This window comes from Lycorma delicatula, chromosome 7, assembly GCF_047948215.1.
Source record: "Lycorma delicatula isolate Av1 chromosome 7, ASM4794821v1, whole genome shotgun sequence".
NCBI classification, from domain to species: domain Eukaryota; kingdom Metazoa; phylum Arthropoda; class Insecta; order Hemiptera; family Fulgoridae; genus Lycorma; species Lycorma delicatula.
Window position 1 is genome coordinate 119,454,512 of NC_134461.1, and position 119,343 is coordinate 119,573,854.

General features: G+C 31.4%; 2 protein-coding genes across 2 annotated transcripts in view; one reads left to right on the plus strand and one right to left on the minus strand.

Annotated features, from left to right (window-relative positions):
• LOC142327884 (V-type proton ATPase subunit E-like) overlaps window positions 1-15,568 on the minus strand; it is an 18,692-nt gene extending 3,124 nt beyond the window's left edge. The window contains exons 1-3 of the mRNA XM_075371242.1: window positions 15,360-15,568; window positions 14,379-14,548; window positions 6,614-6,788 (exon numbers count right to left, since the gene is read on the minus strand). Of these exons, the coding sequence (XP_075227357.1) occupies window positions 6,614-6,788; window positions 14,379-14,548; window positions 15,360-15,416 (402 nt within the window). The 5' untranslated portion in view covers window positions 15,417-15,568. The remainder of the gene's footprint in view (window positions 1-6,613; window positions 6,789-14,378; window positions 14,549-15,359) is intronic.
• Window positions 15,569-50,612: 35,044 nt separating this feature from the next.
• On the plus strand, window positions 50,613-118,329 carry LOC142328037 (dual specificity mitogen-activated protein kinase kinase 7-like). The gene is made up of 13 exons (XM_075371485.1): window positions 50,613-50,839; window positions 51,438-51,589; window positions 56,826-56,939; window positions 59,081-59,308; window positions 67,197-67,376; window positions 68,692-68,915; window positions 73,494-73,661; window positions 86,633-86,857; window positions 97,915-98,196; window positions 106,978-107,271; window positions 113,846-114,061; window positions 114,638-114,680; window positions 118,095-118,329. The coding sequence occupies exons 1-11, from the start codon at window positions 50,689-50,691 to the stop codon at window positions 114,015-114,017; spliced, it is 2,190 nt and encodes a 729-aa protein (XP_075227600.1). The 5' UTR covers window positions 50,613-50,688; the 3' UTR covers window positions 114,018-114,061; window positions 114,638-114,680; window positions 118,095-118,329.
• The last annotated feature ends 1,014 nt before the right edge of the window (window positions 118,330-119,343 follow it).

The window sequence follows — 119,343 nt, forward strand, 5'->3', positions numbered from 1 at the left end:
TCCATTATCCAAATCAGCAGCAATATCATTTCTTAGCCAGAATCTCTTTCTGAGGTCCTCATATATGGTACACTCTTCTATTAGATGCTTAGTTGTAAGTGTTTTGTTACAAACACCGCACATTGGTCTCTCTTCGCCGGTTAACAAATATGAATTTGTTATTCGCTGTGACCGATTCTAAGTCTGGTCACAGCAACTTGTTCTCGGTGAGTCAACTTCACGTCTCTTTTCCGTTTATACGGAGAAGTTTTTAATGAGTTTAATTTTGTATTTAAACTCCTCCAATCAGTATTCCACTTGTGTTTTATTATGTTAGTTAGACAGTTTTTAACATCTGCCACCCCTACAGGAATTGAATCAAAAACTTCGCAGACTGTTGTCTTTCTGGCAGCTTCGTCTGCGCTTTCATTACCAGTAATACCAGCATGCCCTGGAGTCTATACAAGTACACATCGCTGTCCTCGTTGATTTAGAACGTACAAAATGGACAGTATGTTTGCAATTAGGACATCCTTAATGTTCTTGTTCCGAATTGCAACAAGTGCACTTAAAGAATCGGAACATATTAGCACTCTCTCTTTGTAATAATGTTCTGTGTACCGAAGAGCTTGCTGTATGGCAGTAAGTTCTGCCGTGTAGACACTGGCCATATCTGGCAGTTTCCAAAAGTGGGCTTCTCCATTTACATATAAGGAGCATCCAACACCATGTGGGGTTTTAGAACCGTCAGTATAAATTCTAATATGTTCTTCGTAGTTACCGGCGGTTGCTAAAAATTCCTGTTGGATGATCACTGCTGGCTTCTTTTTTATTTCTTCCTGAGAGAGATCCAACCTTGTATTTACCGCTGGCAATAGCCATGCGGTATTTCTCTCGTAGAAATTGCTAATGTGTCTGGAATAGCAATTTCGTGTTTTCTTCTTAATTCGTGGTACCTAATTCCGGCTGGTCTGGAATAGGTAGCACGATGTTCGTAAAATACAGCCAAAGGATGGTTGTTAAAAAGTTTGTTATTTATATGGGCAGAAAAAGCCCATATATTTGCTGTTATATAAGATTTCATCCGGACCAGCAGCTGTGTTGTCTGCTTTCTCCAATGCTTTCACGTATTCTTCTATTTTAAATGGTACATTGTATGAGTAATTATACTCAGTTCTGAAATTTGGTAGACCTTTAAGTTCTGCTTTTTGCGTCCGAAAATCTTCATCGTAGTTAGTCGTTTTGCTGGCCTTCTCGAAGTGATTGGTTAATAACTCTGCGATTTCGTTTGGAGTGTCCTTAATTTCATCTTTTCTGAATAATTTTGCGGTACATAAAATATGTTTAAAATAAAACAATATCATTTCTGTGTAAAAAAAAAAATCAAACCGTACAGCTTTTATTTCCTTTAAGTATGATCACTGTGATTAATATTTAATATTAAGGGTAGTTATGGGAGCAAAGTTTTTACCCCCACAAATCACCTTCACTTCCTCCAAACGTCTGATGCAGTAGTAGTTCTGTCAATGGATGACGCGTATTGCTGCCAGGATCGTTTCTTTGAATCTATCATGAGACGTTTTGCATACGCCCTGTATTTTTTAAAGGCAATAAGAATATCTGTCGTAGGACGTTTCTTAAGGGCGTTATATGCTCTTTCTTTCTTTTTATAGTTTCACTAATTTCATCGTTCCACCATGGAACGGGTTGCTTTGTAAGTTTCCCAGATGTTTTGGGAATATATCTCGATGCCGAGTCAAGTATAGCATTTGTTATAGCGTCGACATCGTCTCCGATAACTCCAGTTGTTTCGGGCAGTATCGTCCTAGCTGTGAAGCTCGTCCAATCTGCCTTATCAAAAAACCATCTTTTAGAGATGGGGTATATTTTCCTTGTAACATCAATTACAATTCTCACCGGGAAATGATCGCTTCTATGCAAATCGTCCAAAACATGGAAGGTGTACCTCGGTGCTACTGATCCGCTAATGAGTGCAAGATCTATACAGGACGTCGATCCATCTCTGTCATTGAAAAACATTCCTGACCCATTGTTTAAAAGAATAAGTTCAGAATTCATCAGGAACCTTTCCAATTTTCTTCCGCGGGGATCTACTCGATCCGATCCCCAAAGAGAATTAGGAGCATTAAAATCCACCAGTAAAACAGGTGGGGGAAGCTCAAAAATGATTCGTGCTATATCATCCTCATTGCAATCATAATTCGGCAAGTATATGCTGCAGACAGTGACCTGAAGCGGACGCTTCATTCTAATGGCAACCGTTTGTAGGTTTGTATTTAGACAACAGCTTCGGTGGGAGCCCTAGTCGATGTTAATATGGCTACTCCACCTCTAACTCTTACATTTGGCGGTTGATCTCGCCGAAATATATCATATCCTCTTAATTGAAAAAGTTTCATTTCGGCAAAAATGTGTTTCTTGCAGACATATACAAATCGGGTCTACATCATGTACCAAGCGTTGGAGCTAATGGATGTTTGAAAAACATCCATTAATGTTCCATTGTACAATCGACTCGCTAATTTTAAATTAAATTATGGCCTTGGTTTACCTTTCGGCCAGCATTTTTTTCTTTTTTCCTCCATACTGCGAACAGCTTCGTGTTCGCGGAGAACGTCGTCGCCCGTATAGCTTCCGGTCTCCGTCAATCCATTATCCAAATCTTTTTGACGGGAGTGTTTAGGCCTTGTGGTCCTTCCAGTACTTTTTCATAGATTCCGATCTTTGCACCCTTTCTAGTGTTGAAATTGTACATGTGAGTGTGAAGTGAGTGTTTTTGTTTTTGATTTTCTTGTTTAATTTTATTTTATCTGTGGTGTCTTCTTGTGTAAGGCCAATTTCTTTCAGATCCTCTCTTATTTCTCTGATCCATCTGCATGCATCCTGTCTTGGTGTTTTTGAAGTTGAGATTGCACTGTACTACCTGTTTCAGAAGTCTTGAATCTTGCATCCTCATGATATGTCCAAAGAATCCTAATCTCCTCTTACGTATGGTATCAGTCATGGATTCTAATTCTTTATACATGACTTTGATGGGCACAATCCACCACTGCCTATCTTTCTGGTACTTTTTATTGTTGTAGGTTCTTTCGATTTTCTGGAGTCTGTCTGTCTTTGATTGTTTGTTCAGGTGGAAGAGTGTTTTTGTTGCATTAGTGGTTTCTGGTTTTATGACTGCGTTGTAGTGTCTTATTTTTACATTTATTGATAGGCATTTTTTATTGTAAGTGTACCAGGTTAATTTTTGAACTTTAGCTAGTTTGTTTCTTCTTATTTGGATTGAGGTTTTTTCATTTAGGTTGTTTGTTATTACTTCCCTGAGGTATTTAAATTCAGTTACTATTTTGATTTTATTACTGTTTATGTTTACTTTTTTTAATCGTGTTGGTTTTTGGGGCATAATTTCTGTCTTTCTAAATGATATTTTGAGGCTAATTTTATTTGCAATGTTTTGAAGTTCTAATATCTGTGATTTAGCTTTGTTGATGTCATTTGCTAGTAGTGCCATGTCATTGGCAAAACCAAGACAGTTTGTTTTGATTTTTTGGCCTTCTGGCCTTCTTTTACTTTTGGGGTCATTTTTGAGCCTATCCCTTATAATCATTTCTAGAGCGCAGTTGAATAGTAGCAGTGATTCCATCACCTTGGTGCAGTCCTGTTTTGATCTCAAATAGTTCTGAGAGCTCACCTCTGAATTTTACCTTTGACTTACTGTTTGTGTGGATCAGTTTTATCATTTTTATTAATTTAGTATGTACTCCAAGGTATCTTAGAATTTTTAGTACGGATTCGCTGTGGATGCAGTCATAAGTTTTCTTGAAATCAGAAAAAATGTTATTACCATTTCTTTGTTTCTTTTTCTGTTGTAATCCATTATTAGCTTGGACTCATGATCTGGTGTGAACAGCTTCTCCAAGGTCTGATACCTCCCTGGTAGACTCCTAGTTCCTTCTTGAGTTGTGAACCGATCCTGTTGAGGATGATTCTTGAAAGAATGTTGTATGTTGTGTCTAGGAGTGAGATTCCCCTGTAATTTATTTGCAATTGTCTATTTTGTACCCCTTTTTGTGTAGTGGATGGATGAGGGCTGTCGTCCAGTGTTCTGGTAGTTCTTTGATCCAGATATTGACAAGTGTTTGATGAAGGGAAATTTTTGCTGATCTTCTGCATGTTTCCAGATCTCTACAAAAGTCTGATTAACTCCTGTTGCTTTGTAATTCTTCATCTCACCCAGTGCTTGGTAGATTTCTTTTATTGTAGGAAGGTTGATGTTTACTGGTGATGTTGTTTGAATTAGTTAATTTGTAAACAATGGGATGTTTCATTTCTGTTTATTCAATGCATGTGGCACCAAAAACTTAGTCTACATTAATAAATTAGAGAGTTATTTTGTAGATATAAATTGGTATATCGATGCTTAAATAATACAACTTTTAAATATTAAAATAAAAGAAAGTTAAAGAAGTTATACATTTAAAGAAAACAATTATTTTTGTAGCAAATAATCATACATATATTGTGCTATAGATCAAATTAAAGTTTTTAAGGGATAGATTTTCCAAAGATTTAATGTATTTTATCGTTAATTAATAACTTTTTTTATGTTTTAATTAATGCATTATTCTTCTTTGAATTAGTGCTGCTGTCTGTATCTTAATGGTGAAACTACTATTTGCAAATATGATAAAACTTGTACATTTTAATTAATATTTAGGAAACAGCTATTCTTGTTGTATGCAATGGATACATGTCATGAAAAAATAAATAATTTTCCTTTTGTATGAATAATTTCATGTACTATAAAAATCCTTTTCTCATCATGTATGAGAACATACATTTATGTAGATATACATGTGGATCATACATGTACAATGTATGTATGTTTGTATGTAGGTAACAAATATAATTAATTATCTGCAACTGTAAAATGTGAAAATCATTCATTGAATTTTGTTATAATTGATTGTTATAAAATTGTTATAAAAAAAATTTAAATGCAGAGGTCATTCAAAAATTAAAGAGACAAATGACAACAGCGGAAAAACCTTTTAATAGAATAAACAGAAACTGTCTTATATTCAAGGTGCACACCTGACATAGAAAATATCAGTTGTTTGAAAAGAATTTCCATTATTATGCATGTAGTCTCTTTTGTTTATTTCAAAATATTGGCTCTGCTTGAAACATATATGGTGGATAAACATAGAGCTGTTACAAGATTTTTATTTTCTGAATGTGTAAAGCCAACAATGTGAAATTCATTCACGTTTGAGCTGGAATCTAAACATCAGAGCATGGAATGGAAACATCTGAGTTTCCTCCATCAGGAAAAAATTCAAAATGTATATGTCGCCCAGTAAGTGGTGCTAAAAGTGTTCTGGGACAATAAAGGCCCAATTTATTGCGATTATTTGGAAGGCAATATGGAATTAACAGTGAATACGACTGTGACATACTAGAAATTAAAGTAAAATTTGTAATAATGAGGAAACATCCTGGTTCTCTCTCAAAAGGCATAATTCTTCTGCATGATAACACCTCCTGTACTGCTCATAATATACGGGAAGCAGTTGTAAGTTGGTTCGGAGGTGTTGCTAAGTCTTACAATCCTGATCTCATACTATCAAATTTTTGTTTGGTTCTTCCAAACCGTTTTTGAATAAAGAATGTGATATGTTTTAAAGAATGTGATACATGATTGGCTCAGACACCAAGATGAATAAAAAAGCCTTACTGCTGGAGTAAAAAGGCAAACAGAAAGATTGGACAAATGCTAAAATGTAGCCACGGATTATGTTGAAAAGTAGTGTTCGTTTCGTAATAATTGAATAATTAATAACTCTCCTACAGTTTCTTTAATTATTATTGAATGACCTCAGTGTTAGAACTATTAAAAAAAAAGTGCTGAATAGACATGGCAAAATGTACAACGCATATCAGTCATCCTATTCCCACGGTTCAAAATTTAATTATTAGGATTGCAGTAATTCAGAATTTTTTGGCGATTATTTTAACCTTTTGAATCTATGTTTTTCATTCTGTGAAATTCTTACAATAAGTTGACTTTATTTTGTTTATATAAGTAGTTACTGAATTTTCACATTTAATTGACTGTTGGGTTTTTCTCACAGGTAGAAGACATTATCAGCTCAATTTGACACTGAAAGAATGTTAAGAGATTTGCAATTACCTATCATTCAATTTATTAATTATTCCTGAAGCATTTTAAGAGATGTTTGTGGATTGAACTTTACATATAATTATTTCAATTGGTTCAAAATAAAAAAAAATATGAATTCACTCTGGTTTATGGGTTTAATTTTACTGTGATGACTTGCCTAATTTTTGTGGTTATGCTAACTGCATTCTGAATCATTTCATTTGCTAGGAGAAAAGGTGAACTATCCCAAATCTTTAGCATCCAAATAATCTGTTGATAAAAAAAAATTCAGCTTTTTAAGTTGGTTTATAATATAACATGTGATCCATTTAATATCTGAAATAATTCAAAAATAACATCCAAACTATTGATTTTAGTAACAAAAATAGTCATTATTAGGGTTAAACTTACTGCCATTTCTGATTCAGTTTAGTGTCATCTAAATTAACTAACCTTTAAAAATCCTTGCAAGAGAAGAGCAGATAAAATTTTTCTATATGCGTCTACATTTCCTTCACAGTCAATGTTCTTTAACCGATATCTAGCTTTTTTTCTAACATCTTCAATAACAGCATCTTCAGCTTTAAGGTAATTCATATGAAAGCTATGTAATAGTCGACAAATTTCTCTAAAAAAAATTAATTCAATAAGTATATTTTAATAATAAAATAATCTAATTACTAGTTGCAAGTTTTTATTTTGAAAATTACCACCAGTTCTTGCTTGTGTAAATAATGTTACTCAGGGCATTAGTATCTGATGGTTTAGGTTAGCAAGTAACTAGATTTCTGTTAAATTCATCTTAAAAATTAAATCTTGTAATTTGTATATGATGAAAAGAAGAAAAAATTGTGTTTCTCTAAACCTTTTTTGCTCTTTGAATCTAATATTTCTCACGATTTTTAAAGTCTCTAAATTGTGATAGCACATGCTAGTAAATTCCAAATTAATGTTAAGTCTTCTTGCCCACTTAGTTTTTTACTCTGATTCTTTATTATTTTATATATTCACCACAAATTACACAGCCTCATCACAGTGTAACTGACTTCCTTAGTAGACTGCTTCAATTCAGATGAAGTTTGAATTACCCAATACATTGAATATCATTTATTTTCAGACGTTTACAAGTATATCTATGTTTCATCATTAATTTTATCAGTTTCATAATCGCTATATGAGTGAGAAATTCATTACACATTAATCAACAAATTTCAGGCCTTTTATTAAGTCATATTTGTTTTTCTCGGCTTCTTCAGACAACAGTCAAGAAAATTAACTGGTAGAATTGTTTTTGTTGCGAAGATGTTTACCATAATACAAACCTCGAGATCTGAGATAAGCAAGTAATTAATCATTGGTGAATCATTCATCCTCACGAATTTCTTAGTTGTATTTCTCCTAACAATCTTGGTAGTGACTGTTTTATTATGCCTTCATTCAAAATGATAGTCGATTTCTATAAGGTGGTCATTTAAATTGCTATCAGGATTTTGGTAAAGATAAGAATTGTTTTTTTGTTAAATTACATGTTTTAACTCTTGCGTTGCCTAATTTCAATTGACGGAATAAAAGAAATGCGAGTGAAAGAAAATTTTTATTAAATATGCTAACAATCTTTTCTTTCTGTTACTTATTAGAAAAGAATATTTGCTTTATACTGCTCCTTAGCGAAACAACTATACTATACTATACTTCGGCTGTTCGATTTTGGCAACTCAATTTTAGACAGACAATCGTTTTCTTTTTCCTGTTTAGCCTCCGGGAATTACTGTTCAGGTATTACTTCAGAGGATGATAATGGATGCAAATGAAGTGTAGTCTTGTACAATCTCGTTCGACCATTCCTGAGATGTGTGGTTAATTGAAACCCAACCACCAAAGAATACCGGTATCCATGATCTAGTATTCAAATTCGTATAAAAGTAACTAACTGCCTTTACTAAGGTTTGAACACTGGAATTCTCGACTTACAAATAAGCTGATTTGGGAAGATACGTTCACCAGTAGACTGGTGCGTTTTTAGATAGACACCTGACTATGACCGAGGCTACGGGCAGTTTGCTTTTAGGTGTTCGTTAGAAGTTAGCAATAGTAGCGGGCATGCGCATTTCATTCCGTTTTGGGTTGGCGCTGTCAACATCAGTACTTGTAGTCGGCAAAAGTGAGACGCCAATTACCGTACATTGTGTTTATATTGGTTAATTTATATTTTGTATTTTATAACAAATGTATTATGTTTATATCAAATTGTAAATATATTCCCCAAAAAATCATGCAATTAGAGAAACTCTTTTCAATAATAATGACAGACTACCGTCTCTGCAGCCGAGTTTTTTCCTTGGTGAAACGCATGCATACTCCTCGTTTTGGTGAGGGTAATTCTACGGTTTACACAGCTATGTCCAGTCGCCAATAATAAACGGCCGAAGTATACCACTACCAGTCCAGCAGAATGACAGAATGACATCTTGTTAAGCACCCCAAGGCAACCAGCCTCCGCCTGTTAAGACATAGCATGGTCGCCTTGCAGTGCCGTGGCAGCAGTCTCTGCCCACCCTAATTGCCTCCTTACGGAGGATCTCCCGCCGGGGCCCCCAAAGCCTCTTCAGGGTGAGCCAACCACCTCATTCGGGCAGCTAACTCCTCCCTCTTCAATGTAGCCGGCACGCCTTCCGCGTACCGCTACCCCCACGCGTTCCTCTCATACCTGAGGGTCCTTGATGCCATCATCGGGGAGCCCCGACCCCACTATACTTGCCAGTGGAGCCAGAACACCCTAGGCAATAAGGCTACCTCCCTGGTCGAATGACAGGTACTTGACGCAGCCAATGTACACGCTTGTGACGTCACGAGCAGAATGCGTATTACTACTCGGCCTGAAAACATCAACTCCGCGTGTCAAATCGATATTGCTTATCATCATATTGTGCGCGGTAATAACTATCATATTTACATTTACTAATTATAAACAATCCGTAATTAATTGTTTTATTACCTTTATTTGTACCAAATTATTAATTTTTAATAATAAACTAAAGCTTACTTGAATTTTCTTCATGCATCTAATTCAAACTTTTAGCAAGTTCACCATTCTCGCTAAACGAATCACTATCACTGTCACTTTCACTATCAGAGTCTTCACGAATAATATAACGTTTTGTCATTTCATCTATTAGTGGTTCCAGTTTTTCATACTCTTTTTCAATATTTTTTACTTTTTCACAATAGGGTTTCCAGTCATCTTCATGCATGTAATTAATTTTCTCCGTAGTTAATTTTTCAACATTGTAAAAAGAAAATTTGTTATGACTCGCCACATATCTATTTACGGCTGACCATACCATCTCGATCGGATTCAAATCAGGATGGTACGGTGGGAGTATAAAAACACAATGCCCATGTTTTTCAAAAGTTCATCCAAGTGGTATTTTTGTACTTTAGTTTTATGTAACTTTATTAATTCATATAGCTATAGTTTCAGCATTTTTGAGTTATACGGAATGTGGGTTTTATCCAGCCAATCGGTCATATCTTTTCTTCTGCGGTTAGGATTTGGCGCTTTATCAGTACCTGTATTATAAGGGGCGTTATTTGCAACTACTACTGACATTGATGGAAGATTTGGAATCGATTTTTCATGCGTCCATTTCATGAAATTGCCTGTATTCATGTTGTTATGGTAGTCGCCACTTTTCGAACTGGCTTTCCAAGTTAGTATTGCGTTCAGAATAAAACCGATTTCTCCTCCAGCAAGAATTACTATTAAAAAGTCACCTTTATTAATGGGCATATTAAGCCGTAACAGTACCATCAGACCACGAATTTGCCGACAATGCAAACTTAAAAAACAAACATTTCATCCAAACGGATGAACGTTTCAACCAAATAAACAATTGTAGCATTTCTTTGTCTGTACTTAGGCATTGCCTACAAATATTCAATTCTATTTTACCTGATTTCGGATTTCCCAATTAAAAGTTTTTTGTTCCTTTCAGTTTTACGCTATTTGAAACCTAACTCTTTCAAAATAACAGCTAAAGTTGATTCACTGCCTTTAAAAAATCAATAAATCACCTTTAAAATCAATAGATGACTGAAATTCTTGCCTTATTTTTTTTTTTTAAAGTAGGTAATTTATTCTTCTTTGAATGAAATTCATTAACTATTCTTTTAACTACACCTAAATCAAAACTGTCTAGTCCACTGACAGGTTTCGAACGTCGTTTATACTTTTTCGGCGTGCTGAAAGTACACGATTGGGATGTTGATTGTCGAATCATATCTTTATTTTCTCTTCAGAGTTTTTTAACTTGTGTTCTTGATATCGCACAAGCAGCAGCAGTTCTTTTTTCGTAGTTTTGAATACCAATTATATGTTTGTCGTCAGTTAATTTATCTACTTTTAGAGCTCATTTTTTCATAAAATCATAAACATAATTGATAATTTCATGTGCTTGACTCCTAAGTTTTTTTTTTCTTAACTACGGATTTAAATTCTGCCATAACAAACCGTACTAATAACACACAAACAAAAATAAAATAAAAAAATAATATATTACAAAAAATTTTCAAAAAAAACAAGAATAATTATAAAATAATATGACCGCACAAAAACGCTATCCGAATACTTTCACTGAACACGATATAAACTGGACTAAAATTTATTTCTTTATACACACACTGTATACGAATGACGCATCTAAATTTTAATCGTGACCAAAGACATCATTTTTAACTGGATGTATAAATTTTTATAGGTCTGTACATAATACCAATCAGAGCATTAGTCATTGGTTAAGGAATTGTTATTGTTTACAAGATTGAGTAATTAAGCATTTTTATACATGTAATAAACTCAAGTGAAAAGAATTGAACACACAACAACATAAATGTATTGTTTGGGCAGCCGTATTGTTTGTAAGTAGAAAAATGAAATAAAAATAATAATTACGCGCAAAAATAATGTTTTGGAAAACAATAATACATTGAGATGTCAGCACGTGACGTCACAAGCTCGTAGATTAGCTGGGGCAACTATACCTTTACCCGTCCCACCATAAGTGGACAAGCAGTTACAGATAAAAGTCATCTGCCGTAAACAAAAATTATCACCAACAAAACCTTATTATTCATATGTGCTTGCGTACATAAGTACGTACTTTGTGTTCACAAATTATTCATAAAAAAGAAATGATTACGTGTGTTTAAAAATATTTATTAAAGTGTAAACATCTTAAATTAAATGACATGTAATTTAATTATTAATATAAAACTACTGATGTCATGTGAACACATTTCTTCAGGTCATGATTATTGTTCGCTACGTTCAAATAACAATATATTTTCGTGGATTGTGATTTTTTTAATAGTAAAGGATATAAAATATTTCTATTAACAATACGTAAATTACTTCTACGGGATAGTTGCAATGTTAGTTTTATTTATGTTAATCTAGTGTTAGTTTTAGTTTGTTAAATTATGTCTAAACTCGGGGAAAGAAAAATTGTATAGTCAATCTCGCGAAGTTGTGGCTAATCTGAAATTTATGACCAAAGAGGCAAAAAATGGGAGTATTTACGAAGGATATCTCTAAAGTAAAGACCGCTCTCCTTAAGGTTGGCGAACCTTAAGATTGCTGTTGTCTGTAAGTTGTAGCGTTGCAGTATCTTTGATTACGTGTGAATTATTGTGTTATAAAATGAATAGAAAAATCGATGTTGCCGCCGACTGTCAAATACGTGAGTCATACGTTTTTTAAACTATCAAAACGTTAAGCCGATTGAAATTCATAGGTAGTTAGTTGATAGATACGGTAATAATGCAATGAATAAAAGAAAAGTCCGAAAATAGTATGAAAGATTTAGAAATAACAAAATTAATGTGTATGATGAAGAACGTTCGGGGAGGCCCTGAACGTTCTCAAGGATTTCCGACCTGGCCCTTCTTTTTCTTGATGTTTCAAGAGCTGTTATCGATCGATTTTACATGACCATTTAGGCTTTAGAAAGATCTCTACAGGTTGGGGGCCGCACGTCTTAACGGAAAGTCGCAAAAAAATCCGAATGGGATCTGTTTGGAATTTTTGATACGCTGCACGCATCGAAAAAAGGTACTGAAAAAAGACACGCAAAAGGTAATGAGTTCCTTAATTCAACCGTTACTGGCGATGAAAAATGGATTTCGTATTACACGCCAGAGAGAAAAAGGCAGTCACGTGATTGGCGTCATCCTCAATCACCAACCAGACCAACAAAGGTCAAGCCACAGCCTTTTGGACGCAAACTTATAGCCACAGTCTTTTGGGATTGGTTTGGCATACTGCTGACTGATTTCATGGCACGTGGAACGACTATAAATGCAGAAGCCTACTGCGAAACTCTACGTAAGTTACGGCGCGCCATTCAAAATCGACGACGTGGGCGGCTGACCGACGGCGTCGTTCTGCTGCACGATAATGAACGACCACATGTTGCGGGTCCGACACGTGATTTACTGAGAACATTTGGATGGGAAATTTACGATCACCCACCATGTAGTCCAACCTTTGCATGGCCAACATTTATGGCTTAAAAATTTATTTCAGTTATGATTTTCATAATGGAAAATCTACAACAAAAATACTTTTCCAAATTATAACTACTATTTTGCTCATAATTACATAGTATTTCTAAAATTTACTTCATAAACTTAATTTGCTTAAAGTAATGCTGCATTATGTTTTAATGTTGAGGTACTATAAATTATAACTATGCTGGGATACTTTGAGTTATAATGAAAATGAATAAACAAGTATGGAGATTTTTTCAAAAAATTCTTACTTTAACTAGAAGTGATTTTATCAGAGAATATAACAAAAATAAATTTATGCTACAGATTTTTTCTGGTATATTTCAAATTACAGCAGAATTCTAAATTTCAGTCACTGAAAACATTCATTTTTCAATTAATCTTTTCTGTAATTGATTTTAACTTGATGTAAACATAACTGGATAAAAGGTAAAACAACACTAACATACATGTGTTACTAACATAGAGTTAGTAACATATTTTGTTTACTAACACAGAGTTGGCATGGGCAATTCAATTCATTGTGTGCCCAACACTGCTAAAATAATAACATGTGGAAAAAGATTGAATCTATCTAAAAATTATGTTAATATCTCTTTTGAATTTTAATCAACCTGCATTTTGTTTAAATATGTAGTTAATTATAAGATGCGAGTTTTTTTATTTTCTGAAATTAAATTTGTTGAAATTTTATTTTTGGAATGTTACATAAGATAAAATGAATACAGTAAAGCACTGGTCAATGAAATTATTGAAGACGGAATAGAAGAAGACAGCAAGCTCTTAAGAAGAGAAAAAAAGTTGAATAAAAGTTTTGCAGAAATATTAATATAAAATTAAGAGAATATGTGGAAATGTAAAGAAATTATGATGTCAGTAAAGCATGTGAATGAGGATAATACCTAACGTAATAAATTCCATTTCATCTTTTCTTGAACTAATATAAAAAATACTATTAACTAGTAATGACAGGCTGTCTTTCAATTCATTTAGAGCTTCACATTCCAACATTATTAAATTATACATATGTTGTTAACATTGTTTTGTAATGTTATTATGACTATAACTTTACCATTTATTTGTAACAATTATCGTTATTTTTCTTATAGGCTGATGCATAGTTGTATTAGGAGACAGACATTGTGTTCAGATGTCTGCTGGCCATGGTTTTTCCAATACTGCTGAGTAAATAAAACCACTATTGTTTTCAATAATTCAACCTTACATCAGAAATTTTGTAAACAAATAGCTGCTTGTTGCAATTATTTGTTTATAACAGTTCCAAACAAAAGTAAAATGGATTGTAGCATGTTCACTAATAACAAGAGGAGCTGCCACTGATTGTTTTTCAAATATATGTCATTCATAAATATACGGCTTCAATCAATACTATGTGCTTGCTTAATATTGTTTTTTCCTCAGATTGACATCCTAAAACATTTTAGAGGTAGTGGTATCACCAGGATAATATAGGACACAGAACCACCACGGTGTTCCACCTAATTTTTTTAGTGGAGTACAATTTTGTAACGCCATTTTTTTTTAATGATATTTATTAATCTTACATAATACATTTTGAATAAGTCTATTAAATATAAATAATCAAACAAATAAAGGATTTGTTTATTACAAATATTTGTTTAAAACTTACGCATCATATTCTCGAGCTAATCTTGTTTCTAAATTGTCATAATATGCTGCAATTTTTACTATTTCTTTATCTCTGCATTTATTTTTTTCTATTATAAATTCTTCTTCTGTTCTTATGTCAATTTCTTCCACTTTTTCTAAACTATCTTGTTCAATATATTCTACCATTCGCTGAAAATATACATTGTCATCTTAAATATTAAATATAAGTCTCCTTTAAGTAACATATAAGTAATATTTAAATTATAGATTCTGGCATATGAAAAAAAGCAAAAAAATAAAAAATAAATAAAACACATTAACATAGATAAACAAAGACTCAAGAGAAATTTGCTAATAAATTTACAAAATTTTGATGCCTTCAGAAAAATGAATAAAACAACAGACCATAACTCACAGAATATTACCACAATGCTCCTGAAATACATAATCTCAGTTGTTTTAACTGTGTTTTAAATGATAAGCAGTTTTTAGGCAAGATATAATGAACATACAAAAGTGTGAATAAAAATGGAGCAATGTATATATAAATATCTTTATAAAAGAGGAGAGGATAGGATTGTTGCAAAGTTTTACATACTCAGCAAGGGCAACTGGAGTGATATTAGTCTATTTTAAGACATCCAATGTTTTTAATGGATTCTTTTTTTTCAAATGAATGTTTTATTTGATCAGGGACATATCCCTAAAAACAGACATGCATATTCAAAAGCTATTCTTTTCTTAAGAAAATAATTCTTCTTGCTTAATACAATTAAAAAATGCTTGAATTTTTCTAAGTTAACCTATAAAATTAACAAAAAATTAGTTAAATAATGATTTCTAAAATAAAAAAAAATAACAAAGGATTTTAGAAAGGTAACATATTTTACAATGTAACATTCATGGAAGTGACAATAAATAAAAATGCTGATATAAGTCACTAAACTTAAGTAATAGTGTAAATAATAATGAGCATGGACCAAAAGAAATGCTGACCCACCTTGATCTCATTATCAATGTTAGTTGATTTACGTAAATTATGACTTCGATATGCCATAATAATGCTCTAGTTTATAGTAAATTTATAAAAACATAAAACACTAACTCCAAAATTAATTAACTTCAAAACTGTTACAACACAACTAAAACATAACCTATAATAATAAATATAAAAAGTATTTTCTATGTAAATCATTTCATTTGTTTACATTTACACTAAATAAAGCAGTGATATGCCTACTTGATTTTGAAAAAAGTATTGCCTAGAAGCTATCTATGTTCATTAATCTCATATGTTTAAATAACTCAATGTGATTATTAAACCTGGAATTAATGTTTTAATGTTAATTAACTGTTACTGAATAAACAGAAAAGGCTTTCCTTAAGGAAATAAATAAAATAGATTATTTTTTTTCTTGAGTTGTATAAGTGTACCATTTTGTATAGAAATTATATTAGTTGAGCTTGTGTTTTTTGTTTTTACACTTATGAGAGGGATTATTTTACTACAAGTATTTTAGTAGATGTCACATCATCAAATATTTTTATATCTTTCATAATTATTTATGATTCATTACAATAAAGGATTATTACTGCAGTGTTTGAAACTAAAAAGTAACGTTTCCTAAAAATAGGAAACAACCAATTTAAATCAAGCTTTATAATAAAAGAGATTGTTTTAAATTGCAAAGAACACAAGAAATAGTTGAAAACAAAGTGCTACTTACCAATAAAAGCAATAGTCCTAGAAGAATTGTTTTTGACATCTTAGGTTAATTTCTGTACATGTTAATTCTGAATTTATTTACAATAACAAAATTTATTAATTTAATTTTCAATATTTATAAACTGGATATTTTTCGTAATATTTTAAATATTCTAGAAGTAATTTGGGTCTTCTTTTATTCTTGTTAATAAACTATCAACTTTATGTAATGACACAATCAAAATTCCTTTAATTGCCAATACATATTTTACTGAACTGTGAAGGATGCATGTGAGAGGTTGGTTGCATACGGCTGCTATTGAAATGAAATAGTTAAGTGATTTAATAAAACTAAAGTTAAGATACACTTAACAACAGTAAATTATCAACAAACCAATTACAATGAGATATTTAACTGCATAATCAATAGTGATGGGTAGAACAGGTAATAAGAATTATTGATCAAAAATTGATTATTGACGATTTTCATATTGATTTAAGATTGTCATGCATAATTGAAAATGTATCTGCAACAATATAATTAAAACACTAGACAAGATTTATTATTAGAAGTTCAAAAGTGTTTACTGATATTTATTTATTTAGCTTTAACAACAAATACTGATTGTACAATTAGAGTTGTTTATATTATAGATGAGAAATAATTTTTTTGCAATGTGTGAAAAAATGCCAAGTCTACTAAATTACCCAAATCCCTCTAGATAAGAAGGTGAAGATGGTACTCTGCCATGGAGGTTGGCATTGAACCATAGAAGTTGAATGTTGAAGATGTTGAGAATTGAAGTTGTTGAATTAACAGGAGAAATACTCTTATCACTGAAAACATGTATTGAAAGATGGCAATTGGATTGTTTTTATTCTATTTAATAATCATATATTCGACCAAGAATACCACACTGCAAATATTTTTTTATTGAAATTTCATAAAATAATAAGAAATCTAGTAATCCTTCTCCTCTTCAAATTTCTATAGACTTGTAGACTATTTTTCACATTGTGTCTTTAAAAATTGGGTATGAATTATTACCACTAGTATTTATATTTTAATTACTTAAAAGACTAATTGAATCATAAATGTCCTGTTGTATGTATCCTTACATATTGATATACAGAAAAAGCCCACTCTTATTACAATCGACTGAGACAAATAGTGCTATTTTTTTCATTTTAGTAGGATTCTGCAACTAATTAATAAATTAGATTCAACAATTGATCCATCTTATATTAGTTGTGCCTAATAATTGCTATCAAATACTTATAATTATAAATATTTAAATAAGGGTATCAAAGAATTAGTCTTATTAAAATAAAATTTCAATTTTATTAAATATTAATTTAACTTATAAAAATTACTTTTCCTTTTTACACAACTATCCAAAAAGGAGTGTAATGTATTAATTAACATAAATACATATGTTAATTAATCCTTTCTGATGTATGACCCCGCATTGGAATCCTTACATTAGCAAGAGTGTCATAGGTTGTATAAATATATATACATAGTAATATTTAAGTATGGAAACAGCTTTATACTGGACATCTGATAGGTATTTGGAGGCAGAAAGAAATGGGATTCTACATAGTTAAAAAAAAATCTACACTCTGGTGGGTTTTTAATCTTTGTCTGCCATCTTGGATCCATCATACTGAATAAACTTCTTCTTTTTAAATAGGAAGGTGGACATATGACCCATGTTTTTGATTTAAAATTTTACAAGAAAAACAATCGTGAAACCCTTTTTTCTGTTAATACATTCGTTATTGTTATAAGTATTCAAATTTGCAGTGACAGAAAATTATGTTAACAATAAAACTAGGTAAAACGCGCTGAAGGAACAATTTTATTGCCTTTTACATTCATTATGCATACAATAATGAACTATAAACAGTGCTATAAGATTGATAATAACTAATAATTAGCACAAAAAATTAAATAATATCAGCTGATATTATTTTCTAAATAAAATTAACTTTCAGTGTTAATATCAGCTGATATCTGTTGTTAAATTAAACAAATTAGCTGGAAATGCTTACTTAAAAAATGTATTACAAATTTAGTTGAATAAATCAGCAGTTAATTTATAACAATGCAGCTGATTTACTTAACTAAATTTACATTACGTTGAAACAATGCAACTTATTAATAACTCATTTCACCTTTTTACTTCAGCATACTTGTAATGGTAAAATTTGATAATATTAGTAAAAATTAAGTTGTAGGCCTAGAGGTTCAAATTTGTTTTTTGGTGAAACTTTTATTATTTTTTCCTTATTCATTTATTAAATCTTCAAATAACAATGTCGTCTTTAAGTGGAATTGAAAGAATAACTCTGTTGATGATGTACGACTATGGTGACAGAGTTCGGCCTTTACAATATGTATGTGATTTATATAATGATCATTTCCAAACAGAGAACCAATAAGTAGATCAACTGTGATTAAGACAGTACAGCGATTTGAAGAAACCGGAGGTACTGTAAAGAATCACCCTCCACTAATAGACCAAGAACAGTTTCAAATTATGCAAAGTCATAAGATGTATTAGAGACCTTTGTTGAAGACCCTCATTCATCGATTCGAAAAGCTGTTTTAATCATGACATCAGTTATTTTTCAGTTCAAAAAATAAATAAAACAAAAAAAATTTCACCCTTATAAGCTAAACCTGGTGCAAGAACTTTTGGAAAATGATTTTGACCACCGACTTAAGTATTGTGATATTATAATACCAAAATTACACATAGATTACCAAAATAACCCTCAAATTTATAGATTAAAAAATCTATAAATTTTTCTAATTTAATAAAATTTATAGATGAAGTGATTTTTATGTTAAGTGACCATGTGAATAAGTAAAACTGTCTATATTGGAATGATAATAATCCCAGATGGATGTCGGAAGCTCAAACATAGCACCCTCAGAAAGTGAACATTTGGGCGGGAATCGCTGTTAATTTTAAATAAATAAATAAAACCCACAATTGGTCTTTAACAATTGTGGGTTTTATTTATTTATTTAAAATTTTAAAATAAATATTGTAATATTTAAAGTAAATAATATCAGCAGATATAGCTGTTTAATTTGTTGTGTTGTTAATTATTAGTTACTGTTTATTATTATCATTAATAATATAGCACTGTTTTAACTTTGTTATTGCATATATTATGAATGTAAAATGCAATAAAATTGTTTACACAGTGTGTTTTACCTCTTTTTATTGTTAACACGATTTTTCTATCATTGCAAATTTGAATGCTTATAATTCTATAAAGAAGTTATTAACAGAAAAAAGGGTTTCACCTTTGTTTTCTTGTATAATTTTATATCAAAATCATTTGTCATTTGTCCACCTTCCTATTTAAAAAAAATTGAGTTTGATTCAATATGACGGATCCAAGATAGTGGACAAAAATTAAAAACCCATCATAATGCAGATTTTTTTTTAAAACTATGTACAACCCATTTCTTTCTCCCTCCAAATACCTCTCAGATATGTAGGACAAAGCTTTTTCCATATATATATTTTTTACTAATTTATTACATTTTGTATTTGCCGGTTGAAGCATAAACTTTAATGAATTGAAGTAATGAACTATGAACTTTGAGCCTCAATGAACTTTGAGCTGGGTTTGAACTGAATGATTTGAATCAATCGAATGAATAATATTACAAAAATAATAGAATTAAATTTACATTAAATAAAATAATAATAATAATATTAAATAAATTAAAAAAAGTTGTATATATATATATATATATATATATATATATATATATATATTGCACAAGACTGGAAGTATGTTCAATCATGTAAGCATGTTCTTTCCTCTTGCTCTTATTTGTTGGTGTTGGTTCTACTTACTTACCAATTGCCTGTTTTTAGGCAGTTTTATATATATGTTATGCATATTGTAGAAGTAGCAGGCATTTAAGGTTGTCTAATGATTAATTTCTCACTTTGTCTTACATCAATAAGAAAATTTTAGCCTTATATGAAAATGTTTAAATGCAGTCTGGGAGCTCTGAATAGTAAATAATATATTAAAGGGCAATGGTTTTCTTTTTGGCATTTTATTTTTTAATTTTTAATATTTTTGTCTTATTTCTATTGTATTATGTAATGTTTTGTAAAACCTTTAATTTGTTGTGATGACAAATTTTGGTAAAGTGAATTCTGTAAACCTGAATAACAATTAATAAATAAAATTAGAACTGTAGATTCCTTGGATTTCTGTTAACTTAATTATTATTCTTACCATGATCTCAGTCTTTGAAAACAAGAATATTTTACTATAAAAAGTACTGAAAGACCACAAAGGTTTTTAATAGCTTCATTGCAGAATGTATCCAAAAAAAATTTATCCATTAGAATTTTATCAAAATTCTAATGTATAAATTTGGCAGAGGCATAAGTACTTTAGTAAACTGAATTTAGCAAAAGAATTAAATAAATTAAAATTTATCTTTATAATTGTAAATACTATTCTGTATTTATTACTAAAGAAATTTAATGGCATGCATTACTAAAGCAACAATACTATTCAACAATGGAGGAGACATTGGAATTATTCATTAAGATTATTGCATTTGTTTTCAAGCTACCAAATAAATTTTTGCTCTTATCTTGGGACCAGATGTTTTTATTTTTTTAGAACTATAAATTGCTAACTGCAGAATTAGGGGTTACTAATTCTACAGTTATTTCAACAGTTTTGTATTAAGAATATCTTGAGATATTTCTATTTATTTATTTTTCACTATTTCAGTCATCAGAGACTTGTATATCTCTGATGAACACTGTTTTACTTCATTTCTTTTTTACAATATAATCATCATTATTAGTTTCCTATTACAATTTTCTTTTGTTTTGTTAAAGTTTATGTTCATATCACCTTATCATCCTACCTTCTTACTTTAAATGTAATTGTTGTGTTTCTTTCATGTCATCTGCTGTTACTCTTGTATTTTAACAATCCTGAAATATTAATCTGTTGCTATCTAATGCTGTAACATGTTGACAGTATTCCAGCTTGTTTCTAAATCACAAACTTTTATAAAATTAAGCCAATCTGCATGTCCTTTACTTTCACAGTTGAACTTTTTATTTCAATTTTAACCCTTTTTGAAATTTATCTCTTTTTAATTTATACTTAGTAAAATTAACTTTTTGTTTAATTATTTTCTCCAGAACAAGCATTAATGATTATCCTGAAAGATTGTGGTTCTATACCATTTAAAGGTGTAAATTTTAATGTCTTATGATTGTTTATATTATCAATATACAGAGTGTCCCATATAAAACGCAACCCATCAATCACTCATCCATGAATTTTCAAAAGTCAAGCTTACTCGCTTACTCGTTACTGAAATGGACTCGTCTAACATCTGAACATCGCGGCGACGCAGTAGAACACTACCGATAGTAACAACAATGCAATAATAACGTTCAGTGTATTGCTAGAGACAAGATGGTGTTTTCGCTAGATGAACGTGTTTTCATTGTTGAGTCGTACTTCAGTACGAAATCAGTGGTTGCAGTGCAAGATTTGTTTCACCATAAGTACCCAGATAAACCAGCTCCTAACAAAACATCAGTATTAAGGTTAGTTGCAATATTTAGACAGACTGGTTCTGTTAATAACAAGGAACACAAAAGATCTGCGTCAGTGTTGAATACAGATACAGTGACTGAAATCAAAGACCGATTACTTGCCTCGCCAAACAAATCGATCAGACGTTTGTCTGCTAAATTAATTTGTCTAAATCAACTGTTCATCGGGTGACCAAACAATTACAATTACGACCTTATCGCATTCAAACGGTTCATCAGTTTCTTGAGCCCGACAAAGAAAAACGGCTACAATATTGTCAACGGTTCCGTCGATTTCTGCGTGAGGGAATTAATGTTATGGATTCGTTATTTTTCACAGATGAAGCACGGTTTCATTTGGATGACTACGTAAACAGCCAAAACAGTAGAATTTGGAGTGCTGAAAATCCCCACGTTTATCACGAAAAACAATTACACCCTCAGAAGTTGGGCGTGTGGTGCGCGATATCGCGGAAGAAAATAATCGATCCTATTTTTTTCGAGTACACCATTAATGCAGAACGATATTAGGATATTTTATTTCAGTTTATTGCACTCTTGGAAGAGGAAGACAGACACTGCTGGCTACAACATGACGGTGCGACATCGCACTACGCAGGTTCAACTTCTGATTTCGTTGAGGCATTCTTTGGTAATCGTGCTATCGGTCGAGGCTTGTGGCCAGCAAGATCTCCAGATTTGACTGCGGCGGATTTTTTTCTATGGGGTTACCTCAAATAAAAAGCCTACAGCAACAAACCACGAACACTTGAAAGTCAATATTGAACAAGCTGTATTAAATATCCAGCCACAAACTTTGAAAAAAGTTGCAAGAAACGCTGTAAAAAGAATTGAAGCTTGTATTCAAGAAGATGGCGGTCAGTTCCAACATTTACTCTAAATGTAAGGTAATGGATGGTAATTATAAAAATTACATTTACATTTACACATGCCTTTTTATTATTTCAATACCTACCAATATAAGATTGGGTTGCATTTTATATCGGACACCCTGTAGTTTATTATTTTTATTTCTATTTCTTTAAAAAATTTTTTACAACCTTTGATATGCTGTACTCTTTTCAAACAAAGATTTGTTATATTAGGTGAAACAATTCCAACTCTGTTATGAATGAACTCAAACCAGCTAAACTGGAAGCAAGCATGTTAACAACTATATTATCTGGGTGGACAAAACAATAATGAACCCCTTCAGAATTGGTCAGTTTATGGCTGGAAATAATAATTACTATAATATGCTTGGTTTTTATAAAACCTGTAATGACCTGTTTTGTTTATGCATTATAATCTTGAATAGAAAAAACATGTGTACAGTAAAACCTGTTTTAAGCACCCATTCACAGTTTTTCATTAAAAAAAAGCTGTTCAACAAGGTGGTCATTTCAAAAGAAGTGGAAAGAATAATGAATATTGTTTGCTCAGTATCATAAAATATTGAGACTTTTATAAAATAATAAATTTGACATATATGACTTGCTTTCAAGTTACTTGAAAGAAAATGATTCTAGGAGATCTTTTCAGCAAGTTATGCTGCAGTAGAGTTAGTTCTTCCTTAGTGGTATTGAAGCTGGAGTTGTTAATAGTGTTCACCTTAGAAAGTGCTTAGAGATTCCTAATCACTTATATAGTCAAATAGTATATCAAACTCTCAGTAATAAATTTGAAATAAAACTTCCATCAGATGAGTTATAAAAAGCTGCAGAATGTTCTAGAAATATACATAAGATTAATTTCATACAGTAGTACAATAGCAAATGTTATTTATACAGACTGAAAAGTAAGTTTTCCCTGCAAAGAAGGGAAGAATTTTCATAATTAGCTTGTTTAAGTTAAGTTTTTTTTATATACAGAGCGTTTCATAATGTTCTTTGGAGTTTCAAAAATTCATTAACAAAAAACTATTTCACTCATAAGAATAGAACAAGTACTGTACGAAAGAGTACTTCAAATAGTTTTATCCACATATACTAGGCAGTTAGTAAACCATTTCCTCGCTAGGCGTCGACAGTAGAGAAAATAGCTGCCACGGGAAGCGAGAAGTCGGTTTGTGTGTTAGAATTTCACTTGTTAAAGTCAGTAATTTCTGTGCAACGTGCGTTTCGGTTGAAATTTCATAAACAATTGAATTAAATAAACAATTCAGTGAAACCGGTTGCTTGTGCAAGCGAAAATTAACCGGTCGTCCATCAACCTCAGAAATCAATGTCGAACGTGTGCGTGCAAGTTTCACTCGCAGCCCGTCAAAATCGACTGCGGCTGCAGGCAGAGAATTAGAAATTCCGAAAATAACAGTGTGGAGAGTTCTCCTTTAACGTTTATTATGCAAACCGTACCATCTTTAATTAATCCAGCGTCTTTCTGATGGACATAAAACACGTAGGCTCGATTTTTGTTTACAGTTACTGGTTTAATCCCAGTGGACATAAAATAATGAGTTAGATCAGAACAATTATTCCCCTTCCTTTTTGATAAAGAATGAGTGAGCTCCTGAATTTAATCATGGTTGTACATTCATTCAAGATGATGAATGTTAAAAAAACCACTATGATCGACGAATTGTCACAAAAATTCACAACGAAATAATAAATGGTCTCCAACTGAATGTTCAAGAACTTTGCTGACTTACAAACATCTCGATTGACCGTGTCCACAACATTTTACACAATTTTTTGGATATCAAAAATCTTTGTGACGGGTGCCATGTTTGTTAAAAGTTGTCCAAAAACACATTTGACTGAATACTTCTCTAGGGGTTTAAGGCTCATTTATATGTGATTCCACTGAGTTTCTTTGACATTTAGTAATAGAAGACAAAAGATGGATTCACCATGACATGCCAGAGACCAAACAGCAGTCTTAAACAATAGGTGGGAGAAGAAAGTGTGCCAAAGAAGACAAAAACGGTTCCACCTGCAAGAAAAGTCATGGCTATGGGGTTTTTTTGGAATTCTCATGGTGTGGTGCTCATAGAATACATGGAAAAAGTGACCATTACTGGGGAGTATTATGCTTCATTACTGGACTGATTAAAGTGTGTAATGTTCAAGTTAAACATCCACATCTGTCCGAAAAGAAAGTTTCTTCTTACTATGACAATGCTCATGCACATAGTCTCTCATAGTTGCTGAAGAACTCCATGATCTACGCTTAAGTACTAGCAAATGCATCTTATTTGCTGAATTTGGCTCTTGATGATCACTCCTCTTCCTTGCTAGACAAAGAGTCTTTTTAAATGAAGAGATTAAAGTTGAGGCAACTGCTTATTTTGCAGAGTTGGGCAAACTGGATTATATCGAAGGTATTAAAATATCAGAAAATCAGAAATTTTGAAAAATGTTGTATTTTCATTGTCAAGGTGAAAACTTTCATTTAATTTAAGAAAGGCGTTTTAAAATTTTTTTTACATATTTTTTATTTTCTACTTTTTAGTCTTCATAAGTTTAAACTTTACATCTGCGCGCTAGCGCAGGTTTGAGCGTATTTAGCGAAAGATCGGATCGGTTTGTTTTACAGTGGGTGAATGCAATCAGAACATAGGGTTAAACGATTTAATTTCCGGATTACCAAGATCTGGTTGATCAAGAGTGTACGCGATGTGTTAAACAGTTGGCGCTTTATCTGCTGATACATATGCCGTTTGAATCGTAAAAATCGGACGAGCGGTTGCCGAGATATTACGGTGGGACCCCATCGCATCTCCTCCCCAATTTCCGAACGGCGCCCCGTGGGCCGTCCGGATTTGAAAATATTATTATCCGACGACGAATACCACCGGAAGCGGAGAAGATGTCATAAAGTCTGGAGGGGGGAGGGGTCGAAAAAATTTTTCAGAGCGCTTGGACCACCCGTTTTCGAGATATTTGCGATTTTCGTCCAAAAATTCGGATTCGGTGAAAATGTACTAAATTTTCCCAAAACTTCGATATTTACGATATATCTATATATAATATTATAACTACTATACGCCTGACCACCACAAGACATGTACTAACGAATCGGGATTTTCCGTTAGTGATCGGTACATTCCTGTGCTAAGCTAAGGGGGCTGCACACACAGACACACATACAAAAAGCGTTTAGTAGCACAGGGTAGATAATCAATTCTGCATATTTTTTTATTTAGTCATTCATATTTTAGAACAGTTACATTTTTATGAAAAATTATTATTTTGAAAGAAACGTAAATGTAATTGACGATATAATCTACATTCTGTTTTTAATTATAAAATTTATTTACATAATTTTTCATTTCTAAATGTAGCTGAATAATAATTGTAATCATTGAAGCAAGTGAACCTGTCAACTGAATAAAAACACTTATCAGTAACATATACAAATAATTGTTTATTAAATTATTTTAAGTAGTGTAATAATTGATTTACGTAAAACTCTAAAAGTCTGCAGACTTCTTTTACAGCTTTTTTAAAGTAGGGCTCATCTGCATCCCAGTAAATTTGACTATAGACTAAAAATCTAACTTTTTTTTGAACACTGAACTTCCATGGAGGAAGGTAACTAACTGCTAACACTGCCCTAAGCAAGGATTAGGTGTTTAATGTTTGTTTATAAAGTTCAAAACATACCTATGTATTATAAAAATTAATTACAAAACTGCTTAAAAAATGTTTGTTACTATATAACATTATTTACAAGAATAATGAAAGCCTTTTAAAGTCAATTTAATTTAGTGAAGATCATCATCTGATTGTGCATAACATTTTCAATCCAAAAATTATTCTGAACATTTATTCACAAAAAAGTTTTTTCAGGAATAAAAATTATATGCTGTAGGATTAATATAATAATTATTTATCTATTTTTAATGACATTAAATGCTATGATTAGTAGAATTATTAGTAAATTACAGCAGCATACAATGCAAATGCATCCAACACAGTGTAATTTTGGTGAGCTAAAGGAATTAGTTCATCAAAAGTACCTACTGTGTTGAAATTAATCTTTACTTCATATCTTATTCTTTAGGGATTTATTTAAATGTTTTATTAGTTAATTTCATACTTCTGCGTGCCACACATTTCTTTCAGCAAGGTTTCTCCTTGTTTACCCATTAGAAGCAAGGGAATTCAAAGAAGCTCGAATTTGTTCTGGGATGACTTTAATTTTTAGAGAAAGAACAATTTTGTTGAAGCACACATTTTAGCTGATCTTTGAAGAATTTTTTATAGATAGTGTATTTCCACTGTAACTTAAAACTCTGATCTCCTCACTTTTTTGTAGGCAGAAAAGATCCTTACATTCTGGAGAAGTCTTCAAGGTATTCTCAAGCATAAGCCATGGCTAGGTGATTAGTTAATATTCTTCCACTATATTCCTGAAGTCATTAGGTATTTTTTCAATGGCAGTGAAAGAAGCATAAGAAATACCATTTTTTTAGTAATGGTAATGAGATGTAATGATGAAAATTAAATAGATCTTTGCTTAAAATTAAATTTAGAACTAGCTAAATGAAAAATGAGTGTTGATCATTAGACTCATTGGTCTGTCAGTTATTAATGAATAAAACCTTTTTAATATTTATAAAAAATGTGAAACCTGGAATTTTTATTTTTTTTATTAAGAGCTCAAAATAATAAAATAAAGACAGAAATCTAAAACAACAGAACTAAAGTAAGAACAAAAAATAAATAAAATTTTTATAAATGATTGTTGAGAACTTACACTTGCTAATGTCTCATTAGTTATTTCAAAATAACCAGCTGCAGACATAATCACTGATCCTGCCATTGTTTGTTTCATTATTTCTTTAATCTAGAAATTATAAAGAAAATCTAAGAATTTTTCTATTCATATGATTTGTTTATGAAGCAATTTTAAAAAGTAAACTAAATACTAATACTAAACTAAATAAGAGCTGTATGGATTCACATTATCAGATAAGTAAATAGATATCAGCCTGAAGTCCAGACTTATAGCTTGAAACACCACTGAAGACAAGTACTAAGCTTTACCAGTTAGAATAATATATTTTGCGGTATTTTAAACATTAAAAAATCGTTCAGTGATTTCACAGCACTGGAAATGTGGCCACAAGCATAGGAACAGCATTCGACTTTAATGTAGTTTTGAGGTAATTTTTTACTTTGAGGTATACAGTGATTATTACTTGAAAAAGTAATATCTTGATATGTTATTGCTTGTCTTAATTTTTTTAACAAGCCAGATTCCTTTCATTTTACATTTCCACCTTTTTATATTATCATCATACAAATTAAAAATTTATTTTCCATAAATAACTTTTTTAAATTGTTTAGTCTCTTCTTAAATATTATACACATTTCCAATAAAGCTATTAAAGATATCTCTGAAAAAAGAAGAAGAAGAAGAAAACTTAAAAAATGAAGGAATTGAAAGACATGAATATAAAAAGCTAGCTGTATAAAAAGATTTTTCTGTAAAAGTACTGTAAAAAGTACAAAACACTCAGAAAAAAGGCAAAGATAAGCAATAAGTGTATCAGCTGACAAACAGAAACAACATTTTGAAGATAAAACTCACTCTTATTCAGGTTTTCCTCTTCCTCACCAATCCAGTTGAATCTAACCTGACTGACATGCAGTTATCTATGATCAGGAACCTATATACACCTTCTCTGAACAGAAATGTAATGATTATAATCCAGGACTCCGTAAAGCATTATCCTGCTAGGCCAGCATCAGTTCTAGCATCAAGAATTTAAGGTGTAAAGAATGTATTGAAAGAGAAATGCGGTAAAAGAATGAAGCAAACATACACTGATGTATATGAACCACCTCTCTGATATGAATTTCACAAAGCTCAATGATCAGAATGCAATCCTTTCCTGAATCCAATCAGTAATTATGAATACTCTCCAGTTTTAAATCTATGTACCTATCATCAGATAAGATAAGATCTAACAGCAAGAGGATGTAGTACGAACTCAGTGGTGTATTGCCAGCACGTTTGCATTCCATTCATTTCAATAAAGCAATGAAATACTCTAAAAACATGATTAGGTAATAACTCAGTTGGTATAAGTTTGATAATTCCATTTTTCTGTGTAACATTTATTAATTCCGAAATATTTCTTTTGTCATTCTTATTCTAATGTTTCCTTTTTTACCTTCCCAGTCTGTCATCACTGTGTTTTAAATCATATATTCAGAAATGAGTTAATACTCCTGAAAAATTTTAACTCGTATTTTTTTCTTAAAGCAAGGTAATAATACTCTTCCTGTAATTACTTGGTGTGACAAGAAAATAAGGTAGAAAGAAAGTTTTATTTTCTGATGGTTTTTTAGTCCATTACATAAAAGAATGTAATTTTGTAATATCAATAAAAATTATTATTAAATAAAATATTAATTACAGTAAATTTAGGTACCTGTAGGAGATGTTGCATAGGCATTTCCTTCAGTGATACATCCCTCAAGTATATTAAAATTGTATGATTCTGTAACATAAATTTTTTTTTCATTTGGAGATGTGTAAGAATTAATACACATTATATACTTCACAGAACATGACAATAAGAATTTTCATAGGACACAGATACTGACAAATTGACCACCAATAATGTAGTACTGTGTTATGTTTTCATTAAAACAAATGTTGAACTATTAATTCATCAGTATGTAGTATTTTATAACTATTTTAATTAGGAAGAGAAGGTGAGTGAAATGAGTGAAAAATACCAGCTCTTGAATTTTACTCAAAACTTTCCATTGTAGAAAGTTTTGTGGTAGCAAACCACAGTCAATGTTGTATGCTATCACATTGACTGACCAACTATATTGAAAATGTGAACATTTAAAAAACATATTATTAAAATAAATCTTAATTTTAATATAATATAACTAGGGGCGCAGCCCCTGGCTACTTTGCAGCCAGTCCTAGTAGATCAGATGTAAATAGATTAGGTCTAGCTTGAGTTATTGCAATTTTCATGTTTTCAGCATTTTTCTTACCATTTTAAAACATTGGAAGGACAAAATAAATAAATTCATTTAATGTGGTACAAAGATTTATTTATTCTCCAGAAAAATAGGCTGATACCCAATTATAATTTATAAATGATAAATAAGTTTTGTAAGAAAAATGTCAAGCCTGAAGAAAACCAATTGAATAAATTTGTTAATAATATTTTTCAAAATTAAAGTCTTGTACAAAAAATTATTATTATTTTTCAGTTAAGACTAATGACTTTGTTATTAAAGCAATAAAAGCTACCGGATTATATCTGAAATTTATTGTTTTGGCATGAACATGTAAAATTTAATCAAAATTTTTTCATGGGATCAGTTAGAAATCCTGTCCTTTCTCTCTATGTTGGAGGCAGAGTTGCCAAGTTCAAACTTTTGTAGGCCTTACACTTTGAGTACTATTCTTTAGAATTGCTATCAAAAGTCTGATCAAAATTTTGTAAAAAAAATTGATAATAAAAAGTAGTGTAATAAATGGATTTTTCATCTGTAATATAAATATGGTTTATTAATTTATGTAGTTCTGATTTAGTTTCCTTAGAATAAAATACCCTTCTGACATCTTTCTTTGTTTCAATTAATAAATAGCTTTTTAAATTTGACTCTTAATATTGGAGCCCTCATTCATCTTTATTTACTCAATACTCAGTTCAATTTGTTTATTTTTCAATTATCTCCATCTAATGTTTATTCTTCCACAAAGAACTATTTTATTTTCCTCAATTATATTTCATTCATAATTGTACACTATTCAAGGCATTCTAGCGTTTTTTAAACTACTTGGAAAAATATAATCACGCTTTTTCTCTGTTCTATTCATGGTTTCTTCTATTTTTTTTTACACTTAATTTTAATTTATCCCTGTCATCTCGTCTTTTATGTCTTAATCTATCACTATATTTAAATTTCTCATGTTCTCTTGATTTTTATTCCTTCTATAGTTCATGGTGTTTATTCAGTGAATACAAAAAATCACTTGAATGATCCAAGTGCTTTCTTCTCCTTTCCAAGAGGTTATTTTCCAGCTTTTAATTTCTTATTTCTTGTACTTTATTCTAATAATTATTTTAGGTTGATTTTATCATCAGCTTTATTCTTAACCTTTTAAATTGTTCTAATTGTTTTTTTATAGTAGCATTGATTCATGAGAGGAGAATTACATACTGTTGTTGCTTTACACTATCTGTTTCAGTCTTTTTATGATTATGATGCATGCAAAACATCTGTGATACAAGAAATACAAATCATTAACTTCCTTTGCTTTCTTTCGGGAGAATAATGGTGTTCATTATTCAGCCGGTAGCTATGGTGAACAGAGTAATTGTTTCACTTGAAGCCTACATTTAAGTGGTCTCTTTTCACTCTCATTTCTACTCTTTTTTTAATTTGCTTATCATCAACACAAGGTTGAAGTTCATTGTGGTAGTTCTTAGTTCTACCACAGTGAATGCTACCCGTAGTGGGATAGCAACCTTACGTGTCATGGAACTGTCACGGAACTTTTTCCTATTCAGTAGGTTATACAAAAAGACAAACTAGAGCCCATGATGCCTCTTGGGTAGTCAAACCCCTTATTCCCATTCCCAGTCAATAATTAATTAAAAAGGCAGTTCTTTCTTTATTTTACTTCATGGTTTTGGAATGTTCTTTAATGATAATAATAAAATTCGTTTGTTATGTTTTTATTCATGGTGGTTGGTGATGAGATTAATTTAAAATTATATCCTTCTTGAATGTCAAAGAGGCCAAATTTTACAATAAAATATTTTTAAAAAACGTTCCTGAAAAAATTTTCCTACAACCATCTCAGCAACTGAAGCTGAAATTCTTAACTGACAATAGGTAATGTTATTGCTGGCATTCTTTTCTTTATAATTAGGTAGTCTTTAGTTCAGCATTTCTGAACCTGGAGATCGTGACCCCCACAGGTTTGTGATGATATGAAAGGGTTGTTGCAAAATTAGCCTACAACTTTACAAGTAAACAATAATGAAATCATTTTATAAGAAAAAAATCATTTATTATAAACATTTTACTTACATCTATGAGTACACACACAAAGAAAATAAATTAATGAGATTGTTATGTTTGTTTTTCATTTAAAAAGTTCTCCAAGTGTGAATTTATGTTAGAAATATACAAAAGCAAATTGTTTTAAAGTAATAAAAGACGATTGTTATATTTACTTCTTAGCACAACCACAGATAAAAAACCCCTTTTCACAGAGGTAAGATGTGGCAAAAGGGATTAATATTTTCAATCCTAAATTTCCATATTCACTTTGACGAGCAAGCAAAACATATTTAAATTTTCAAATGTAAATTGTAGTTGTAATATTTTATCAGCAGACATTTCAATAAGCTGATCATGAATCTAAACTGGTAACTTAGCAGCTGTAACAAAGTTTTCATTAAATGGATTCAGTACCCAACTCTTTGGGAAATAATTTTTATCTTTTGGGAAATACTCTGCAAACTGAATTTTTAGCTCATGCAAATGCATCTTCATGCTATCCAAACTTTGGTGAATAATAGTGTCTTCGTCATCCAAATTTTTCTCAGTGTAATTGGAAGTGAGTGGAAACATATCAAAATTTTTGCTTTGAAGGCAAATAATGCAGATATCAAGCTTCTTAATGAAAGCATGACATGGTGTCATTAATAAAATGTTTTTATCAGTCCTTGTAAATTCACATTCAAGTTGTTTAAATACAAAAACACATCAGCTAAGTAAGCCAACAGCAACATACATTCATTATTCTACAAAACCATTGAGAATAGTGGTTGTTTATCCTGGAAAAATAATATTAATTCATCTTGCAATTCTAATAATGAGGTTAACATTTTCCACCTCAATAACTATCTGACTTCTGTATGAAAAAGATTTTTTTCTTTTCACCCATTTAGCAAACAGCCTTTTCTATAATGGTCAACTTTTAATAAAATTAACCATTTTTACAGTTTTACAAAGAATTTGTGCAACTATTTCATTCCATTTTTAGATGATCTTATGTTTTTTTTAGAAATCCACTGTTCTTTCTTGTGGCCGCTTTTGCACCACTGCATACTGCAATACACTTTGTCCAATCTATGTTATAGTTTTTGCTAATTTCATAAAACATCAAAAAGACATTATCCTGTTACATGACCAAGTATTGATTTGCACAACAATACATTTTCTTTGATTAATCTGTCCCTGTCGCATTCATATCCCACAAACAACTGAGAAGTGTTTGCCAAATTTGCTGATTCACCAAATCGAATACTAAAAAATTCATTTGAACTCACATACTGAATTATTTGATCACAAACATCAGCAGTCATGTCATCGATTTGCCTTGATTCTATGTCATAGAAAGCGGAATTTTTTTCAGTTTTTTTGCTTCTTCCACGCCTACTACGGGGTTTTGATATCTCAACTATTCTTAATGCTACGAGATAAGATGCTTCAAGTGTATTTTTTATCAGTAAGGCTTGATTTACAAATAGAAGCTTGTTGATTTCTCCAAGTATGTAATTTTCTTTAAAAAAATTTCAAGGGTTTACTTTTGTGATCCAAGTGTTTAGTTTCCAAGAGTCGAATTAATTTTGATGGCTTCATGCTTTCATTGGAGAGGACTTGAAAGCAAACAATGCACTCTGGCTTTCCATATAATTAGGTAAAACCAAAATTTAAATAACTGTCATTGTTCAATCTTGTTTTCTTACTAGTCAATTCACTGGGTCATTGTCACTAGCTCACTTTATTTTTTCACAAATTTTACATAAAAACACTAAAAGACTGAAACCTCAATTATTATTATTTTCAATGAAACTACACTTTTAAAAACTTAAATAAAGACACTAGATTCACACTTCACATTCAAAACTAAGCTGATGTTCTGCAGTCCCTTACACCTCTTTTATACTACTGAGAGCATGACGTGTTCAAATTGATGTTCAAATATGATGCTCTCACAGTGAATATTATGCAAGCAGACCAAATTACAAGGAGCATGTACATGTCAAATTGGAACCTGTAAATTTCTCATCTTTGTATTCTTAATATATGCATGTTCATACCTGTCACTATCAACGCAGCTAACTGGTTTAAACTAGGTTTCATTAGGTTTGAGGTTGGGAGGGGTAACGAAATAAACATTATATATTTTTTTTTACTTTTTGGGACTTGTGGAGCTAAACAAGTTGAGAATCACTGCTCTAGTTGATACAAAATATTAGTAATTATGATACAGTAGCTGTTTCAGAAATCAATAAATCTATTTCTTCATTCATTCCATCAGCCAAGACTAAAATATTTTACTGTAACTTCCTCTCTACTTTCACCCGCATCTGTGTTCATGTCTTCTAAGAGTAAAAATTTGTCATTTTAATTCATTAATATCTCTTCCAGCTTCTCTTATAATTCTTTATTTAAGTATGGAAATGTAGGTATTCATACCTTTTTTATTCTTTATCTAAGTATAGAAAGGTTTTCTATTCTAAGTTTTCGGTTTTCCATTTCCATGCCATGCAAATGCTGCATGCCGTGCCATGTGGTCTCATGTCCATGCCCCTATTCTATGGAGTCTTTTCAATGTTCCTTCTCAAGCAGTCACATTTAGAAATTTAATCAGAGGACAAATAATCCAGAACTGATCAGTATTTATCCAAATAATTTTATCAGGAAAGATTTCATCATGCATTATATTTTATGATTTCAGATGTAGATTTAATGTGATGGTCTCCTGCTTGAATATTAATTGTCATTGGCTCTTTTATAGCTCATCTACTTTTCCAGTGATTTTTCATCCAAATATAAGAGAGTGCACTAGATCTTTACCACATATCTACTCTCCAAAGAGAATATTAGCACTTTTAAAGAAGAATTTTGATAAAAATCCAACAAAAAAAAAAAAACAAAAAATGACCACACATAATACTTTTGAACAATATGAAATACTTACATGTAAACCATTGTACTAGCAACACACTTAATGAATTGACACAGTTCAAATCTGATACACTTTTAGACATAAATACATATCCTTCGGACCAAAGAAAGTCACCAAAAATATGTTCACCAGGAACAGCAGTTCAAAAAATAATGCTATAGTCACCAATGATAATTGCAATGGCTACCAAACAAATTTTGATTTAAGTAAAATAATGAAAATCAAGTTTAAATACAACTTCATTTTTAATCTAAAATAAATTGTTTTGTATGTGCTACTAACCTATATAACTGCTATATTCATGATTTACATTTTACCCATTGTTTTTCAAACAACAGCAGATTTTCAGATTTGACTGATTCTTAAACTATGAATAAAAAAAATTAAGCGCTAGTAAAAAATTACTGTTATACTTAGTTACTTTACTTACATTTGTCTGTATTTTTTGAGAATAGTATGTTATGTAATGTATAAATATACTCAAATAAACAATTGGAAAAATGTTAACAATATTAGTATCATATCTTGCAATTATATCTTTGTAAGATATCAATAGAATTTCAGTGTAAGCAAATGCAAAAACTGCTGTAATACGAATGCTGAAACATGAATTTAAACAATTTGATAAAGAGTGGATTTTTGATTGAAGAAATTGTATTTCATCAAGCTTAGAACCGATTTCATTGTTTGGTAAAGAAGTAGTATTAATTATGATTGAATTTAGCACTTCAATTCTTCCTAATAATCCATTACATAAATATATGTATAAAAGAGAAATTAGAATAAAATCAAGTTTCAGAACAGTAGTAAAAAAGAGTTGAGTTTGGTAGAACAAGTAATTATGATCTTCATCTTCATAAAATATTTGAAACAATACTGAAATACTATACATTATTAAACAAACAGAAATTGCAAAATGAAAGTTCTTTGATTTTTTATATTTGTATTGTATGTTATATTTATTAAAATACGCATCTAACTGTTCAACACTATGAATAAAGGTCGGCAATGATGAGTTAGAAAGTTGTGTTGTTAGAAATATGATCCAGAATTTAAATATTAAATAATATACATTAATTATGGCTAAAAATCCTTTGTAAAATTGTAATAATATTACGATAATTAAAGTAATAAATATATGGTATATAATTGAATATACATTTATAAGACTGAACGTTCTGTATTTTAATATCTTTCTAGTGTAACTAAATTTAGCGTTCTCAAATGGAAATAAACCTAAAACTAAAGAAATCATTCCAATTGAGTTAATCTCAGAATAAAAATGCGAAGGCTGATTATCTTCAGCTGAATGTATCTTGTTTTGAGTGAATACCATAAAGAATAGTTAATACAACTGTTATTCTTTAAACATAAATAATATTCTCACAAAAATCACTACTTATATAAAGAAGTAGAAAAGTTTTCAAATGTAGTCATTGTGTTTTTTATATGTAATAATCATTCCATCTTTTAAAAATAAATAGTTGTTTTATTTGGTTTAGTGAATTTAATAAATCATGGTATAAGATAAATGATAAAATAGAAAAGAATGACTTATTTCTTGAATAATTTTTCATTAAATCATAGAATATCTATTTATAAGAACCAATAAAATATGTATGTGTACTGAACTCACTCTATATGATTAAATTTATTAAAACTGTTATATTGATCTCTTGTATTCACGTGAATTTCTGAGTAAATATTAGTGTTATCAGATTATACAGTCTCTTTTGTCATTCATCTGTCGCTGTATAGGTTTTTATGTAATCCATTAGGAGTTGATTTTTGCGCTGATTTTATCTGTTTATTATAATTAAATTAAAATTAATTTAGTCCATGTAATATGAACTAATATGATATCCACTAATATAACATAAACATATATTCTTATGTATGGTATTTGTTGAACTGATGGCACCTACCATAATGATAAGTTGGAGGCAGTTGTAGATAATGTAAATTATACCTGTGTCAAGGTGTTGGCAGGTGAAAGTTAAGAGTTTTCACCTTCTTCTTTCTTTTTTTGTTTAGCCTCCGGAACCACCATATGATATTACTTCAGAGGATGAAATTATACTGTGTGGTATTAGTAAAAGTTTGAAAATTTCTCATTTTCAAACTTTTTCAGTATTTCATGGAACCATGAAACAATAAGTGCCATCTGATTGTCAAGTCAAGTTATACAGCATCAAAGGGTACAAAGCTTTCTTATTTAAAGGTGATCCTGTAGAATAGCACAAACTGTTGGTGCATTAATGCCCAAGACACTTCTATTTGGTGGCAGGTCACACATTTGTCTATCTGAGGCATTTTCTGTACTCGCAGTATACTATTTTTTACTGCATAGTCATAGACAAAGATGGTTGATCTGATCTTGGAGCATCCTGAAGGCCACACTTTTTTCTGCAAAACTCTTGGTGCCATCTAAATATTGTTTTACAATGAGGACAATACTCTCTAGGCACAGTAGTCATTTACTCTAAATTCTGACCAGCATTTAACCCATGTGCAAAATTGTAGCAAAAATTGGCTGGTGTTCAGTTTTCAACCATGACAACATCACTACCTCTTTTTTCTAACACAGGTAAAACGCCACAGTGACTAGAGCAGCTAGAGTGCAGGTTAAGACCTGTCTAAACACCTGCAACTTGTAACCGCAATATGCCTCAATATGCAAACAAAGGCCACAATGACTCTCAGTGCCAGGAGAAAGAAAAAATGTGTTAACTGTGGGGGATCACATTCAGCTTCCTCACAAGATTGCCCTACTTTTAAAGAGGAGAAGGCAATTCTCAAAATTTTTACAGAGCAGAAGTTATCATTACCACCCACACCAAAAAGAGTATAAAAAGACACTAAACTCTTGTAACTTGGTAAAAACAAATGTCTCTTTTGCAGCAGCTACATCTAAGCAAACACCTAAAAATGTGGTGATAATCAACAGTGTGGATGCTGTAGTGAAATTGCTTGTTCAGGTGTTATCTGCTCAGATCACCTCGCTCACAATCATTATTTTGGAACTAACAAAAAATACAAGCAAAAAGAAAAGTATTGTTGCTGGAAAGACCAACAGTGGTTTACTGAAAACCATTTTATTTAGTACAATACGAAATAAAATTCCTGCTGCACCAACAATGCAGCAAACTACCAACATCCCTATGAAGAGATGAATCAAAAAATCGTCACCTACTATGGTGTCTCCAGTCTCCCAGGCTTCCAAGTCCCTACCACCATCTTGAGATCTCTTCAAAAATATAAAGGCAGATGAAGTGCCTGAAGAAGCAAAACGCTTCCTAAAAGTCATTAACAGCAAAATGAAAAACCTTATTGTACATGACAAATAATATGCATGTAGTTTTGTAATAACAGGAAAAGAGTATTTATGGGTACAAAAATTATTCAATGGATGTTTGCAGTCTCCTGGGGATCTCCGTCCCGGTGATGATATGTCCTTTCACAGATATGTTTGCAAAAGATGCAACTATTAAACTGAGGGCAGAAGATGAGAAGGCTAATGACAAACATCCATGCTGTCGCAATAAAGATATTGCCGATATTCAAAATGAATGAATATCTGCAACTTACACCTTACTCCAAATTACACAATCAGTGAAAATGATCTGTCCAGTCTGTTTTCCCAAATTTTGGTACCCTGCTTAACAATTGGCAATTTCAATGTCCATCACCATTTTTGGGGGCTCATCGTCATGGTTTTCCTGGAGAAGGATAGTTGATCAACTGCTTAGATCTCTGCTTATTGAACGATGGATTGTGCACATTTGTATCATCTTCATCAGGTTCATCTTTGTGCACTGATCTATTGTGTTCAGCATTCCTATTTGCATGTCTTAACTGACATGTTTCCAAAACCCTTTTTGTAAGCAATCACGATCTGTGATCGTTTGACTGGTCTGGTTATAATCTCGGTTGATGGTAATGATTTGCCTATCTGTAGTCACTAAACAGATAGGTGGTTGGGCAGGCAGATTGGATCGGGTACAAAGAATCGTTTAGCCAATATGATGAAAGTGGTGACACAATCTACCAACTTTTCTTGTTTGCACACCTGATACTTATAGTGAATGTATCCTCTTAACATCTTTTCTTTTTCTTTAGAGGTGGAGGAACCCCATTTACAGGCGCCGAAGCAGTGTCAGACTCACTAACAGGTTCTACAAGCTGTTACAGAAAATGTGTATGTATTCCTGCACACTACTGACTAAAACTCCACCCCTGGCGACCCCACCTCCAAGGAAACTGCTAATAAAGAATTACTTCAGGATGGGGTGTCTCCTCTTAACATCTGGAAAACAAAAAAGGCTTGCTGTTCCTTGGTGGAATGAAGAATGCAGGAGGGCATTAAGAGATCATTGCAGGGCTTTGCGTAATTTCAATCGTAGGCCTGTGACAGAAATGCTCTGCACCTACCACAATGCAAGGGCTGTATGCTGTCGAAGGTTTTTGATGTGCTAAGTGGAAATCATGACTAAACGATGTCGATACCATTTCTCTGACAACTCTATCATCAATTGTTTGGAGAAAGGTACAGCCCGTGTGTGGATCAGGACAATCTCCATCACCAGTTGTACTAGAAACCAACAGCATTCTTGTTACCGTGATAGTTGATGTGGCAAACACATTTGGTTACTCGTTTAGGTCAGTTTCACTAACATCATCCTATTGTCCTGAGTTTACAAGGTATAAGTTGCAGGAAGAAAGTGTGCCTTTCATTATTGAAAATTTGTAAAGTGAATTAAACTTTCCTTTTTCTCTTAATGACCTAAAGTATGCGTTGAAAAATTCCCGTGACACATCCCCTGGAAATGATAATATCAGGTTCAGTATGCTATTTCACTTCCCGAATAGTGCATTATGACATCTTTTGTCTATTTACAACAAAATATTCTCTGAAACCTGGTAAAGATAAATCATGCCCTTTCAGTTACTGTCCTATATCCTTGACAAGTACCCTGTGCAAGTTGATAGAACATATGATAAACCATTGTCTAGTGTAGTACCTTGAAAGAAATGCCCTAATTGCCTCCTAACAATGCGGTTTCTGCCAAGGTAGATCAGATATCAATCATGTAATTGTCCTAGAATCTGTTACTCAAAACGTCTTCTTATTTCGCCATTGCCTAGTTCGGGTGTTTTTTGATATGCAAAAGGGTACAACACAGTTTGGAGGAGAGGAATCCTAAATAAACTGCATGAATGGGGTATACAAGGAAATCTCCTTACATTTATCAGGGATTTCCTCAGCAGTTGGTCCTTTTGAGTTGGAACGACAATGTCCAAAAGTTTCACACTAGACAATGGAATTGTCTAAACATTGCCTTATTTGCTGTAGCCATAAGTAGTATAACAAACTGCATGCGAAAACCCGTTATGTTTTCTTTATTTCTTGATGACTTCTCAATTTACGTAACAAATAGAACTTTAGCAAATAGCAAGAGGCTGCTCCAAAATACAAAAACCTGTTTAGAATCGTGGTGTAAAATGACTGGATTCACGTTTTCACCAGAGAAAACAAAAAGCATCTGTTTTTCACACTTGAGGGAAGAAACTATAGTGTTTTTACATGGTAAACCAGTTGAAGCATGCACATGGGTTAGATTTTTTGGAATGTAGTTTGACCAATGATTAATGTGGGTAACACATTTATAGGAGCTGAAGGTAAAATTCTAAAAATGTTGGACATGCTTAGAGTTTTATCTAATACTTTTCTAGAGTCGTCCGTATAAACTGTAACATCAGGATTCATGGTATTTATAATATTATAAAATTTGTTATGTAAGATGATCTGATTTGTGTTCTTTTTATTTTAGTGACAAAGATCAAAGCAGTAATTAATGAGAGAAGGCTGCCAAGGGAGGTAATAACATGGAGCAACAGTAAGAACTGGAGGTAATTGTATATTTAGAGCTGAGAAAAGATGGTTCTAATTCTGTTGGTTGTGGTTTTGTGATTGGCAACAGAATATGTGTATATGCATCACTACTATTCCTAGCATCATTAGTATTTTTGTTGCAGAACTGTATGCCATTTATAAGGCCTTAAACATACTAACCCAACATTTTGATATGTTGTTATTTGCTCAGATTCCATGAGTGCCTTACTGACAATTAATGATTGTACTCCAGACACCCTGTTGTCTGTGAGATTATTGTGTCATTTCACAAATGAATCACCGTAATACAACAATGAGCTTTTGCTGGATCCCCAGCAATATTGGATTTTAGGGAATGAGCATGCTGATGGTAAAGCAAAGGAAGCTTGTTTCCAGCCTCCTTTCACCAATCATGTTGCTTCGAATGATCTTGACTGTTTCCTGAAGAGGGTGGTTCATGACAAGTGACAAAATAAATGGAAGCCTACCATAAACAATAAACTTCACCCAATTAAGAGCACTGTGTTATCGTGGAGCTTTTCATGCAGAATTAACCATCAAGAGGGGGTCATTATCTGCCATTTATGAATAAGGCATACTAGGCTTACTCATGGATATCTGATGATTCAGACAGATGCTCCCCTTTGTGATTGTTATAACTGCCAACTAACAGTACACCACATCCTTGTGGATTGTATTTGTTATACATTGTGTCGCAAATTTAATCTAGGGGCTATCATGTGTACTATTCTCAGGGATAATGAAATGTTGCTTTCTATGTTTTATGATTTCTAAGGGCCATCCATTTATATTCAAGCATTTGAATTACTGTAGTGTGTTTCAGCTATTCATGCCATTTGCTATAAAGCAGATGGTAATTTTATTATTTTTAATCTAGGTATATAATATGATATATCCTTTTTTTTATTACAACAAATATATCATGTCCAGACGATGATAACAGAAAATAGTTTTTCGCCCAGAAACCCAAAAAAAATGTAACCGCCTATGATGAGCCATTCCATCATATTGCAAATCCTTCCTCGTGCCCATTTCATAGTGATAAAACTAGAAAGTTACTTCTAGCAATAAAAGAGAAATATCAGAAAACTTATACAGAGTGAACAACTTAAAACTAAACAGAGTTGACTCAAACTTGATATCACTGTTAAAGTTGATTATTATAAAGGATATAACAAAGTGTCACAAAAGTAACCAAAAATTATATGATAATTATACAATTATGTTATGATGTAAGTACTATCTGTATTGTTTGACAATTAATTCATTGTTAGTAACCTGCTGTGAGATATAAGTCATGGCTAAAAATTCTCATGAGTAATTCTCAAAATTAACAAACATCTTATGTTATGTTTGCTAAGTCAAGAGAAAAATGAGGCTGTTTCCCTTATTTCCTTCTTCATTGAACTAAATATACTGCTTCAAATCAGCATATCAAGTCCACTGAATTGCAGAGATGTAAGTGACATCCTCATTGTGTTCATTACAGTGACTGACAACATAATTTATAGTGAGTGTAATGTGATCTAAAATTAATATTATTCGTAGCAGAGAAAGTAAGTTTGAATGGAATCTTTTGTGCTTTAGATTCTATTCACACTTAATAGTCTTAAAAAGTATTATAAAGCAAAAAATTAAAGTAAATTACAGATATAGTTCTAAATGTTGCAAGAATGATATGGTATAGAAATTATAATAAATTCTGTAAGCACTTTAATTGCATTTTTCTGTATGCCATTTGTCAGACATTCAGATTATCTGAACAAATTCATCATCAGGATATTTTAACTATATAATTATTTATTTTTTACAATGTTTTAGAACTCTATTTCGTGCATAATTTATTAATTTTTTAATTCCAGTTTGGTACAGTGGTATGAAATACTTCAGTTAAAATGGATTTAATTCATTCATTTTTTACTTCCTTGTAACAAGGAAAGGAAGTATAGTGATTGCGAAAAATTTTGGTTTTCAGTTTTCAACGGAAATATCCATTTTGACTAGCTTCGGCGTGACGTCTGTACGTACATATGTATCTCACAACTCAAAAACAACTAGCTGTAGAATATTAAAATTTTGTATTTAGGACTATTGTAACATCTAGTTGTCCAATTCCCCTTTTGATTGCAATCGACTGGACCAAAAGTGTTAAAAAGTCCAAAAAAATTGGATTTTGGACTTTTTTTAACTGTAGTAATAAGCTCTCATTGAGAGCTTTTCACGATTTATCATAAGGGGAACTTATTTTTATTGGTTACAGAATTATAGCCCACCGGGTTAGTCTAGTGGTGAATGCGTCTTCCCAAATCAGCTGATTTGGAAGTCGAGAGTACCAGCATTATTTTTACATGGATTGAATACTAGGTAGTGGATACCATTGTTCTGGATACAGATTTCAGTACTTGATCATGGATACTGGTGTTCTTTAGTGGTTGGGTTTCAATTAACCACACATCTCAGGAATGGTCGAACTGAGACTGTACAAGACTACACTCATACATATCATCCTCATTCATCCTCTGAAGTATTATCTGAAAGGTAATTACCGGAGGCTAAACAGAAAAAAGAAAGAGTCATAGCAAAATAAAATTTTAATTAATGAAATATTTGGATCTTACAAGGGGAAGGCACATCAGTTCGAATCCGACTTCATATACATATATTTTTTTTTAACTTTTTTTTAATTAAGTATATTGATTTATTAATAAACTATTAACATCTGATTGTAAAAAAAAAATTACAATAAATAATTCAATAATAACAATAAAAAAAATATATGAAAAGCAAATCAAAAGTTATTAGTAAAATAAAATTTTATGTACTTTTCATTTTAATTCAAAGATTTTTACACAGACTAATAAATTATATTATTAATAAATCAATATATTTAAATTAAAATAAATAAATAAAATTAAAAAAATATGTGTTTATGAAGTCGGATTTGAACCGATGTGTGCATGGTTACAGATCCAACATGTTCTCACACCACATAAATACTTGGGCGACATGAAACAAAATTAATATATAAACTAATATAAAATGCTGATAGACACCACAAAAAAATGTGATACATGTGGTGTCCAACTCAATGCAGTTGTGTAACTGTCCACTTTATTAAATAATTGGAGAAATCACTTTCAAATGAAATAAGTTTAAATGAAGTGCAGCAAAAAATGTGTGTGTGTGTGTATATATATATATATATATATATATATATATAATTTAATAAGCATACAAGGAAGTCATCTGGTGTCCACATCAGGTTTTTTAATATGAAATTTAGATTTTTCATGTTTACTAATCAAAAGATTATAATATCATTGATTATACATTATGTAACACAAGTATAAGCCATTGCATATACAACAGCGTGTTGAATTTACTTATACATTGTTCAAAGAAATGTGAGTGATGAAGTGAGAGTATAGTAAACCAATTTACAATTTTTAAGCATTGGTTGAGTTTTTAGCATTGCAAAATAGTCAGTGTGAAGAACTGGTCCTTTGTTATCTGGGTTTCGAACATACAAGATTATCCATGGATTCCTCATGTTATTGGATGATATTCCAATATGTTATTTAGATAAGTTCTGCATAACATTTGATCACATTCTACTTGACTGTGTTTATTATACAGTATTATGTCAGATATTCAAACACTAATTAGCACAGATTATTAGTAGGATTCTAATTTATGATTGTTGAAATGGAAAAACTAAATTTAAATATTTTAAGTAAGAAGGTTTTCATCTAAACTTAATGAATTTCATTTTGTTATGATTTTGTTCCTATTTAAGTCTTTTCAAACTTATTTTGATCTACTTAAATCATTAAAAAACATCTTTCTATTTGCTGTTCATTTCTACATTTAAAAAGAATAGTTGTATTATTCCTTTTGGTAGAAGTTGTTATAATTCTACCTTAATTAATAACAGTATATAAATACAAATAAAATTGTGTATTTATTCCTTATTTCTTTTGATATTCATAGTATTACTTTTTAAAATTTTTGATTGTTATTTTCCAAGTAGTTATTCCTGACTGATATTTTTCTGTTAATGGGATCCCTTTTCTACCCCTTATTGTTGTATGATGAATTTAAAAAATTAATTTTGTCTTTCTTTATGTCTTCAACCTATCTCCCGTGTGACCAATGACAAGATATATTCAACCTGCAATATCGCAGATTACGCTTATCATTAACCGCCCTTACAGATTACTTCACTAACTATCTAATCACAATTGGAAAGCCGATAAAAATTAAACCAATGACAACAAATATTTAATCTGAAATATTGAAGATTACTTTTTCACTAGAAACTGGATTGCATGCAACATAATAAACTTGAAATATGCACTTACTCGTGGAGACTTGTGGATAGTACCCACGAAGAGACAATTTTTTTTCTAGAGACGTGATAGACATAATAAAACTTTGCATAAATAAATGAAAAACTAAAATGATGTAATGAGTGCGTCAAAAATAACATGCTTAATTAATTGCCTAGTGGAAGGAATGCTGCAGTAAACGTGCGTAATGCAGAACGGTATGTCCATCCTTGTCTTGCGTTAGTCTATGTTTTACTTGGCATCACAATAATATTATTCTACAAAAACAATAGACGTGCAGATGCTAAGTACGTTTTAAAAGCCATGCGGTAAATAGGTTTGGCCGGCTACACTTAAAATTTCATTTATTAACTAGTTACCCTACCGAAAAATATTGTAAATATAGCAAAAATATGCATCATCACTAGATTTCATAGAAAATGTGCAACAACTGGTGAGAATGGGCTTAATATGCAAATGCTTATATCCAGTTTCTTCATTAATCGCCCTCACAGATTTCTTTACTATCTAATTAGAATAGGAAAGCTGATAAAAATTAAACCAATAAAAAAAAACAAATTTAACTTGCAATATTGCAGATTATTCTTATCACTAGAGACTGGGTGGCATGCAACATAATAAGCTTAAATTATGCATGCAAACATGCATGAAAAATGCTTAAAATATGCATGAAAATTGTAAAAATATGCAACTTTAAATAAAAAATAGTAATTTTTAATTTTTTTTTATTTCAAAATCAGCATACAGTTAGTAAATAGTTGAAAAAAATACCGATAAATTTGATAATTAACAGTTATTGAACATTTTCTTTCTTTTGTAAACGTAAACAATCGGGTACTGTTACAAATGTTTAGTAGTAACATTGTAACCCACCGGGTTGGTTTAGTGGTGAACGCGTCTTCCCAAATCAGCTGATTTGGAAGTCGAGAGTTCCAGCGTTCAAGTCTTAGTAAAGCCAGCTATTTTTACGCGGACTTGAATACTAGATCGTGGATACCGGTGTTCTTTGGTGGTTGGGTTTCAATTAATCACACATCTCAGGTATGGTCGAACTGAGAATGTACAAGACTACACTTCATTCACACTCATACATATCATCCTCATTCATCCTCTGAAGTATTATCTAAACGGTAGTTACCGGAGGCTAAACAGGAAAAGAAAGTATGGTAGTAACATTGTGTCTTCGATCACTCAAAATATTGTTATAAATGTAAAAGGATCGTTCCACATCAACTTAGGTAACTGGGCAGGTATGTGGAAAAATTGAATGCTAATCACAGCTATAATTTTTAGGTAGAATACCTAAGAAAGATACCTATTGTAACGGGTACCATGTTTCGACTTCAGGAAAATTTCTACATATCTTCGCTTTTCACATCTCCCAGACTCCAAAACCACCGTCAGTTCAAAAGTTTATATATATATATTTCACTTTCTTGTGGGTACGATAACTGTTGAAATTTTGCGCCAATCACTTCACTTTCAAATTAGTACATAAAATATAACGACCCAAAATCTCGTTCGAGTTCGTTAATGAGCAAAATTGGACCATGGATGTGGAAATGGGAAGGCTTTAAAAAAAAAAGAAAAAAACAAAATATCGTTATAACTTTCTTATTAAGTAAAATATCGAATTCTTTTAAAGTTTCTACTATTCTTTGGATAAGGGCCTAAAACTTACTCATATTTAGTAGGTTTATTGATATCACCAACCATTGGCTTACGGGGTGGAAAAAATGGGGTTTCGAAGGAAAAAAAAAATCATGCCTCCTTTAATAGGAAGAGTATCGAATCGGTTTAAAGTGGTCGTTATTCCTCTAAACATTACCTAAAACTTTTGTCTATAAAAATTTTTGATATTACCAACTCTTACGGCAAGGGAAGACCAAATGTTGCTGGAATTGTAAGAAAATGAGGCCTGTCGTATGCTAAATATTTAAACCTTTTTTTCACATGCAGCCATTGTCGTATTGAGTAAATTTGAAGGTTTCCTTAACTTAAAGGTGGAAATCTTTTTTACCCCTTACTTAGCACCCGTGAAATATAACTGCGTCTTCCAATATGCCGAAAGAGATTTTTTTTTATACTAGAATCGTTAAATATTTTCTTGGACTGAAAAACTGCTATAGACTCTGCACTATTGCAGTCATTTACTACACTTTCGATGGCCACAAAATGTTCATTGTAAAAAAGTACAGCTTCAATCCACGTTCACCACTGAGTTACCATGGTTCGGGAGGTAGAGGCACATTTGGCAGTTTGTTTTCAGGCCTTATTATGAAACAATTTTTTTGTTGATGAAATCAGTTTTAAACATTCCCAAACGTGGATCGTACTTCTTCAGCGATTCGATGTACTTCGTGAGCAAAGCACGTCATATGAATCAGACGTCATGAATTTAGGTAAAATACTTGGAGGGCTTTGGCTGCCTTAATCATATAGGTAACATCATCTGAGAGAAATATATTCTTTCATTTGCAGAAGATACAGGAAATGTATTTTTAAACCCCAATTCACAAATCTGGCGATCATAGAATGATTTGTGTTTTCAAGTTCTTTGCAGGCCACCAAATAGGAAGAAGAAGGCTCTAGTTTTAATAGACCGACAATTAAATTCAAAATGTAACGGCAACTGTCGGTAGTTTCGTAAGCTGAAATCCAAATAATCCTATTCTTGAGTTCATCGCGTATTTCATCCAGAACATGTAGCTGAATTGTTGGTACGTAAATTTTACGCAATGTTGATTCATCTGGTATATTTTTATTCAAGCAATATTTTCGTAGAAAATCTTTGAAGGTAGAATTTGTAAGTTTGTGAAATAGAATATTACTTGTAAGCAATGATTCTGATTCACATAAATCCATACTAAAGTGTTTTTTTTCCTAAACATTTGGAAGTGAAATCACTGCTAATTACAGCTGATATAAGTGTTCGTGGGCCTTTCTTTTTCAATCCTGCGATATGAAGACTTGTCTTTACATGCTTGTAAATTTGAAACTTTTTTGTGCACGAAATATTTTTTCGCAAACTCAACAATAAAAAACATTTCTGTCGTTTGTAAATGTTCCAGGATAGTCATGAAGAGACACTTACTCGTGGATAGTATCCAGGAAGAGACACTTTTTTCTGTAGGTATGGTAGACATTAAACTTTGGACATATTAATGAAAAACTAAACTGATGCAAAGCGCGCATCAGCAATAACATGAGTAATTTAATTGCTTAGTGCTGCAGTAGACGTGCGCGAAAATGAACGTTATCGTCCGTCCTTGTCTCGCGTGAGTCTGTGTTACTTGGCCTCACAATATCATTATCCTACCAAAGCAATAGACGCGCGGCTGCTAATTGCGCTCTAAGAGCCGTGTGGCTAATATGTTTGGCCGGCTGCAACGTAAGATTTCATTTATTAACTAGGTACCCGACCGAAAAATATTGTAAATATAGCGAAAATATTCATCACTAGGTTTTAAGGAAAATATGCAATAACCGGTGAGAATGGTCTTGTATAAGTGCACATGAATAAGCCCACTTGAATGCACTTTGATAAGTGCATGTGCAAATATGAAAATTCATATAATCCGGACTTTAGTTATAACATTGAAATTACTGGTTTCAATATCCGGCAAAGTTCTGGTATTTTTCACTTATTATATCCCATGCTTCCGCATCATCCTTTTGGCAGTTATATGTAAATCAAATTTCTAAAAAAATCTACAATTTTTTTGTCTTTCTTGCCATTGAAAAAAATTTTTTTTTAAGAGTTAACATGACCAAAGTTAGTAAAAAATAAAGCAAACATTTTATGGTATTCTATGTGTTAAATGAGAAACTAAAATATGTTTTACATCTTTTCAACTCCTTCTTTTTCTATTCAGGATCACTGCTAGGTATTGCTTCAGAGGATGAGATAAATGATAATTTTTGTAGCATATGAAAATGCCATGCCTGACTAGGATTCAAACTTGGCACCTCCATATGAAAGGCTGAGATGCTGCCACTCGTGCCACAGAGGCCGGCTTTCAACTCTATTTAGCTGAAACTAAAATTACTGGACAGAAAGAATGTGGGAGCTATTTTTTTAATCTGCTAAAAAATTATTAAAGTCAAGTGGATTTTCTTTTGATAAAACTTTTCTTTGAATGTACATAATAATCCACATTTTCCTCCGTTTTATCACTTCAATAACTAAAATGATAAAAATTTGCTGAACCAAAAATAAAAGTGTTCAATTCTGATAAGAAGAATACGGTGCACTAACACTTAATACTGGACAGTGCTCTTACAGAATGATTATTACTATGTGGAAGCAAACACAATCTATTATAAGCTGAAGAAGTTTTTTACAAGGGATTGTTGTATTATACAGAGAAGATTACAGCAACATGTCTTCAGTTGTCAACATTCTCAAAGTTTCAAGTTTCAAATTCTGGCAAGTAAGAATATTTATTTGAAAAAAGAAAAAAACCAGTCTACAGAAAACTCATTTATTTATGACATAATATGACACTATGTCATTTATAATTTTCTCACCTGTACCAAGTATTAAGGTTAGGAAGAAGTGGGTGATACACCTTTAATAAGTCATCTCTGGCTATCATGATAATCTATCCTACCACACAGATTAGTTTGGCCATTATCAAAACTACTAAGGTGTAAATTAAAAAAAAAAAAAAAAAACATTAAAAGCTGAAAAGAATTTTTTAAAAGATTTAAGATGTTGAATAAAAGCTCTTCTGTATATTTTTTCTTGGAATAAATACCATAGAAATGATTTAAAAAATCAGTTCATAAGAATAGAGCAACCTTATTACCATATAATATTTGCCTGAAATAGATGCTACTCTTGATATAATGCTTTCACAATATTTTATTTTATTCTATTTTAAGCAGGGTTCCTACAGATTTCTCTGCATCCTGCATCTTGAGTTCCATACTTCCTGTCCCTCCACCATTACTCTCTCTTCCATTGCTCTCTGTATCCCTTCTCTCCACGTCTTTCTGGGTCTACTTCTCTCTCTTCCTTCTTGTGACAGGACAATGTCTTTTTTGGTTATCTCTACTCACTCATCTGTTGAACATTCCATACCAAACTAATTTTTTTTAATTATGGAAGTTGACCTTTTTGCCCCATTTCTAATTACCTCATTGCTTATTATGTCCAGTTTTGAAACTTGACACACTATGGAAAAAATACATTTCCAAAGCCTGCAAACGCTCTCTATTCCTTTTGCTCATCTACCAGTACTCTAAGCCAACAGGTTCAGTCAACAATCACTTCAACAATATATATTGGTATCTAGACAGACCATTTGTTTTCTAAGCTGAAATTAGTAATTTAGTCTCGGAAAGTTTTGATTTTTTAAAATGTACTATAGTTTTGGTGATACGTAATGAACTTTATTTTCCCGAGCGTGAAATGTTCAGCCTTGTCGTACTTACAGTCCTTCAGATTCCATTAATTTTGGATTAATTCATTCAACAAATGTATTTTACTTTCTCCGTGCACTCTTAACTTACCTTATTAATGGCCGCCAATTTTCATTATGTTATGGCTTTTGGTCAGAGATTTACTTAAAAATTTGTTATTTTCTTTTATTTTTTTGAAAATTTAACAAAAATGGCAATATTAAACAATTTATTAATCCACACAACATTTGATTCGCCCCACCACGTTTTGTATGTAGGTAAAAAACCAATGTACAGAAAAGTACGGTTAAGTTGGCACTCCTGTAACTGCAGACTGCAGTTCTCTCTGCACCTGCGACTTTCCGTCTGCAATTTGAAAATCAAGATGGCTTTGTAGTAAATGGCAGATGTATTTTTATTAACTAAAAATGGCTGATTCTTCATTTGAAAGTAAGATTACGGTCCTTGGAGCGCGTCTAAGAGCAGAAAATGAAGCTAATGAAAGAGATCACTTAGAACGCGATGTAGGCGGTGGAATAAGTCCGAGACATGGCTCAGGACGTAACAGGCCTAGGCAGCGTAAGTAACCTTTATATTTTGCCTATTAGTAATACTTGTAGCTACTTTGAAGTTAGTGGTTATTTATTTGAAAATCTTCGTTTCTGTGATTTAGAATATTGTAATATAATCATGTTACTGTTAATAGATTTAATTTGTTTAAATTAATTGTTTAAGTTGACCCATTTGATGGAAGGTTAGGGTTAGATACAAAACTCAAAACCTTATTCGTTTTGCTGTTTGAGTAAGAATACATTAACTATCTTGGCTACTTCTTTGCAGTATCTATTCATTCTCTATTATTTTTAATATTTGTTTTTACATTAGATCTTTGATAAGTTTTTTGTTAAATTATTGGTATACATTGATAATTATAATAAAACACTGAACTCGATTGAAGAATTCTTTGAAACTCTACCTCTATTCTATCCTGAGACTTTTTATGCTTTTTTTCAGAAAATGTTCCATGGTTTAAATTGAATGTTTAGAGATAGGTTCATTAATTAGAAGAATATTTTTGTTTGCATGGCTAAACAACCACCTTATTAGTTTTTATTATTATGTAATACAATTTTTGAAACTAAAAAAAGGGTAAGAAATTTTATTATTTTTATTGTAGTTGGTGATATGGGTACTCCTACTCGAATGAGAAAACAATTAGATCTTCCAGTGGGTAATTTTGTTCAACCAAAAAGTCAAGCTGCAAGTGAAATTGATAATAAGATGAAAGAAATTATGGAGATGAGTGGTCTTCTTACAATTGATGGCAAGGTAATACAAATTTAAGCAGCTAAACATGTATGTTGATTTTGTATTTTATTTTTCTTAGTTATATTAAAATACTAAATGTATTTAGAAATGCAGTTAAATATCTCTTTAAGAACAATGAGAGTATTAGAGTGAATCTATAAATTAGCTTTAATGTCTTTTAGTTAGTTTAGTGCAAGAAACTGACAAACGCTAACAATAGAGTTTTTTCTGTTTAAAAAGTATATGTAACTGGTACTGTATTGAACTGTAACTGGTTGTAGGGTTCCTTAAAGTTTGTGGTTAATTGGTGGTTGGTGTATTATACAGAATTGTCTTTTATTTAACCAGGTAAAGAAGAATAATTTAATTTAAAAGGCAGTTAGTTTTTCATGTATACTTTACACACATTTTTATTTTTTGTAAAATGCAATCTTTTCACTTCCAACCTGTAGGTGAAGACAAAACCATTTTATAGTGTCCTGAATTTTGTTTTATTGTAATTTTTAGAATTTGAGTACAGGCAATTAAGTCATTTTAGTAATTATTATTTTGTTAACTTAGATCATAATAGTCTTTATTTTTTTGTTTATGTTGCCTTTGTTATATCAGCTAAGAAAATTATAAACAAATGTTAGTTTGTAAGTTTTGATTCTGATAAGTTTCCAAACTATTGTTATCTTTTCAGTAGTTTGCATTGTAACTAATCCTGTTTGTGTTCTACATTTTAAAAAAAATTAATATAAAGAAATATATTAGAAAATTATTATTAGATTTTTTATGCCATAAATATATATATTTAAAGTCATAATTAAATTAAAGTAACAGATATTTAAATTTTTCTTTATTTTCCACATTGACTTTTCTCACAGGGGTATCTTTTTAAAAAGAAGAATTTTTCCGGTGGTTAGTTATGCTTAATAGTGTATAATTCTGGGAATTAATGCATTATAGGATTCATTGAATCTAAACTAAGTGTGGGGAAAGAATTAGATAGTTCATTATAACAATTACCTTGGCATAATGTATATTGCTTAAGTTGATGGTTTGTTTAAAATTCTGTAGCTTTCTGAAAAATAAAAAATTAAAAAGGAATCTGTAATTATTTCTGCTCAAAACTGATAAAGTCACTATTATTTACCAACCTAAGTATCTTCAAAATATAAAAGGTTAAGGTAACAATTTAAAGTTTTTTCTGTCATCAAAGTACTTTTTATGACTGTAAAGTTTCATCCAAACCAATCTATAGTGTTTAAATTATCCTATAATTTTTTTTTTGTTGCATAGATTCATTTTATGTTGTAACAAATACATCAAAGAAAGAGTGATGATCTAATTCTAATCATCAGAATAACTTGAATTAAATTATTTTAGTTGAAAAATTAAACTTCTGGAATGTTCTTATGAAATGTAAAGGGATTTAATAAAAAAGCAACTGATAGCGATTGAAAAACAGTCTTTTCAAATATTTTGTTTCAGTTGGAGTAGATTCCCATGGGATCTTTCTCAAAATGTTTATAATATATACTCTGATTTTTAATATTAGACAAGTCTTTAAATTGATTTAAAAAAAAAATTAAGTAAAATCCTTAATTTACTGGTTCTATTTTCTACTGTTGCTGAAACTATTATATTATAGATTATTATATATACATATATGGAAAGAGGGGTGAGAGTCAATTTAAAATGATAATTTTAAATTGTTATTTCTCGTTGATAATATTTAAATAACGATTAATAAATGAACTTCTAATATATAAAATTATGTAGCTTTAACTATTCTTATAACAGAGAAGAAAACATATTTAAATTTTCTTGTACAAAAGATGCAGGATCTTTTCTTAAATCATTTGTTTAGATGGTACTCATAAGGTAGTAGAATTTTCTAGTCAGAAAATTGTATATTTAAATTCTAGAGTTTCAAAAAGTTTCTTCTAATTACAAATGTGATGTCATTTTTTAAAATCTATTTTTCACAAAAATATTAACTTAAGTTGACAATTTTTTTAGTTTGGATGATCTCTAATTACTATTTCCGATATGCATGTTAATGTCATCATTTATTGAGGGAAGCAGTATTATATATTTTTTAATATATAATGCAATAAGTATTACTTATGACATTACCATTATGAAGTATTTTTTAAAATCATGATAAGTCTGGGAAATCAGTTGAAATTTGTGAAGTGTTAGGGAAAACATGAAAAATTTTATTTGAACAAAATATTTACTAAAAGATAACGACTACATATGTATTTAACTCACTGAAGAGGCTTCCATCATTGGAAAAAATGAAAATTACCTAGAAACTCTTTTCGTAAATTATAATTTGATTCAAGTTTGAAATGTACTATAGTAAAGTGTAGATTTGAGATTGAGCTTTGTGCTTGAATTTGGATTCTTCACTGATTTTTGACATCAAAAATCAATTTTTCAATTTATAACATTCAAATATTAAAAATTATTAAAATCACATTTTTTAATTTGCAGTGGTTTTAAAAAATTCAAATTCATGCACAATCTTATTTAAATAAGATAAAGGTCTACCCAGATCCCATTGAAGATCCAAAAGAAATCAGTTAGATTCAATGGATGTTTTTAAGCATGGCTGCAAATTTCAGATACGTATATAACAATTTGCACAATAATTAAGAATTATTCATTCTGGTAATACATATGTGTATTATGGGTGTGCGAGTACCAGTTTTCGAGTAGAGTTGAGTATTGTGGAATCGAATACAAACAAGTTTTTAAAACATTTTTACTGAGAAATATCTTAAGCCTTGTGTATTCTCCATCCCTAATTATTTTTGCGAATAAGATTAAAATACTTCCACTGTGAAATATATTTTCATGTTACGTTTAGATTAATTTTGTATTGTTGGTATGGGAAAATATTACCAGTTTTTTTAACTTCTATATTGAAAAATCATTATGACCAATTTTGAATTTGTTTGGAAAAATATTTTTAGACTTCATCTATCTATATCATGGTTTTTAGAGTCGGGAAAATTCTGAAATTAGTGAAAGTCAAGGAAAAATCACTTTCAAAATTTTGGGAGAACCCTGTAACAGATGGTTAGCTATATTAGATTTACCATTTTTATTTTTGAATGCTGTGTAATGTTTGATTATTTTTTTTAAAATGGCTATTGGTTTTACTTAAATAAATGTTATTACATTCATTTAATAACATGTTTAATTTTGTATATTCCTCTTAATTTTTCTCTATTATTTTTATTTTTAAACATTTTGTAATCTGATTATTTGGTTTACATGCTATTTTTGTGTATTTTTTTTATTAAATATGTTAATATTGTTTTCTGTTATTTTCTTTGTGTAATGTATTTTAGGAATTAATTAATTATTAACTTTTGTGTTATTTTTTTTCCTATTGTATTTTGTTATAATTATCTTTGTATATTTTATTCTGTTTTTTGTAAACTTTTTTCTATAATTTCACCATCGAAACTATTAAATATTGCTATTTGTTTTATTCTGTGTATTTCTTTTTTGAGTTTATTATTTTTTTTTTTATTTTTTGTATAATGATAGAATATTTGATAAAACCAATTTAAAAAAAGGTTTCAATTAAAAAAAAAAAAGGTTTACAGAGCATTACATATATAAAAATAAAAAAAATAAAAAAGATATATATCTAATGTAGTAGTTGACCATCTGTTAGAATATAAACATAACATTACAGAATGTAAAACATATTAAAAACATAATAAAAATACAATATAACAGTTGGCAATAACGACAATAGGATAAAGGAAAATACTGCATTTTAAACATTAATTATTCCAGTACTGGATAGAAAAATTACATGTAAGCTTATATCATTCAAAATTTCACTATAGAAAACATAATTTCAAAAAAAACTCACAAATCATTAAAGAATTTGTTTTAATGCAATGTAAAATTTAATACCAATTAAAGATGTGGGATAATGCGAAAACTGGTTATTGAAAATTAATATGGTAAGTTTAACTTATCTAATTATTGTGTTTTGGTAGTTTATATTTCATAATATGTATATATATATTTAAATTTATTCAATTGATTAAAGAGATTAGCTTGTGTATCCAAGAAATTTTATTAAGATTTATTGTATGATGAAGTTTATATGGCTCAGATAAATTGTAATAGTTATAATTGAATTTATAGAGTAGATGAAAGACCTTTTCCCTTTCTTCTTAACATGTGTAAAGTGTCAGATAATTGTTGATATAATTTGAAAGATGTGTTCATGATAAAATTAATATGTTCAGTTCTATAAACTAATTAGATAATATATTTAGAAAAAAAAATTTATATATATCAATTTACATATAAAAAAATATATCAGCCTGAACTTTTATTTAAAGTGCAGGCTGATATATTTTACATAGTGAGAGTAAGCACTTTTAAGTAGTATTAACATTATATTAGGAAAATCAGTTTTATGTATTGAATGTAAATTGGTCAGAGTGTAAGATGAACTAGTAGAACATTAAATAATATTTTATAATATTATACATTATGTAGATTGTTTAGTAGTGCGTAAGGCATTGTAAGGATAAAGAAAGGAACAGCTTCAGCTTTTCTTTTTGATTTAATCAAAGAAACTGTGGCAAAACTTGGGAAATAAGGTAAAACAATGGAAACTGATATGAAAAAACACAAATGGTTAATGTCAATATAAATTCTTAAAATAATAATAAAATGAAATGGTAAAGAAAATGTATAATGATACAAAAAAAAATTAATACAAAAAATAGCAATTTAGATAGAACATGGAACTTTTTAATTTTTTTAGAGTACTAGAAGATTATTCAAATTAAATGAAAGAACAGTAGATCAAATTCAACTAATTACAGTTGTGAAAATATAAAGTAATGGACATTTTTCGGTGTTCTTTAATGTTAGATGTCTTTAATATTTTTCCTGCTTTTATTTGGCATAAATTTAAGTAATTAAAGAATTATAAAAATAAATTTGTGAATAAAAGTTTAGTTTTATATTGTTGTTGATGTTTTTCCATTTGTCACACTTTTCGTATTTATTGTTGGTATTTCTTTCTGTCATACTGTAGTTCAGATTGTGCTCAGAATGTAGATATAAAACTTGCAAAGCTTGTATTGGACTAAGATTGATATTAGACTGATTTACATGAATAATTCTTTGAATGTTTCATTTGTTTTTTGTACAACAGTATATGCTTTTTTATATGTGAAAAAAAGGAGGAATTTGTATTATGTTTTGTATAATTTTACAGAAATATCAAACAGATTTAAAGGATATGGAACATCTTGGTGAATTGGGGAATGGTACATGTGGCCATGTTGTTAAAATGCGTCATAAATTAAGTCAAACTGTTATTGCTGTTAAAGTAAGTTACCTTTATTTTAAATAAAGTTTTCAATATTTAGTGAACAAAATTAACAAACTGTAATTTTGACTTACTTTTGCTTAAGTTGGTCTATCTCAATTTGTTAGGAAAAAAACAGTTTTTGCTGGTTTTTTATATGTGTTAAAAAAATATTAAAGTTTTTTGATGTGATTTTATGGCCAGTTTCCACCATTATTCCTGTTGGAAATTTTAGGATTCACAAGTTTTTTACTTTTTAAGAATAATAAAAATGCCCTTTTGTATTTCTATTTGTCCTTCTGGTTGATTACTAAACTGTAATCAGTTATCTGCTCCATAATCAAATCTCAATTCTTGAAAAGAAAAAATTTCTTTTGCTTTTCAGTGTTGTTTGATTATTCCTTCTTAAATACCCTGTTCCTATTGCATCATGCATCCTTAAATCAAGGCCATTTCTTAGAATTAATTATACACCTGATTGAAAGATTTGTTGTAGTCGATTGCTTTGTTTAAATGATGTCGCATAGTAAATAATTAAAGTAAAGACCTGATTGAGATCTTTGAGAATGAGGATTATTGACCTCAACAATCTGAAATGTATACCTAAAAATCATTTCCACCAAATGATTGAAATCTATTAAATTTATTTAAATCTACCCATGCTTTTAATCATATTGTTGAAGAAACCATAGTGTTACCTTTCCTGTCCCTGATCACTTGACAGTTATTTCTCTTACTATAGTACTAACTCTTTTAAAAGGTTTTGCCCCTTAGCCCAAACTAAAACATCCAATTTCTTTTTTATATATATAATTGAACTTAAGAAAAGAATTGTTAAATGCAGTAGGATTACTTGAATATGAATCGAATTGTAAAATAAGAAACGCCTAAAAAATAGAATCATATCTAAATTATATCATTTAAGTCAGTAGAAATGATAATTAAAAAGAAAAAAGAATGAACTATATAAAACTGGCCAGAACTGAAGATCCAGGTCATTCTTGAAGATCCCTGTCCAATGTTGAGAGAGAGAGAGAGAGAGAGAGAGAGAGAGAGAGAGAGAGAGAGATTCATTCAGATAGTGTTAAGCATCTAAGTGGCAATGGGACGGAGCTCCGTTCTGTTGAAAAATGAAGTTTTGTGAATCTTCATTTAAAGCTAGTTTTCCAGCATGTTGTGGTACGTTTTCCCAATAACCATGTGTTCCGCAAAAAAGAATGGTCCATAAATCTTTGTTTGCAGTAGGATGCAAAACACACTAACCTTGGTGAAGTCTCTTTCTTGTTGCATTATGTACAGGAATTTTGTATACCCATATGCAAATGTGTCTATTTACTTTTCCACTGATATGGAACATCGCTTCATCGCCAAAAATTAAATGCAGAACAAAAATATCATCCTCCATTTGATCACAAAATTCAACATGTTTTGGTTTGTCACCTTTATGAAGAGCCTGTAAAAGTTGTATGCAGTATGACTTGAAAAGTAAATGAGACCTCAAAAAACTTGCCAGACAGTTGAGGTATTCCAAGGTTGACTTTCTTCGGCTTCATACAAAACTTTCTTCAATTTATCTCGTATACTTCTCTGCTACATGCGATCAACCCATGCTCTTGCCTTTACAGACATCCTGTTTGTTCAAACTGGTGAGACCAGCAACATATGTATGTTTTTCTTCGCTAGAGGGTCATTGTTAAATCAGAGGTGAAACACATGCTGCACTGCAGTTGCTGACTGAGATTTGCCTTACTCAAAACACAGAAAACCTTATGTTGTACTGTAGCCATCTTAGACACAACTGACACGTAATGGCAGTGCAAGCACTCTAGCAGACATAAGTGCAACTGTATGTGCTCTATGATGTTATTCAAAACCTTTTGGTATACTCTCTCAACTACTACATAGAGCAGTAAGATACAATTTATAGTTCAGAAAAGATAGTTACTAAATTGAGTCCATCATTTAGAATTGCCCTGTATATCTAAAACGCAGTTTGGTAGATTATGAAGCCATTATATGCAATCCTCTAAGATTATATTTATTGTAAATATTTTTTTTTTCTTTTGTATTCATATAATGAATTATTATTTGTAAATATTATATTTCGCTTAATTTTAATAACCTTTTTTTAATTCTATTTTACTGTAATTTTTTTTTTGTAGCAAATGAGAAGGTCAGGCAACAGCGAAGAGAATAAAAGGATTATAATGGATTTAGATGTTGTATTAAAATCACATGACTGCCCGTATATAGTTCGATGTTTAGGATGTTTTATTACCGAAGCAGATGTATGGATATGTATGGAACTAATGGCAACATGTTTTGATAAATTATTGAAGAGGTTCCGCCAACCAGTTCCTGAGAATATACTTGGCAAAGTTACTTTAGCGGTATGATTATATTAAACAAAAAAAAATTAATAATGAATTGGATTTTCTTTTAAATATGTCGATATTTGCTAGAACATTTTTTTTTTTGTTAGAGAGAGAGAGAGCAGTGTAGTGAAATTTGCATATTTAGATATAGTTTTATTGTGGCATTTTTATCGTTTTTTTGAACTTTAATTGTTCAGAGATTATTAAAATTATATACATTATTTAATAAGAGTAGATGCTCTAAGGTATGAGATCTGTTTCTAACTATGTTTGTTTAGGCAGTCAGAAAATATGAATTACTTTAAATTATGTGTCACGTAGTTTTATTTTGTAGTTTAAGAACAACTTCACAACTTGTTCAACAACTTCTGCTATTTTGCCTTAGTTCTATACTTTCATGATCCTCTTTGTTGTGACTTTCTTCAATCTGTGGAAACTTTTAACTGTATTAATATAAAAGGTAAAAATATTTTTTCAAGTACAGCATTCTGAAAATTAAAGGCAGATATAATGTCATCGTTTAATCCTTGTTTAATTAACTGAGATTAAGCAACATTAGATGTAGTTTCATTGCACTAAAAAAATCTTTCACTTTACATTTTTATGTATGTTAGCTAATAGCATATTATTGTAAATTCTTGCAGTTTTGCACATAGATTTTGATTAAAAATGGTGTGCAAGTGCTTTTATTTTTTGAATTATTACTCAGCTGTCTGGCTGGATTGCTATCCTCAATTCCCTTCTATTTTACATTAATCATTTTTCCACAACATGTATACAATTTCTTACATCATTGATTATCCATTGTATATATTCCAATCTTGTCTTCCTCAACAGTTCTAGCTTTTACATGTTTCTCTTTCAACAAATTAACTATACCTTGATGTCTTAATTCAGGATCTGCTGATCTAGATTGTCTGAGATTATGCTACAATATTTTTTTTGTTTCTTATTTTTTTAAGTACTTTTATTTTTTATTTCATAGATACATGTAATTTTTAACATCTTTCTGTTACATCACATTTCACAGGTATCTATTGGTGTTTTTCTTACTGTCCATATTAACAAATTGTTACCACAAAATACAGGGACTTCATAGAAGAATGCTTGAGTTTAAGGCATGATTTAAATAAAAATACAGTTATATTGTTCTATTTGTCAAATTATCTATCTCAGATAGTTTTGTTACATAACAATAAATTTTAATATGTACACCTTTTATTCCTTGGCAAATGTCCAATCTATTTTCAGTTACTTTTCTTACATGATGTAACTTCATCCTTGTTATGATTATAATTGCTTCCCTAATTCTTTCCTTTAAGTGATTTGCATAACTTTGGTGAGTAAACAATGCTTTTCATGCATCCTCTTAAGGATAATATATGTCTGATCTTATTGCATGCCAGGGTATAGCGCTTTTGCAGTCTATCCATTTACTAGAAGGTTTTCAACAAAAAAAGAATGCATTGAAGTGTAGGGTAGACCATCTTGTTAGATAAATGTGAAGTATATTTTCAAATTTCATCTGATTGAGAAAAGTAATAGCCATTTAACATATCAGTATAAAGATTTCTACTAATAGTCTTACATCATTTAAAAACAATTTTTTTTCACTAATTTTGTGTAAAATCAACAGTGAACTGGAAACACTTTTCCAAGGGAGCAGAAAATGTTCAGACACCTGAAATTTCCCCAAACACAAATTTTTCGGTCAGAAATTTCCCCAAAACAAAGGTGAGGGTTTATTACATTTTACCGACCAATTTATTGTATGTGATGAGTTATAAAACGAGAAGTAATAAAAATATATGGGTTGCAGACACTTAATTTATTTGAAAAATGTCTTATGAACAAGAAATACCTTTATAATCACAACTCAACAAACACAATAGTCTAACAATGGCTATATTGTAATAGCTTCAAGGGAAGATGACCACTGAAGCGGGCGCTGAAATAAGATACATGTGTAAGGCATAATCTTAGAGACATGTTAAAAAAGATTACATACTTATTAAGCTAATTATTAGAATAGAAATCAGCACCTGAAAGGTAAACAGACATAAATTGGATGGAGTTACTGTCATTTACCTCTCAGATGCTGAAATTTATCCTGTTTTATTTTTAGAACATACATAAATATTGTAGGACTAATAAAAAATCTGCTGATTTGATGTCTGTAGGATTGTTTAACGTTAAAGGTATGGTAATGAAAAATTGTTTTATTATTACGATAAAATTAATTATTCTTTATAAAGACAATTACCTGTAATGAGTGCAGTGATGATTATCAGTTCAAGTCATTAAGTAAAGGAAGCCTTCTTTTATCTTTGTGAAGACTGTCAATGACTTTTGATGTTTAGAATATTTTTATACAATTGGTTGAGAAAAATCTCATAAAATGGTATTTTCTACTATTACAGTGTCTGTGGTATTTTCTACTATTACAGTGTCTGTCCAAAGATCTCTTTAAAAGGTGTGGTGAATGATGAATGGGAGAACCATTCCATGAAATGAATACTTCTTGAAATAGTGTCAAATTTTACATATTGGTACATGCAGATCAGATGGTTGCCAATGACTGATCCAACAGATTTACATACAGCTTCACTACAGATTTTTAAGCCGTTTTCAAGGTGGAAAATTGTTTCTGAGATTTCAGCATTAACTTTAGTGTTGGTAAATAGTTCTATAAACACCCTGTTGTCTTGCTCAATTAAAGAAGCTTTTTTGAAGAATCAAATATTTTTTTGAAAAAAAAATTAGTTTGCAAGATTGCTCTTCATCATTTTTAGCTGTAAAAAAAGAACTTTAACATCAAAGTTGCACCCTCGATTTTTATTGATCCAATTTATTAAAATTGCTAGATTCAAGTGTATTTGCATCTGTTTCTTCTGCTATTCTTAGGAACTTGCTACTAAAACATTGTCTCATATTTTCTATAATAGGAGGCTCATTTTGGTGTTTATTTACAAAATTATTTCCACGTTTATTGCATCTGCCACGCCAGTCACAAAGCGCACAGCTTGCTTACTTTTAAATGTTGACATAGCTAATTAATGTACAGATACAAAATTTTATGCTTTCTATACTGTATATTGTGTATCAAAAGTCACTTAATTGCTTCATTATTAAAAGAAACAATAAGCTTGTAGCCGGATAACTAATAAAAACAATGAAACACTATCGCCTACCAAAAGCAATTAAATAAATAGTGCATTAGAGAGGAGACAAGATGCGCGTGCACACACAGACACACACAGTGACTACAATGTGTCTTTATCAGTAATGCATCCCTTGCCTGTCACGATTTGAGTAATTGCATCATTGCTCACCAGGAATAACATTGCTACCTTTGTTCTCTTTATGCCTAATACCCAATAGGATGAATGTTTCTTTTCAAAACTTGTTAAAATATCAATTATTCTAGTTAATAATTGTAAAAATGATTTGAATATGACATCAGTTGATATTTATGTCATGATTTCTATTTTTTTTTTATGGCGTAAAAATTTTCGTGAAATTTCCCCAAACCACATTCGTGTGCTCTGACATATTCTGCTCCCCTGCACTTTTCTATATCTGACGATTTAATTTCTTGGAATACCTAAATTTAGTTTGCACATAAGTTTAGTCTTTTACATAGAACTTTATGAATGGCTGTTTTGGAATTTTAAACTTTAGGCTTCTATGAGTGATGAATTTATTAGGATTTCTGATTTAGTTTTAATTCATTCAACATTTTATTCTCATGATGTTGGCCTTCCAGGCGATTTCTGTTTTAAAACAGATCCTGCTTCTCTGAACCAGCATCGTGTGTTGTGTTCATATATTCACTCTTTTCATATGTTTATTAAAATTGCATGTTGAACTAAAATTTTTGGCTTCTGTTTGGCATGCCCCCCAAAAAAACTGTATTTTTTTAAAACAGAAAACATAGTAAATAAAGAAACACATTTCTGGAACATTATACAGATTTATGCAGTGGTTAAAAATACTTTTACACAAATATTTTACATGGAGATTTTCAGTGCTTACATAACTTAGATAATCTCTCAAAATGTCTCTAATACTTTGATATGCTCTTCTGAAACCCCATCTTTCTTTTCTGATTACTCTATACTTCTTAGAATTTCTTCCCAATTCTTAGGTCTGTATTTGATTTTAGTAGTCTTCTATTTTTTTATTTCTATGGAAGCTCTTTATCTGCTTTTAATTCAGAATTACTTCATTCATCTTTATAAGTTTCTGTAATATTTGATTTATTATGTTAATTGATGTTTAATTCCTCATTGCTATCCTTTCTACCATATTTTATATTATTGTTCTATTGTATTTATTTTCAAACTGAGTTATCCTAGGAATATATCTATACCATAAAGAATTTTACCCTAATATTTGATTTGCGCTTTGTAACATTTTAATTTTTTGTTTAGGTGGTTACTTCGCTATCAAATTTGTCTTTCAATTCCTGCAATGCTTCTACTGTATACAAGTGGAAAAGCAATAGGGGCAAATTATATCCATATTTTAGTCCCTTCTGGATGAGCATTTGCATTTTTATACTTCATCACTACTGCTTGTTTTCTAATAAGTATCTTATACAAGTGTTCTTTCCTTCTATGTCATTCTAATTTAAAAAATATTAAATGTTTTGCTCAGTTCTACATTATCAAATACTGTGTAGATGGGTATGTTCTTTGTAAACCTGCCTTATACATTTAATCTCTAGCTAGAATGGCTTCTTTTACACTATTTTTGTGGAATTGGTCTTCATCAGTACACCTACATGTTCTATTTGCCTGTAAACTATCTGGTAATTTTTGTACACAAGATTTTAAGCAGATGGTACTTAAAATCTCTCTTTTATCTTCTGTATTTATTGTATGGTAACAGTTAAGTTCTTTTTAAAATCCAAAGGTATTTTCCCCGTCTTGTAAATTTTACATACTAATGAGATTATTCACCTTTCCATAAACATATTTTTCTCAAATTCAGTACTCTCCTTCAATCTTTGCCAATACAATTTTTTGGCCTCAATCATCTTCTTTGTTTATTTATCAGTTGTAGCATACATTATTCATGTTTTCATTACATTTCAACCTACTATTAATTTTGTACATAATTTCCTCTCCTGCCTTAAGTATTCTTTTTTAATTTTACCAATTTGTTCTCAACTGAATCTTTCTATTATAACAACTTCTAGCTCTGAACTTGTTATCTGTTAACAAGATATATATTTTAACTATTTACTAGATATATTTTAACTAGATATCATTCTATTTTAGTTTATCCGTATCCTATATTTTTTCATTTTATTCTTTAATTATTTAATTTAAACTTTAACCAACACTTCATAATCAATAAATTGTTAGAATAAATTTCTTCTCCAAGATAGTTATGAAATTTATTCCTAATCTTATATATTCTAACTGATAACTTCCTATATCTCCTGGTCTCCCTTTGAATGCACTTTCTTTTATGATATTTAAATAGAATGTTTGGAACTCACTAGTTGATACTAAAGCAAAATTTTAAAAGCCTAATTTCTCTTTCATTTCTTTGACTTAGTTTATAATCACTGACCATTTTCTCTTCTTCCTTCTGCTGCAGCATTCCATTCTCCCATTAGTATTAAATTTTCAGCTCCTTTTACATTTTGATTAGATCATCTTATTTCTTGAATGAAGTTTACTTATGAAACTACATTCTAATAATTGTGAAGATTCTGATAGCCTATTCTTGGGTAGTCCACACCCAGAGATCTGTCTTAGAGACTGTTCTTCCTCTGAATATTGTATCCAAGTGAAAGCCATCATAAATATTAATAAAAATAAAAGCAATGAATAAAAATATTTTCTTGGAATAAGTAACTATTTTTTTATTTCTGTCAACTATACAGTACCAAAGGCCTAACATAGGAGGCTTTATGTTGTTTAGGCCACATCAGTCATCAGTTAGTGCCCTCAGCAACTACCAAAGGGCTCCTGCCCATTCTCAGGAATTATTCTTCTGTCTGACCTCTCTGCTCTTATCCACTGATTATAATTAGTGGATAATTATAATGTTGCAACCATAATTGTGGTTGCACCTATGTCTTCACTATCTGTTTAAGGCACGAGGGGTATAATTGCTTATTTACTAAATGGCTGCTACTCACTTGTGGAACAGTATTTACTTATTTCTTAATAAGTTGCACCTTATCTGTAAAAATAAAACAATAGAATATCATATTAATCTTATCCCTGTCCACAACCTGGAGATGTGAGTTGGTCTGCAACTAGTCTTCATACCTATGGTACCAGGGTATGTATTTTTCCAGCAAGTTATTTCAACTTGTCATTTATTGTTGGAGTTTTTTATTGTAAACTGAATATTATTATTTTTCATTTAAGTAGCCTTACAGTAAATTCTGATGAAGTTACTCTTTATCTCTGTTGGTGATTTCTTTACCTCATATTGAGATAAGAAAATCTAACAGAAGTGGTTTGGATCACCAATAGTCAATTGTATTTGTAAAAGTATAATTAATAATTGTTTGTTAGTAATGTACAAGGGTTGTCTGAAAAGTTTTGAGCCTAACATAGAAAGACGTATTATTTCTGTCAAATATAGTTTTATTTTTCAAAAAAGTCTTCTTTTAAGTCGATACATTTTTTTCCAGTGATGCTCTAACCTCTTTAACCCTTCCAAATAATAGCTGGCATCTTTCTCCAGATGTGTTTACATATGCGATAACCTCCTCGTCAATGAAAATCTCCTTCCTCCAAGCGACACTTTAAGGTTAAGAAACAAGAAAAAGTCACTTGGGGCCAGATCTGGTGAATATGGTGAGTGTTCAACCAGTTCAAAGTTCAGTTCATGAATTTTAGTCATGACGGCCATCGAAGTGTGAGCAGGTGCATTGTCCTGATGGAAAAGCACTTTCTTTTTTGCAATTTCTACCTTCAGCTTGTCAAGTAATGATGCATAATATTGTCCCGTTATTTTTTTACCTTTTTGAAAATAATCATAAAAAAAATTCCGTTGCTGTCAAAAAACAGTTACCAACACCTTCCTGGCTGACGGAACCATCTTCGCCTTTTTTTGAGGAGCAGGTTCACACTTTGCAGTCCACTGTTTTGACTGTTGTTTTATCTCAGGACTGTAATGGTGGATCTATCTTTCATCTACAGTTATGAATTGGCACAAAAAATCTGACTCGTTTTGTTTAAACTGCTCCAGAAGTACCTTGGAAATGTTCATTGAAATGCGTTTTTGGTCCAAAGTGAGAAAACACGGCACCCAATGCGCAGATAGCTTACATATTTCCAATTCTTCAGTTAATGTATGACAGACTTTTGACAGGGCTTTTGATAAGCCCATAGTCTCTGCTATCTCTCTAACCGTAATTCATTGGTCGTCCAGTACCATTTGGTGTTTTTGGCTGCCCCGATTGCTCATCATCAACCTAGCTGGTATGACCTTGTTTAAATTCAGCTGCCCATCTTTTTCATGGTGGCAAATGATGGGACAGAGTCCCCATAAACAGCATTCAACTTGGTTTTAATTTGCATAGGCATATTGCCTTTCAAATGCAAGTATTTAATCACAGCACGATATTCAGTTTTTTCATTTTCACAAAAACACTCACAGTGACTTACTCTAACGATTATCAAACAACTGAGCATCTAAAATGGCTGAAATGTTAGTGAGTACCTTTCAACGCATGCGCGAATACATTCCTTAACTTAAGTTGACGAGTGCTGTCATCTTCATGTTGAGCCTTAAAACTTTTCAGACAACCCTCGTAAACTAGAGAATTACAATATTTTATTCTTATATTGTATGGCATATTTAATTTACTTATTATTTTAGTTTCATTGGTCATGTCTTTTATCTATTTTCTTTTTTTTTCTATTTGTAGACTGTGAAGGCATTGCACTACTTAAAAGAAAGTCATGGTGTTATTCATAGAGATGTGAAACCATCAAATATCCTTCTTGATGAACGTGGAAATGTCAAATTATGCGATTTTGGTATTTCTGGCCGATTAGTTGACTCTAAGGCAAAAACTAAAAACGCTGGATGTGCTGCATACATGGCAGTAAGTAAAATTTGGTTAAACTGTAATTTTCCAATTTTTTACAGTTTTTGATGATTGTTATAGGTAGGGCTTTAGTAGCATGTACCTTCTTTTGTCTTTAAATCACTTTCTGCTATTCATATTTTAATTCGTTTCATCAGTGTGATATTTTCAAGCATTGTAAGAAAGCTAATGTTTAAAATTTCAGATAATTTCTCCCCATGATATGTTGTTCTAGTATGAAAGGGATATTAGTTGATCATGCCACACCAAAAGTTCACCGAAAGTTGTTGTTGGAAATTTGGTTTAACTGCAGCTATAGGTTTTGTTCAGACCACCGATTTGAATTGTGCATGTTATTTATACCAATAGGAATTAAGTGGTGACAGAACTGCAGATTCTGACATGGTCATCAAGCTGGTGTGTTGAATTTTCTGAACATGATAATGATGCAGTCCTTGAACACATAATATCCTCCATATTGTTCTTTGTGGAATGTTGAGTTGTGTAGAAATTCTTCATGTACTTGTTGTAGGACTAAGCTCTACATCTGAAGAACATTTTCCCTCTCATCACCACGTATCAGTTAATATTCAGATGGAACGTGAGCACTGGTCATTGTACCATTCTCATGAAGATTATTAAAAATTCTACAAAATACTTTTGGAACTAGTTGTCCAGAATACTTAGTCTGTTTTCTTCCACTACAGCTGGAGCACTTCCATCACAAAAGCTATACACAAAAATCATATTAGCAAATTCTGCAGGAGTGAAGAGATGTGGCATTTTTAAAAAGAATTAAAAAATAATTCACCTTTTTAAGTTCAGATTCAATTGGAAAAATGTAGGTACAGTTCAGAGTTCAACAAACACAAAAAAATACCATATAACTGGATTCTCAAAAATAGTTAATCAAAATTATGTCAAAAACAACTAAACTGCCTAACATTTGTTATTTACATTTAACAAAACTTTTACGGCAACAGTGAGTAGCATTCAAATTAACTTTGAAGCAAGCAGTTACTGTTGCCAATCTAATTTTTCAAAGTTCTAAATTTATTATTAAAAGCAGCTGTTTTTAATTTTTACAAATTTATAACATTTTTCACAGGATTGGAAATGTATTGTTGGTGTATGAGCTTGCAGACACACACACATCAGTTCACAAAGCAATTCTGCACACTATCAAAAATCACTACTATTTACCTTTAATTGAAGGATTAGTTGTACAAAGAAATTTTTAAAATATGTAACTTAAATTCGTGTTATTCAATTAAAAACAAAAGAATGACTTGTTCTCTTTACATTTTGTAATAATCTGGTGTGGTTATTTCAGCCGGAAAGAATCGATCCACCTGATCCTAGAAAACCAGATTATGATATTCGTGCAGATGTCTGGAGTCTTGGTATTACACTGGTTGAATTAGCTACCGGAGTCTTTCCTTATAAAGATTGTAAGTCTGATTTTGAAGTGCTTAGCAAAGTTCTTCAGGAAGATCCACCTACGTTACCAGCAGAAAAAGGATTTACTCCTGAGTTTCAGAATTTTGTTAAATGCTGGTAAGTACTTTTATTGTCAATAAAGAATTTTCTAATGATTATTTACTTAGTTATAATATGTGTAAAAGGTACCTCTATTTAAATTTTCTATTGATTTAAATGTACCTACTAAATTTTACAAATAAGTTAATTTCTGGAGGCCAACATTTGATATTAGATATGTGTTTCAAAACATTCAGTTCTCAGCTATTTTGTGCAAGTTTGTTATGATAAGTAAAGCTAAAGAATCTTTCACCTGGATTTCATTTGAAGTAAAATATTCAATTGCGGTTTTGGACATAAAGAGTAGTAAGCAGCACTGTTTTGGATTGTTACATATTTGTAACAAGCAAGCAATATCCTGTGCAAAACAGTTGGAAGAATTAAAATTTGTGTTCATCAAATGAACAATGATTAAAAGTAATTGTAAAATAAGATAAGATAAGAATCTCATTTTAAAAACATTAAACTGTTTTTTAGTAGTTTTAAAGGAAACTCTCTCCAAGCTCATACAGGTTTTGTACAGGAGCAATATGCTTCTGTTACCACTTTTTCAAGTGACATTTGGTCTTGTGAATTATTTCATTTCTTGTTATTAGGCCTCCCACTCTTATTTATTATTATTTTTTAGTTTAAAATGGATGAATATTGTTTTGTTTGACAAGTAGTAAGTGAAGTGTCCCATAAAACTTAGAGTAGTTGAGTGATTTTGATGAATATGTACAAAAATTATTTAAATTACGAATTAGTAAAGAAGTTTCTTCAGTCTATGAGTATCATGAAAAAACTACACATTTAAGTATAATCAATCACCTTATGGAAAATAGCGTAAGGTTTTAAGAAAAATAAAACTTAACACCTTTCTTTGTTAAGTGGCACTGATGTTTCTCGAATGGGGATAATTCCTGGAAAATCTCTCTTCCCAAATTGTTAACTTAAAAATTTGTGTTTCAAATGCAAAATGAATAGAAGTAAGTGGTAGCAGCATTTTTCAAGATAACTTCATCTTTGATTTGGACTGCCATGTGTATGAGAAAGCATATTAAAACAAAATAAAAATTATTTTAAGCAACCCTCATTTGATATGGAATTCAAAGAAAAAGAATTCTGATAAGAATTCTAATCTGCTCTTATGCATGGTATCAGTGATAGGTTCTAACTCTTTGTACATGACTTTGTTGGGCACAATCCACCACTACCCGTCATTCTAGTACTTTTTATTGATACAGGTTCTTCCAATTCTTCTTTTGATTTTGTGGATTCTTATTTGACTTTTGATTGTTCGTTCAGGTGGAAGAGTGTTTCTGCTGCATTAGTAATTTCTGGTTTTATAATTGTGTTGTAGTGTCTTATTTTTGTGTGTTTATTGATTGGCATTTTTTATTGTAAGTGTACCAGGTTAATTTTTGAGCTTTAGCTAGTTTGTTTCTTCTTATTTGGATAGACTTTTTTTCGTTTAGATTGTTATTATTTCTTTGTGGTACTTAAATTGGGTTACTATTTTGATGTTATTACCATTTATGATTACTTCTTTTAATCGTGTTAGTTTTTGGGGCATAATTTCTGTCTTTTTGAATGAATTTGAGGCCAGTTTTATTTTATGTTTTGAAGTTCTCATATCTGTGATTTAGCTTCATCAATATTATTTGCTTGTAGAGCCAAATCATTGGTGAAACTAAGATAGTTTGTTTTGATTTTTCGGCTTATTTCTACTTTTGGAGGCATTTTTTGAGCTATTACCATTTTTAGAGTGCAGTTGAATAATAGTGGTGAGGAGAGCCCATTGCCTTGGCGCAGTCCTGCTTTGATCCTAAATGGTTCTGAGAGCTTGCCTCTGAATTTATTTCAGTCTTAGTGTTTGTGAGTTTTATCATGTTTATTAATTTGGTATGTAGTCTGCGATGTCTTAGAATTTTTAGTAGGGATTCTCTGTGGATGCAGTCATAATTTTTCTTGAAATCTACAAATGTTATCATTACCATGTCTCTGTTTTTTCCTGTTGTGTAATCCAGTATTAGCTTGAGACTCATGATCTGGTGTGGACAGTTTCTTCAGGGACTGAAACCTCCCTGGTAGTATCCTAGTTCCTTCTCAAGTTGTGAACTGATTCTGTTGAGGATGATTCTTGAAAGAATTTTGGATCTAGGAGAGAATTTTGAATATCTAATTTTGAATTTTGTGTCTAGAAGTAAGATTTCCCTGTAATTTGTTTGCAGTTATCTGTTTTGTCCCCTTTTTTATGTAGTGAATAGATGACGGTTGTCGTCCAGTGTTCTGGTCATTCTTCTTCAATCCAATTATTGCTGTTCTTCCTGCATGTTTCCAGATCTCTACAAAAGTGTTACTCCTGCTGCTTTGTTATTCTTCATTTCACCCAGTACTTGATAGAATTATTTTATTATGGTAGGATTGATGTTTTCTGGTGGTGGTGTTATTAAGGTTTTGGTGTTGGTGTTTAGGAGTTCAGTCAGTACTGTTCTGGAGTAATTTAGGAGTTTCTGGAAATATTTAGTTAGGATTTCCGTGTTGTCTATATTGTTATGGGCCAGTTTACAGTTTTCATTCTTTATTGGTAGGGTTGGGGTTTTGTGTCTTTGGAGCTGATTTTTGAAGGTATTGTAGTAGTCCGTTGACTGTGTTTTATTGAATTATTATAGTGTGTCTTTATGATGTTGTCTTTTTATTCTCCTTAGGGTTTGGCTTCTTTTCTTTGTTTTACTAGATTTTGGAAGGATGTTTCTGATTTTTGGTATTGGCAAAAGAGCCATGCTTGATGATGTCTTTTCTCCACTGTTTTGTCACATTCACTGTTCCACCATTGATGTTTTTTATGGTATTTTATTGGGGCTAATTTTTTTACGATTTGTTTAAGGTTGTTGACTAGCTCTTCAAATTTATCTGTAATTGTTAGTTTTTTTGTAATTTTCATTCTTGATTAGTTGGGTTCAGGGGCTTGGTTTTGTTATTTTCTTTGAGGAGTAAATTTAATTTTATGACTACATAGTGATCTGAGCCTATGTATATTCCTTGGAGGACTTGCATTGTAAATCTCCTTGTGTTTGTGTACGTCCATAAAGACATGGTCTAGTTGCTATTTCCTTTATTGTAGTCAGGGTGTTTACAGGTTTTGAGTTTTTAAGGTTTCCTCTTGAAATATGTGGATTTTGAGATTAGGTTGTGGTTTCTCCAGAGATAGACAAATCTCTGTCTGTTTTAGTTTGTTTTTTATTTTGTCTGGGCCATTTTCCAATGATGTTGTGGTATCTTCTTTCTCTGCCCAGTTGAGCATTGAAGTTTCTGATTAATTGTTTGACATGGTTTTTGAGGATGTTATTTATAATCAGGTTGAGTAGATCTCAGAATTAAACTGCTTCTTTACAATCTTTTTAAAGTTATTTCTATTTTTATTTATTTAATTTATCGATCTATATTATAAACAAAAGTAATTATAGTTCACTTCCCTGTCTTAAACCAGTTATAAAATCATATCAATCTGAAAGTCCCACTTTTGTCTTCAAACAGATGTTTTTTTGTTCATTATCTTGGCTATTCTTATTGCTCTCCTTCCTACATTCTTTCTTTGCATAGTCGTCTGCACTAATTTTCCTTCATACACTGACTTATATTTTTTGTACAACCAGAAACATAATCACAAAAATTTTCTCCTTTCCCACCTCTTTTTCATTTCTTTTTACTGGAAAAATCAAGAGAATTTTGCCTCTATCTTTTTTTAAAACCAAAGTAAGAAAATTGAAATAAAAACTTGTTCTGTTATGTTCTAGAACATTTAGCAAGATTGTTCATGCAGTTTCTTTGTCTCTTTTATTATTTTTTTCTTAATTTAAAATCTTGTTTTGTTTTAGTTGGAAGCTACTGAGACTTAATTGGCTGATTCTGTAACATAAAATAAATGATAAAGAATGAGATTATTTTACAAAAACAGTTTTAGCAGCAAATCTGACTAGTAGAGTGATACTAATTGGTTGATGGATTGTTTATTTTTAAAGTTGTGTTAGGATTATGTATTATTTAGATTAGTTGTTAATTCTGAAAAATCTGTTTGCTCCTGTACTTGAAAACTAATAAGTTTTCATTTAACATAAAATAAGGTGATATTTCCAAGATTTTTTTTTATTTATAAATTATTAGTGGTTTGTTTTAATCTTAAGCTAAGCTTAATTTAATCTCTTTGTTGATATTTTTATTTTTTGGCTGAAAAGAAAACTTTACAGTATAAACTTCTGCGTGGTTAATAGGTTTTTATTTAACATTACATTGGAGAGAAAATTGATAATGTTTATTCCAATAATCCCATGCAACAGGCATTTTCATTAGATGAAATTTAAAATGTTATCTTCTCTATTTATATTTCCTTCTTTTGCCTAATATAAAATGTTTTGTTCCCTCAGTGAATCAAGAGTTTTTGATCTATGCCATTTTGAGGTATTTTCATGTACATTATTATGTCTGTTTATATTTCCTACTGTTAAATATTTCTCAATTGTAGCTGTTAAATACATGTTGATATACTAATTATTTGTTTATATTGAATGAATATATATTCTAGTAGTAATTTTATTTATTTTTTTTATTTTTTAGTCTAACAAAAAACTATAGTCATCGTCCCAAGTACAAGAAACTGTTAGAGCATCCTTGGCTTCGTAGATTTGAATCTGAAGAAGTCAATGTTGCTGAATGGTATGCTCAAACTACAAGTCAGTGTGACACTAAAGCACCTGCTACTCCAACTAATTCACAAACTAGGAAGTAAGACTTTTTAAATTAAAAATAAATTTTAAAAAATAAATAAGAATTTATTTATTTTGTGAAGATTAGTGTTTGATATTGAATTTTATAATGATATAGAATTAAACCATGAAATGAAAACCCTTTTTTTCAGTCTACATTTGGTATCAAGCTAATGTAAGAAATCTAATAGTAATGGTTTTTACATGGGTTCACTGGAAAATGTCCTACTATAAAAAAAGGTAATATTGAGTACTTAGTTTAAATTTTGCTAAGTTTTCTAGTTTGTGTTGAGATTTAATCACACGTATATTTTGTTTTCTTAGACCATTGACCACTGAGTTTTAGAATGTTTTTTGTATGCTCTGATGAGGTATTTTTTAAGTGAGAAATGTATTTAAATTTACATAAACTGTATGGATGTAATCTGTAAAGCACACTGAACAAACTTATCATTTACCTTCCACACAAATTTTTCACTACAAGCCAGAATCATTCTGTTTCTCAATGTATCAACATTTTTGTTGTGTGCACATTCATCTTCAACATTACATACTTGTTTGTTTCGATGAAATCAGATTTACCATTTATAGTATAGGCTTTTCTTTCTTTTCCTGTTTAGCCTCCGGGAATTACTGTTCAGATATTACTTTAGAGGATGATATGTATGAGTGTAAATGAAGTGCAGTCTTGTAGAGTCTCAGTTCGACCATTCCTGAGATATGTGGTTAATTGAAACCCAACCGCAAAGAACACCGGTATCCACGATCTAGAATTAAAATCCGTATAAAAATAACTGACTCTACTACGACTTGAATGCTGGAACTCTCGACTTCCAAATCAGCTGATTTGCTAAGACGTTTTCACCACTAGACCAATCTGGTGGGTTTTATAGTATATGCATATATTTCATTATCAGAAAGACTCTGAAATCATGCCAAAATAAAATAAAAATGTATATCTAAACCTGGTAAACTACGTTCCTTATGTAGTTACAGAATATCTAGATGGGGCACATGTTGGTTTAGGCACATTAACCTTTATAATGGCTGTAAAAGTTATAATAGCATTTATAAACAACATTGCACTAACAAATTTGGTAACCACTTTAATGGACGAATGATTATGATTGCAGTGGTACGTATCTATCATGGACAGTAGTTATTATTAAATGTATATTGTGTCTTATAAATGTGTGCTAGGAAGTTTTATCATAAAATATAACTATATACACAGTATGTCAAAAAAAGTTCCTGAACTAAATAAAAAAGCAGATTTAAAGATAAACGAATTTACTCACATCAGCCCTCTGCATGGAACCCTTCTCTAGTTATACACTCATTGCAGTGGTGGTAGAGCCTGTCAAATGCTCTGGGGAAATTACTTTGCAGGATCGCCTTCAACTGCTTGGCGCAAGCCCTTTGGATGGCCAGAATATTGTTAAAAAAGCGGCCTTTCATCTTCAAAGTTAGTTATGGAAACGGAAAATAGTCTGCTGGAGTCAAGTTGGGTGAATAGGACGAGTGAGATAAGATGGTGCAAGCCCTTTGGATGGCTGGTATGTCATCAAAAAACCAGCCTTTCATATTCAACTTAAGTTTTGCGAACAGAAAATAAGTCTGTTGGAGCCAAGTCGGGTCGGATAAGACAGATTTGATTTGTGGCCTAATAATGTGTTAAAACTGTTGCCATGTGTGCCGGGGCATTGTTGTGCAATGAAGTCCAACTGCCTGGACCCCAGTACCTGGATCGGATTTGATGAATGTGATGCATCAGGTGATTCATTACTTCCAAATAGAATTTAGAATTCTATTTCCAGTTGGACAAATTCATGATGAATCAGGTCCTTTGAGTCAAAGAATGCTGTCAACATCGTTTTCACACTTGATTTTTGCTACCCTGACTTTCGCTGGTCTTTGTCCTTCAGGATATAACCAAGCATCAGTTGCATTTGTGGGCTTGTCCAACAAAGTAGTAGAAGCAATACAGCGAGCATTAGTTTTTCCAGTAGGTAGTTTAAGGAATCTCTGGTCATGGCTGAAGATTTTCAGAAGGTAGGAAAGTCCAGGTGGAAGAGGAGGCCTGAGCCTTTACTATCAGGCTTCTCAACTTCAGAAGACGAGGGCTTAGCAATGGATGTAGGGACATCCACCCAGGTAGAACCCAACCTCATGATAGAGGCATTCAAGCAAATAGAGGCATTCAGAAAAGCAAAGTGCACACCTGGCACTTCTGCCCTGCTGGTCAAAACGACCCAGAGCAACCTGGACTACTTGATGGAGTTCTTAGAGCACCCTTGCATCATGGATTCAGGTGCGAGAAAGACAATTTTTCCTCATTTGGCCAAAGTTAAAGAGATACTTTCTGCTATGACAGAAGGTTATGAGACCCTGGCCTCCAAGCTCAAGGAGTTCAAGGTGCTTCAAAAATCAGTTCCTGCCCCAGCACAGCTGGGGCGCTATGCTGAGGTTATCTGTGGTAAACCTGAAGCCAGCCATGCTAAGAAACCAGAAGTACTTTTTGTAAATAAGCCAGAGGGATCCACGAAAACATGTTCCAATCTGAAAAAGGGCTCTCAGGCTGCCCTCCATGACAGCCAAAATGGTCTAAAGATTAGGGACATGAAAGAGACCAGCAAGGGTTTGGTAGTGGTAGCAGGTAATAAAGAGACTGTCTGAGACACCAGGACTCTCCTGCAGTTCAGAAGCTAGAGGTCAAGGTGGATCCAATCATAGTCGTAGAGTCCGTGACATTGTGTATGACATTGACCGCAGCCTTTCTGATGAGGAAGGTCTGACCCTGATTAGGAATCAGAACACTGACTTGGATGAGGCTATGTTCAAAAAGGAATATAGGAATGCATGGTCTTTAAAACAGGGAAGTGTGATGCCCCAGAGTATCACAGTGTGTTCGAGTTAGGTGCTGGTCTCTTCCAGAAGTTTCTGTCTGAGGGAAGGATCTTTTTGGACTTTACATGTTGCTACATCAAGGAATACCTTGACAAGGAGCGATGCTTCAAATGTTGTCACTTTGGCCACAGGGCCAAATTCTGTAAGTATACGTTGGTCTGCACCCATTGTGGTGATGAGGGCCACAAGCATGACGATTGTTCGTAGAATAAAGAGGCTGCAACTTGCATTAACTGTAAAAGTTTGTACAAGAATCATAGGTACTCGATAAATAGCAAGGAGTGTGAATGCTACAACAGAACAGTTGATATTTATTTCAACTCTCTCGATGGTTAGGCTTGGTAAACTAAATGCCTAGGGTGCCTATATAGTCCAAATTGAGTTAGGTGAGGTTGTGGAAAAACAGAGTCTCAACTTAGTTCTACAACACCCGTACATGGTCAATGGTGATCTACCAGGTTTCCCAGGTTGAAAGAAGTTTTTCATTTGTGACAGTAAATCCCCGCCGTTCTGTGCAGAGAATATTTAGATAGTGTCTTCGTATGGCAGGCCCTGACATGCATCATGTCGTAGTTAAGCTTGCTGTAGTTGGTTTGGACCTAATCGTTCATACTTTCAGTACAGGAATCCCACCGAACAGCATTTGGGGAAGTAGGATAGAGATGTTAAGACTGGTAGCCGGTTGTCCAATTCTGATATAGGTTGATGAGAATGCCAAATCGCCTCTTTGGCACAGTGGGATCACAGATGATGGCAGTGAATTAATCTAAGGTGTCATTGCGCAGCATAATTTTGATGTTGCTGGCAAATTGTCTACTTTCACCAGAGCGGTTGGGTGGAAGGCCTTCTGTGGTACCAACGTTGATGTTACCATTGGCAAGGACATCCCTGGTAGGAAACAGAACTGATCTGTAGTCGATGATTTCGTGAGCAATCAATGACTAATAGTGTTTGACTTGGTAGGTGGGCTGCGCAATGACTGTAGGTGGTACATTCCTGTTCAGCAGGGGCACTTTCTGCACAGGTGGATTACTAGGTGGAAGACTGCCAAGTAATTTGTAGCCTCGTTAGGAATAAAGCCCCCGGATATGATTGCCTCACAGTAGAACTCCTTGTTCACACGTTGCCAGTGATTCTTGGTTCCCTGACCAGGGTTTTTAATAGGATGCTTCTTGCTGGATATTTTCCAGCGAGTTAGAAACATGGTGAGATGAAACTGCTCTTTAAAGGTGGCGACAAGGACCCCACTGTAAGTTCTTACCGGCCTCTGACGCTCTTTTCTGTTGTATGTAAGCTTTTAATAGTAGGCTGACTTATAATTGTTCATTAATGGACGATCAGTATGGTTTTCGTTCTGTCAAGGGCATAGAGGACGCTACTCTTAGGATAATAATTTGTCTTCAACCCGTGAGTTTAAATATGTATTTGGCATCTTTTTAGACATATCCAGGGCCTTCAATAACTTGTGGTGGCTCTGTTTTGTTTCAGTTGGAGCAGCATGGTTGCATGCAAAATGAGGTTGAGAATCTCCCGAGCTATTTCAGCAACAGAACTGTTGTCCTTCGTGACACCAGTTTGGAAGTAGGAAAGACCCTTTCAAAAGGTTGTTCACAGGGCAGTGTTTTAGGTCCCCCTCGTCTGGGTTGTTGAATTTGACTAATGCAGTGCAGATGCCCAGTGGCTATCGCATTTTGGCTTATGCCGAAACATAAGCCACAATGCGACAATGCAATCCATCTTTGGATGGGTTGCTGCTGGTTGAGGGGAACTCGCATGCTGAGATAGAACTCACAGCTATTCAGGCATTCAGGCATGTAAGGTACTAAGATTGTGGAATCTTTAGCATAAGATGATTTACAGTGCGGAGAGAACCACTACGATGTTTCTTAAAGGTTGTCTAGCCATGACCGATCACCCACAGGTCGTGATGGACGGTACCAATTGGGTATGTTACCGTTCAGAAATATCTGGGTGTAATCCTTCATGAGAGGCTTCAATTCTAGGAATGCAAGGAAGGTACCTTCTTTGGTTTTTGTGGAATCATCCACCCCAATTGGGGGTTTAATTTTCTTACCATGTGTATTCTTTACTAAGGTGTCTGCAAGGACATAATGTTGTATGATGCGTTTGTCTGGGCTCATCGTTTATAATTCCAGTGTTATAGGGACATTTTGTTGTGAGTCCAGCATCTATTGTTAGCTGTTGTCAGAGGCTATACAGAACTGTCGAGAGAGAGAGGGGCAGTCTCTGTGATTGCCGGCATAAAACCCATTGACATTTTAGCTATGGAATGTAGCAAGCGGTTTATCTCTAAGAAGATAGGCCTTCTTACTTGAAGACCAAGGTTTTGACTCTTGGCAAGTTAGGTGGAATGATTGTTATACTGGTCGATACACATGGTATATTTCCAGATGTTAAGGACTTGGGAGCTGTTAGGTGGGTTTCCCTCAGTTAGTACATAACTCAATTCCTTTCAGGATATGGCGCCCTTAGGAATAGTTTGGTTTGGCTAATTCGAGCTTATGCCTCGATTATAGGGTCGATGATACTGGGGACCATGTTCTTTGTTTTTGTCCTCGGTATGAGGTTGAACATACCAGAGTTGTTAGGGAGTTCAAGAGAGTAAACTTCTTTCTTAATCGGTTAATTGGAAGTCCCACAGAGAATGGACTATAGTAGCTGGCTTCCTTAGTTTTCTCGCTTCATTTAAACTCATACATAATCATCCTCTGAAGTATTATCGGAATGGTAATTACCAGAGAATAAACAGGAAAGAGAAAGGAAAAGGCGTGGGGTTTGTGCTTTCATGAATTCGATTAGCTAGTTCAGAGGGCAACGAAGTAGGACTGTCAAGATGTCTGAAAGAAGCCTACAGTGAAGGCTAAGGCATAATTTACTGATGTAAATGTCTATCAAGGCATTTACATTGGTGGCATCCCAATGAGGCCTGGGTTATTACTGTGAGATGTAAATTTTTAGAGGGTCAAAAGACGACCTCCGTTAAAGCCCATCAAGGCCAAGAATGGGGGATGTGGTGGCCAGAATCGTCACAAAGCAGGTGTGTTCCCCTACAGGGATTGGGATGTTCCATGTCACAAACTCGCACAAGGTCACATGAACACAACGTACATAGCCGAATATAACTTGGGACTGGAGTGATGAAATGTGATGAAATTTTGTCTACCTATACTTGTCAAGACATCGTACTACATAGTTCCTTGGTTGTCCAAGAGATGGTGCTACTTGTATCAACTATAGAAATTTAGTTTGGAAGCTTTTCAGATCTACTGTGTATGAGTTTTGCAGCATTCCCTTACACAAGGTGGCATAATGGACATGGTAAAAGAGTTATCTTTTTTAATCCTGCCAGGTAATTTAGACATAACTTTAAAAAATGGAAGCAGAAATTTGAAATATATTTTAAAGCTTCAGGAGCAGCAGAAATAAAAGGTGGTGGAACTAAAGTAGCTGTATTGTTGAATGTATTTTGAGAAGCTCTAGAAATATACAACAAATTCGACCTTACAGTAGCAGAAAAAAGATATAAATAAAATATTTTTGAAAGATATTGTACATTTATGACAAATGAAAGTTTGTTACATTATCAATTTTTTATTCTTGAAAGAAAGGGAGAAATATTTGATAGATTTCTAACCTTACCTAAAAGTTTAAGTAAGAATTGTGGTTTGACCAGTTGAGAGACAGTTTAATGTGTGATCAAATCATTAGAGGATTAAATGATATACATTTTAAAGAAACATTATTAAAAGAAGATAATTTAGATCTAATAAAAAGCATCCAAATTTGTAAAGTTTCAGAACTTGCAGCATTACATATAAAACAATTCTAGCTATTTCAAGGATCATTCGTTTAATGTGTTCCATCAAAAAACTATGAGACTCAAGGTGCAAAATTGAAGGATATGACTCTAGCCAGTTTGAAAAGTAATAGGCCTGTAGTAAGAAGTAGACAGCAAGTTATGTTACAAGTGCGATAGCCGTCATGTGTCTGGCTTACCAAAACCAGTGTCATAAATGTAATGTAATCATTTCTATAAACTGTATTGTTCTAAAAAATTGAATGTAGCATCTGATAATATCAGTTCTTGTGTAGATATGGAGCCTGAATTTGAAAATCTGTTCATAGGTAGTGTAAAAATAGGCAATGATAAATTTTTTTTGTTGTAGCCGCATATAGATCAATGGTAAAACTATTAATTTTAAATTTGATTCTGGAAGTGAAATATGATGTTATGCCTGCAGATAGAGAAATTAAATTTTAAAGGTAATATTCTCTAATAATATAGAATTATCTAATTATGATGGTTCGCAAATTGACACAGTTGGTAAAGTTAACCTTAAATGAACTTAACAGATGGAAAAATAATTTTCATTTAGTTTCAAGTAGTAAAAAACAAAGATAAAATTCCAGCTGTTTTAGGTTTACCAACTATTCTGAAGTATAATTTGATAGAGAGAAACTGTTAAAATAAAATTGAGGTCAATAATACAGTTGATAAAAGCCCTTTAGGCTTCAGTGTAAGTAATAATGTAAGTAAGTTAAGTTTGAAAAATATTTTGTTGGAATTTAGTGATGTATTTGATAGTAAGTTAGGATTAATAAAAAAAAACATTCCTAAAATAACTGTAAATGACAAAATTTATCCAAAGTTGAAGCTAGTAGGGGTGTTGCCAAGAGCTTGCAGTTATCATTGAAAAATAAGTTATATGAACTGGTTAGTAAAGGTGTTATTGAGAAAATAGATGAACCAACAGATTTTTTAAGTAATTTGCTGGTGGATAGAAAACTGAATGGTATATTAAGAATATGAGTAGACCCCTCAAAGTATGAATAAAGTCGTCAAAAGAGAATGTTTTAAAGTACGTTTGAGGAATTGGCCGCACATATGACAGGTGCTAGAATGTTTAGTGTGTTGGACACTACTATGATTTTCTTTCAAGTTAAATTGAGTGCTTAATGTTGGTAATTATGTTCTTTTACCACACCTTTTGGTGGAAAAATCAGTCACCAGAAGAAGCCCGCAGGGTTCTGTGTTCGGTTCCTTGCTGTGGAAACTGGTATTCAATGGATTTCTGGGATTGACATTCCCAGAAGGGGTCATGGCCCAGGCTTTCACCAATGACTGTTAGTTCATGATAATTCACGACTAACAGCTGGAAGACCGGGTGCAGGCGGCTTTGTCAACCGCAGAGGGCTGGATAAACATGCAAAATTTAAAGATTTCTGTGCCCTAGATAAAGTATATGCTTTTCAAGGTGCAGACAAATTATCATACAGTTGTAACCTCCATATTAAGTATAAAGGCTGTGTAATCAGCAAAGTTAGAGTTCATAAGTACATAGGTGTTTTGTTTGATGTGAAGTTGGTGTTTAGCAACAACATTAGGCAAGTAGTGGCGGACGTCATCTCTGTAATGCACAAGCTTAGGAGGATTGCTCGGAAGAATTATGGGCTGTCGGGTCGTCATTTGTACATGGTGTACTGAGGTGTCTTCAAAAGTATAACCTCTTATGCTGCATCCGTTTGGGTACATTGTTGGAAACAAATAGAGCGCAAAATTTAAGGAGTGCCCAGCGCAGATCCTTAATCATATGCAATGGTCTGTTTAAAACAACCTCCTACTCAATACCACCGTATTGGGAAAGGCTCTTCCAATCGATTTAGTGGTGAAAGTTCGAGCGGCCATGTGGAAAATGCAAAGAGGCAGGGAGGTTGAGGCATTTGGGATGCGGTTTCGAGCTGGGCCTGTACCGGAGCGGAATGGTGATCTCAATGCACCAATTCTAAATTTCTAACAGTTGCCCATCTCCCAGCTGCAGAGGAGGCTTTACAGCCTTGTGATGGAAGCATGGCAGCAAGAATGACATGCCATGACTAAGGGTAGGTCCTTGTATAAATTTATACAAGACTTGCGGGGATGTACGCCTCTAGTTCATTTTTAAGGGCAACAGAAGCCCAAGTGCTCTCCAACTATGAGAATTTGAACCAATATTTGTTTCAGTTCCACCTGGCAGCTGATGAGCTGTGTGTCTGCGGGAAGGTCCAGTTGAACGAATGCATGATGTTCTACTGCTCATCTCTTGGGAGGGGGGGGATGAACTCAGGCCACTCTGGAACAAGGGGGAAATTGGCCACTCATAAGTGGTGATCCACTTATTGTTTGACTGTGTGGGAGTTCCTTGATGCCATTCCTTTGTTCAACCAGCATCAGTAGTTTAAGGGATATAAGACTCCCACTGCTTGCTGTAGGTAGCTACCCTCGAGAAATAGCTGGCTATCGGTCAAATATAGCTTCAAGCACTATAATATGGCGGACAGGTACTTGCTGGCATTCAGTGACCTAGGGATGGCAGCAAATTGCTGTCCTTGATGGAATAAATTATGACAAGTCATATATTTTAGTATGTAGATACTAAAATATGGGTGTGCCTACCCATTTTAGTAATATATAACAAGTGAGCGGTAGGACAGGCAAGCAAGTGGCGTAGGACACCACACTTATTCCACTCATGCAGTTAGGTAAGCTCTAGGAGCTAATTAGGATATTTGTTGCTAAACTGTTTTGAGGTACAGTAGCCGTTTGTGGTATGGACACTCGGTCTGCTTTAGGGCGACCGAATGGGGTTGGATAAATGCCAGACAGACCAACATCATTTGGTAGGCTGCAGAACCTCGCGATGGTAGTATGGCAGCTGGAATGGGATACCACGACTAAGGGAAGATCTCTGTATAAGTTTAAATGGGTTCTGGGGGATGGTATGTCTTGAGTTCATTTTTAAGGGCAGCGGGTGCCCAAGTTCTTAACCAACCATGTCAATTTGAACCAATATCTGTTTTGGTTCTGTCTGGCAGCTGATGAGCTGGGCATCTGCAGGGAGGTCCAGTCAAATGAACACCTGATATGTGACTGCCCTGCTCTTAGGAGGATCAGAGACCAGGCCGCCCTGGAACTTAGAGGTCAATGGGAAAATTGGCCACTTAAGTACTTAAAACTTTATTCTGGCCTAATATGTCTAAACAGATAGAGGGATTTGTTTCAAATTGTGCTACCTGTTTACAACACAGAAAAGCTAATCAGAAAGAATCAATGACTGTTGAGAGAAATTCCAGATAAGCCTTGGAGTATCTTAGGAACATGTTTTTCAATATAAAAAAGTAGTATTATTAAGGTAGTAGATTTTTTGAAATTGTTAAATTAGATAACTTAACAGTCGATTGTACCATTTTAGCAGTTAATTTATATTTTCTGTTAATATTATTTACTACTGATTTATTATTCTCTGATAACTGCTCAAACTTTAGTAGTTTTAAGTTGTGAAAAATGGGGTTTTAAACATGGTACTAGTAGTCTTTTGCATCATCAATCAAATGGCTTAGCAGAAAGATATATTTAAACTGTGAAAAGTGTATTCAAAAAAGCTGAAGGGCAGGTATTGACAAATATTTAGCTATTCTTAAATAAAAAATGTACTCCTATTTCTGACTTGAATTCAAAATCTCAATTTTAATTACTGTATGGAAAACAAATCAGAGGCTTATTTTCAAATTTTAATTGTCAAGACAGCAGGATATTAACAAAAAATGTATGATAGAGTTCATTTCAAAAATTGTACTGTGACAGTGGTGCTAAAACCCTGAGCAAACTCTCAAAGGGTGATAATGTAATTGTTCTAGTTGTAGTGGTAAAATTGTTGACATTGATGATAAGGCAAATTCATTTAGCATTTCTTGAAAACAATAGAGATTGATAGAAATAGAAAACTTCTAATAAAAAAACAGTAATAATAAATTTAATTTTATACAGTTCAATCCTCAAATTAAAAAAGAAATTTGTTGTATACTATTAATAGTGTAATACTAATTGTAAAGGTATTGTGCAATATTGATAGTTTTCATAACTTGCAAAATCTATTCAAAACTATAACTGGCTGTACTGTTGTTAAAACATCTTATTTGAAAGCTTATTTTAGTGGTTAAGTAAATGTTTGTTGGTTTATTATTTTGATATTGTAATTAATTTTTTTATAAAAAATAAGTTTAAAAAATATTTCTATTAAAAAAGAGATATACTCGACAAGTGATCATGGTGACAGTGACATCTGTAATGACAAAGTTATTAAGTATATATTGTATCTTATAAATATGCACTTATTTTAATATTATAACACCGGTTAAGGACTATATATAAAAACTGTAAATGTATAAAAGTATACTGGAGGAAATAAGATTGAAATTGTAAATATTATATAAACATTCCGCCAGAAGGCATTTTCACAAAATTGCAAGTTTATGGTCATTGTTAAATCGTCTTTTTATATTACTACACTATTCTTACGAAGGAAAAAGTGCTTGGCTTTGAAAGGTTAATTTTTATAAACCATGGGATGGAAAAATTGAGTTTTATACCATACTAAACTGAGTTTTTCAGCATTTTTTGATATTTTTGATGTATTTGAAGAAAAAGTAGAAATTATGGTCAGTCACCATAAAAAATATCCTTTTTACATGTTTTCCTAATGGTGCAGGTTTGATGTTTTATAGCTTTATCAGATTATTAAAAAAAGAAGAAAAACCAATTTTAATCATTTTTAGGAGAGCTTTATGTGTTGTAATTGAATTCAAAATTGTATTTTTAAAAAAAAAAATTGTTATTTTGGCTCTTGATGATGTAGGATTCTTTTGTGAAACTGAGTTGCAAAACATGATTGTGTTGTATACACAGATTCTTAATTTCAATTAATAATGGAAAAACTTGTGAAAAGTGGAAAAAATTTCTCGTAAAATGTATATGATCTGAACTATCAGGTAGTAAAGAGAATAGTTCCTACATGTTAATACAGTTAATTTGCTGTGAGTGCTGTGAAGCTACTGTATTTGTCTCTTAACAGATATCTAAATTTGCTAGTTATTTAATTTAAAGTTCTTTCCTTTATTACAATTTTTCACCTTATTAGTTGAAATTATATATGTACTTTTTTTATTGTGTTGTTAAAATTCATAGTTAGTGTTAAAGAAAATTTCATATTTTTACTGAGAGCCAAAATAGCAAATTTTCTTTAACATGGCTACTATATTCAAACCAACCATTAGAAAAATTAATAAAAAAAGAATAAACTTTATTTTTAAACATTATGTCTATTTTTTCCAAATTAATTGAATATCAACTTTAATTAAAAAAAAGACAGTTAACAGGATTAACATAATTGCTTACATAATATATCAAAAAATTAAATTTTAATTGAAGTCTTAGAATGCAGTGAGTTAAATAATATTTTGTTTATATAAATAATTTTAAGCAATTAAGATATATCATTGTGCTACTGTGAGGGATTGATTTCAGTGCATCCTATATTCCTGAATAAAACAGTCAGTCTGTTTCTATCCAAGCATTGTTCTATTAATTTTGAATACATAGTATTCCATACATATGTGTTGAAATCCATCTGATTAATCTGCTTATGTAGAAAAAGAAATATCTTACTTTTATCTTGTTATGTGACAATTTGCTCCTCAAATCTTCATGTGTTTAATGAAATACTCACCCAAAGTAATAATGAAGTAAAATATATCCTTGTGTATTAAAGTTTGTACACCATGTTCCTTATGAATGTGGAAAATCTGTGTGAGTTTGCCAACTGACTTCTGCCTGCTTTTTCCTCCTCAAGCCTTAGGATATCCATAGCCCAGAAATTATTTGGCAAAATCAGGATTATTGTATTAAAAGCGGTTTATGAAAAAGATATGTTACTGCTTGTAAAAAGAAAGGTTGGTTGATTCCTGTCTTCTTCTGTAACTGGGCATGTGTTAACAAATTTAAAAACAGAATTTATTAAAAAGGTTTTCCAATTTTATAGTTGCAGATGGTTTATGTTAAAGGTATATCAATCGACAAATATAATAGATTAGTGTAATTATAAATTTATTCAGATATAATAATTATTACATGATCTTTATTTGTAAGATAAAGACAACTATAAAATCATGAAAACTGTGATAAAATGATTAATTTTGCCCTGTTTATGATTAAACAAGAATAGTAAAGTTTTGCGTTGTTTATAACAGATTTATTCCACCACCAACAACTGCTCCTCGAAGACATGTTCCTTTACCAGCTCCTTCTAATCACAATCATCGTATGGTATCAGAAGCAACTGGTCTACAAGCAAACGGTGATGTCGGATCCAGCGGAAGGTTTTCACCATTTAGAGCTGCTGAACCACCACCTGTTTCACCCAGGCTTAGTGCTTCACCAGTACCATCTGAATGGGATCGAAATAGGAATGTTGGGTGGGTTGATTATTATAATTTTTTTATGATTGATTGTTTAATTTTAAGAGTGTACTTTTCTCCTGTATTTATATTTGAATGTGTAATATATTAATTTATTTAAGTTAAACTTTTTGTGGTCCATTTTTTCCTTTTTCCTTTGTGTGCAAATATTTGTATTACAATATAATAATATTCTTTCAGCCTACACAAATAATAGAATTAGATAAACCCTCTTACCTTTAATTTTTTAGTTCATCAAAACGCTTTCAGGCGTAAGCCCATCCTCGGTGATATCTTTGATAAATTCTTAAACTATTTACAATCCACACAATTCTATTAGCTTTTTACGTTTTGTAAAAATAGTTTGCTTAATAAAAATAAATTTAGAAAAAATATTTGTTCAGTCAAGAATGAAAAAGAATCTTGAAGAGGTAAGAGTGTTTATCTAATTTTGTACTTTGCAGAGGTTGAAAGAATAATATATTGTGTGTATATATATATATATGTATATATGGGTCAATCCATTTGAAGTGTCCCAAAAAAACATAAGTTGGTTGCTTGACCAATTCAATAAAAAATTGAAACTTACTTGTTTCCTACATGTCTCAAAACCTTAAAACTATTTTTTTCTAAATTTTTTATTTAAACAGTTTACCTGTGGCAGCCATTTTTGTTACAGTGCACACACCTATTTTTGTGATTGTAAGGGTTTATGGAAAAAAATCATAACTAGAAAACTATTGGTCCTGGAAGGATGAAACAAAAAGCAATTTATTCATATTTTCTTAAGGTAAAATATTGGTCCTGACCAAAGTTTCATTTACCTATCTCTCCCTCCCTTCTATGAGAAAATTACCAATAAAGTTAAACATTAAAAACTGTGAAATTTCACTTTTATTAATTTTTTTCAAGAGGCAGAGATGGCATACACAGTTAGAATTATTTTTTTATATGTAGGTATATGTTAACGTTTAGTACCTATTTGGTAACTTTTGATGAATTTTAACAAAATATAAATATAAATAAATATATATAAATATATATAAATATATAATATATAATATATAATATAATATATAATATATACAAAATATATATAAATATATAAATATTCTATAATTAACTTGTTTTATATATAATTATGTAATATAATAATAATGTATGGTTAGTTATGTAAGATTATATTTTATATGTCATAATTATCCTCTTGAAGACTGCAGAATTTCGATTGAAAACACTCGAAATCAAATTGTAATTTGGTAAGCTGTTTTAAAATTACATATAATAGATATATGTTATTCGTTTTACCATAAATAATTTTAATGGTGATATAGTTAACCCTATTTTTTTATGAATTATTGAAAACTAACTTTTTAAAAAAATTCTGATGAGGTTGGTGATAAAAATCTCAAATTTGCACACCTTGCAGTGTTTTTTTTAGATGTTTATGGCAAATAAAAACGTTTCTTGTGAATTATAATAATAATAAATTATAACTTCTCAAAAATCATGAAAAACCTGTTAAAAGTGATACCATTTTGACTCACTAATTTAGTGCTCCAAGGAGGGTTTCTTATCTTCTTTGCACTTTATATTTGTTTTATTTAACCCCTATGTTGTTGACATTTTCAGTATTTTTAAAGCAATTTTTTTAAATTATTAATGATAGGTCATAATTTAATAACTTAATTATACCAGTAACCCAATAAAATTTTGATTCAATAATGCTTGTAAAACTTACCCAAACTGAGATTTCAATGAATAGCAAACTTTTTTTTTTCAAGAATTCATTTTTATTTTTATATTGGTTTATTTTTGTAACGCTATCAAAGAAAAAATAAATTGTAGCAAAATTTTAATTGTTCTTCAATGAAATAGCCTGTTTTATAGTAATTAAAGTTTATTATTTAGTGTGGTTAAACAACTGCTGTGCTATCTCTTCTGATATTTCTCTTGAAATTGTGTGAGAACAACCCGTCACTAGTTAGTTCAAGTGATGTCAACTTTCTCAGGACTTTGCAGATCGGTACCCACAGTTTGTCTTGTTGAGACTTTTGAAATTATGTACATGGTCCAGCTGAGTGAAAAAAATGAACCTGCACTTTGTAATTTTTGAGGCAGATATCTACTAGTTCTCTTATCCACCACTGATCATCATAACACAAGCAATAGAGTCTTCTTCCTTAAGTGAAAGTGGTACAATACTTAACGTAGGATGGTCTTCATAGTCCTTGGAGTCTGAAGTAAAGTAACATCTTACAATGCCTTCTGATACTGGAATATACTTAGGGTAGCTTCTAGTACCAATAACTCTTTGACAGCAGTCAAACCAATTTATTAGAATTTTTGAAATCTTAGTTATCATCTGATTTAATCAAAAAAATACTTGATGTTTTTCAGCTTGTGATTATAAAATGAATATACTTCATCAGTGTTTAGTATCTGATTGTTTAATAGTCTCTCATTTTGTTTTCTCCTATACACCATCACAGGTGTTTTCCCCACAGGATGATCCCAAGAAGTGTCATTCAGCTTCAGGGTTGAAGTCTTTTTGTGACTGTAGAAATTAGCAAAATTCTTCTTATTTTTAAACTGACTTGAAGCACCATCAGTAAAACAGGTGAGTTTTTTAGTGTCCTGTTGTACTTCCTTGATATGGTCTGTTAAAAGTTTTTGAAAGCAATAGAATGTTGTATTGTGGTTCAAGTGTCACTTAAAATACAGACACTTTTGTGTTGTAACGCATCATTTTTCTTGAAATAGAACACAAAAGGGTGAACTGTGGCTTGGCTGTTGATCCAATTGAAGCTTTGTGTCTCATCTTGAACAAGAAGTGAAAAGTGCAAAGTCTGCCAACACCAAACATTCTTCTTCACCTAATTATGATTTTTTTCTTCTTGAAAAACTGAGCTTGAGATTTTGACAAGAAATGGTGAGTTTTCAGCTTTTCCAATTTTTCCACCAGTGATTCGAAAAACTCATAGTTTGTCTGAAGAACATCCCAACCCCGTAGGGGAAGCACCCGTCTAGTGACATTCCGGTCGCCATACCCCCCTGTTCCTTGCCTTGTTGGGCTTTAACAGGAGCCGTCTATCGCCCTCTGACTTTTTACATCTCATAGTAATAAGCCTGGCCTCGTTGGGATGCCACTGATGTAAATGCCTCTGTAGACATTTCCATTGGCGATTTAATAATTTAGCTTAATGTCTTCGCTGTAGGCCTCATCCGGACATCTTGAATGTCCTACATCGTATCCCTCTGAACTAGCTAACCAAGCTCGCGGAAGCACGAACCCCACACCTAGTTCTACTTATTATGAGCCAATTGCGTGAATATCTCAAAATTCAGGTCTGAAGAACAGTAACCATCTCTGCCCTATCAGTTATTGCCCACTGCTTGTACATTATTGTATCTGACAATACATCATACTCTTTGGAAAAGTTGAGCATGTCAAATACTACCTGCTTACCTGGACATTTGGTGCACATATTCATCATACAGCTGTAGTTATCCTTGTCACAAACAAAGATGCCTACTATGTCCTTATAATCAGTATAAAAGTTGGGGAACATCAATCATGAGTTTGATGTTCTGGTGGTGGGAGCAGACAAACTGTATGAGTTCTGAATACACCAGCAAGATACACCATTTTTGAAGGAGTTCACAGAATTTTGATCTTATGATTTTTTCCTCAGGGTTTTCTCTTTTACAGGAGACATTGTAAAAAGTTGTTTGATAGTTTTTAACGTAAATTTAATTCTATTATTTTTGTAATATTATTCATTCGATTAATTCGAATCGTTCAGTTCATACCCAGCTAACACAGTGATAGAGACTCACAGTTCATTAATTCAATTTATTAAAGTTTGTGCTTCAACCGGCAATTCTCCACTACTACTACTAGTTTCATTTAAATTTATAAGAACAAGGTGCTTTTGCTTATGTACTTCGACACCATCAACACACATGCTAATTCAATCCTTTTTATTAGGACACAGCCTGCTATTATTTTCATCTTCATAAAATAACACAACTTCTTTAATTGTGTCATTACTAATTTCTGTTTTATGTCTTTTACCTAACATTGGTAGAATGCCTTGTTCTTGACTAATTCTGTAGTAAGTCTAACCAAATGCTCAGACACATTGAACTTTGGTATTATTTTAGATCTGGTCCAAGATTGGGGAAGTAAACTGATGATTGTAATCTTATCTTCTTTAGAAGAATGAACACATTCTTCTTTTCGTTTTAAAATAAGGTCATCATATTCATGTGAAGAAGATTGAACTGGATTTTCATTCTCAGAAACTTTTGAGTCAAAATACAATTCAGGATTCTTTTTTTATTTTTCAGATACCTTATTTTAAATTTTAATGCTGATTGCCTTTGATCTGTGCTTAATTTCTTCAATTTTGATGGAGGTGATACACCCAAAATGCTACAATCAGCATCCAATTGTTCAATATTATGATGTGGGGTAATGTATTTCTCTTGGTCTTCGGATTCATATAGTTCTTTATTTTGCTGAGAAAAAAATGCTTTTGAAACAGTTAACACAAAGAGACTTTCCAGGAATTAAATTTAAATTTGGATAAGGTGTTCTTTAGGAGCTTGCTCTAATATTATTTGTCTTAAGTTTTCTTAACTGTTTTTTATGAGTTCTCAAAGGGCCACAACAGAACTGTTCATACAGGTGACTGAATTTTGGCAAAAATATTTTTTCATTATATTTAGAAACACTAGTTAGTGACTTCTGAATTAACATGTAAAAAAATATGTTGGTTTTCATCACTAAATTCACAAATTTTAATAAGTTCTTTTGGCACTTTACCATACACTGTTTTATGACATTCTTCATTCACATAGATTCCTATGGAACATTGTTCTTCCATTGTTTTATGTGAAATTACTTGAAAATAGTGTAAAAATTTATCTGATTTTAAAATTTGAAAATATAATAATATTAAGTAAAATTTATTTATTTAATCAACATATCCAAACACAGTATGAAGTTTGAGAAACTCTGTAAAGATGTGAACAGATCACTAACTTATATCAGGCTGACCAGTCTGTAACTGCAAAGCTAAATGATGCAATAAGCAAAATGAGCATGTTGCAACATGAATTTTCCTGACAACTGGAAATGACTTGAAGCACTTGTTGTAACATGAACACTGCAGTTGAATGGTACAAACAAGTCTATTTCAACTGTAGTAATGAGTATAAAAATATTAAACTGCCAAGAAGAAAAGAAACCCCCTTGGAGTACTTATTTAGCAAGTTAAAATAGTAACACTTTTAACAGGTTATTCATGATTTTTGAGAGGTTATAACTTTTTTATTAGTACAATATACAAGAAACTTTTTTATTTGTCATAGACATATACAAAAACATTAAGTTTTGTAAATTTGAAATTTTTATCACCAGCCCCCCATCAGATTTATTTGAAGCCAAAATTAGTTTTCAAAAATTTAGGGGTAAGTGTATCACCATTAATATTATTAATGGTAAAGCTACTAACATATACCTACATATAAAAAAATAATTCAAACTGTGTATGCCATCCCTGCCTCTTGAAAAAAATTACCAAAAGTGAAATTTCACAGTTTTTAATGTTTAACTTTATTGGTAATTTTCTCATAGGAAGGAGAGAAAGAAAATATGAATAAATTGCTTTTTGTTTCATTCTTTTAGGACCAATCGTTTTTTTTAGTTATGATTTTTTCCATAAACCCTTACAATCACAAAAATAGGTGTGTACACCATAACAAAAATGGTTGCCACAGGTAAACTGCTTAAATAAAAAATTTTAAAAAAAGTTTTAAGGTTTTGAGACATGTAGGAAACAAATAAGTTTCAATTTTTTATTGAATTGGTCAAGCAAACCACCCTTGGGTCACTTCAAATGGATTGATTCATGTATATATATTATTGAAATTAATCTTTTTAGGATTCATATTATTCCTCTGTACAGTTAAATTATATTTAAAATCTATTAAATAAAACACTTAGTACAGAATATTGAGGTAGTTAAATCTTACCTTAATTTTTCATGAAAGTTGCTTTCATGGGATCGCACATCCTCAGTCATGATTGACTGAGGGAATCATGACAGATTCCTTCATTATTATGTGTTTGCCAATGAACTACGAGGGTTATTTTTTTTTCAAGGTCTGATTGGTCAATTAAAACCACTGAAAATAAAAAAATTTTTATTTGTAACAAGTACTTACATAGTTACACTATTTCTCTACATAATCGCCACTCCGATTTAGACATTTGTCGTAGCGTGGTACCAATTTTCCAATACCCTCGTCATAGAACGGAGCCGCCTGTGTTTTCAGCCATGTTTCTACGCTGGTCTGCAGCTCGATGTTTGTGCCAAAATGTTGTCCTCCTAGCCAGCGTTTCATGTGAGCAAAGAGGTGAAAATCGGATGGAGCCAAGTCCGGGCTGTATGGTGGGTGATCAAACACTTCCCAAAGAAAATACTGCAGGAACTTCTTTGTTACAGCTGCAGCGTGCGACCGAGCATTGTCATGGAGAAAGACAATGCCTGATGACAACATTCCTCTCCGCTTATTCTGAATTGCCCTTCGTAGAGGTTGAAGAGTCACACAGTATGAGGGTGCAGTGATGGTCATGCCACTTTCCATGAATTCCACCAAGAAAACTCCATTCCGATCCCAGAACACAGTAGCCATACACTTTCTGTAGGAGAAGGTTTGCTTGAACTTCTTTGGTTTACTGGGAGAATGAGAACGCACCCACTGTTTGGATTGTTCTTTTGTTTCTTCAGTTTCAAAATGGACCCATGTCTCGTCCCCTGTGACAATTTTGTTCAAAAAATTTTCTCCTTCATTGTGGTAGCTCTGGAGAACGTTAGGGAGGCATCCATTCTCATTGTTTTTTGATGGTCAGACAGCATCTTGGGAACCCATCTCGCACACAGTTTGCGGTACTGAAGTCTCTCACTCATAACGGGGTAGAGAGCTGACCTTGAAATTTCAGTAAACGAATCACTCAATACAGAAATTGTGAACCGACGATTTTATCGGTTGACACTCACTTCCTTCCCTGACTGCCTGCTTCATGAACATCTGTACGTCCTGCTTTAAAGTTCCTGCACCATTGTCGCACTTTGCTGTCACTCATTGAATTTTCACATTACTTATTCGTCTATGAATTTCAGCTGCATTACACCCGTCAGCCTGAAAAAATTGAATTACCACACGCACTTCACACTTGGTGAGAGATGCTATTGTTGTAGACATGTTTACGTGCTAGCTGCGTGTTCAGAAAACAAAGTGACGTGGCGTGATTGAAGGCCATACTAGAGACGCTGTGCAACACATGCGCAAAGGTTCATCCAATTTTTGCACGGGTTTTTATTTCATGACTGATCGGACGTTGAAAAAAAATAACCCTCGTATTATTTGTAGAATAAACTAAGTGATAAGGTTTCTTTTAAGTTGAATATATATATGTGTGATGAATTTAAATATTTAGAATAGAATTTATATATTTAAATTATATTAAATAAACCATCTAGTATAGAGTAATGAGATATATATCTCACCATAATTTTTCATGGGAATCAGTTGTGACTTACTCAGTCGATCATGACTGATGATGCTGAATCCCACAAAAGTACTTTCATGAAAATTTAAGGTAAGATATGTTTGTCTTAACTCAATATTCTGTACTAGATGATTTATTTAATAGAATTTCAATATATAAATACTATTAAATTAACCACCTAATATATATATATATATATATATATATATATCTATATCAAAACATAGATGAAGTCCTACGCAAGAACTATCGCATGAAAATAAACAAGAACAAAACAAAAGTAATGAAATGTAGTAGAAATAACAAAGATGGACCGCTGAATGTGAAAATAGGAGGAGAAAAGATTATGGAGGTAGAAGAATTTTGTTATTTGGGAAGTAGAATTACTAAAGATGGACGAAGCAGGAGCGATATAAAATCCGCATAGCACAAGCTAAACGAGCCTTCAGTAAGAAATATAAGTTGTTTACATCAAAAATTAATTTAATTGTCAGGAAAAGATTTTTGAAAGTGTATGTTTGGAGTGTCGCTTTATATGGAAGTGAAACTTGGACAATCGGAGTATCTGAGAAGAAAAGGTTAGAAGCTTTTGAAATGTGGTGCTATAGGAGAATGTTAAAAATCAGATGGGTGGATAAAGTGACAAATGAGGAGGTATTGCGGCAAATAGATGAAGAAAGAAGCATTTGGAAAAATATAGTTAAAAGAAGAGACAGACTTATAGGCCACATACTAAGGCATCCTGGAATAGTCGCTTTAATTTTGGAAGGACAGGTAGAAGGGAAAAATTGTGTAGGCAGGCCACGTTTGGACTATGTAAAACAAATTGTTAGGGATGTAGGATGTAGAGGGTATACTGAAATGAAACGACTAGCACTAGATAGGGAATCTTGGAGAACTGCATCAAACCAGTCAAATGACTGAAGACAAAAAAAAAAAATATATATCAAAAGAGACTCTATCACTTAGTTTAGTCTATAAATAATAGTTTATTGATAAACACTTCAATAATAATTTACAGGGGGTGTTGAAAATGTTGTCCATCCACTTCAATGTGCACTTGTCAACACGTTTGACCATGTTCCTAGCCACTCTTGTTAGCTGTACCCTGTCTATTTCCTAGTAGGCATTGGTAATGCTTATCTTCAGTTCCTGCAATGTGTGTGGATTGCTCCTATAAACAAATTCTTTTAAGTAACCCTATAGAAAGAAGTCTGGACTGGTCAGATCAGGAGATCTTAGTGGCCACAATCCTTTAGAAATGATTCTTCTACCAAAAAAACCCTGTAACATCTCCATAGTAAAGTGAACTGTATGGCAAGTGGCACTGTCCTGTTGCAACCAGCAGTTAAGCTTATCCTCTTACAGTAAGGCTGTGAACTGTTTTAATTTCTTGGCAGATGGCAGCATCCACAGTTTTTAAAAAAAAACAAGGGTTTTATTATTCGTCATCATGAAATAAGATACCATATGCCTATTTTTTGTGGTTATAGGGGAAATTCAAAGAGAATGTGTGGGTTTTCAGTACTCCAGGTCCGTTAATTCTGACTATTAACATATATACCAAGGTAAACATTCTTTATCTGTGAAAAATGATCTAAAATGCCAAATGTTGCCTCTAATGAAGTTTTTAACAGTAGTCAAAACAATTTTGATACTAGTTTGTGGCAGTAGTGAACCCTTTTCACATAGTCAGCATTAGTTAGCTCTTGAAAGACTTGCATTCGATATGGATAACATTTTAGCATTCTCCTCACTGCAGTGTGGGCTGAATCTAATAAAATGTTTTTTATCTGGTTTAGTCTCTGCAAAAATTTATGAAAAAATCTTGTCACTGTCGCTTTAATGGTCCTGTATGATCTGCATCATTGTAACTGACCAGTGTTGGGCATGTTTCTGAACCTACACCGAACCTGTTTCACAAAACCTTTTAACTAACTTCTGAATAACACTTTTCACTAGTGCTTCTTTTTAAATTTCTCCCTGAACTTTTGCCGACACACAACATGAGATTTTGTCTCTAAATAAGTTTGCATCACGAATACATGTTCATCAGTAAATCATATTTATACAAAAAAAAAACAAGATTTGCATTGGCTTTTAAGAGCCAATGTTTGACACTGACTGGCAGTACTCAAATGTGCAGGCAATAAACAGGCCTCCCTGCTCTAGCTCTAGTCATACCAACATCTTCACATTATTTTATCCATCTCACACAAATATTTGCATTTTAACAAAAATATGCATTTAGTATAAACTAGTGGGTGATTAGACCTCTTTACATGTTTTAACACCTGTATATGTAAATGTGTTATAAAAGTAAAAAGTTTTTGTTTTGTTTCTAATATATTTTAAATTATAAAACAAATTGTGTTTTGTTTATATATAAATTGGCTTAATACAAATTTAACATAGAAATTGCTGAAATAGTGTATTTTTAATAATATAAAGTGAAATTTTTTATAAAAAATAATAAAATAAAATCATTAACAAAAAAAATTTGCAAATAGGTGCAAACTATGATGAATAAATGTTTTTTAATCTGTCTATTAACTGATGTCAGATAACATCTGTTAATAAATTTTTGTGCTATGATTGTGTGTAAACGTTTGTTTGTTGTTTGTATTCAACATATTACTAATTTACATAAACTTTTTCATACATTGTACTGCCGTACATTATGTGCACGTGTCCATAAAACATATGCACATTTTGACATTTCAGCAACAATAAATAATTGTTAGAATTTGTCTGACAGAAGTAAATCTGTATGAGGCTATAAAACTGTTTGATGTTTATTAAAATTTCACATAATAAAAAAATTGGATTATGTTAATGATGACTATTGTTGAAAAAAAAAGAAAAGTTTATTACATTTATCTGAATACCAATTAGCTGTTTCTCCATGTTTAAAACTTATTTATCTTTATTTTTTCAATTGTTTTACTGATGTGGTGTATTTTTCTTTTACTGTCTACATTTTCTTCTTGAATGAAAATCATTTTGGATATATACTGTATGGTTTGGCTGGCTTATGTTTTTAAAAGAATATTCTAGCACAATATTCTTTCTAATCTAATTCATCTTGTAAACTATTAATTTCATAATCTTATCAATTTGCTTAATATAATCTCATTTCTAAATAATCTTCTGTTATCTCATTTCTAAAAAATCCTTTAACTTTTTAATGCTAATTATTTACATAAATGGTCCATAAACCACTTTTGTAGTGTTTAGTGCTTTGGCAGTGATAATACTTGTTTTTTTAGTGTAATAAAAATTTATTTGGGTTAAAAAAATTAATTGTTGGTTTGGTCTGACATGATCATTCATTATGAAAGTGTTTAAACAAGAAATATGAGTACTGCAAGGTTAAGTTTTAAAATTCATTTAACAATTTATTTTGGTGCTAGGATGGATCTTAATAAAATATTTATTTATACGAACTTATTAGTTGAAGTTGTTATTAATTTATTATTTTTTTAATTTTTAGATTGGATTCACCTTTACAAGCTCGTAAACGATATCCATTTGATGGTGTTACTACATTTTCAAGTCAGAATCAATCTAGTCCTTACCATTATCAAACCAATACCTACCTCCAGACTCAAGCTCAAAATAATCATACTACTTCACATCACCCGTCCAACTATAATGCGTTCATTCATGGTAGTTCTAGCCCTTCCGCACTACAACATTTTCATCATCAACAACAATTTCAGACGCAGCCACAACAGCCACCAGCATCACATAGTTATCCTGTTACACATCACAGGTAAATTTTATTTATGTATGTTGTGATATTGATAACATATGTATGTAATCTTTTGTGAAAAATACGTGAATTTAAAATAACATTAGCCAACAGTGATTTTGTTACAAGATTAATATTTGCTAAATATTATGTATTATTGGGCTCTGATTCCGAATATGAAATCAGAATTTCCTTATTGGCTTCAGATTTTTTATAATTGCCCTTCCTATTTTTCAGCAAGTACAATATATTATTTATTTTATTTATTGTAGCAGTTAAATTGCTAAATAAATTACAGCTTATTTGAGTTTATAAATGCCTCAAAAAATAAGTATTATTATTATTTACTCAGTAATTAAAATGATTATAAATGATACACTTATAATTTATCTCATATGATTTTCTAAATATAATGTCACTTGTTAAGTCATATATTGTACTGTGTATATGAACTTTGTTTTGGTGACTCAGTTCTAGATGTAATGTTATAAATAATAAACAATGTATTCATACTAGCTAAGAAAGATCTTAACTATATCAGTAGTTGTGAGCTCTCGTGTGTAATATTTTGTGATGTAGACTTTTCCTACCAATTTCAGATTTTATTTTTTCTGTAAAATTAGTGCATATACTACATTAATGTGTGCATAATGTGTTTAAAGTTTTGTTATATGTGTTTGTGTGTTGCAGTAAACTGTTTTAATAAAAATATCACACACTTTGATTATTTATCCAAATAGTTTCTGCTACATTTGTGGGTAACATTAAATTCTTGAAGGAGAAATGTAACTCCATCGATAGAAAATAAAGAACTATATTTTGGATGTAAAGTAGATGATCAGGACAGGTCCTGCGCTTGTCATATTTGCTGCATTTCATGTTTAATGTTGTTGACTGGTTAGTCAAATGGATCTCATCACACATCATTTGCAGTTCCAATGGTGTGAAAAGAACTGAAGGATCACTTCACAGATCGCTATTTTTGTATAACAAAAATATCAGGGAACAGCTAAGACTAAATGTATTGTTAAATATCCTGATTTTTTCTCTGATATAAGACCATTCCACAGTTTAAATTCTAGTACCACAAAAAACATGGGAATTAGATAATGATGAGGCTGTTTATGTTGAAAGGCTGTGCAGATTTATCAGATAATGAACAAGGAGATCCAGACTTTTTAGAAAATACAGTTATTACTTAACCACACTTAATTAATCAATTAAATGATCTGATTTGTGATCTAAATTCATCCAAGAATCAAGCAGAAATTCTCGCATCACAACTGTAAGGATGAAATTTTTTACAACACAATATTAAAATAAGTACTTTCCTTGACATGCAGTGGAATTTGAACATTTCTTCTTCCAATATTAGGATTTAATTTAAAGCAATGATGTGCAATCTTTACTAGAAGCAACATATGCATCTTTCTGATGAATGGCATTTTTTTTTATAGACTCCTCAAAGTGTAGTTGTCCTTCTTCATTATGGAAACAATATCCCATTAATACCTTTAGCTCATGCAGCTCACATGAATATAGCTAATCTAATTGATTAGATTAGCTATACTAACTATATAGATTAGCATATTTTCATATAAAATATGAAACTTGTTTCAGTTATGATTCAGTATGAGAAACATTTGTGAAGACCTGAAAGCAATAGCATTGTTACTTGGTTTACAATTTGAGTACACTAAATTTTGTTGCTTCTTGTGTAAATGGGACAGCAGAGATAGGAAGAATCATTATGTTAAAAAAGAGTGGCAAAAAAGAGAAACATTGACTGTATGAGAGAAGAACATCTCCTACGGAAGACTGTAGGAATGAGTAAAATCTGAAAAAGTTTACCTTCATTTATTATACATTAAGCTAGGTTTAATGAAAAAATTTGTTAAAGTAGTGAATTGTAATGGGACTGGATTTCACTTTCTAAAAAAGTTCCCTAACATAAGTGATTCTGACATAAAGATTGGTATATTTGTTGGACCAGAATTAAGAAAACTAATGAATGACATTGAATTTGAAGACAGTTTGAATGACTGTGAGGTTGCTGCATGTAAATCTTTTAAAAATGTATCTTACTTGGAAATCAGATCTACTTCTTAAGATTTTCATTTGGATTTTTTTGCTACCAATCGTAGAGCTGTGAGTGAAGAACATGAAGAATGCTTTCATCAGGAAATATCCACCATGGATACATGCTACCAGGGAAAATAGAATCGAAGAATGTTGGCTGACTATTGCTGGAATCTCAAGATTTATGTACCTACAGCAGACTACACCAGAAAAACAAAAGAAGCAGATTTTAGGCATGTAGAAATTGTATGTATGACATTGTTATACTAGCATTACAATACCTTTTTCTTACAACAGAAAATGGTAATTACAAAAAAAACTATGCTCGATAAAAAAAACCACTTACATATTTAAAATCAGTGTCAGAAATACTATAATGTTCAGATAATATTCTTGTAACAAACAAAAGAAGAAATTTTATTGTCTAATGTTATTTTGACACCTCAAGTAATATACCAATTTGCTGATAATGATAACATATAGTGATGACATTTTTTTTTTGTGTCAAAAATAAATTTAATTTTTTACACTCTGTGGTATAATAGGAATTAGTGAGGTTCGGTGGGAAGAGGAAGGCGACTTTTGGTCAGGTGACTTTAGAAACTCAGCGTCAAATAATGGGCAGGCAGGAGTAGGTTTCGTGATGAACAAGAAGATAGGAAGGAGAGTGGAGTATTTCAAGACGCATAGCGATAGAGTTATTGTAATAAGGATAAAATCAAAACCTAAACCGACAACGATTGTTAACGTCTCTATGCCTACAAGCGCCCATGATGATGATGAGGAAGAATGTGTATATGAAAAGATTGATGAAGCAATTAAACACGTAAAAGGAGATGAAAATTTAATAATAGTTGGAGATTGAAATGCAAGCATTGGAAAAGGCAAGGAAGGAAATATAGTGGGTGAATACGGGCTGGGCAAAAGGAATGAAAGAGGGGACCGACTTATAGAGTTTTGCTCGAAGTATAATTTAGTAATTGCCAACACCCAATTTAAAAATCATAATAGAAGAATATACATTGGAAAAAGCCAGGCGATACTGCATGGTATCAGATAGATTGTATCATGGTTAAGCAAAGATTTAGAAATCAACTTGTTGACTGCAAAACTTACCCTGGAGCAGACATTGATAGCGACCATAATTTGGTGATAATGAAATGTAGATTGGGGTTTAAAAACCTGAAGAAAAGGTGTCAGATGAATCGGTGGAATTTAGAGAAGCTTGAGGAAGAGGAGGTGAAGAAGATTTTTGAGGAGGACATCGCAAGAGGTCTGAGTAAATAAGATAAGGTAGAAAATGTAGAAGAAGAATGGGAGAATGTTAAAAAGGAAATTCTTAAATCAGCAGAAGCAAACTTAGGCCGAATAAAACCTTGGGTTTCAGACGATATATTGCAGCTGATGGATGAACGTAGAAAATATAAGAATGCTAGTGATGAAGAAAGTAAAAGGAACTATCGGCAATTAAGAAATGCTATAAACAGGAAGTGCAAACTGGCGAAAGAAGAGTGGATTAAAGAAAAGTGTTCAGAAGTGGAAAGAGAAATGAACATTGGTAAAATAGACGGAGCATACAGAAAAGTTAAGGAAAAGATGGACGAAGCAGGAGCGATATAAAATGCCTAATAGCACAAGCTAAACGAGCCTTCAGTAAGAAATATAATTTATTTACATAAAAAATTAATTTAAATGTCAGGAAAAGATTTTTGAAAGTGTATGTTTGGAGTGTCGCTTTATATGGAAGTGAAACTTGGACAATCGGAGTATCTGAGAAGAAAAGATTAGAAGCTTTTGAAATGTGGTGCTACAGGAGAATGTTAAAAATCAGATGGGTGGATAAAGTGACAAATGAAGAGGTATTGCGGCAAATAGATGAAGAAAGAAGCATTTGGAAAAATATAGTTAAAAGAAGAGACAGACTTATAGGCCACATACTAAGGCATCCTGGAATAGTCGCTTTAATATTGGAAGGACAGGTAGAAGGGAAAAATTGTATAGGCAGGCCACGTTTGGAATATGTAAAACAAATTGTTAGGGATGTAGGATGTAGAGGGTATACTGAAATGAAATGACTAGCACTAGATAGGGAATCTTGGAGCTGCATCAAACCAGTCAAATGACTGAAGACAAAAAAAAAAAAAAAAATCACTCTTTGGTCAGTGTCATGGAGTTTCAATTGATCAGATTTTCAATTAGATTAGCTAAATGGTGTCATGTTTTTTTTACAAGAAGAAAATATATTTTTTGAATATAATAAGTCTAAGAGAATTCTGTATTTGCTCTGATGTTTGATAAATAATAATAGAAATTATGCTTCTTATAGAGATAAATTTTATTTAATTTTGGCATTTTGTTTAATTTATTAATGTTAAGGTAAAATTTTAGTTCTGAAGTTGAAAAAGTAAATAAATTGAATTTTTTCTGATTGTCAGTTATAAATCAACTGGTTTACTATCCTTTTTAACATGGTTTTTAAATAGCTAGATAATTTTGAACAATTATTGTAGTTTCCTTTTCATCATTTTGTCATCACCTTTCATTCAGGCAGAAAATAAACTTCTATTTATTCACATTTGGCCCTGTTTTTTTTTTTTTTCATTTATTTCGCATTTTTAATTTTTAAAGCACTTTTTTTTATTTCTCTACTATTATTGGAGATAATTTTCCAAATCATTAGAATTAGATGACTTTATTTTACTTGTTTTACTCCTGTATCATGTTTTCTCTGGTAGAAATACATTTATCATTTATTAATTAAAAAACAAAACCCACATTTTTCAACATTAAATTATTCATAATAAGCAATTTTGTTATAATCATTTTTATCCATCAATTTCTGTTTTGCCATTAGTGATAATACTACCTAACAGTTACACTTAAAAAATTCAACAACCTTTGCTTTTGTTTATATTTGTCAATAAAATGTTTTTGAAGCATTGAAATTAGTTTTCACTTTTCTACTACTTCATGCCTTTTCTTGAATGATTGGGTTATCAGACATACTAATCATTTTGTAGACTTTTGAATTAGTTTTACCAAAATTTCTTCCCATCTACTTATGTCTGTTGCAAATTTCTTTATTTCAACCATAATCCCCATTTGCCACTATAATTATTATATCATGGCTTCTTAAATCTAATATCAGAAGAGTAGATGCAGAAAAGTCTGACTGAGTCAGCTAGCTAAGGTTTGCTGCATTATTTTTTCATGATTTCGAAACTTGTAAACTTACCTTGCAGTAAGTTATATTTGTAATTAGTAAGGTAGTTTTAAATAAAATTTTAGTAAATATCTTATAATATAAATTACGTAAATTGAAATAGTTAAAAATTTAATATCGAAATATTAAAATATCGTTAAAAAATATCTATCTGTAATATCATAATAATAATTTTAAAAAAATATACTTTAAATTCTTTTCTTTGCTTATATGCAAATCTATACCGTAACATTTTTAAGTATTTTTTTTTTTTTTTACAGTTATAGTTTTAACAAATAAATATTGCAATTTTGCTTATGTATTTGATTTATGTAGTTTATTTGCCTTATGTAATTTTTCTTATTTTACATGAAGCATTGACAATGATTCTAAATTTACTGATAGGACATGTTCATAATAAAATGAAATTTTATTGGTTTAATAAATTTTGATAAAATGTATTATTTTAAGTATAAAAAAAGTTCAAGTGGGGGAAAAATATGTTCATAGGTCATTGCATATTTTGCTGAAGTGAATGGAATTAGAAATTGAGTCTATCTTTAGTCATACATTAGTCAGTATTCATGAGTAATATCATGGAGGATCATCCATAGTAACTATATTGCAGTAGTTTTATAGAAAAAAAAACTTATGCTAAATTTTTATTGACTATTTTTATAATTAATGATAGGATTTTTTTTTGCAAATACACAAAGAGAATCTCGTTTGTAGAGCCTCAACCTATCATCCGGAGGTCCAGGGCTCAAATCCCAGTCAGGCAAGTCATTTTTCTCATGGTACAAGATTTCCATTTTCATATACCTTCACACAAGCTTTGAGCTGATGTAGTGAATTAATCCATTAAAAAAAACAAAATAAACTGTTAAATGATCATCTCAATGAGTAAATACGAGTATATTTCTCTTCATTGTTTTTTGTGACATCACGAAGTTCATTTGAACTTCAACGGTAAGAGTCCACAGATGGTGAAGTCAATGAACTACGTTTACAATTCTAAACATGACCTAACCTAAAAGTGAAATGAAATGAAAATGGGAAAAAAAAGCATGAAAACATTATATTTCAATTCAATTAGATTTGTAACAAAGAATACTTTTAAAAAATACCGTGAATTTTGTTAGACAATGTTTTTTCCATTTGATCAGCCAACAAGACTCGAATATGTCATTTTATTCATTTTTTAATGTAACTAAAAATCGCACCGCTAGATAGCAGTACTTGATAGTATAGTACTAGGTAGCGTACAAAAACTTGATAATGTACTTGAAATAATGAAATTTGAAAGAAAATATACTACAGCTTGTTTTAATAGTAAATTCTCTTATGTAAATGAAAGTACTGAAGCTGAAACAAATTTTTTAATTCCGATCACTTCTTTAAAAAAAAGAATAATAAATAAATAGAAATAAATTTGAGTTGATATAAATCAAGGGTTACACTTGCAAAGTAATAAGTGTAATAATTACATCACAGATCTTCGATTCATGAAGGTCATACTAGTTTTATTAAAAAAGGAAAAATGTAGTATGAAGTGAATGATATGACTATCAACAAAAAAAAATTGGCCATGAAATTCAAAAAATGTACATTGTTTGTTCTAGAACGGCAATAAATTTTAATTATGAATTCATAAGATAACAATCAGTAATTCATAAAAAAAAATAAAAGAATAATCTAACAAAATGCAATGATATTCAAAAAAAATTACAATAAAAATGGAAACCTGGTAAGAGTCTTGTAGATATCATTTCTTCCCCCCAAAAAACAAAAATTTTGGTAATATAAATAAAACTGTTTTTAATAAAATGATACTGATATCAAAAAAGGTAAGGTTCTACTTTTCTAATATCAAAATCTATTATTAATTTAGAATTTTGTTTAAAAAAAACATATTAAATATATGTAATAGACAATAGATATACAATAATAGATAATAAACGATGTTTTAGCATTCCAAGCAAAAAATAGAAAAATTTGCTACAAAACTCTCACCGGCCCAATTTCATTTATTAAATGACTAATCATAAGAATTGTATTATTTCTGTAAATTTATTACATATTTCTGTGATATGTATTACATATAAATGAAATCGGGCTGGTAAGAGTTTTGCAACAAATTTTTCTATTTTTTGCTTGGAATGCTTAAACATAGTTTGTTATCTATTATTGTATATCTGTTGTCTGTTACATATATTTAACATGTATTTTTTTTAAACAAAATTTTAAATTAGTAACATATTTTGATAATAGGAGAAATGTAGTTGTCTTACCTTTTTTGATATCAGTATCGTTTTGTTAAAAACAGTTTTATTTATATTATAGAAATTTTTTATTTTTGAGCAGAAGACATGATATCTGCTAAACTCTTTACCATACAGTTTACAATTTCATTGTAATTTTTTTAGATCATAATTTCTACAATAAAATATTAAGTGCTTTTTATATTAATGGTGGTTCATAGAAGAGAATTCAAAAATGTTTTTCTGTAGACAGTTGTATACAAGTACTAAGTTGTGTCAGTGCTATTATATCTTAATCACTTACAGGCAATATTTTCAAGCATGTCTACATTACATTTTTGTTTTTAAGAGTCATTGAATACTTTGTTTTACTCATAAAATTCACTAGATTCATTGATCTTTATTCATAAGGTGATGTGTTCTAGTAAGAGGAATTCATGAATTATTATAAAAGGCAGTCGATTAGTTTAAAAAGTCATATTCACCCAAGTAGCACTAATATAAATAGTTCAGTAGTTACCTAATATTGAACTAAAATTATCCAAAATAAAAATTAATTGATTGTCTGCTAAAAACTATCATTATAGCTTTATGTAATATTGGTTTACATTGCACTACAATAAAGAATATCACATAATTACTTCTAAAATAAAATTTTTAAATAGTCAAGTTTTTGGGAATTAGTTAGAATCTAGATGTGCATTTTATAGACCGTTATTCTTATATTCTAGAAGTTTAGGAAAGAGCAATGTTAAGTTTTGTTGAAGACAGTTATATTTTTATATTCTCTATTCTAGAAGTTTAGGGAAAAGCATTGTTAAGATAATGTATATTCTATTGTTTATGTAATCAGTAAAATTTGATTTTTATATTTGACACTTAAAGCAAATTTCTGTTTTTAACATTACTTCTCTTCATTCATGAGACGAATATTATAACAGAGTTTAGCTTTACTATGTTTTCAGGACAATAAAATGCACAATTCTATATTTGTCTAAGGATTAACGCAGTTCATAACAAAATGAATAACAACTGATGCTAATTCAGAATTCTGTTAACATACAAAAATAAATCTAACAAATTGAATAACATCATGGCAGTGTGATAGTTTATTACTTAGTAGCCATTACATATACTTCACATATTCATCAACTTGTAAATTTCATAACAGAAATTATCAATAAAAAAAAATAATCTGATTTATTATAGCTTCATGAAACTGTATCTTTGTCTTACATTTAGCATATTTTTTTTTTTTAGATCCACTTCGGTATCACCTTGTAGACAATACACATCAGAAGGTATAAAAGTGGAAGATAACAATGGCAAGAAACGATTTTCATCTTGTGTCAAAGTACATCTAGGAAGTGCATTACCTCCACAGCGTATATCACGCCATTCATCTCCTGGACCTCCTGCTCCATCATCATCACCCGACCCACCACCTCGTCATAACAGGGTCGCATCACCATTAGTTATTAGACGAAATTACCTAGAGTCTGTTTCCCCAGTGCCAACACGCAGAGATAATGGATCTCCTTCCCTTTCTAGGAGGTATTTATTTCTTTATGTTTTGTATACATGTATAATTTCCCCTAATACAACAAGGTAAAGATCCACAAATATAAATAATAAAAATAAAAAGAACCCTAAAAACTTAGGTAGTCCTTTTCTTTTGTATTTGAACAGGATGGTTATCTGTATATATAGAATTGTTTTCTTCAATTTCTGAAAAAATTATAAAGTAAGAAATTCTTCTTTATAGATCAGCTGAAGGAATTTTATAAATTGTAATTTTTTTAAACTAAAATGGCATTTGCAGATTTCCAAATAGTTTACCTTTTACTGGTTAATAGTATTTTTGTTTTTTTATTGTGATATTTGCATTGATTTTAATTTTATATTATTATATCAAGAATTTCTTTGCAATTCTGAGCTAGATGATTTATATTTAGATGATAGCTGAGCAAATGTTTCATCTATCATTGTTTGCTGTTTTCATATTTACTGGTGAAAAATTACTTATATTACATATCTTTATAAAGATGGTGAAAGAACTGCTGCACCCAACAGACCTATTTAAAAAATGAATATTTTAAGTAATAAGTTTTCCTTTTTAGTTTATAAGATTTATCCTTTTTATTAAAAAAAAAATTATTGAAGACCGACTATATGGTTTGGCTTTTGGTCAGTCAGTTAATTTAAATAATTATATTTATTTAAATGTTAGTCCTAGTAATAACTATGATGTTGATGGTTTTATTTTGATTTTATCTGTGCCTTTTATTCAGTAAACATTGATCCTTTAAAAAGAAGACTTAATATTATTGCTATTTTGATTAGTTTACTTCTATGGTTTTAATCTCATTTTCAAACAGATTTTAGCAAGTTAAAATGAAAAATGTGTTATCTGAATTAAGCCCAGTTTAGCCTGGCACTGGAGATGAAACGTGCTTCAGAACATATTTATGTGCAGAATTTGTAAATGGTATGTTCATATAATTAAAAATATGAAATTTATAATTTTTAAATGATTGAAATTTCATAACTTTGTTTTGTGATAAAATTTATCTTAATTTATTTCTTTAGAAAAAAATATTAGAATTGAAATGTGGTGCAGAAGAAATAGATTAATATTAATTCAATTGAAATGTTTTTGTATTTTGAGGTGTGAATTTAATTCCTGGAGTGGTTTTGTATGTTACCCACATGGTGATTTGGTCGGACTCATGTGAGTAATTGTGTTGACATGCCCTTAAATTAATGCATTTTGTCACATTTTGGTATGTTCTTTTTGAATTAAGTTGAATTGCTGAAATTTGTTTTCTATTCTGTGAATAGTAAGGATTGTGCTTGTTATCAAAGGACCGTCACAATATATTACAATTCAATATTGTTAGATGGTTAAAATTGGGCAATTAAATGCACAGGGTGCTTACATCGTACAGATTGAACTTGGCTAGATCACTATACAAAGGGTGTTGGATGTTATCTTGTTGCAGAATCCGTATGTTGTGTCTGGTGAACTGCCGGATTTTTCATGTTGGAAGAGATTTTATTTTGGTTCTGATAGTGTCTGCTGTACTGTGCAGAAGGGAACTTGACTGTGTCTTCATTCGACAGCTCTCTAACGATCATCATGTTATTGTCCATGTTTATGTTCAGAACTTGCATCTGTATGTTGCAAGTTTGTATTTTCAATATAGAGATCCTGCTGATCATCATCTTGAGGTCTGGGATTAAATCTATGATTCTCTGATACCAGTCCAGTCCTTATTGGTGCGGATATGAATGTGAAATCACTTCTGTAGCATAGCAGCTTCACCGATGATGGCAGTGAATTAATTGAGGGCATTTTAGCCCAATGTGGTCTGCAGGTATATAATACCTGGTAAGTTGCCTACCTATGCAGGTAATGTAGATGGGTGTCGGCTTTTTGGTGGAACGAACATCATTAGTAGGTTTATTCCTGCCAATGTTTGTAACTGGAAGGTGGTTGACAATAGCTCAAGTAATCATCAATTGATTGTGTGTTAGACTGCTGGTGGTTTGGGTGAGTGCTACCAATGTAACATTCTGGTTTAGCAGGGTTATTCCCTGCACAGGCATGCGGACTGTAAAAAGTTTGTTGATTTTCTTTCAACCAGACTTCACGTTTTGAATTGGAGTCCGGATGTTCTGGACTTGGAAGACCTGGCAGAAGGTTTGTCGGTGGCTTTTGTTGATGCAGCCGAAGTGTTCAGTTCCCATTAGTTCTGGTCGAGAAAGGCTTGCTCCATGGTGGAGCAGGGAATTGACTGTTATGCAACAGGCTGTCTGTTCGCAGAGAGCATCTCAGTATAAGAGTGATCCGGAACGACGTGTGGTCCTTGTTGACGAATATAGAGATATTAGAACTCTATATTTTCACAAAGTTTGGACAGCGAAGAGGGATTCCTGAGATTGAGCATGAACAGGGGAACAAGAATCCCTGGGAGGATTGTGTTAGGGTCTTTGAACACAAACGACGAAAGGGCATTTTTCTGTCTGCTTTCTTGACCCAGCTCGGTGTAATTTCAGACATGTCTGAAATTTTGCACAGACTACTTGATGATTTGCTGCCTGATGATAATAATAATCTTTATTCCACAAAATAAACAGATTACAAGTGAAAATAAAGTTATTTACAGTTATAAATTTTTAATACATAAGTTTAGTAGTTATACAAGTAAACAATATAAAATAGAGGTCCCGGGTTCGAATCCCAGTCAGGTATGCATTTGCACGCACTACAAAAATTGTCATTCTGCACTTCTGCAGCTGAGGTTGCCCAGCAGGGACATATTGTGGCCTATGCTGACGATGGGCTCCTGCTGGTCGAAGGAGGTTCGCAGAGGGGGGTTGAATTCCGAGCCACTCAAGCATGCAGGATACTTGAGCTATGGGGGTCGTCAACATAAGATGACGTTTAGCCTGGAAATGATTACGATGATGCTCCTTAAAGCCCATTTAGATGTGAGGCGGCAAATCCACATATCGATGTCGGGCTACGTAGATATGTTCAGGTTCAAAAGTACCTCATGGTGTTTATTGATGAGAAATTACCATTTAAGAAACATCTTCAATAAGTCACGGCGAAGGCCTGTAATGCCCTCTTCAGAATTCTATGTTTGGTCAATCCTGATTGTGGTCTTAGGTTTAAGATTATGATTATCTTATATAAGGGTGTCTGGGAGGCAATTATGCTATATGCAATGCTTGTTTGGGCAGATATGTTAAAATTGAAAAGCTATCAGGATATTTTTTTATGGACTCAGTGCCTTATATTGCTAACAGTAACAGATAGTTACTGTACAATTATATGGGAGCCGATCTTTGTGATCAAAGGTGTGAAACCGATAGACTTGATTGCGTCTGAGAGACAACAGTGTTATGATGCTAAGAAGTCAGGTCAATTGACTACGGAGAAAATAAAGAAAATAGAACAGCATGGTGTCACCCTGTGGCAGGCCAGATGGGATGAGACAGAGTGTGGGCATTATACGTATGATCTTTTCCCTAATGTTGTTGATTTGCAGGCCACCCCTTGGGTACACCTGAACAAGTATATGATGCAATTTCTTTCTGGGAATGGCGCTTTTTGGGACAGACTTCAGAAATTCAGCCTGACGGACTATGGTATATGCCCTCAATGCAGATTGTTGGACTATGCTTATCATGTGATATATGAATGTGCTAGGTATGACTTAATACACACAGGGACCATTTGTCAGTTTGATATTATCAGGTCGACACTTGATTTCTTTGTTGACTGGAAAAGCCAGGCCAAATGGTTGATCATAGAATGTTTTATTACATATTTGGCAAAAGAATGGATTGCTGAAGGGTTGTAATGTTCCGGTTGGACTTTTCTTCTTTTTGTTTATGTTTGGTTTTATTGTTATTTTGTTTTATGGTTTGTTAAAGTGTTTGTTTTTGTTTGATTGTAGATTTGTTTGTTTTTCGTTAGTTATGTTTTATGTTACATTATTTATTTTTATTGTTGTGTTTTGTTAGTGTTTTTGTGTTGTGTTGTATGATTTGTTGTGTGTCAAACTCATGTTTAGCTTTCGGGTAGGTAGGGTTCAGTTTCTTCGTTCTTAAAAAGTCATTCAGTCTTGTTTGAGACTTGGCTAGAGATGTGTTTTGTTTGGAGTTTATGTTAGTTAGTAGGACACCGATGGGAATGTTGTTTGTGGCATTCGCATCGGTGGCATCCTGGTCATGGAGGGTGTCTTCCCCTTTGGGGTCAGGATCTTGGCTTTATTACTTCAATTTTCTTAGCATTAAATTCTCAGATTTGCTTAAAAAAAAAAAAATGTTGTTTGTTTGTTGGTTATTAAACAAAGATAATGTATGGCAAATCTAAAAGTGTTAATTTTTTCAAAAATTTGTTGGTGCTTGCAACAGATTTTTGTGAATTGCTAGAAGTTTTTAATCACCATTTGTGTCTACATTAATAATTTGTCTTTATTTAGTGATGATAATTGTTTAACAATCAAAATGCTCATCTGGTTTAGGATTTTAGTAAATGTTTAGTTTTAATTAATCTTTGAGAATGTTTTATTTTAGTTTTTAATTTGTTCAGTAATAGTCCTTTATTTATATTAGTATTGTTATGTTACTTCTTTTATGCATAATAATTTGTACTTTACCTACATTGCTATGTCACTGGATTTTAAAAATTATTGTTTTCTAGGGATTTACCTACTTTTTTGATTTTTTTATGACCACATAAGATCACTTTAGTCAGTCCGTTATCCAAGTCTCTTTGATGGGGACTCTTCAGGCCCTGCAGTCCTCCCAGTTCTTTTTATATATTCTGATCTCCATGCCCTTTCAGGTGTTGAGAATGCTTGTGTTGCGAGTTTCTTTCTTGTTAGTGTGAAGTTAGTGTTTTGCCCTTGATTTTTTTTCATTTAAATTTTTCTTGTCTGGTGTCTTCTTTTTTAAGGCTATTTTCCTTCAGATCCTTTTTTCTCTGATCCATCTGCATCTTGTATTGTTGTTTTTCAAGTCGACATTGTAATGTACCAGCTGTTTCATAAGTCTCGCATTTTGGATTTTCATATTGTGTACAACGAATCCTAGTCTCCACTTGACACATAGTATCAGTGATGGGTTCTAACACTTTGTACATGACTTTTTTGGGCATGATCTACCACTGCCTGTCTTCAGAAAATTTTTGCTGATTCAGGTTCTTCCAATTCTTCTTAGATTTTCTAGAGTCTGTCAGTCTTTGATTGTTCGTTCAAGAGAAAAAGTGCTTCTACTACATATATGGTTTCAGTTTTATAACTGTTGTAGTGTCATATTTTTGCGCTTATGGATAGACATTTTTTTACTGTAGGTGTACCAGGTTAATGTTTGTGCTTTTGCTAGTTTGTTCTTGTTAGGATTGAAGTTTGTTTATTTAGGTTGTTTATTATTATTCCTCTGAAGTATTTAAATTGGGTTACTATTTTGATTATGTTTATCGTCTGTGTTTATATCTTTTAATTGTGTTTGTTTTTGGGGTACAATTTCTGTATTAAAATAGTATTTTGAACCTAAAATACTATATTGTTTTATTTACAATGTTTTGAAGTTCTAATATTTTGGTTTTACTTTCATCAGTGTCGTTTGCTAGCAGTGCCAAGTCATCAGTGAAGCAAAGGCACTTTGTTTTGATTTTTTGACTTATTTTTATTTTTGGGGAGGTGGTTTTGAGCCACTTCCACATTACCATTTCTAGAGCACATTTAAATAGTAGCAGTGAGAGTCCATTGCCTTGGCACAGTCCTGTGTTGATCTTAAATGGTTCTGAGAATTCACCTCTGAATTTCAAATTAACTTGGTATTGTGAGGGGGTCAGTTTTATCGTGTTTATTAATTTGGGATATTTTCCAAGATGTCTTAAAGTTTTTAGCAGGGCTTCTCTGTGGATGCAATTGTATGATTTCTTGAAATTTACAGATGTTATCACCATTTTTCTGCTTCTTTTTCTGTTGCAATCCATTATTAGCTTGAGTCTCATGATCTGGTCAGGATAGCCCCTCCAGGGTCTAAAACCTACCTGGTATTTGCTTAGTTCTTTCTTGAGTTGCAAACTGAACCTGTTGAGGATAATTCTTGAAAGAATTTTGTATGTTGTGTCTGGGAACGATATATCCCTGTAATTGTTAGGATGTGTTAGTACACCTTTTTTGTAGTGGGTAGACAAGGGCTGTTGTCTAGTGTTCTTGTAGTTCTTTGATCCAGATGTTGACAAGCTGTTGATGAAGGGTTATTTTTGCTGATCCTCTTGCTTATGTCCAGATCTCTACAAAGGTCTGATCATCTCCCGACGCTTTGTAATTCTTCATCTCACCCAGCATTTGGTAGACTTCTTTCATTGTGGGAGGATTGATGTTTTCCGGTAGTGTTGTTATTGGGATGCGGGTGTTAAAGTTGGGAGTTCTGTCAGTTCTTCACAGTTTGGGAGTTTGTTGCAATATTTAGCTAGGATTTCCACATTCTTTATTGTTATGGACCAGATTATGGTTTTTATGCTTCATTAGTTGGCTTGGGGGGTTCCTACTTTTGGAGATTTTTTTTTATCTGTTAATTATTAATAAATGATTTTTTTTAGGCATATATCGCCTTCACCTCCTCAACCACCTCCTCGTCGTCTTTCTGAGTGTAGTTCAGTTCCTGGCTCCCCACAACACTCACAGCGTCAGCTTGCTCGATTTCATACACCAGAACCTCAGCGTAGAGTTTGGAGTAATCCTACAGCTGATATTCATAGTCATAATCTATGACTAATATGACACCAGGCAAGATGACGGTGTGATTACATCTGCAGGTTTGTTGTATTTATTATTAAAAATTCTACAGTTAGTTATTGTAATTTAGTTTCATTAATAAACTATTTTATTTATAGTAAAGTCCTTTGATTTAATAACATACTTCTGCTACTATTTTAAGAAGTTAACATCAGTCTATATTTTTATCTCTTGGTGTATAACTGTTAAATTGTGAGTTTTTATCGTTTTTTAATCTAATTTTTTATACAAATAATTGTAAAAAAATTGTGGTTTGCTTTTGATCCATTTTAATTGATATATTTAAACTTATTAATCTATTCTGGTGATTAATACAATAATCACAAATTTTATCTAAGAGATTTATGAAAAGAAAAATGACAAATGAATCTAAGAGATTCAGAAATTAAAAGAATCATTTTGATTCTTTTCAATTCTTAATTCATTAAAATTAAGTGAATTTAGTACTTTTTTGTTGAAGTGTATAATTTTATAATAATTGTTTTTTTTTTTAATTTTTTTTTATTTATATAAACAGAATTGGTAAAATGCAAAATCAAGCATACTGAAATGGTTTTAATTCAAGAATATGATATATATTTATTTTTTATTTTTAGGGATCGATGGCTGATGCTTTCACAAAGTGGATTCTCTCCTATGGTTAGTAATTAATTGTTCAGTTATTTATCTAATTATATCTTTTTTAGAATCATTATGCTATGGCAAATTTTTCATTAGCAGTGAAAATTTGGTTCTTATTCATTCATTACAAACTCTGTGGGTATTGCTATTCAGGTCAAGAAAAAATTATGTTATAATCTTATGTGTATTTATACTATTTATATTATTTACATGAGGAGCTCATCAAAAATACATTTTGGGAATACCTTCAAAGCTATCAACTTTCAGATGGTTTCAGTACAGTATTGTGTAGTGCTAAGATGAGATTAGGAATTTGCCATTTTGGTGATGGGCTGCAAATTCTATTTAGAAAATAGAGATAGTAGAAATACAACGGAAATGTTTTCTTTCATTTGGCAACACTGTCCTGTTTAATAGGTCTGCATGACGTATAGTATTTACTAGACTGTAATTAGAACAATGTTGTACTTGCAGAGTACATGTTTAGAATTATCATGTTAACATATTCATGCCTGTTTTTCATCAGTGTATCAACCCTCTTTGTTGAATTTTTTTTTCTTTTTAACTCGCCTAAGTATACTATTTATCAAGATTTATATATGTCTTGGAATATAAAACGTTTGGAAAACCTGAAAAACAGGCGCTAGCATGTGCACATGATGAAAGCATGTGCTAGTGCATGATGCACATGGGAGATGAAGAATCATTAATTTATACCATCCGTGCTGAACAGTCACTCTCGCGTGGTTCAATGTACTCATAAATTTCTTACTATTTTTGCTGGCAATTTATAATAACTAATTTTCTAATCTTTTAATTAAATAAAAATAATCTATTTCTTTGTTTTGTTGAAAAAAAGAAAGACTTAAGTTTGTGAATTTTACTTATAAAAAGTCAGTATTAAATTTATGTGTAGAATTTTTTATTTTACTTTTGTAACTGTCAGATTTAGTTTTTTTCATCTGATTTCATCTACCATTTGACGTGTTTACAACCTGAAAATTAGTTTTTATGTAAATTCCTGTGACCATTTTAATATAGGTCTGACAAACAAGTAAAGTATACTATACCATACATATTTTAAGCAAATAATAAAATAATACATTGTATATTTTAACATTTTTATTTAAAAGAATAATAATTAAAAAATTAAAAATATTTTGTAATGTACATTTTATTATAAAGGATATAAATAATTGCCAAAAAAAATTAATTTAAAATGGAAATAATAGTATCAATATATAATTATAAAATACAAGTAAAACATAATTGTCTAATAATCAAAACTAATTAAGATATGAATATTTAAAAAAATAAATTTTGTAATAAATCTATTCTGTTTCAAAAATGATGAAAGTTCACACAAATTTAAAGTTTCACCAGAAAAAGACTGTTCGTTCAATGTAACTATGAATGAACTGCACAGTAACAAAATATAATTGTTTCTGATGCGCTAACATATGATACAACAGTAACATGCTGACCCACACAAGTAGAGGTAGAAAAGCCGCTGTACTAGCACGTATATATGCGTGGTCAGCAGGTTGCATGTATGCATAGACCACCACATGCCTGCAAGTGCTCAGCACTGTATGTGTTAATGGCCAAATTTTCTTTTGTATGATGAAATGGAAAATTGTCTGAATTTAAACTGGAAAGGCATGCTCATGATTAAAAAAGGGATTAAAAAATATATTGCTGCTGAGAAAAATGTTTACAAAAAATGAATGCTGATTTGTTTTAGTAATGAATTGGTTTTTCATTAATTGTTGATTGATCAATTTTGATGAGCACCCAAAAATTTCAAGAACTCATTTATGAAATGGTTATAGAATGATTAAGTTATTGAAGACTATTTCATGTTTGAATACAATAAACAATCACGAGAAAAGTTGAGTCGCTTTATTACAAAAATTTATCATTATAAGGATCAGAAGGGATTTCTGGACTGCATTTATAATGTCAAACTAAGAAAAAACAAAAATCAGTTCAATGATGCCACATTCATTCATTATCTGCAAAAGATTACAAACAGCTGCCATGAAAAATCATGGCATTTTTATCCTTCACCTTCTAGATGTTGAAGAATATGAAACATTGAAAAAATTGCATTGGCTAATGCAAAACAGATTCATGAACTTTTGCTTGGTACAATGTTCCAGTTATACATAATGGGTTAGGAGACTTCCAAGTGAGAAGTTTGGATCTACACTATGTGTAGATCTTACATCATGGGACCAACAGTTATGATATTTGACCACTTGTTTATGATATCTGTGAAATATATCTAATTAAAAGATTAAACTTTTTTTTAATGTTTTTAATTCCAGCTCTTAATATACCATCATTTATTATAATTCATTATTAATTTATATTATTTTTAAATTAATAAATATAGTTTTTCATCATAATGGTACAGGAAATCGCAGTAAAAAGTCTGAAAAAGATGAAAGTGTACACTCATGTTAAAAGTACTGATATCTGATGAAACTGAATCCTCTATAAAAATTGTTTATTTTTATATCTGAGAGAGAAAAGGAAGGTAACGTTTTTTATAAATATAAAAATTGTATCCTTTTCTCAAAACTCAATTAAAAACAAACAAGTTTTTTAAAGCTTTTTAAGAAAAAATGGTATTTATATAGTTTTCATTTTATTAATTATAAATCCTTTTTTTTTTAACTATATTACAAAAAGATCAGAATTGATATTTTTAATTATTTGAACTTTTTTTTTTATATAAAAATGTGTTTTTTGTTTAATTTTTTATAGAAATTATTTTGCATAAACAACTCCATTGCTAAAATCAAATTCAGTGCATTTTTAAAAACTCTTAATATAAACAAGCTTTGTGATTTATATTAGTGGCTATTATATTGAATTGTCACAATTTTCTACCCTTCAAAATAACAATTAAAATTATTTAGAAAAATTTTTAGGAAATTCATTTTTCAAAATAACCGTTATTGAAAATTTGTGCATCATTCTCTGAAGTTAAATTACAAATTTTTGATCTCTTAAAATGATTTTAGATCAAAAAAGTATATGTATTGTCTTACTTTAAGAAAAAAAAAACTAATTTGAACATTAATAAACCAGCAAGTATTTGTTCATAATGTAAAAGTATTTGTGTAAAAAAAATATTTGCTGTTCAGTTGAAATTGATAAAATTTCCAAAACTTGTTCATTTTCTTTTTTCTATGACCATAAATGAAGTATGTGACAGATTAGGTAAAATTTCTTACAGTAACTTACTGTAATGTTAGGTTTGGAATTGATTGTTTAGATTTTTTTTTATAAAATAACTGATTCTGAAAAATCCATAATATAATTCTATTATGAACAGTTTTATTTGTATTTCAATAATTAGTATTTAGGATGCCCAAATTTGTTTTTGAAGTGCATTTATTTTTTGTTGATTAACTGTTTCAGCTACCAAGTACACATCTGTAATGAATTGAAGGTAAGATTCCAAAGCATGAAAATGAAAATTTTCTACATATAAATATATATTTTCTTCGTCCATCATTTTTTTTACACAGACTTTTTATAATAAGAAGAACTTATTGTGTTTAATTTTTCATTTAAATGTATAAAGGTCAAAGATAAATTATATTAAAAAAATGTATTATTTTATTTTTTAATTTTATGACAAATTAGCAGTGAAATTTTTATATAAATCAGTACTGTGTAAATCTGAATTTACATTAATTTTGCTAAAAGTATGTATAATTTATTGTATGTACATACATAAATTACAATTAAAATACAATAGTTAGTGAATTTTATTTATTAGTTCTTAGTTAAAATTGTACTATGGAAAAATATTGTATTGTTATCATGAATTGTACATTTTTTCTTTTTATATGCATATAAACTTCATTGTGTGATTGTTGTTATCGCTTACAATATAATAATATAAATATTTTGGAAAAACTGTGGTATTCAGAATGAAAGTATTGATCTTTTTTGATAAAAGTAGATTGTACTAATGAAGTACTTTTTCATTATTTTTGTACTACATTACAAGAATGGAGTAAAATTTTTTTTTCTCTTTTTATCATTTTTATGGTTGTATCTAAATTACATAAAAATCTAAAAGATTAGTATCTGTACATACAGAGTTTCTACTTATGTTTCCCAGTTATCATATATACCATAGTTTATCTTAGGCTGAGTTGGTGTTGGTATAATGTTTTATTATAATTGTTCTCATGACTGCTATTGTTACAAAAATGTTTTTATTGAATGCTGTTGTAAAAAATTTTGTCTCATCCAGGTTTTATTCCAGATGCTAATTCCTAGTAAGCTCCAAGTGTAATGGAATTATACATAAGAAAATGTAGTTTTATTTTTATCACTGGACTGTTTTTAAGTGTTTAAGTTCAACTTCTTTTATGTTAGTAATTATAGCTTTATTATTTATTATAATTTTTTCATATATTTATTGTGTATCAAAGTGACTCAAACAGGAAACATAGTTGCCTACAGGCCTGAAATCAAGAAAGCTGTACGAGATTTCAAAAGACTTCTTTCTGAAATATCATAATTTGTGAATCGATCATTTATGAGATTTATTGACAATAAATCTCATAAAAAGTTTTATTATAATTTATATTTAAAGTTTTAGATAACTTGTAATAAAACTTCAATATATTGTTATGAACCTGTTAAAAACCTT

Bases quoted from the DNA above. Each gene is read 5' to 3' on its own strand.
- LOC142328037 (XM_075371485.1), top strand. From the start codon at position 50,689: ATGGCTGATTCTTCATTTGAAAGTAAGATTACGGTCCTTGGAGCGCGT. The intron at 59,309-67,196 runs GTATGATTATAT...TTCTATTTGTAG, and splicing joins TTGGCAAAGTTACTTTAGCG to ACTGTGAAGGCATTGCACTA. The intron at 68,916-73,493 runs GTAAGTACTTTT...TTTATTTTTTAG, and splicing joins CAGAATTTTGTTAAATGCTG to TCTAACAAAAAACTATAGTC.